The sequence below is a fragment of the Nelumbo lutea genome, chromosome 4 (assembly GCF_056320005.1).
Source record: "Nelumbo lutea isolate HS-2025 chromosome 4, American lotus-T2T, whole genome shotgun sequence".
Taxonomy (NCBI): domain Eukaryota; kingdom Viridiplantae; phylum Streptophyta; class Magnoliopsida; order Proteales; family Nelumbonaceae; genus Nelumbo; species Nelumbo lutea.
In genome coordinates this window covers 89,512,653-89,648,103 of record NC_142687.1, presented here as the reverse complement: position 1 = coordinate 89,648,103, position 135,451 = coordinate 89,512,653, and the positions used below count along the sequence as shown (strand labels likewise).

The 135,451-nt window shown below is 39.0% G+C and overlaps 5 protein-coding genes, 1 non-coding gene and 1 pseudogene across 9 annotated transcripts; 1 reads left to right on the top strand and 6 right to left on the bottom strand.

Annotated features, from left to right (window-relative positions):
• Positions 1-18,000: 18,000 nt before the first annotated feature.
• Positions 18,001-24,763, bottom strand: LOC148861681 (Mitochondrial substrate carrier family protein). Its single transcript, XM_088982722.1, has 9 exons — positions 24,587-24,763; positions 24,099-24,215; positions 21,763-21,824; positions 21,437-21,673; positions 21,191-21,361; positions 20,958-21,007; positions 20,655-20,787; positions 19,254-19,291; positions 18,001-18,474 (listed from the first exon to the last, which is right to left on the bottom strand). The coding sequence occupies exons 1-9, from the start codon at positions 24,624-24,626 to the stop codon at positions 18,378-18,380; spliced, it is 945 nt and encodes a 314-aa protein (XP_088838848.1). The 5' UTR covers positions 24,627-24,763; the 3' UTR covers positions 18,001-18,377.
• A 4,070-nt stretch (positions 24,764-28,833) lies between these two features.
• On the bottom strand, positions 28,834-70,330 carry BON3 (Calcium-dependent phospholipid-binding Copine family protein). Of its 2 annotated transcripts, none has more exons than XM_088985752.1 (16): positions 69,138-70,330; positions 44,344-44,391; positions 43,440-43,588; positions 43,274-43,322; positions 40,250-40,306; positions 39,775-39,954; positions 39,530-39,664; positions 39,005-39,066; positions 38,791-38,890; positions 38,312-38,426; positions 38,124-38,200; positions 37,619-37,756; positions 31,441-31,605; positions 31,247-31,360; positions 30,961-31,057; positions 28,834-29,706 (listed from the first exon to the last, which is right to left on the bottom strand). In XM_088985752.1, the coding sequence occupies exons 1-16, from the start codon at positions 69,297-69,299 to the stop codon at positions 29,588-29,590; spliced, it is 1,767 nt and encodes a 588-aa protein (XP_088841878.1). In that variant the 5' UTR covers positions 69,300-70,330; the 3' UTR covers positions 28,834-29,587. The 2 variants fall into 2 exon arrangements, with proteins under 2 accessions (XP_088841878.1, XP_088841879.1); XM_088985753.1 differs by lacking the exon at positions 69,138-70,330 and adding an exon at positions 62,160-62,336.
• On the top strand, positions 46,540-57,424 carry LOC148861680 (uncharacterized; annotated as a pseudogene).
• Positions 70,331-93,098: 22,768 nt separating the features above from the next.
• Positions 93,099-97,704, bottom strand: LOC148861678 (uncharacterized). Its single transcript, XM_088985754.1, has 4 exons — positions 97,449-97,704; positions 94,574-95,183; positions 94,359-94,475; positions 93,099-94,239 (listed from the first exon to the last, which is right to left on the bottom strand). The coding sequence occupies exons 2-4, from the start codon at positions 95,144-95,146 to the stop codon at positions 93,460-93,462; spliced, it is 1,470 nt and encodes a 489-aa protein (XP_088841880.1). The 5' UTR covers positions 95,147-95,183; positions 97,449-97,704; the 3' UTR covers positions 93,099-93,459.
• A 3,362-nt stretch (positions 97,705-101,066) lies between these two features.
• Positions 101,067-125,984, bottom strand: LOC148861677 (Ribosomal L18p/L5e family protein). 3 transcript variants are annotated; one of them, XM_088983743.1, is made up of 5 exons: positions 125,707-125,940; positions 124,465-124,564; positions 118,932-119,066; positions 118,683-118,845; positions 101,067-101,549 (listed from the first exon to the last, which is right to left on the bottom strand). In XM_088983743.1, the coding sequence occupies exons 4-5, from the start codon at positions 118,791-118,793 to the stop codon at positions 101,097-101,099; spliced, it is 564 nt and encodes a 187-aa protein (XP_088839869.1). In that variant the 5' UTR covers positions 118,794-118,845; positions 118,932-119,066; positions 124,465-124,564; positions 125,707-125,940; the 3' UTR covers positions 101,067-101,096. The 3 variants fall into 3 exon arrangements, with proteins under 3 accessions (XP_088839869.1, XP_088839868.1, XP_088839867.1); XM_088983742.1 differs by lacking the exon at positions 124,465-124,564 and having other exon boundaries at positions 118,932-119,113; XM_088983741.1 differs by lacking the exons at positions 118,932-119,066; positions 124,465-124,564 and having other exon boundaries at positions 125,707-125,984.
• A 2,754-nt stretch (positions 125,985-128,738) lies between these two features.
• TRNAP-UGG (transfer RNA proline (anticodon UGG)) lies at positions 128,739-128,810 on the bottom strand. The gene has a single exon. It is a non-coding gene; the product is annotated as a tRNA-Pro (tRNA).
• Positions 128,811-129,867: 1,057 nt separating this feature from the next.
• On the bottom strand, positions 129,868-134,914 carry LOC148861675 (uncharacterized). Its single transcript, XM_088983740.1, has 2 exons — positions 134,717-134,914; positions 129,868-133,770 (listed from the first exon to the last, which is right to left on the bottom strand). The coding sequence occupies exon 2, from the start codon at positions 133,598-133,600 to the stop codon at positions 130,442-130,444; it is 3,159 nt and encodes a 1,052-aa protein (XP_088839866.1). The 5' UTR covers positions 133,601-133,770; positions 134,717-134,914; the 3' UTR covers positions 129,868-130,441.
• Between the last annotated feature and the right edge of the window lie 537 nt (positions 134,915-135,451).

The window sequence follows — 135,451 nt, the reverse complement described above, 5'->3', positions numbered from 1 at the left end:
ATCCAAGTCCAATCATCCAATCCAATGAGGAGCACCCCACATGAGGAAGTTGATTTTCTACTTCAGATTGGAATCTTCCTAATACTCAGAGTCAGGCCCCACTTGTATTAACACGTGGCATGATTATTTTATGTACAGGTATCGATAGCGCGTCACACCGTATTGTAGGACATGTATGGGTTTTTTAAGGTTCCCAATACGTTAAATACAAGGATTTAGGAATTAGGATTAGGATAAATCGCCATGTTCAACGGTTCAGAGCCTGAAAGCTGAAATAATTTCAATCCATTACCATCGCCCTTTTAAATTGCGCAATGGTTACTCCAAAGTCCAAACCGTGCTTAAGTATATAGCTGTAAATGCGTTGGATCTAGTTTCGGACAGGCTGTACCATTCCTAAATCGGTTCCACTCCATGGACCAACCCAAAACCATCCTATTGACAATCGGGTCTGACCTGATTAGACCTGAAATCCATAATTATCTATGATAATAAAACTATAATAATAATTTGAAAATTTAATTTTGCATAAGAATAAATTTATATTGATAAAAAAAGTGCTTTAACGAAAAATATCTCACGCATAGTCTATAAAACATACCTTTTAAACATAAAACATAACCAAAAAATCATAATAAAAGCAGAGCAGAGGCCTTTATATAGTTGATGATGATGGGCTTTTGGCGTGGATAGAGCTGATGGCACAACTTTATGTATATCGAACATTGATGGCACAAGGGCCGAATTAGAACTTTGCCCCCAATTGCTGCTGCCGGAGGAAGGACTCAGTGTTTTTGGTAATTGAGTGAGGGTCAGATCGGGCACATTCTAGTGGAGGGCACTCCAGCGCAGCGCTGTGCACGTTTGCCCCAATTCCCAAATTTAAGGATCCGTTTGGTTCATTTGGTTAACAATTGGAATTGGAATTAAAATAAATCTTGAGATCGGAATGCTCCATTTCCCTCACCTGTTTGGCCCAGATGGGAATTAAAATCCGAATCAGTTATGGATTCTCATTCTCCAGGGAAGGGGAGGGAATGGTCAATTTCTTCTGATTAGAGAGTGTCATTTCACCAGGAATATGAATGATATTCCGCTTCCAATCAAATAGTTTGGACCATTCCAGACCAAGGTTCAAAATATCGATATGTCGGTATGGATGTATTGAGCGAATCGATACTGTTTTTTTTTCTGAAATTGGTTCAGGGGGATCGGTTTAGGTCACCTCCACCCTCTGAACCAATCAGACCCCCAATACACCCACTATAGAGGCATATTGGAGGGGTCCCAGAACGATACGCATCGGCTTATATGAACCGATACGTATCGATACTTTGAACATTTTTCTAGACCCTATTCCCGTAAACCAAATAAACCCTAATATGAAGAATCTATCATACCCCTATTACTACCAAATGTTATCAATCGGTCGTTGATCCAGCCAGTGGGGTCAGTGTTCCGGTGACTCGGTCACAATCCTAGCTATAGTCAACCGTACAAAAAAAATTAAAAATGTTGATTCGGTCGACGACCCATCAACCTAGACAGAATTGTCGATCTATGTAGATCCATTCAACAGGTTACTGATAATTTTTGTATTACTTTTTTTTTTTATTTTAAGATGTTTCCATATCATGACATAATAGGTTGAGTCATTGACCCAGATGATTTAAATTTCAATCACCAACCTAATGGTCTATAGGAAAAAGTTGTCCAATCTCATTAACTGCGATTAGAGAGGCATTTGATAATTGCTGAATGGACACCAAAAGCGTAATGTAAAGAACCCAAACTTAAAAAATGGCTTGAATTAGGGGTGTCGTCAATATATCATTAAAATTTCCTTCAAGTTGTCAAGATTGTCATTTGGCAGTTGGCACCCCTCCAAATAGGAAGCGCAGGATCATACCTATAAAATTGTAAAAGTGTAAGTTAAAAGGTGGTGGTATAGGTAGTGTGCTGTTCCAACACCTTTCCAACATGATCACTGCACATTTCATGGCAGGTCCTACATTTTTTGTGGGTTCCAATGTATAGGAATGCATTTTGACATTTAGTACCTAAATTTTCATTCTACCTTGTACTTTCAAATTCCAACACTATGGCATTCCATCAGTTTTGAATTTTCATGAGACCACTTTGCCCTCTCGTTATTGCATATCCAAAACTCAAATTTTGAAATCTCTTTCTCCTTCTTCTTTTCATTTGTTTAAGACAAAATGAAAAAGAGTCGAAAGAAATAGCATATCCAGAATAAAATCGGAAACTTGGACTTTGAAGATAGAATAAAAGAGAGGGAAGAGGTTCAAAAAGTGATGGAATCCTAATGGTGGGAGAAGAGTGTTGGAATCTGAAAATACAGGTAGCTCTCTTTAGTAAATGATAATTCGAAGACCTAAACTTCACTACATCCAAATTACATGTAGCAACTTTTGTGGCCGCTCTTTCTCTCTAGCCAGGTTGATGCCACGAGTTACAGAAGAGCATGATTAAGAAGGAATGCCCTGCACAGACAAGGAAGTGGATTCCGCCGGGAAAAAGAAACCTCCCGAAGACTTCGGCGGACAACCTCATCTCAACAATCCTATAAGCCCTATCCACCTGGGACACGGGCAACCAACTATAAATAGGTATTCATCGCTCGAGGTAAGGGACTCTTGGAAGAACACTCTTTAAATATCTCTACATTATCTCTTCGGCTCAAACTAGCATTACTTCAACCTATTCAACCTGGCCACTTCTTTCTCTGCCCAACTAACTTAAGCGTCAGAGTACATACTTGGGGAATAACTACTCAGGTCTCTAACCTTTCTCCTGGTTGCAAACCTCAGTATGTGGCTTCGCCTTTCCACATCGGCCTCGTCTGATTGGCAGGATTATTTGATTGTGACCTCGGTTCGGAACACCTCGGATCGAATAGTATCATATTGGCATTGTCTATGGGAAGCGTACAAAAAGTCATTTCCCAAATACCTTTTTCACACACTTAAAGCAACTATGCCTAAAAACACATCCAACCACTCCAGAGCATGTTCCCCATCTCGGAGATCCCGCTCACTTGGCAGCTCTCCACCTCGATAATCCCAACATTAGATTGTGGTTGACCTCGCGCAATTCCAAGCCATGCAATAGAAATTTGACCACATCCTAACCATGATGGAGACGCTAGGGCAACCAGCTCACCCCTTCCCAAGCTACATGCCCTACCACGCAAGCACCTACTATAGTTGATCCTCACAACGAGGACCCCAAAAGGTGCCATGCAGACAAGTACAGGGCCTAGTTCAACCACGAACGACTGCAGCCATCCAAAAGACCTGACTCCCTAGCCCGGCCTCGTGCACATGATGCCCACAATAGATCCCTTCACTCCGCCCGGGTGCTAGTGAAAGAATGGCTCGGCCAATGTCTACAACCACCACAATCTCGATAGTCAAATCTAACTTGGTCTAAGATCGCCCTGCAATTCCAAAAGGTGAGAAGTCTGCGAACATGGCCCTAGTCAACAAAGACACTAAGATCAAAGAACTAAGAGAGTGGCTAGCCAAACTACAGCACAACCAAGTGGTATAGAAGCGCTTCCCTTCCGACGGCTCAACCCACAGAGTAGCACCACGGTCAACAGCCCGCCAAAGAGCTCGTCTTCATCCAAGAGATCATCGACGAGCTCCCTCTAGCTAGATGGTGACCTCCTTAGTTCAAGAAGTATGATTGAGGCTTGGACCCCAACAACCACATTGAGGGGTTCAATGCGATAATGATGTTGTAGGCTCCTCCGAAGGCCTCATATTCAAGGCCTTCGTCGCCACCCTCCATGGAGTCACTAGAACCTAGTACGCCTCCCTTCCTCCATGGTCCATATCCTCCTGGGAGCAGTTGGAGACATAGTTCCTGGTGCAGTTCACCACTAGCCAAAGGCATTGGAAGACATCAATCAGCCTCATGCAATTGCAGCAAAGGAAATGAGAGACCTTGAGGGAATACTTGGCGAGGTTCAATGCCAAGGTCCTCTTGGTCCGAGCTCTAAACCAGTCGGTAGCTATGAATGCCATCATGAGCGAACTGCGCTCCTTAGTGTTCAACTTCTCATTGCAAAAGAACCCTCCGCCCAACAAGCTAGCCTAACTCTAGGCTAGTCAACTCGAAGAAATTAAAGTTCTTTAATAGGATCGTAGAGCCCTTCCATGCCTAGTCACGACTAAGCACTACACTCCTTGACTTCAAAACTAGGAGAGTGGTGTTCAGGTGATAGTTGAGTTGGCTAAGGATGCCACATGGCAACCTCCACAGCCGTTCTCTCTCTCTCTAGCCACGTCGACGCCACCTGTAATGGAAGAGTGCGACTAAGAAAGAGTGTCCTACAAGGACAAGGAAGTGGACTCCATCGAGGAAGAAGAAACCTCCCAAAGACCTTGACGGACGACCTCATCCCGACAACCTGGGAAGCCCTTTCCATTTGGGATATGGACACCCAACTATAACTAGATATTCCCTGTTTGAGGTAAGGGACTCTTGGAATAACACTCTTCGAATGCTTATGCACTATATCTCTTCAACTCAAACCAGCATTACCTCAACCTGCTTGGCCCGACCATCTCTTTCTCTACCCAACTAACTTGAGCATTGGAGTACCTACCCGAGGAATAACTAATCGGTTCTTTGACCTTTTTCCTGATTGCAGATCTTAGTGCGTGACTTCATCCTTCCACCTTGGCCTCGTCCAGTTGGCAAGATTATTTGATTGTATTATCTATTCGAAACACCTTGGATCGGTCAACATAGTTTTCTGTATTTTAACCTGTTTATGTTGAACTCTTTTTAGCATTTTGATTTGTAGTTTCCACTCTTATTCCAGTAGTTATCACATGTTTTTTAGTCTATTCCACTTCTTGAGAGATGTTTTTTGAGAAAATAGTGCTACATTGGCATGCCATTTCTCAAACAATGTTTTTCTTTTTCTATTTGCTATCATTGATGTTGCTGCCACATAGACATTTTTTCAATGCCATGTTAGCATATTATTGTTAGCAACAACAAATAAACACTCATACCATACATTTCCCAATTTCTAAGGCGTAGTCTGAGCATTGCTGATGTGGCATGAAGAAATTGCACCGGTTAAAAACACCTACTATATGAACATTAGAATACAGGATTTATGGAGGTTAAAGAAATATTAATAACCATTCCAACCAGGTGCTGTAGGGATTTTGCTATAATGCCTGCTGCTTGGTGCTGCTAGTCAATGTAGACAGGGATAATATATAATATTGACTTTTTCCTTGTTAATTTATGGCTTTAACTTCCATCTCACAAAATTACATTCGGTGAGGATTTTTAAGAAGATTGTTCAATTATCAGGTGAAAATTAGGTACTGTAAAAATTGAAATTCATTAAGGTTATGTTTGTCTCTTAAATGGATACAAGATTTTTTTTAGTGAAACATCTTCACTTATTATTTATGACTTATTCACAGCAAAAAACATTGAACCTCACAATGCTTAGACTATATCCAACCTTTCCACATGTTACATGTGAAGAAACAGCAGCAACAACTTAAGGAATTCCAATATTTCAGCCAGCATAAAATATCTTCTCTCCATTTTTTCTTGAATCAAATGGAATTCTGAATAAAATTAAGCCATCTTATTTGATCTTGAGGCTCAATTTTGGAAGGAGTAACTGCAAATATGTAGAATGCAAAACTTTAAATTTTGTATGTATTTGCATTTGTACTCTTTCTAAATTAAGCCTCAAGATTATTTGATTTTATTCAGAATTACACTCGGGTAAAAGGGAAGAATTTAATTTTACTTGTAAAAAAAAGATTGGAAAAAATGGGCTTTAAGCACCATTCATCATTTCTTTTAGCCACGTGGAAAGATGATATGGTTGACTAACTATTCATGTCAATATGTAATGTGTGATTCTTTGGAGTTAGAATATTACTATCACCCATGTCACCACACATAATATGTATGGTTGGCCATAGAAATGGCAATCTTGACCCCAACCCATTTGACCCACCCAACCCACTCACCTTGGAATCCACCAGTACCCACTCAATCTATTGGTGGGTCATATATGGGTCGACTAACCCATTAGGGTCGGTGAAAACGGTGGGTTGGGTTGAGGGTACCCATTAGGATCAGGATGGGATGGGTTGCGTAGGTCAAGATGGATTGGGCCAAAGTCAGCTCTATCTATATTTGTCAAATCTCAAAAAATAAAAGTTACAAAGATTTGAACTCAAGCCCCCTAACGTGCTCATATCTCATTACACTTCCAACCCACCATGCCACATTTCATTTTGAGATTAAAAGTGAAGTAAAATAAATTTTATTAACTTTCATGTTAACATGCAAATTTACACAAAAACACTTTTACAAAAGCAATTTTATGAAAGACTTTTATGAAAACACTTTTACACGAAAGCACTTTTATAAAAGTACTTTTATGAAAATACTTTTACAAAAGCACTTTACAAATGTACTTTTACGAAAAAACTTTTATGAAAGCATAAAATAACTTTTATAAAAGTACTTTTACAAAAGCATTTTTACAGAAATACTTTCATAAAAGTACTTTTGTGAAAGCACTTTTATAAAATTTATGCATTGTTTTTGCATTTTCTGCAATTTTTTGTTATTTTCTGCATTTCCTGTAATTTTTGGTATTTTTTCATTTTCTAAATTTTTTGGTGTTTTTTTGCATAATTTGTGTTTTTCATGCATTTCCTATAATTTTCTGGTATTTTTACATATTTTCTGATTTTTTATGCAAAACTTCTGATTTTTTTTTATATTTTTTGTATTTTCGTAATTTTTTGGTATTTTACTATTTTCTGCATTTATCTACAATTTTTGCATTTTCGGGTATACGGGTTAACCTAACTTGTTTTTTGTCACATGCAATCTTTAGAGATATTATTATTTGAAAATTTATTATTTTGGATATGCAGACCATCCTGACCAACTTTTGTATTTATAAGTGAGAGTAGGTGGGTCAGTATGGGTGAGTGTAGTTAAGGGTCAATATGGATGAGTCAAGTGGGTCAATATGGGTGGGTCTGGGTGGGTTATGGTTAGGATTGATAATGGGTCATGGTGGGTTGGTGGGTCAATATGAGTGGATTTGTATTCAACCCTTACCCAACCCAACCCAATCCAATCCATCCATTTGCCACCCCTTTGGCCAAGTTCTTATAATGGGCCTCACACATGATATGCAGGTACATATCACATTGGAACGTGTTGGAAGGGACTTCCGTTGGCAGGAGATGGATTTGGACTCAAATTCTCTGCTTTGAGTTTCCCTGCCACAAAGAACTGTAGATTGATGCAAGTAAAGAGTGTGCTAACAGGCTGACAATAAGGCATCCAACCATTGACATCTTATGTGTTAGTTTCATTGTATATTGGAGTCCCATAACGCCCCACAACACATCCCAACTGTGTATTGGGAACATCTCCAGATGATATTCCCAATACATGGGGCGTTATAGGGCATTATGGGAATATCTCTCAATGATGTTCCCAATACACTGTTAGGATGTGCTGTGGGGTGTTATGGGGCACCCCCTTTTTGAGTGCTGATGTGAACTTTGTATATCAAGGTTTTTAAAATTGACCCAGAGAACGAACCGGTTAGGGGTCCGGTTATCGTGTCGAACAGTCTGTCCATTCTGACAAAAAAATTAAAAAATTTATAAAAAATAAAAAATGGTCAAAACCATTGAATGGTTCAAGCGATTCAACTGCCTGGGTCAACGGTTTACTGACCAAATCAACATTTTTTTTTGCAAACATCTGATTTTGAGGAAAAACGAAACCAATCACCTGCCCGATTCCCGATTTTCCGATTTGATCGTTCAGTCCAGTCCGATTTGAAAATCATGATGTATATTATCATTTATGGAAAATATTCTCAATCCAACTATCTTGTCAATGTATTAACACTTTAACAGGCTTTCCTTTTGTTGGTAGCAATAATTCAATCTCATTCACATCCTATCGCAATGGATAAATTAATTGTCCAGGAAACATCATTGGCTATCAATCATATCAAACAAAGAGCAACATAAACCATCATGTACTGTAGTTGATCCAATTCAGGACTGTTTTCCCTTTCAAGACATTCACTTATAACTAACATCTATCTATTAGTGTATAATGTCAGCGTTAGTCTTGACTCTACATCCGGGCCATAAAAGAATCAAAATATTTCAATATAGTATCATATAATATCAATGCTTGTTGTTTAAATATTGGATAAGGGGATAAAAACCTCCCCAGCATGGTTTTTAAAATTGACGTGGAGACTGAATCGGTCAGAGGTTCGTTACCGGATCGAATGGTCCGACCGTTTAATGATAAAAAATAAAAAAAATAATAAAAAATGGTTAAAACTGTTCAAACAGTTTGAATGACTAACCACCCAGTTCAGCCGTTTGTTGATCAAAATCAATGGCTTTTTAAGAAAATTCAGTTTTAGGGGGAAACAGAATCGGTCCCGATTTTTCCAGTCTGACCATCCGGTCCGATCCGTTTTTGAAAACAGAGCTCCCCAATATGCTGACATTAGCGGACAAAAACCTCCTCTTAACTTTCCATTCGTATCTGTTATACATGACAATGTGCAATTTAAGTTTTTTGAAAATCTCAAATTTGTCCTTGTAGGATAAAAAATACATTTGCATCCATCGTTGTTTTTCAAATTTTTTAGGAGGACAATATACTAACTGTAACACGAGCTCACTCATTGTTGTTCCTGATAGAGAATGGACCCAATTAATCCTCCATCGCTTATTGCATCCCACTTTACAAACCAATAAAGGTGATGCAAATGACTATCAAACTGGGTCGTTTCTAGCATTTTGGATCAACAATTTACCCATTGCAGCGTAATTCCATAACCATTCCATACTTGGTTGTTCAATAAAACCCATCTCAATGAGGGGGTTTTAGTCCAATTAGAAACCCCAATCGTGATCCAGATAGTCTCGTATGGTATTTGTGTTTTTTTTCTTTTTTTTTTTTATTTTGTGAGTACTATCTAATTTTAATTTTCATCTCACGAGTTAATAAATGCAAGTAATTTGCAAAACAAAAGAAAACAACCCCAAGGGGTGCCCATTCACTTCATAACTCAATGAGTTTTCCGTAAATAATTTGCAAAGACTAGCTTCTCTCTAGTTTTAAAAGTCGGATGGGCTTTCATTGAATGACTTGAGAACTTCCTCCACTAACCCAATGGGTAGGCATTGAAACCTAGAAATTGAAGAATCAAAAACTTTTGTGTTGTCTATAATTAAGCAGAACATACAACGTTATTTATTTTCAGGTGAAGGGAGAGGTTAGTAAGCCATCACATCCCATTTCTTCCCTGCCTTTAAAGCTTCAGTGGTTTTATTTGAAAATTTAAATAGTGATGAAGGGTAAAAATGTCTTTTGATGTATTTTGTCAAATATAACGACATGTTGTTCTAACGGGGAAGTCGGAAGTTTAAGTCCAAGATTAGAGGGGAGGTGTAAGTATTTATCACAAAATTCAGGGGAGGTTTAAGTCTTTTACCTTAAATATTTTAGTTATGGGGTTTCATGGGTAAGATAAGGTTTTAAAAACCAGACTGAACACAGAACCATTATGGGGACTGGTTTTTGAGTCAAACGGTTTGAATGAATGATTCATTCTGATTTAAAAAATAATTAAAATAAAAATGGCCAAAACTATTGTTTGGGTCAACGGTTCAATCACCCAGGTCAGTGGTTCACGGGACAAATCAATGATTTTTGGCCCAGGAGGGGTTTCTGGATGAAATGGAACTGGTTGCCTGACCGGTTCCCTGGTCAATTGGCCCAACTATCTAGTTCAATTTTCAAAAACCATGGGTGAGATGTTCTGAACCAATGCCAAGCAAAGCCAACATATTATAATTGCTAATAGGAGAAGTAAAAGTATTCACACACTTAATTACAATATATATATTTTTTTAATTCTGAAACCAAAGATTGCTGATTTTGAAACCATAAATTAATAATAAATAATGCAGCAAATACTATAGCCACAAAAATTGGCCGTGTGGTAAAGTTAGGGCCATATAAGCCAATCACTAGGTAAGCAACCTACATGATGGGATTCCTTGTAAGCAAAAACTCTACACACTCTCTAAGTGTGAGAACCCAATCACCTATAGGGGTGTCAATGGACCAGTTTTAAATTGGACCCTGTCCGAATCAAAATCAATTTGAATAGATTGAATGGACCAATATAACAAATTGAATTAGACCAGTCCAGACTTAATGGTCCAAAACATTTATTGGATTGGACTGGACCTGGTCCATCTATAATGGATTCCTATTGGATTGGGTTGGAATGAACCAATATCTAGTCCATTGATAAAAGATAAGAGCACAAGTGTCAATGGACTAGGTTTGGGTTGGAACAAGTCTAAATTAAAACCAAATTGAACAGATTGGACTGTCCAGACATTGAATTGGACTGATCCAAAATGGTTTAAAATATTCATCGGATTATATTGGACCTGGTCCATCTATAATGGACTCATATTGGCCAGATGGATTGGACCAAATTTGATCCAATTGACACTCCTACACACATGTATGGAAGATGTTTTCAATGAGTGATTGGATGATATGTAGGCAGAATTTTTGGTTTAAGAAGATTTGTATCCAATAAAAAATTATGGGAAAATTCCTAATTAGTACCCTACATTTTGGGCCTAGTGCGATTTTGGTCCCTAGACTTTAAAACACGATAGTTCAGTACCCAAACTTTCAAAATGTGCCAATCCAATAACTGCCGTTAAATGGAATATGAAAATACACAAATGCCTTTCGGGTGTCATTTAAGTTTCTTTACCAACCATTCAAATGCCCTTCTCAAAACTAAAACATTGTTCATCATCTTCTTCTTCAAGAAGATAAAATAGAGGTATAAGTTTTTGGTACAATTTTGCAAGGGAATGGTAATGGTCTGACTCCTACAAAAACCAAATGACTCCCCTTAAATCCCTAGTTAATGAATGTGGCAAGTGTTGAAACTCAGACGGGTTTGGGGTTGTTCACCATTGCTTCGGTTCAATATTAATTCCAAAGGAAGAAGATGATTTTAAAGGGTAATTTTGACATTTTCAAAAATTTTAAATTGCACATGTCATTACGTGATACACATAACTGACACCGGGTTAATGATTGGTACTGGATTGGTATATTTTGAAAGTTCGGGTACTGAATTATCGTATTTTAAAATTTTAAGACCAAAGTGGCACTAGACACAAAATACAAGGTACTAATTGGGAAATTTCCCAATTTTTTTATGCACTGTAGTAGGATCCGACCTAGCTCCACATAATAATGCAAGAGGTAAGTAATGATTTAATAAAAGGGCAAATTTCTTAAACTATCCTTATGGTTTAGCTAATTGACTAAGTATATCCCTCTTGTTTGACTATTGTCTAGTGCTACTCCTACTGTTTCCGAAAACTACCATTATCGTTAAAATATTAACAAAAGGGCTGATATGCTCATTTAGCCCTTAGGTCAAATTGAAAGTTCCTCTGGTTCTTCTTAATCTTCATTGATTTGTCTTCATTGCCCAGGTCCAGATCTGGGTTCCTTCATCTAAGATGGGGTGGGTAGGTATGGAGAAGCTTTGAATAGATGCACATTTGAGCGGAGAGCTTTGAACATATGCATAACAACCTCTCTATCTTGCCTTTGTTTCATCACCGTCATTGTTGCAAGTTGTAGTAGTGGCAGCGGACCCCTCCACATCTGACCTCTCTCTCCATCCCCTTTGTTCTCTCTCCCTCTTGCCCCTGTTTCGCTCTTTGAGATGATTTTGTGGGACAAGTCACCTAGAGGAGGAAGAAGTAGAAAACATCATTAAAATTGTAGATCTACGCTAGATCTAGACTGACTGTTAAATTAGTTAATGAGTTAGATCTAGTTGTTTTTTTGTTTTAATATTTGTCTCCTGTTATAGAATCTACAACTCAAACTATAAGAATGGATAAAAATCTGATTGTATTGCCATTGATTTGTGCAATTCTTTTGTTGAATCTGATTTGTGAAAATTTTATCCTATTTGATAGTTGGACTCGCACATCCATACTAGATGCTCGAAGAAATTGAAATCCCCTTTATCTTTTTGTGTTTTTATTATTAAAGTAAAGAAAAAGAAAGAATTAGCTTAGATCGTGGTCTCTGCCGCTGCCATCTTTGTGTGAGTTAAGTTAGCTAAGATACTAGGAAGACTTGTGGCCAATCAACCGATATAATAAAAGAGGTTATCACGTGACTAATTCTGCTTGATTAGCTGTAAGTTTTTGTGGTATTATAGTCGAACCCTAGTTAGGATTTAAAAACATTAGCAGGTGAACTATTATCTAGATGAAAAGTTTAATTGTTTTCCTTCTCACCCCTGTTTCATCATCGCCGACCCTTCCACATCCATGCTTGAACCCTACAGAGTAAAGGTGCCTTTGTCGGAGCCGTCTTTGGTGAGATTGAGGCTTGGAGAGAACCAACTAAAAGAGGGATAACTCTTTTTGCCATCAAGATGGATTTTTTCTTCACCACAAAGTGGTGCTTCTGGGTTTTCATTGGTAAATTGGCAGGAGGTGCCGGTGGCTCTCTTGAAGAAGACTGTGAAGGAGGAGGAGGAGGAGGGTGAGGGAGAGGGAGAGGGATGAAGGGTAAGATTGGGTTTAAAAAATTATATGGCACATGTGACGGAATATGAATGGATACTAATGATAAGAGTAGAACTAATCAATTGTCAGAAACAATAAGGATAGCATTAAGCAATAGTCAAACATAAGAGTTATACTTAGTCAATTAGCTAAACCATAAAGGTAGTTTAAGAAATTTATCCTTAAGGCTTCGTTTGTTTGCGATGCAATACCTCGGTTTGCGTTTACGAGTGTTTATTTGAAATGTAAAAAAATAATGATTATCAGAGCAAAAATATATTTTCTGATACTTTTGCACTGTGAAAATAGAACATTACTTTACCTATTTTTTGGATACAATTTTGTGTTCTAGTGATAATTAACTTTTTGACCAAAGTTAGCATAAGATAATTAGAGCATTTATTGATGAGCTCACACTTTTACACCGATTTCAACCAAATATGATGAATGCAAAAACAATTTAAAATGTAAACCGTATTTACATTCATAAACCAAAAAATAGATAAATATGTAACATACGTATTTGAATTTACATTGCAAGCAAATAACAGCTTAATAATATATATATTATTGATATTTGACACAAAACACAAACTACCGGGCTAACATGCCAATCGAGCAACCACACAGTTGGCTTCTGAGCAAAATATGAGAAACGAAGATGAGAAGAAAGGGTAATTTGGGTAGTATCGCGTGTAGGTAGCGGTAGAAAGATAAGTGTGCCAGGCTGTCCCTTCAATACTCTTCTTGTTTTTTTATTTTAATTATTTTTATTTTATTTTCTTGGATAACGTAATGGTTGGATATTCGGAAATCGCAAAGACGCAACGAGGGGAAGGAAACAGCAGGTGAAACTGTGAAAGAAAGCGCGAGACCCAAGTCGTCGACAGTAACCTGCAGAATTTATATTGCCGGATGCGGCTTCTACACTATTTTTGTAAGTAGCAACAGAAGCTCGACTAATTAACGCAATGTTTTTAATTTAAAAACTGACCAGGAACAGTAACTGCTTTGACCAGTGACCACTGATTTTTGGGTTGGCGATTTAGTTATCTCGTTCGAATGGACTGTTTGTTAATTAAAAAAATAAAAAATAATTAAAACAAAAATGGTCAAAAGTTAAAACATTGTTGTTTAACTTGAATGAATCGATAGTTCGATTACCGTATCGAATTCGAATCGTATTAAGTAATATTTGAATTCAAATTCGATTAATTAATTATTTTAGATAATTAATAAATATATTATTAATATAAAGTATATAAATATATAAATTATTTATATAACTTAATTATTATACACATAAATTATATAAAATATTTTATATATTATATATAAAAATTAAATAATCGATCGAATTCAGATATTTATTGAACCGAATCAGGTTATATCTGAATTCAAATCCAATTAACTATTCGGTATGAATATGATATACGAATCCAACCAATTAGGTATTTAAATTATTTGAATTAAATTCAATTATATTGAATATCAAATTCAAAATCAACTTTTCGAATACCATTGATTAAACAAATCACCGATCAAATCAACTGTTTTTAGGAAAGAATCGATTCAAGGGTGAAACAGAACCAATTATCCATTTGGGTCAATAATGATTTGAAAATCATGATGACCAATGGCTCAACATTCAGGCCTATGATTCATGCAAAAATTTTCACCTCAATGGAGATTGGAGATAGAGACTGACGAAGAATTCGGGGATGGAAGCTTTGGCTCCATTTTATCAAAATCTTGTAACTAATGGAACGGTATCATAATAGTTGTAACTAATGGAACTGTACCATAATAGTACTAAACCAATCAGGTGGTATTTGTCAAAATTCATATAAAGTTACCTTGTCATGTCTTTGGCAGCACAGATCTCCCTTCAATTAATATTCTTTCAATATTAATTTAGAGGGTGAACCTTAAACTGTAATTTCGAATATGTTGGAAGTTGATTATGTCCCTCCTGGGAGAATTAGAACTGTTATTACTAGTTGCAAATTACTCATGGTGCAAATCCATCCCTCACTACTCAGTTAGATGGCACCTTGCCCCGAGTTGAAATCTTCTACCAATAAAGCATATTCCAACCCTCTACCAATTTAATCTAACACTGTAAATGCCATTATGACATTAGGACCCATTATGATAGTAGAACCTGCTATATATGAAATGTACGGTGTGAGATTATGTTCGTAGAGAGTTAGAACATGTTTTGTTGGCAGGTGATTTGGACTCCCTCATGTTATGATTTAAAAAAAATGATTCCAAAATGAAACAATTATAGCCACTAATTTCTGGGTTGACAGTTTGACCATTTGATTTGAATAAAATGGCCCGTTCTAATAATAAAAATAAAAAAATAAAAAAACGATAAAAAATAATTGAACAAATTGACAATTCAACCACCTGAGTCAACTGGTCATTGACCGATTCAACGATTTTTTGCAAAGAACCAAATTTATGATAAAATAGAATTGATTATCTCAGTGATTCTCGGGCCAAATAATCTGACCATCTAGATCAACGGCGGTTCAAAAACCATGCCTCACACCAATAATAAGGCAACCCACTTGTTGGCCTAGCGTGCTCTTAAATGAAGCTTTATTGGAATATTGGAAGATTGTAATTCAAAACAGGTTTGATAATGAATTGGTCTCCAGCTCTATGCTTGTAGGTCTTTTGCCTTCAAAAAAATAATATTCTTATACAAAAAGGGAGAAGGGAAAACCCGACGTATAACGGCCTGTGGGTTCGGTATTTGGAACCGCACAGTAACTCGGTTAGGTATTGGGTGCTGAAGGTGGTGCAAATTGCGTTTACTGCCATTGGGTGCGCTGATGCCTCGTCTTTTGAAAGGTGGTTACCTGAACTTTGCTATATATGTTGGATATTGAGGAATGAGCTTCTTTTAATGATTTTCTGATATTATCCGACCAATCCATTTTAAACCCACATTGTACCTGTTTTCCCCACATTGCCCGGTGGGGGTGGGGATAAAGCTTTTCAGAAAAAGCTTTTAATTAAAAATTTTGAGGATTTGAGTCCCAAATGGGGATTCCATCTATCTTTTACCCCTGATGAGGATGGGATTGAGGATAGGGATTTGTTTCAAAATTGAAATTGGGAATGAGGAGTATGGCTTGAACTTAACCCACTGCCCTTTCTACATCAAGGAAATTGAAAATAAAAATTATATGAATTTGAAATTAAAAGTGCTTAAGTGGTTTCAGAATATGGAAATGGCCAAGGTTTTTAAAATCGAATCGGATAACAAATCGTTCAGGGGTCTAGTTCCCGGTCAAATGGTCCGACTATTAGAACCGAATGGATGATCCGTTCTGACAAAAGAAATAAAAAAAATTAAAAACATCCAAAAATTGTTGGACGATTTGAACGGTTCGACTGCCCAGGTCAACATTTTGCTGACCAAATCAACAATTTTTGGCCAAAATGACAATCTAAGGTAAAACAGAATCAAGCAGGTGATTGGTTTCTAGTTTTTTGGTCCGGTTTTGAAAACCTTGGAAATGGCAACTTTCATAAGGAGCCTAAGGTGGCGTTTGATAATACTTTTCAGACCTCTGAATTTGAAAATGTTGCTTTGTAGATACCACCTTTGTTTGGTGTTGCATTTGAAATATGATCTGAACAGTTTTTTCAGATTTGAAATTTTAAGACTCAGGCCCGTCACTTAACATGCTCAAACGAGTTTTTGATGTAGCCTAAAGTAAAAAAATACCCCTACCCCATTCGACTTCTCTCTCTCTCATTGTCTTCCCGCCACTACCACTGCAACTTGTGTTATTATTATTATTAACTATAAATTATTTTTACTAATTATTAATTATTTTAATTTTTTATTAAATTTACTTGTATTATTTATTATTTATTAATTATTTTTATTAATTAGTAATTTTTAATTATTTCATTAATGTTTAAAATTTATTTTAATTTTTATTTGTGTAAATTATTAAATTATTAATTATTTTTTAATTTTAATAATTTCATTTATTAATTTTTTTATTTTTTATTTATATTGTTTCAAAATCATTTTGAAGTTGAAAATTATTTTTTATGAAATAATACAATTGAACTCAACATTTTCAAATAATATGTTATAAATGATTGATCTAACATAATAAATACCTTTTTAACATTTCAGATCTAAAATTTAAATTTATCAAAAGCCACCTAAAATCTCCTCCAAACAAAATTCTTCCCGCATAACGTGTAGTTAATACATTATGTTAAATTATTAGGCGGGATTCCCATGCATTCACAGTGTGTAAGAGATTTTGTTTGCAGCCCCTTGCCCATTGCCATTCCTATTCACAAGCCGTTGGATTTAAGTCTTGTTGCACTTGCACGTCTCCACACAGTCGGTTCCCAACAGGCAACGGGTCAGATTCCAATTAGCGGTTTTTCAATTTTGCCTCACTTTGCATGCAGCATCCTTGCTGTAACTAGATCTAGATGTATCATTTTATTGAATCTCATCTTGATTAATATATTATAGATAGAAAAGAATATAAAAAAGGTTAAGAGTCAATCCACAATCAAGATTCCAGTTCCAGGAGAAATGGTCAAAAGCCCTAGGGTCTGAATTTGGGCCTTTCGAGCATGTTGTTCACTTCTGATTTCCTTGCATCTCGTTACTCGGCTCTTCTTCAGCCTTGGTTTGAGAAGACCGAGGAAGATTATCTTCTCCAAATCCTTTGTTTCTGGAAAAAAAAATTTCTTTTCTTCCTTCCACGAAACAGTTTTTTTAACCTTCAAAACTTTTAACAACTTGACCATTATAGCCTTCTGGGGAGAGAAAATTCACTCCTTGAGCTTCTAATTGAAGTATTCAAAAGATGAATAAACAAATGAAATCAACTTCAAAAGCGGTTTCTGATCCCAACAGCTCAGATGGTGGAGAGAGGATGAAGGTGGGTGGATTTGTAGTTTTGTACCTAAACCTAACCAAAGTCGTCATTTCAAGTTGTTTACCCAAAGGGTTTCCAATCAATCCCAGGTTAGGGCACGCAAGTTGAACAGACAGGAAAATTGTTTATAACCAAAAACCAGCTGTAGAAAACATTGAACAGCTCAGTATGAACATGAACGAGCAAACCCCACCTGAATAAGCATTTACTGAAAATGCAACCCCACCTGGACAAGCATTTAGTGATGAAAATGCACATTCCCCTTGTTTGAATTCTGCTACTTATGCTTGTACTGTTGTAGTGTTGTAGACCTCATGGTTTGGTTCCTTTAATACAATGGTTTCATGTTTTACCAAAAAAACACAAATTTATTAAGTTCTTGACTACAATCTTCGTCATCACGTATAAGAATGACGACATTATCAGTAACAATAACAATAACCAAAATTACCCTCATACAACAAAGCAGATTAATACACCAAAATTAAATTAAATGAATCACCCCTCTCCTTGACTCCTCTAAACAATATGAGAAAATGTGTCCAACCTATATCCAATTCCCTAAAATGGGACTTCCTTCAAGTTTACCCAAGCAAATCATATAAAATAACTACCCAATTTCATCCTCGAGTCTTGATGTGAATGGTAATGGGTGGCCATACTGAAGAAATGCACAGTATGATCCATATGGTGTGGGAAGTGCTAATAGATGGAAAACTGTGAATCAAATAGCCTTCAATCCAGCAAGTTCCCGCAGCTTCTCGCAGATAATAAAAGTTATGGTGGTTTGAGGACCTAATCTTGCAAAGATTGCAAAGCCCCTACCAAATTTCAAAATGTTAAACATTGCAGATCTTATTACGGAATAAAAAACATAAATTTCAAATCAAGCTGATGCACTATCCATAAAAAAAAAAAAGAAAACAAATCAAGGTGGTGTGCCAATTTACTTTTTCTTTTATCATTTTTCCTATAATCAGAAGGGCTTACCATAGGTTTTCAAAAGCTTAAGTTTTATAATAACACACAAAAATGAAAGTTTCTATTTAATTTTTAAGAGACATGGTATTTAGTGGATATCATACAGCTAGTATGGATGTCCATTTTGGACACGACTGTTTTATGGGTTCTCCTAAATTGATGAATGCTCTTTTTGGACTTGCATGTAATATTTTATCAGATTCTGACACCCCATAGATTCTTGGCTCTTGAGGTAGACTTGCATGTAATATTTTGTTCTTTCTCTTTGCTTATTTGACATAAATAGACAATTAATTTTTACGATGAATGCAATGTTTCCAATAGAATGTTAATAGCTAGTAAATAATTCAAAATATATGGTGCTTTATTAGTATATGCTGTAATTTAGGCATGTCTCCAAACTCATTTTTTGTCTTGTTGAGTCAAACTCCTTGACATGCATCAGATTCTGATATTCTGATTCACATGTCAGTGACTCATTGTCCATGCAACACTGCTCTGCACATCTCATTAAACAATACAAATATGGGTACTTCATGGATATGAATGTATGTGAGTGTAGATAGATACATGCATGAATGAATAAGCGTGTAAATTGATGTCATGTCTACAATCTTACCCTTTGTAGAGTGCCCGAGGGCCTTCTGTGAGCATGACCTGAAACCACAAGTTATAAAGTATTAGACAGGTTGGGAAGCGGAATGCAAAAAATCAAGTAATGGAAGTCCATCTTTTAATTCTATCCTGCAATGCTAAAATTTGAACCAGCAGACTCTATGATGGTCAAAGTTCCTGATAGTTACATGTCTAGAACTGAAGAAGGGATAATTTCATTTAAGCTGAAATCCAAAAAATAATATGAAACAGAACAATTTTAGATGAGCTCTCTTTTCTGTGAAATTCTATTTACATGATTAGTTGAGAAGCCAGCAGGAACTCTTTCAATATAAAACACATTGGAAAGAGAACTTCAGAAGCCAGGAGAAAGCAGAAGCCATACCTAACAAATAATATCCTATGCAGAATGCATGAAAAAAAATGAACAAAACTTTACCACCTTAAATGGCATGAAGACTAGTCTGAGGAAATCCTAATCAATAGCTTGTGACTGGAAATATGGTTCCCCAGTCAAGATTTGAAATCTTAAGGACAACAATCACATCAAAGAGAAACCATAATATGCACCTCTATACATCTCCCTATAAAGCCCTTAGTGCGCAGAATCATGGAGTGGATTAGGAGCATGGATTGGGACTGATCTGTCAGAGCATTACATTTTAATAGCTCCAAAGCTGTTGACTGTTAATATCTATCAAAAAAGTTGACTGTTGAAAAACTCTGTAAAATACGCATGTGTTTATATTTATACAATTAACTTCAAATAATTTAAAATAGATTAGTATTTTTCAGCAATTACTTTTATTTCATAAGTCACTATGACAATTAATGGGTAATAACCTCAAGCAGTTGCAACTCTAAAGTGGGTTTAGGTAATTCAGAGCAACAAGAGGAGGATAGGGGAAGGGGGTGATGTGAGAGAGGGTAGTAAGTGGGACTGATGCATAGGAAGTGGTTCTTAGGCACTTCTCTAATGGACCTGCTCCCAAAGAACTCTAAACATTGCATGAACCACTTTTAATATTCCAGGCACCTATAAGTCCTAATGGCTATAGTGCCCTCTTTTCAGAAATGCTTCAACTCTCTTAAAGTAGTTAAAAGTCCTAAACCCCATTACTGCATACCACAAAAAAGTCCTAATTCCAAGTCCCAACCAATGCAAATGGCAAGAAAACCAGTCTTATTGTTATCCATAAACCAATGAGAGTTACTGGTGATGAAGATTGGCTCTATGCAAATAAAAGCAGCAAGTGGAAGGAATAAGACCAATTCAATAAAAGGAAATTGTGAAAACATACAGTTAATATGAAGATATATTGACATGCCATTCATTAATTATAATGGTTTCCCTTTCTCAAAGCACAGACTTTGTCAAAGTAAATATGATGTGGAACTTCTATACCTGGTATGCACAATGAAATCCATTTTTATAGCCTCCAACTCTTTTAGATTCTCTTTGCAGCATCAAACGAGTTTTAATCATGTCAATGGGTGCAGTTACAAGGGTGCTAATCGTCCCTGCTATGCTACTTGAGCTTCATTAAGCATAGAATGTAATTAGTCCCATTTGAAGGGAAAACCAATGGAAGCATTTGATATACTCATTAATTCTAAAATAAATACAAAACTGTAAGCTATTTCCTAGTTCAATTCCATAAGAAGGAAACATATGAAGGGAAAGAGGATGCAAGTAGCTAGAGTATACATGAGATGCAGATGAAATCCCTCTTCCAGAGGTGTCCATCTAATCAAAGCCTACATCAGAGAAAAGTAGATAGGATCAAGATAAAAAAAAAACATACAAAAAAGAAAGCAAAAAAGACCCTACTAAACCATAATCTTGATGCCTATAAATGTAATACAACTCCAACAATTCAGAAATGGCAGAAATTACTTCTTTGATATTCAAAGCGAAAAATAGCATGCTTAGAACTTGACCCGCTTTGATTCATCATATGATGCCAACTGTGATGCAGTCAGCATGGCAGCTCTGCCCATAGCAGGGCCAACCCCCTTCCAGAAAGCTCGTATTCCCTCTTCTGAAGCAATCCTCCTTATTTCACTTATTGCCCCTCCTTTCCCCATGTTTGAGTTCATTTGCAACCGCACCTAGTAAAACAAAAGAACTGTTAAAAAGTTCAAATAGAGCACTTCTGGATGAGATGTTATGGAAGCATTTCCAACCTTCAGAACTTCTGTTGGATTAGTTATTGCAGTAGCAACAGCACCAGAAAATCCTCCAGACGCAATTTTCACCAACATATTTGTGGTTCCAAATGCCCAGTCACAGATATGCTTTGCTGGTTCATACAAGCCTAAACGGAGACCTCCATAAAGAACTGATCTTGCCAATGCAGGTGTAAGTCCTAAATACAGAGCTCTAGGCCCTTCCGTTTTCAACATTTTAGTAAAAACTTTTCCCTGTAAATACCAAATTTTATAAGATTTACTGCACTCATCGGATAATCCTTATATCCTGCAATGTGATAGCTGAAATCTCAACGGCATACCATTCCAGTTAAGGGACCTCTCTGACCAGCAAGCTGCATTTGCAGCCTAACTTTAATAACATCTGCATACCCAGTTCAAACGACAAAAAACATTTAGGGGATGCTCTCACCTATAGGTTAGAGGAAAATAAACACAGCCACAGAAATTTGATACAGACTGGGAGTGAAACACATTCTAGATAGCATTTGTAGTTCCCAGAGAAGATAACATTACACCTGACACCACCATGATACCTATCATCTTTTTTTATTAGTTAATGATATCCATTACGTAGCTGAGTCTAAAGACTAACATCTCTATTGAAAATAATCGATGTTTAACTCCTCTTTTTTATTTTTGCTATTAATGGTTTTCCATGCCTTAATTTTCCATCTCCGTTGAAAATTTGAATGAGCTCAGCCCAAGAACCCCAGTCCAATGCAGTGTAAATTCTTCAAGCACCCGCGGGGGGGTGGGGGGTTACAAACACCAAAGAATTTGGTGCATTAGTTAAGTATACAGATGCTTCAAATAACAATTAACACATATGACTGTGGCATCAAGGAAAAAACTAATGGTCTATCTGGATACAATGGAGAATGCAGTTCACTATTTATTCAAATGCATCTAGATTACAAGTAGTAGAACCCACAGAAAAGACCTCAAAATGTTGGTAGCAGCTTTGCAAAAGACCAATTTCTTTTTCACAAACAAAATCAGCCTTAAGGGATAAAAGACTTGGTATGATAGGAAAAGAAGGTCATACCTAATGTTGGTCCAGCCATCTGGGGTCTTGGGAGGGGTGGACTGGATCAGAAAATTTTAACTGAATGTAGAGAACATTGATGTGGGCCCCACAGCTGTGGTCCCACTCTGTCTGTAGGGTAGAATGTATCTAGTCACAGCTGTGGTTATTTTGCTATTCTGTTATTTCTAGTTTCAGTTCTATATTGTTTGTTATTTGTTAGCAGTTATGATGTAAACACCAAGGGCAGATATGTCCTTTCATGTAACTAGCATAACCTATATATATTAACTTAAAGTGGCGGCGGCAGATTATTGACATTCTGTTCTTCTCCTCAAAAACTGTGTTCTATTGCTCTTTCACCACTCATTCTTCTACATCTTCACTTTCTCTTCTCATCGAACCTGAAATCTCTTAGTGGTCAAGACTGAATAGCAGTCTTGAAAACCTACAGGCTGTAGTGGTTTGGAGGATATAAGATGTTCTAATCCAGTGGCAGAACCAATATGCACCAATACTTAAAGTGAGATATTAGCGGGCATGCCAATAAGGACTAAACACATCAAAAACCTCAAAACTGTCCATGGACCAACAAGCATATAAGTTACTGCACTTTACCAAACTCATTGGATCATAACTTAGGCTGTGTTTGGTTGCAATGCAAATAAATTTTCACTGATGCAAAACCATGCCAATGCAAATGCATTTGAGTGTAAATTCTGACCTATTTTTTGTTTTAAATTTTAGCTTATTTTGTTTGATTGCAGTACAAATGAAGCAAATTAAGACATGAAGCAGAATAAAGTAAAATCCAAAATAAAATTAAACAAGAATTTGTATTTTTTACATTTGCACTCCCATATATTTGTACGAGTGCAAATAAATTTGCATTGCAACCAAACACAGCCTTAGGTTCAGTTTGGAAGGAATACAAATACAAATACGTAGAGTGCAAAACCTTGAATTTTTTATTATTTTGTATGTATTTGTACTGTACATATTTGGATTTTTACTTTTTCCAAACTGAACCTTAGGCTGTGTTTGGTTGCAATGCAAATAAGTTTGCACTGATGCAAAACTATGGCAGCGCAAATAATTTGAGTGTAAATTCTGACCTATTTTCGTTTCAAATGTTAGCTTATTTTGCTTGATTGCAAAACAAAAGAAGTAAATTAAGACATGAAACAGAATCAAGTAAAACACAGAACAAAATTAAACAAGAATTTGCATTTTCTTTCATTTGCACTTCCATGCTTTTCTATTAGTGCAAATAAAATTGAACTGCAACCAAACACAGCCTTAAGGAAAAGTCATCTAATTTTCTTTTACGCATCTTCCTCTAATGGAAAATTATCAAGTTCAAGAAACTACTAACACATAGATACTTAATTTGGATTTAAGAGATCCATATGTGAAGGCCAACATATATAACAATCTATATTACTCAAATACGAAAAGGACAAGGCTAGATATAATGTTGGATATGGAATTTATACTAGAGACTGATGTATCCAACACAATGTTACCAAAAAACGAGGGAAAGTTTCTTGTTTGCTCTTTTCAGCAATCTCTTTAAAAATTAAGTAAAAATGAAAAGGAAGATGACAAAACCTAAAGGATGAGTTATGCCAGTCGCAGTGGCAACAGCAATTCCACTGGTACCGAAGTGATAGACAATATGAGAGACCGAAGCTGCAGATTTCTTCTCCTCTTCGACCTTTAAAGACCCTGAACACCTCTCGGTCAAATGAAAAATAAATTCCAGTTAACAAACCACAATTCAGATCATAAATGAATATGCCAAGCGTTAGAATTCAAAAAGAGATAAAAAAATGAGCTTGATTAGTTGATATGAAACAAAGAAGATACGGATAAATCTAAATCACCTACGGAATCAACATTTTATAAATGCTGAAGCAGGTAAATTAAATGGCTAGATCAAATAATCACATGCCAAACCAAAAAAAAAAGAGAAGAGAAAAAATACCGAAGAACCAAACGACCATGAAAAGATAAAAACGCAAAAAAAAAAAAAAAAAAGTCAAAAGAAAAACCCTAGATTCTTGAGAGTTCGATTGAAGTAAAACAAGCGAGAGGACCTGAAGATAGGGCTTCATCTGAAGCGGATGAACCACTCATGTTTGCCTTCTCTCTGTGCGCAACTTTCACATCAGTCGCTCCCGTGGAATCCCCTGAAATTGCAAAACGAAGATTCAGGCACGCTAAATTGCGCCTTAGACCGTTGGGCGTCTGATAGCTTACGTTGCGCAACAGGTCAATTTACCTATTTTTCTGGTTCGCGCCACAATCCGGTCGTTCAGTTAACTACCAGCGTCCGATCCGTTTACCAAGGGCCGTCCGATTGTCGCGTTAAGTGGTCATGTCGGAAAGTTATAAGGCGGGGTGCTTACGTATCACGTATGTACGATCCTGGCCCTATAATCTTAAATCAAATTTTAATGGTTTTTAAGTTTTCAAAATGCGTGACAAAGACTCAGTTGGAAAGGAGTACATATTTACATTATAAGGCGGAGTTCAAAATCTTATATTTTGATTATATTTGTACTGTACATATTTACATTTGTACTCCTTCTAAATTTAATCTAAATAGAAATATGCAGAGTGAAAAATCTTATATTTTGTATTATTTTATATGCATTTGCATTTTATATATTTATATTTGTATTTTTTTTTAAATTGAGCAAGAAATGTTATTAAAAACCTTTAGGTCGGGTTGTATTGATATCAAGTTCAACCTCATATGCGTGGGGGGATTTGGAAACTACATATTACTAAGTTGGGTTGGATTATGGTGGAGGCAAATCCATACTAAACCCTAAATGTAGTCTTGTTAAGGCTCAGTTTGGAAAGAGTAGTCAAATGAAGGGTGATTCACTAGTATGTTAATTGGTTTGCACCAGCATTGATATGGAATCGATTCTTGTAATTACCAATTTGGAGAAAGGGGTTATCAATGGTGTGTGGCGCCAAAATGCGAAAAAGCAAAAAGTTTGGAAATGGTACAAATATAAATATGTAGTGTAAAATCTTGTTTTTTTGTATTATCTTTTATGTATTTGCATTGTACATATTTGTATTTGTATTTTTTCAAAATTGAGCTTAAGGTCGTATTTGGTTGAAATGCAAATAAATTTGCACTAATGCAAAACTATGGCAATGCAAATGATTTTGATAGTGCACAATCTGGATGCTCTTAGTTAGAGGGCAGCTTGGACGTCGGTCTGCTTTGTTGGCCAGTCGAATTGCAAGAAAGTAACACTTAGAGAACCTAGGGTGGCTTACCTGGTGTGGGTGCTCCGGTGCTTAAGTTAGTACTTTAGTATGCGAGTTGAAAGCTTGAATGCTAGTAAGTTAGTGAGCAAATAATCACATGTACCTTGTGATGTTTGGGGTTAGAGCCCTTATATAGGTGAGTTGCTGTGGGTCTTACGAAACACTTATGAGATCCTCGGCTCGCACTATTGGGAATCCGTTCCGCACCAAGAGGTGAACTTCGTGTTAGCCGATAAGGCTTATCGAGTCCATCTGATGCAAGCAGGATAAGGATAAGTCTTGTAGACGTGCAACATGATCTCAGAGAGGTCAAAGACAGCTGGTTAGCTTCTAGAAGTTGGCTACATGTCACCTCGGCAGGTCGAGCCATCATGAACTACTCGGACCTCGGTCTTGGCTGAGGTACCCGAGCTGACCTGACTCATTGAGGTGGCAGGGAATGCCGAGTCATCACCTAGTTAGTAGGTCACTTCCACATGTCCGGGTGTTGATAGGTCGGGCCAAACTATCCCTCATCATATTTGAATGTAAATTCCGACCTATTTTTGCTCCAAATTTTAGTTTTTTTTGTTTGATTGCAGTACAAATGAAGTAAATTAAGACATGAAACAGAATAAAGTAAACCCAACACAAAATTAAACAAGAATTTGCTTTTGTCTTTCATTTGCACTCCCATGCATTTGTACTAGTGCAAAAAAAAATTGCATTGCAACCAAACACAACCTAAGGCTCAATTTGGAAGGAGTATAAATACAAATTTATAGAGTACAAAACCTTGAATTTTATATTATTTTGCATGTATTTGCACTGTACATATTTATATTTGTACTCTTTCCAAACTGAGACTAAGTGAATAAGGCACTCATAATTTAACAAGATATATGATGCTCAATAGAATGGAATGATGAAACATGGTTCATAATAAAGGCTCATGGTTGATGATATAATCATAATCACTTTTGAACTAGCTTTGGGAACTCTAGATATACCGCCCACAAACTGTTCCCACATCCCTACGCTCTACCTATACAATACCACCACTCTCTATTGGACACATCTCCCTATGAATGACAAGATAGATATTCCCAATGTGCAGCTATAATGTCTTTTGGGTAGTAGTGTGGGAACATCTTGTGGGTAGCAGATCCAAATCCAACTTTGGGCTCTAGTAGGGGTGTAAATGGATTGGATCATGATCCAATCTGAACTTGAATCCTATCCTATTTTGTTGGATTCAGATATCTCCTTGCCATATTTTCAGATCAGATTGAATTGCATTTGGATCACCCCCATATTTATAGTTCTTTATTTATTTATAAATATGTTTATATTGCATTTTTATAATTTTTATATTATTTGTTTTTTATATTTTCTGTTTTTATTTATATAAATTGTTATGATTTTTTCTTTTAATAATTTGTTAAATTTACAGGAATTAAATCAGATTGGATTAGATTCAGATATCTAGCATCCTTAACAGACTTGAATTCGAATAGACCTTTATAAGATCTGATCGGAACAGATCTTATATTTAGTCTTGGATCAGATTCAGATATACCCGATTTGAATATGATCCGATCCATTTACATTCCTAGGCTCTACTTGCTTTAACATAAGAAAAGGAAACTAAGACAAACAGCTTATCTGCTTCAATAATGGAATAATGGTGGGTTACCCTTCCATATTCCAGGTTGAGTTACTATAAGCCTCTAATGACGGTCGAGTATTAAACCACTTGGTTTTCTTGGTTTGATTTGTTGTGAACATTTTAAATTTGCACCGGTGCAAATGTATCAAAATGCAGATGAACTAACTGCATATTTTATTTTACTTCTATTCCAAGTTTCAGCTTATTTTGTTTGTTTGAAAGGGAATAGAATTGGAAGTAAATGGTGTGTCTTCTACTATATATGAGAGATAAGTAACTGGAGGATTGTTTATTCATTTATTTTGAAAGTCACGAAGGGTTGCTTATTTGAGAGGAATAAAATGTTGTGATCCCACTTTATAGATTCTAGGAGAGAAAATTTAAGGAAAATGATGCAAGATTTTCAACTTTCGTTCTTGCAAATTTTGCAACTGAACGAGAAGAATCTTATTAGGAAAGCAGATCAATGACCCGACTACCCAGCTACTGAGCAAAAGATCTTGAATTTGATGCTTGAGTTAATCTGCAACGTTCAATATGGCCCACCACCTTGGTTGAACATTGAATGATTCATAAGGTTATTGCATGAAAATGAAAGATGCACTTTTCATGAGTGCAGAATTCACATTTGCACCCCACAGCGTATCCCAATGGTGTATTGGGAACATCTCCTATTGACAACTTCAAAACATGTTTCCAATGCACGCTGAGATGTGCATACAAGGCTTTTGTGGGGCGCAGATGTAATCTCAACTGTGCAACAAAGGAACTAAAAACGGGCTCCACACTAATATTTCAACTACCTCAAAATTTCAACAAAGAAATTCGGATTAGCTGAATGCTTTAGCTGTTCAGCAGGCTGTGGAAACGAGGTTCCACTGCCCGCTGAACAGCTAAGGCGTTCAGTTAAACCTTGCTCCCAACAAAGAGAGGGAGATTGTGATGTGCAGTCTGATCCGGCTAATCGGCTACGTATCTCCCCCAGTTGACTGAAAAAACTGGCGTCCGGAATTCATCCAGATAAGAGTCACGGACCAACAATCCAGATCAAAAGGTTTTCCAGGTTTCCGGCCAACCAGAAGCCAATTCATAAGTTGAGCGGTTCTGGATTTTGATCATTTCCAAATTCCAACCCAGAACAAAATCTTGATTCTTGAGTGGGCTTAAAAAAAATGAACAGATATTCTAGCAGACATAAACAGTAGGGGGCAATGCGATTCAAACCCATACGGAGTCTAAAAACGAAAAAGTTGCTTCAAAAGTTCATGGACCACACCATGAATGTAGCGTGTTGAAACTTGAAAAGGGTGATTCACCTTTTTTTCCCAATGCTTGACCTCTAAGTGAGATTGAGAACATAATCTTTTACACGTTGTTTCTTAATAACGTCAAGATCAAGTAAAATGGAGAAAAAGGAAAAGAGACGATCACTATTTCCATTCCATTGATAGCATTGCAACCATCAGTTTAAGCCATACAGCGACCTTCCTGTGTTATCACTCTCAAGTTTATACTTCATACAATTCTTAAATCTTCTTTATTGGACAGCTCCACTTGAGTTTCAGCTGTACAAAGAATGCTGTCACTACAACGTTCAGCAATAAGAACAGAATATCTAGTTATTTACACAGTTTTGGCCTTTGGTGACCTCCATAACACAAAAGTAAGCTTCAATGAATGGTTCAAAATAAAGAACATTTAGATAATACAAATTGCACATTACAGGGGGATTAAGGGGTGGAAACAGAGCAGGGAGCATGTGAGATCCACAGACCTTACCATGGAAAGCCTGCAGTTGCGTGGTTTGATCCCATGCCTCCATATTCAGAGGGACGCCAACTGACCATTCAACCACTCGGCCATCAACCAAAATAAAGAACTTAAAACATTATAAACTTAAGAAAAGAGATACATCCAGGTCTACAAGAATTATAGGCCAGCCTGTGATGAAATTGAATTTGGTCCTCACAAGACCGTCTCACACTGTTCGCACAGTCCCTTGCAGCTTTGAATTAGGATTATCTCCCCTATCTCCCCATGAAAAGAAGCATACAAGTACAGAAATATTCCCAATGCACGGTTGTAAAAGGCTGTGCGAATGGCATGAGCACTGAAGCCGATCTCGCCTCATCGCCTGTGACCACCAAACATAGCCTTCTCATGCAGCAGTTGGGCCTTCATTAACAAAGCATGGTTTGATATCCCTGCTCCGCATGTACATCAGAAACTGACTAGGCAATTCTTCCAAGAGAGCTTGAACAACAGATAGCTGTCCACCTGTTCATAAGAGGAAGATCCCAATTGTAGAGTAACCAGAAAATAATAGCTAACAACAAAGAGGACCTCAGATTGTTTATGGGAAAGAAAATCCTATTTCACTTGCCAACCAATTTATCACAAAAAATACCAATTAAAAGCACATGAACTAAGCAAAATAGAAGGGAGTGAGAAAGAAAAATAACAGAAGAATGCTTCCAAGAGGGAAAAAAAATAGAAATGCAAATTTCTATTTGCTAGCTAGCAGACAGCTCACATAGAAAAATAACAAAAGGGTTGGAGTGATATATAGGCAAAGTCTATCAGCATCAATGACTCAAATTTCTTATCTGGAGCCAAATCAGCAATAACATTGTATCTAGAAAGCTATGGAAATTCAACACCATCATCAAATTGATGATTGATCTTGATCTTCAACCATGAACCACTTAGCAAATATCCCTATATCTTATTACTCGAGGATCTTAATCATCAATTTTCAATTACTGGAACAATAGAAAAGCAAAGAATTATTGATGACCTATGTATAAAATAATCCCCATTTATTGCCAACTATAACAATCCAGACAAGACAGGTAAATTTCTATACTAAATCAATCCCTTAGATGGGAACCAATGATTCAGATGGGGACCATCAACAAATCCACCATGGTTATACCAGATTGGTTTAATATCAAGAAAGTATATTGGCAATTCTTTTTCTACAAGGTGGATGACTATTTTGATATTACTACATTACAAAAATTGTCAGGTCTCTAACTGATATTGACTCATGTGAACAAATTACTAATAAACAATTAAAAATATTACAATCAAGATACACACAATATGCAAAAATAATGTATCATGCGTTTCAAACAGTGGATATTCCCTTTTTTTATTATTTTTTCTAGTTTGATATTTACATATAGGCTTGTTAAGACGAATAACTGTTAATATCCCCCAAATCTCAGTATTTCACATTTCGGTGACCTTCGATACTGATATTGTACACACAATACCATGCAATACATATTGACAATTTGAACCTTGATTACAATTAGTCATCTCAAAGAAATCCTATTATCTAAATAAACAAATGTTATGCATCCCAAAAAAAAGGCTATATGGCTCAAAATTGACAAAAAAAATCAATAAATGGGTACTTGCAGACATGGGACCACAAATATCAAAGTCACAATTGCTTGTTTGTTGTCAACAATATAACATCTTCCATGATGTTAATGCAGCAAAGTGAAGTTGTACAGGACTCACCATGCACCTCACGCATTGGAACAAACTGCACAATGTCACGTGTGGCAATGCGACCTGTTGAACTCTCTAAACGTTGCTCATTGTCGGCATCGAGGATCTGTCAAAACATCAAAATTTAATTATTCATTCTTTGTGTCCCCTCTCCCATTGTACGTCCATAACCCATTGATTCTAATTAATAAATCCCTAGATGGATTGATCACATGATTTTCTGTGGAAGGGATTGATTAATGCAATGCTTCAAAACCAGATATTATTTTGAGCTGAAGATTCAACTAGTCAGTACCTCCATTTCTTTAAAATCTGCATTTCCCACTCCAACTATAAGTATCGACAATGGTAAATCAGATGCCCTAACCAAAGCATCTTTAGTTTCTTGGATATCCGTCAGTACTCCATCCTAGAAGAGAATTATTTTAGTACCCAAGCTACCAACAAAGAGAAGGGAGAAGAAAAACACATTTTTCTTTCGTCACTTACTGTAATGATGAGTAAAACAAAGTATTTGTTCTGGTTAGCCGAAAGGGATTGGCTAGCTATTTGTGCAGCCTTATTGATAACTCGGCCAAATAAAGTGGGTCCTGCAAGAGCAAAATTATGTATAGCACTTGCATAGGCAGCAAGGATGCCATCTATCCCTTTAACCTGTTAAGAGAAGAAAACATGGTGCTCATCAAAACTTTGTCCAGATTCAAACAAACTGATATCATCAAAAAGGGAAGAAATATTTGTAGGCCCTTTTCTTATTGTAAATAGAAAATTCACTAATAAATAACAGAATATACAAGACATATATGGACTTTGCAGCCCAATGCAAGAAAGGAAGAAAAGGAAGAAACTCAAAGAGATACACACCAAAAGAGCAAAAGGCAGCAAAAGCCTCAACTAGTTACAACCCAAGACTACATCAAAAAGTCTCAACTCAATGTCACAATGGTCTCCCACAATCAAAAGAAACGATGAACCAGCCCAAGGAAAAAAAAAAAAAAACAGCACCGCCAGCAAACAACTAAGAAGCTATAGCTTGGAGCCCCAAGACCGAGACTGGTAAAAAAACCAATCACATATCACCAGCAATGTGTAGGTGACACATTCATGTCCCTACCTTCTACAAGTCCTTTTTTACATTCCCCAGCCTCCTTCACACCATAAAAAATCCCGTGCTTCATTGGATATGATTCCAGGATGCTTCATAGAACCAATATTTGGCAACAGTTGTGATTTTTTGTCTTTCTCTTCCAGTCATTTGCAAACAGATTGAGAGAACTCATGTCCACCCAAGGAGAACAGTACCAACAACTTGTCCACCTTTACTTTCTATCCACCGTTCTGTACTTGAGAATCTAGCTAAAAGGGTTCATCAACATCTTCTTACTTTGAACTACTACCAGCCTACCCTCATTCCCAATGCTCCCTTGCATCCTCTACTGAGACATCAGAGATGGGTGTCCTTGTACACTCTTCTCAGCAACAAGCCCCCAGCTGAGATTACATTATTCTCACCTTCTTCCTCAAATGCCCATCCCTGTATATCAAACCAACACTTGAGCTAGTCTTCATAGATTGCCTGAGCCAATCCAGCACCTGATCCTGTTTCCATGTAAATCTCCCCTCAAATTCCTGCCGCTCTCCTCTCTTCTCAGTATACCACCAAAGAGATCCCCCAAAAAGGGCTACAAGCCTCAGCCAAGAACCAACATATAGCCCCTGCACTCTGCCTATATCATCAGCATCCCAGGTGACAAACCTGGAGGTGTGACTAGGGGCTCCAAGCTCCAATCCTGATGGTTAAAGGTCAAATCTCTGAAGAGAATCAACAGATCTCTTGTATTTGGATGACTGACATTTCCACTAACATCAACAATTTAAACCTTGATTGAAGCATCCGACATGATACGACACCCTTGTACAGGTATCCAGGTTCATAGGACAGGAGAAACACACAACTGCGGACATCAATGGGAGAGGTGAAGCTGTAAACCAGCAGCGACTGGAAAACAACTAGGGACATCAGTGGGACAGGTGAAGTGGTACATCAGCAGTGACCGGACCCTATAGATTTGGGGTCAGGTCAGCCTTAAATCGGGTTTGGGTTGAGGTATGACCGTGCTAAACCTGACCCATTGATATTGCAGTGTTGAAATATTTGTATATATAGGGTTGGTAGAATATATAGGTGTGCTATATATGGGACAGGTCATGTTGGGTTCAGTGCTCCCTCTTCATTTAGTCAGGTTCCTGTTCAGGTTGAACTTGTTCGTTGAAATCTCTACACGCAACCATGATTAGAGCAAACCTATCTGCATATAACAAGACTCTGCATATATATATTTGGATTGTCAAATTGAAGGTAAGTTTAAGCCCCAGGGAAGATTTGTATTCACCCAGGGGGTAGGTGACACTATAACTCTTCACAGGCATTTGTTTGTTGGGGTTAGCTGGTCTTTCCCAGCCTAGCGATTATTGCTGCTATACTCTTATCTAATCCTTTATCAATAATGTTTTTCTTTCATTGGATACTGATCAAAAAGTGAGTGTAGTGACAAGATAACCTTACCACCATATAATGTATTTCTTTTACAACATCAGTTAAAATGCATAATGATCCACAGAAATATTAAAGTGTCTGATTTTTTGGATAGCCAATTACAAATAAACTCTAGGAATTTTTAAGGGGAATAAACAAGGATCCATTCCCTAATGGAGCATACAAAGCTAAAATTGTTCATTGGGTGCTTGATTTTAAAGACAGGATTGAGTGAGAAGCCAGTTAGGTATTTGGAATTTTTTGGTGAGCTGAGGTATCATTTCCCTTGTCCAATCATTTTTTTTTTGACAGGTAATGTTAATTGAATTAAAATAAAGTTTATAGAGAATGAAAAAGATATCAGAAGAGCTCCAACCTACTTATGGATCTTTCTCTACTATATATTTATATAACATCAAGATAGAATATAATCCCTCCAACTTTCTTTATACTACAAAAAGAAAACAAAAGTCCATACGTATGCGTCTAATGCCCCAGTATATGTATATCAGTTAACTTCAAGAATTTCAGGATGCATATGGTCAATCTATTTTTTGTCTTACAGTTTATTGCAGTTTGCCTCCTTTTTGGTGAAATTTTTGCTTGACATGATCTTGCATCACTGGGTAGGCCTGATCACTCTACATCTTTCTTCTCATTTTCTTAATTAAAGTTCCTTTTCATATTAATCCAAAAGAGAGAGTTTTAGGATCCAAACTGATATTCAATCTCTAATTGGAAGGTCAACAGTCACAAGCCTTTATAGTGCAGAATTGGACTGAAATCGCCTTCTAAGCTAGTTGAGTCTTGTTTATCAGGTATCCTTTCATATGCCTGGCTGCTAATATAGGGCCTCTAGGGTAAATTCTAAGCTAGCTGAGTTCTTGTCCAAGCATCCCTAGGCATAACTTGGACACATCCATATAACCCATTCTTTAGAAAAGGCAGTGCAGTATTTGTATATGTTAGCTTTCCAAAAAATCACAAGTAATGGCTCCTGTACAATGAGCAGCTATACAATAAGAGCTCTGTGCTGATCTTTCTTATAATACATGATCCCAAAAAAATATCCATGTTCACTTCTTGTTGGCCAATGCATCAGCCAAACTGTTTAGATTTCCTGACACAATGGAATCTTTCCTCTACCTCCCATACTAAATGTCTGATTTCCCTTATGGTGTGCCTGAACTTCCATACTGCTTTGTTATTGTTTGCCAACCAGTCTATCACAACTTTGGAAACCCCTTCTGCTACTATTTGAAATTCAGAGGTCTGCCTATTCTAAAACTCAAACCTTGTAGGATAGCTAGAACTTCTGTCCATAAAGAATCTCCGACACACACCAGACCCAAATACATAGTGAAAATAGTGGTGTACACCTATAAAAACACCACCTATACTGATCTTTGTATTCTCCTCATATTCCTCTTTTTTAGGACAATATAGATTATCCAAACGAATGCCCTAAACACTCAATGAGCATATATTGCTTGCTTTCCCCTTAATAGGAGGGTGGAGACTGCACTGCCCAACTAGTAGCTGTATCTGGGCCTACATCCTTACCAGCCTAAACGTGTATTGGCTCTAGTCTTCCCAAGAACAACTCCTGAGACCTTAGCTAGCTGGCATATCAGTGGCCTCAACAGGAAAGAAAGATTCATTGGAAAATGATCCCTGTTGCTTTGTTGTGGACTGTTTGGACAGAAAGAAATAGTAGATTTTTTTTTTACAAAAATAATGCTTACAAGCTAATGAAATTCAAAGAAATATAGTTGCAAGGATCTAGTCCAGGGCCACTGCCTCATCTATAGATGAAATTTCTTTTCCAATTGTATTTAGTACACTTTTTGTAATCTTTTTTGTCATACACTCTGATCTGTACAGTCACTGTATTGGGGCCTCACTCTCTCTTTACCTCAGAAATACAAATTAATATGCTTCCCCCCTTCTCAAAATATAGGAGGGTGGAGACTGCAACTCCAATTATTCAACTTTTGTATAGGTTACAACTTACAAATGAATATGCTTGTGGGTGGAATAAATACAGCAACAGTATCGGCAAATGAAATCCATCTGTCTTAACATCTGTTAACAACTATTATTTCTCATTCCAAACAGTCTCACCAATGTATGTTTATCAGCTTGTGGTTGTCTGTTGGGCAAACTATCCATTGTCAACAACTGAGAAAGGAAGAATATTAATTTGGATTCTGTTGTAACTTGTAAGGATCGGACAGCTAAAATTGTTTCGTATTTACTTAGATCTTGTGGGTGCTACTGCAGCCTTTTTTATTTTCTCTCTCTCTCTCTCTCTCTCTCTCTCTTCTTCTTTTTCTTCTTCTTTTCTTCTCCCTAATCTTTATCCTTTGCTGCTGTTATTTCCATTACAGCAAGCTATTCTCAAATGTTTTCATACTTCCATTCTTATATACTTATTTCTAGTTGCTCTACTACTTTGTCTTTGTAAGTAGTATCCTGTGCTACTAACAATTGCCCAGGCATAGGCTGCACCCTCACCACTTCACTATGAGAGTTGATAGAATGAGGGAAATGGTATTGAGAGTTGATAGAATAATATTGAGAGTTGATAGAATGATATTCTCAAAGAACCATTCATCCTAAAAGCTTAAGTTGCTAAGTGAGGTCCTTGAATAGGTTTTATTCTCTAACATGCCCCCTCACACGAAAGCCCATTGGGCTTGAAGTGTGGACAGCTGAAACTTAATTAATTATAATGGGGTGATGAGAATCGAACACTAGACCACTTGGTCAAAATGGCTCTGATACCATCTCAAAGAACCATTCATCCTAAAAGCTTAAGCTGTTAAGTAAGGTCATTGAATAGGTTTTATTCTCTAACAGATATAAATAGTCGATCGCTATTTCTACTCATCATATGGATAAGAGAGAGAGGGGTAGAGGATGACATGAAGAGTATAATGATTGGGACTTGTGAGTAGCCCACAAGAAAAGGGAGTATTTAAGGTAAGAATAGATGTTTCCTCATATGAACCGTGGTTCATATTAACTGAATTGTGATTTAAAGTTTCTTTAATCGCGGATCAAAAGCAGTCCCAATCCAGACTTGCTTGAATTGCAATTTAGATGTGAATCAGAGTATTCAGAGGCCCATCTCATCAGTTCTGGGCACCAAGCGTAAATCATCTATTCTCTTCTAACCCTAAATAAAACCATCTTAAATCAGCTTGCAGCCTTCAATATAGCCTTTTCCCTCATCATCATGATTATCATCATCTAAGCCCTTTCCCTCTATTTCATGCTTTTATGGTTGGCATACCATCACAATATCAATTAATTCTCCATTTCCACCCCCCATTTACTCAAAAAGTATTATGTGTACTCTGTTTTAGCTCGTTTATTTTGAATCCTTCAGACCTAAATATCTAAAAGTTCTAACCCCAACATTCAAAACTATGTCCTTTGCATACAAGCCAAATCACACAAAGTACAAAGAATAAATGGAAGTTATAGAACATGTAGGCACATAGAAAATCAGGTTTGTTCACCATCTAATCGGACAAATCCAACTAAAAACTTCATGAGATGCTTAATGATGTTGTTAGTATTTATTTGTATTATTTGCTAAATGAACAATGTGTCAAACAATTATCCAAACTCTTTTCATAAACTGGTTACCAAACTGTACATCTACACTCATGGCCAACCACTTTAGTAAGGTCCCCTTTTGATGTACAAATTGGGCAGAGGTGAATAAGTAATACTGTAACAGCACAATCTCTTCATAAACTGAAGCTGTTTCAGCCACAGTCTCCATATAGAGAAATAATGCATCATTAGTATAAAAAGTTACAAACAAGCAGTACATGACTAGTTAATTTTCCTTCACCTTATGCCATAGTTTTTTTAAGCTGATATAGAGCTTAGTTAAATTGAGTTATACTGTATATTTTATGAGTTTCCTTTAATACTTTATTTGATCGACTAAACTCTCAATTGAGTCCACATGACCAATTATGAAATTACATATCAACATGCATATAGGTCACAAATAATTCACATTTAAAAATATTCAGCTGATAATATAGAACCCAATAATCAACAAATAACATGAGATAAAAAAAGGCACAAGAACAGCATTAGAAACCTCACCTCGCACTCTCTAACACTTCCATTCAAGTTGAAACAATGAGAGATTGTACCATCAATTGACCTTCCTCCAAAACCCCAAGCAGGAAATTGTTTATCAGAATCATAGACTTGAATGACCTCTCCAACCTCAAGTATAGCCTGCACAGGAGTTGACAGTTACGACATCTACCTGGACACAATATATTTGGACAGAAAAATGCATATTACTGTAAAACTTGTTACAAGCCCAAATCAACATTCGGAATCCTATAAGTACAAGAAATGGTCAATAAATAATTGAAATTTACATGTTGCTTGCATGTCAAGGTCCTGCAGAACAGAGAAAAGTAAATGTCCCCCACAAGATGAAAGTAACTGTACACCTATCCATGGAGTAAGGCCTACAGTCCTATCATGTGTAAAACTACTAATTCCACAGACAAACTATGATATTCAACACCAAGAAAACAATTTGCTTCATTTCCTGTGGAAAAGGAAAAAAAAGATAGAAAGTGTAATCTGTAACCTGCTGGTAAGCATTCAGTCTTCCTGATGGATCAATATAGTGCAAAGATTCCGGGAGTCGAGGATTTCCATTTGAAGCTGAAAAAGGAAAAAAAAAAAACTTTAAATCATCATCTGAACAGGTTCAATTGCAATGACAGCACCAAGACACCAACTAAAACATTACACCACCAACTGGAGGCAACATACCTGTGAAATCAACAGCAACCATAAAGTTAAGTTCAAATCCACTAGAGATGTAATCCAAAAAACTGTACAGCAATTTCTCACAAAACCCATCTACAAAAAGCTGACCCTTCAGAATCTGTAGAAAAAAGCAGTGAAGGCAAGGGTAGTTAAACATGGCAACATTCAAGATGCAGGGGGATGATGAACACAATGTCAAATTATTAGAGGCAAGATCCTTGTTTTTAAGTACTAACAACTATAGTTGATTCCCCAGCCAGAGAAGGGGTGGGTAGGGAGGAGTGAGCTATATATTAGGGTCCTTCTTGAAAGGCTTAGGCCAAAAGGTTGAATGTATTGGGATGATAAAATCACATTGGGAGTTTTTATTTTTACGGTATTTGCACACTTAAAATCATTGTGATTTTTACTGACCAACAAAATCAATCAAGATATAATAATATATAGCAAAATTGTTTTTCAATTCAAAACCAAACAACCACCTTCTCATGGCCTTGTCGACCAGAAGATGGTAAGTGAAAATTTGCTCCAATCTTTTCCTTGTGAAGTCTTTCCAGGTCTGCAACTGACTTCTGAAGCTTCCTGATGAGGGAGAAAACCAATGAGAAGTTAAACTATGTCAAATATAAAGAAGAATAATGAAGAAAATTACATAACAACACATGAGCCCAAAGAATTCATCAGTTACCCATTTACCCTATAATTTCATGTTTTCCACTGCTGTTGAAATCGAAACATTCTATAATTAGTGGGTTATCCTGCAAAACATTGGAAGATTGTTAAAAATGAGTAATAAAAACAGAGATCAGTTTCAACAGGCTCAAACATTGTAAATATTTTAGAACAGTAAAAAGAGGAAGTGAAGTGATATCAATTACGAATAGAAAATGTTAAAGATCAGATCGGGTCCAACAGCATGATATCCAGTCACATTATGCTCAAAAAATAAAACATAATTCTCTCATTTGTTAAAGTGAGAAACTAAAACAGAGATCAGATCTAACAGGCTCCAAAGGCAATGATAACTTCCATGCATATTCACATTATGCTCAAAAAACATAAGTCAGTCATTGGTTTATTACACCATGATAGAGAACCATGGTGTTGAAACCAAAGACCTATTAAGGTAGCCCATAAGTTGTTTGGCTTTCCCAGTATATGAAAATCACCAGCAACCACTGTATAGTTTATCTGATAGTCATAGAAATGTGAGAAGCTTGCCTTGCTTCCATATTGCTGCATAGTCAGGTGGATGGGCTTCCAAGTTGGATTCAAGTTGTTATTCACCACTTCTGTCTTGCAAATTGGAACAGAACCTCCACTTTCAATTACTCTAGATATTCTTAAGAAAGGATCCTGTATGGTAATATAAACATGGGAAAAAAGGAATAAGAACAACCAAACACATTTATATCCATGTAAATTATGCCCATTAATTTCAAATTAGCTATCTTAAGAATGCATACACTTTTAGAAAAGAGGTCCTTGTTTTCCAAGTGGGAACAACGCAGTATAATTTCTACAGCCTGCCTTGAAGCAACGGTTTCCTCTGCATGGACTGCAAGTGTCCCAAATTTTTTAATGCCTGCATGTCCGTTTTTGCTTTGAAGATTAAGTGTCAGACTCCTGGTACTTTTAGTCACTATCTGTCATTTAGACAAAGAAATGTACCATTATGAGTATGATAATTTCCAAATAATTCTCAAGAGAAAATATATGGAAAACTCAATACATATGCTCTGAATCTCAGAGTACAAGATATTTCTATCAATTTGAATTGCTATACCGTGGCCAACTAAGAGCAGACTATTTAGAAAATAGCTTCTATAGGATTTGACCAAATTATGTTATTAAGGTCTCCTTGAGCTAAATGTAATCACAAAAGAGAAATTCCAGAGATGAATTTTAAGCAGTACTATTATGGAATCTGTGGCAACTTACCTCTGATAGAACACAAGTAGCTTCTCCAAGGAATTCTTGCTCGTTTAACTTCAACATCTGCAAGCATACATTATGAACTTAAAAAATTGACAAGAAGCTTTATTAATTTGTTAGGAAGAATGAATTACAAGAAAATGTGCCAGGCATCCCATTTTTAATGCTGGGCTAGCACTGACTACCTAACCCCAAAAACCAACTATTGCTTACATTGTGACATTCAATCCTCTTGGGGGATAATCCCCCAAAACAGATTACTTCCGTTCACCCCCTGCCTAGCCAACTCATTAGCTAGGTTATTGACTGATGTTTGTCTCCATACTTGCTAGAATAGTTTAGTTTGTTTATTGTTATTGGCAGCAGGGTATAATTGTCCTGTTACCTTTTCTTTTGTCTATTTTTTTTAACTGTTATTTAAGTTGGGGTAGTTTAATCTGTGTACTCAGCATTATTATTATAATATAAGAGAGGCAGCAGTTAGATGAGGTTAATTCTCTTCTCTCTGCTACAGCCCTAGTTCTCTCCCAACTCTCTTCTTCTCTCTTCTCACGGTAACTTCCATTAAACTTTAAGGAAACTAGCACAACTGTCACCTTCATAAGCATCATTAAATAGATTACAAACACGCCTAGAATAGATTTTCCCTACTAACTCCTTGCTTTGCTAAGGTATCAGCCATTGCATTGGCTGACTTCCCAGTTCATTTAAAGTGTACTTCAAGCTCCTTTGTTAGGTGCATAACTTCCCTTACTGGTTGTCTAAGGGACCAGACGCCCAAACTGTTAGCTTGCATCCAGCCTACTACCAATTTCGAATCACCCTCCACTTCCAAATGCTGAAAACCCAGTTGTTTAGCCAATTTCAGTCCTTGTAGGAGTGCTAACATTTTTGTTCTAAGAGAGTCCCACAAACCTATCAGGCCAGGAAACAGGGTCAGGCCTCTTCCTTCCCCATCACTAAAACACCCCCAATTCCAGAGGGGCCTGGATTACCTACAGAGCTGCCGTCAAAATTCAGCTTAAGACCAACAGCTAAAGGAGGGGACCGTTCTTCTTGAATTGCTATAGAGGAGCAGGATGAACTCACTATTGTGCTCCAACATCTAACCAAAGCATCTACAGAGAAGTCCTTGAGCAGGTCCAACGATTTCAGCCAATGTATAGCCTTGATGGTAATCCCTTCTATGAGTTCATGTGCTGTTTTTTCTTGCCTTTGAAGATTCTGTCGTTTCTCTCTTCCCACACTGCCCAAATAACTGCTGCCCTCTTTGTTCTCCACATCACCCTTCCTCTTTTCTTTGGTTGACGGAAAAAGCTAGATTCAAAAATTTCCACCACGATTGGAGGAATTCACCTGCACCCAAAAAGAGAGGAGAACCAATCCCAAATAGAATCCACCACACTTCTTTTCCTTTTAATTTTTTAAGACTGTTTACAATACTAATGTTGTACTTAATTCCCTTGCCATCTTTATCTATGCATTTGTAGGTCCAAGATCCAGTAGTGCCATTATTGAGACACCCCACAATTACCTTTGAGCGGCCTTCCACCATTACATCTCTGTAGCTAAGAGATATAGACATTTTCAACCCATGCAATAAAGTAGTATTTTAACCCATGTAGAGTTTCCAAAACCTATAGGCCTACAGAAAATAGCTATAGCACTTACACAACTATTCTTGAAGGCATCATCAGTGACTGAAAGGCTCAGGTTACCCAAGTTACACCCATCAAAGTTAATTTAGGAGTTCGGCAAGAGTGACTAATGAATAATGATCCTATATAAGGGGGAACAAGCCACAACTTGGCATATACTAATTATGTCATCTAAAGAGAAAGGAACAAAATTTTTATTTTTTAAAATTTAGTATCTGCAAGATTTTTTATCTGTCTGTGAAGTGAGTATCATAAAAATCCTCTTTCAAATTGACAAAGAAAAGTGTATGATGCCAACATCAATGTAAGGCACTTTAACTGCAGAAAGTCTCCATATCCATAAATTTGCTCCACTGCCCCATGTCTGTTTGTCAGGAAAATTCAGGTTCCTTAATTGCTTGCAATAATTGAATATCCAGTCCCCTCCCAATGATCTAGATATATGCCAGGACCAAAATTGGATAATGGACTCTGGCATTTAACTATTCCAAATGCTGGTACAGTTAAAATAATGCCATAAATTCATCATCTGAAATCCCATACATAGAACTGCACAAGGAGATCCAATTGGGTATGACATGTTGATCCTTTTTTAGAAAAAAAAAAACATTTCAATTTTATTATGAATAAGCATAATCGCTACTTAGTATGAGCATACTAGATGGTTACACTAATCATCTTGCTGCAAGCCTGCAATACGAGGCCTAGAAATTCAATGTTAGTAATCGGGCTTGTCACTGAAACTTACTAATGTCATAGACTCATAGCCAAGTTGAAAACTGAAACTGATGTACCCTCTTAAGACCTCCAGCATAAAGCAAATTCAATAATTAACCGATAATTGAATATTATTGCTCTCACATGCCACTTCCAGGCAGTATTAGCTATTGCTGTTCTTTTTATCAAATAACAAAAAGTTTTATTAGCATAAATATGATATAGAATGGAGGATAAGGTAACCTCCAACTATGGTACAGAATAACAGACAGAATGTGTGTGTGTATAAACTGCTGACACTATGGCTCCACAAAATACAAAATTGACATATCATTTACCTTCAACTATGGCACGCGTTTTTTGTATTAATACAAGTAGCAACCAATTAACCTTTAGTACTATATTAAATAAAACCATTTTTCTCCTTTTTATTCCAAAAATAGAAACTTTAAAGACTTGTCCTTTCTCCTATTTATTTTTCTTTGAAAATGTTGACATCTAAGTCCAAAGTGGATAATTTGGTATTTCCACTGTTCACAATGTCAAACATTGCCACTTTGTAATTTGATAAGGACATAGAATAATCTAAGTCAAACGCATCTTACTGTGGTCTAAGATGACACAAGAAAACCAATCACAAAAAAATGTAACATACCTTCACAGGTATATTGTGATATTTGGTGTCAACATCAAAGACATGGAATCTGAAACACATGAAGCTCCATTTCAATCAGAAAATCTTACACTAATGGCTGGATAATGTAAACTCATATGAATGACTACAGAGAAACAAGTTAAATACAGGAATGAGAAAATCTTACACTAATGGTTGAATAATCTCAAACTGATAAGCAATAGGAATTTTTCCAATCCAAACAGGATCCAATGTGTTCAGTATTACTTCTGTGCGACCAAGTTCCTCAAGTGTTCCATCACTTTTCTTTGCAAACACCACAGCCATAGGGTCACTCTGCAATATAAAAGGTGTTCATAAAAGCAGCTAAATATGTCCATCTAGGTAGTGAAAAAGATTCACAAAGCAGATGCAGAATAGAATTAAAAAATAAAATAAAAGCTTTAATATCATCATAATATACTAACAAGAACAATGAACATAATTTATATATGGAAGTGTATGATTGTCATTATACTTACTGATATTCAAGGTAATTTAAGCAAGCAATTAAATTTGTAGAGATAATGGGCCGAATGGGCCTTAGTTTCTTTGTTTTTCTTTAAACTATGTTTATGACTTGTGTTAGTAGGTACTAGGTAGTGGGCCTTAGTTATGGGCCTGTTTTCTTGCTTTTAATTGTTGTCTTTTAGTGATGGATGCCCTACTAAGGGCACTCACGTAATTGTCTTCATTTTTTACAACAAAAGAATAAAAGAGATCATTGGGGGCTGAAGAGAGGTTTTAGAACAACTCTCTCTTCTTCTTCCTTTTCTTCCTCCATCACTTCTCTCTCTTCAATCTCCTTCTTTTCTCCTATTTCTTTTCTTTTAATTCAGATTATTGCAGGTGTGATTTACAACTAAATTGGACTGAACAATATATAGTGAAGAGATAGAAGGCATGATTTTTTTATCAGGAACAGATCATGAAGCTTTATTAACAAGAAAAAAGCAGGATGTTTTGACCACAATATAATAATAGTCGTAGATTCTCAATGCAATTGGAAATAATAATAATAACTCTATTGAAACTTGAGAGGAAAACTGTACCTTTGAAAAGATGTCAAGATCACGCAGTTTTGCAGCAGAGAGCGATAACTGCAGGCATGATTACAAGTAACTGCATTGTTATGCTTAACAAAGAGAATTGGATAGCTAAAACTAAATGCAGAAAAAATGGATCCAAGATGAAAGGAAAAGATGCATATAGAAAATTAAACCTCTGCCCAAATTCTATTATGCAAACAGAATCACAATTTGATATAAAAAATTTAAGATTCACAGAAAAGGATGCAAAAAAAGAAAGGCATACAAAAGTGATATACGATTAGGGTCAAGGCTTGCAAAAAAATCAGATTTAGTATCCCATAAATATGTTTACTTCAGCTTCTAGTTTTCGCAACCATCCTTCTTAGAGTTTAGCTCATCATAATTTTAATATAATCAGTCATATTTATAAAACATCTTACCAGGAGGCTTATTTTTTGCATATATTCAACTTGCAAATTTCATACTTTATAAGTTCCTTTCGTTTGTCTCTCCTACTTTATAAGTTCCATTTTCTCTATCTTTCATGCCTCAAATTTAACTACACTTTTTCTTTTAACTTTCTTTCTTGTGATTTTATATTTTTCAAAGTTTTCTGCATTTTTAGTATTTTGCCAATCTTTATAGTATGTTAATTTTATACTAATTATATTTTAAACCACTTCATTCCACCACCAAGGTCTTTTAGCATTTTGTCATTTCTATTTCCATTCTTCTAAAATGTCCTTTGCAACTTTCTTTACATAGTTAGCCATTTTAAGCCATGTATAATTAATCTTTCCATCTGAATTCCATCTTCTTTCTCTATCAATCTGCTAATTCTTGAAGACATCCCTAGTGCACACATCTAGTACCATTAATCTATGGTTTTTGGTTAATATTTCACCTTAAATAGCTTTGCAATCCTTACACATCAATTTCCATGATCTTTAAATGTTATTAAGGAAAAAAATTTTATGCTTCATCCACTTTTAAATGTTATTAAACATTCATGATTCTTTTCAAAATATGTTTTTATTACTCTCATGTCATGAACTATTGTAAATTCTAAAATTATATCTCATATTTCACTCTTCTTCTCAAACCAGAATCCTCCATGCACCATATCATATCTTGCACTTCTTTTTTCCCACATGCACATTTAGATCTCCTCCTATAAAATCTTCTATCATTTGGAATTGCTTAGATTAACCCCTCTGAGTTTTCCCAAAATTGTCTTTTAATTTTCTTTAATTTTTTTCTAAACCCATTTGAGATGTATAAGCACTAATTATGTTAATGATTTCCTTACCTAAAACAAGTCTAATTAAAATTATTCTATCTCCAATTCCTTTAGCATTTACAATTTCTTGTTTTGGATCCCTGTCTACTATTATTGTTACTCCATTTCTATTAATTACTTCTCTCGTGTACAGTGTACTGTATTGCACCAAGGATTAACATAAGAAATCTAGAGCCAGTTATAAAGCATGGATCTTGATCTTCAGCCTTGTTTGTTTCTACTATTTGTTTGTTTACGCTTACTTTATGAGTTTATAATTCTTCATCATCCAAGCCTCATCCCAACTATATGAGGTCAACCACATGAATCTTGTTTCACCAATTGCTCTATTTAATGCATATCATTGTTAAATTATTGGCACTTAATAATTTCTTACTACTTTTACCCATGTCCTTTTTGGTCTACTGGTACCCATTTCCCTTCTAGCCCCTTCAACTCGTAACAAATTACTTTTTCATATGAGTGTTGTTGGTAGTCTTCTATGAACATTACCAAACCATCTTAGTCTACTTTTTTTTAATTTATCACCAATTGGAGCCACTACCAAGTTCCTATGAATTACTTCATTTTTTATCATATCCTTTCTACTTTTACCATATATCAATCTCAACATATGCATTGCCACATTCAATTTCTAACATGTTGTTTCTTGACTGCCCAACAATCTATACATGCAACATAATTGGCCTTACAACTATTTTATAGAATTTTCCTTTTAATTGAAGTAGTATTTGCCTAACATATAAAACTCTAGATGCACCCTTACATTTTCCATCTTGCTCTAATTCAATATGCAACATCCTATTGAGTGACCTTGATTTGCACTCTTGGTCGTCAATCTCAAGCTTTTGTTGGGTAGCTGCCCAACTCAGATCCTCTTCGAGGGAGGATAACCTCTAGAATAGGGGAAAGTCAGAATGAAGAGAGAAAGAGATCAAATCTTCTTATTATTCCCTTATTATAAGTACACCTTTGTATTTATATTGAATCTTGCCTTTAATGTAACTGATTTACAACAGAATTATAACAGCTTGCCAACTTGTTTGATTGACATTATAAGATCCTGGACAGAAGTAGCACAATCTTCAAGAGTGAAAGAGAGAGTAAGGACGGAAAGTAAACCCCCAGATGGTAACAGAATTAAACTGAACATTGATGGAAGTTCATTTGGAAATCTGGGATTGTCAGGTATCGGGGGAGTAATCAGAAATTCTGAAGGGAGGATATTAGCATTATTCTCTGGACCTATTGGCATGGGCAACACTCTAGAAGTTGAGGTAATGGCTTTGCTACAAGGATTGAAGATAGCTAAGAAACTTGGAATGAGGCAAATTGAGGTTGAAGGGGATTCCAAGGTGATCATCTCTTGGGCTAATAACAATAGAACTACTCCACGGACCTTCAAACAAGTGATAAGGGAAGTGGAAAAGGTTGCAAGGGAGGTAGTGGCAGAATTCAAATGGGTTAGAAGGAGTGCAAATGGGCTAGCTGATCATCTTGCTAAACAAGGGGCTTTGAGGCAACAATTGTTTTGGGCTGCATTGTAAAAGGGACGGAAATATGTAATCGTATGGGACTTCTAGTTCCATACACAAAATTGTAAAAACCTCTTAAATCTAATTTCAAATAAAAGTTTCCTTTGATGATAAAAAAAAAAAAAAAAAAAAAAACTTTCCAACTTGCTTGATTCAATTAACTCCAACTGTCTTTGTACTAGCTTCCTTATGCTGGAGGTGGCCTTAACTAATTTACAACAAAATTATAACAACTTGCCAACTTGTTTGTGATAGGCCCCCAATTAACTTTACGTATGCCAAGAAGGGGAAAGGCTAGCTTTCGGCTAAGGGGGGAAATAATTGAACATGGGGGCAATTATAGTTGGAGGGAATAAGGAGAGTCTTGAGGCATTTATAGCTATGTCAGTTAGGAATAAGAAGAGTATGGGCATTTATAACTTGGCCAGCTGGGCATTTATTGAGGGAGTCAGTTATGCTGTGAGAAGAGTATAAGAAGGGGCTTTGGGGGATGGGGGAGATAGGCTTTTGTTGAGTGAAGAATACTGTGAGTGATTGGGAGAGCCGGCGGTCTCTCGAAGAACCGACCAACTGTTAATGTTCTTCTTTTCTTCTGAATGAATACCAGTTCCTTTGTTGATGTTCTAGTTGTGTGAATTCTGTTGTGAGTCTGAGAATTGTGTGTCAAGTTTCTGGGACCTATCAGTGGTATCAGAGCATGTCTTTCCTCGGCCATGGTGACAGCTAAGGAAGTGGCATCGCAGTTGGAGGGTTTCGAAGAACGCCTGTCTTCTCTGCATTCTGGATTTCGTTTGGAGATGGATAGCTTACGCGATGAGTTTCAGCAACTTGATCCAAATAAGGTAGCTGTTGGACTTTCGAAGATCTCGTCCCTAGAGAACTCGGTACAATCTCTGGAAGGAGGTGTTCAAGATTTGGTGAGACAATTTGATTTGTTGCTTCAGCAATAGGCCTATTCACCTCCTTTGTCTGCAACTGACATTGCTCCTCCTTTAGTCGCATCAAGTCGTGCGGCTGACAAAGGGAAAAGTGCAGCTTTCCTGACGTCTTCTTCAATGTCAGTGCTGAAACATACTTCTGATCCACTTCCTCGGAGGTTGGAGCTACCTATTTTTGATGGGGAAAATCCAGACGGCTGGCTTTTTCGTGCAGAGCGCTATTTGGAGATTAATGGATTGTTTCCGGCAAAGCGTCTGCGAGCTGCAGTTGTCTGTCTAGAGGGCGATGCATTGGCGTGGTATTACCGGGAAGTTGGTCAGCGACCTTTTCGTGGTTGGACAGAATTCAAAGAGCTTCTCCTTGAACGTTTTCGATCGACTCAAGAGGGTAATTTAAAGGAGCAGCTCTTCTCGTTACATCAGTCTTCTACTATTAAGGGATATCGTCGCCAATTCGAGGTGATCTTCGCTCCCTTACGTGACTTGTCGAAATCAGTCCTTGAAGCAGCATTTGTTAATGGGTTGCACGACCCTTTCTTGAACGGTGCCATGAAGCGGGGTGACTGGTATAGAACCAAAGACTTGGTACCTAAGGGCTCTGATTGGATTGTCAATGAAATGAAGAAATCTGGTCTTCGAGGCCGTGGTGGAGCTGGTTTTCCATCTGGCCTGAAGTGGTCTTTCATGCCAAAAGTATCCGATGGTCATCCTTCTTATCTTGTTGTCAATGTTGATGAGAGTGAGCTAGGAACATGTAAGGACAGAAAAATTATGCGCCATGACCCATGTTGAGTAGGAGAAGAAGAAAGGAAAGAACGAAGAAGAAGAAGGAAGAGGCTACTGAGTTAAGGCCTCAAAGAACTGCTTTAGTCGAGTGAAGCATTTGTATTTATACTATACTAGCCGTACAACACAAGAGGTCTACAAAATTACAAAAATACCCCTACGGGCACTAAACCTACGTACAATACATATAATACACCTGTCAACACTCCCCCTCAAGTGGGGGCATAGATATCAACCATGCCCAACTTGTCACAGAGACCTTGATGTCTGGAATGGTTTAGCCCTTTTGTAAAGATGTATGCTAGTTGGTCTTCAAAGCTGATGTATGGAGTGCATACTTCGCCTGTGATGATTTTCTCTCTAATAAAGTGCTTGTCAACCTCAATGTGCTTTGTTCTATCATGTAGTACCGGGTTGACAGCGATACTTATAGTTGCCTTGTTGTCACAAAGTAGAGTCATGGGTTTGTCAACTAGAAAGCCCAACTCTCCCAATAGATTCTTTATCCACATACCTTCGGCTACTCCGTGTGCCATTGCACGGTACTCAGCTTCAGCACTGGATCTAGCTACCACGGTTTGCTTCTTACTCCTCCAAGTAACAAGGTTCCCTCCTACAAAGGTGCAATAGCCACTAGTAGACCTTCTGTCACTTTGAGATCCAGCCCAATCCGCATCTGTGTAAATTTCAACTCTCAAATGTTCATGTTTCTAGAATAATAAGCCAGCACCCGGGAACTTCTTAAGATACCGCAGTATTCTCTCCGCTGCTTCAAGATGAGTGGACCTAGGTGCATGCATGAACTGGTTGAGGACACCAACAGCATATGCTATGTCTGGATGTGTCATAGAGAGGTACAACAATCTCCCTACAAGCCTCTGAAATTGCTTCACATCCTTAAGAGGTTCACCTTGGCTATCACTTAACTTATGGTTGGGGTCAATGGGAGAGTCAGCTGGTTTAACCCCAATCTTTTCAGTGTCCTTAAGCAAATCTAGGACATATTTCCTTTGAGAGATGAAGATACCCTTTTTTGATCGGGCAACCTCAATTCCAAGGAAGTATTTGGCGGGTCCTAGATCTTTCACTTCGAACTGAGTGGCAAGGAAGCCCTTCAAACTTTGAATTTCATCCTTCCAGTCACCAGTAACAATTATGTCATCCACATATACTATTAGGGCAGCCATTTTACCCTCTACTCTTTTTACAAACAGCATGTGATCTGACTGGCATTGCTTGTATCCCTTCTGCTGAACTGCAATATGAAATCTACTGAACCAAGCTCTTGGTGATTGCTTCAACCCGTATAAAGACTTCTTTAACTTGCACACTTTTGTTCACTTCCTTGAGCCAAAAAACCGAGAGGTTGAACCATATAAACTTCCTCTTCAAGGTCACCATTTAAGAAGGCATTCTTGATGTCGAGCTGATGTAGATCCCAATTCAGATTGGCAGCAAGAGAGAAAATGACTTTAATAGAGTTCATTTTGGCAACAGGGACAAAGGTTTCTGCATAATCAACTCCATATACTTGAGTAAAACCCTTTGCCACTAAACGAGCTTTATACCTCTTCACGGTTCCATCAGCCCCATGCTTAACAATGAACACCCATTTACATCCCACTAGATCCTTTCCCTTAAGGAGATCAACAAAGTTCCTACATGCATTCTTATGAAGGGCATCGATTTCTTCCTTCATGGCCTTTGTCCATTCTGGTACTGAGAGAGCTTCTGTCACATTCTTGGGAATAAGGATATTGTCAATGAATGTAAGAAAAGCACAAAATGAAGGTGAGATGTTCTCATAGGAAACAAAGTTTGAAATGGGGTGTTTAGTGGTGCACGACCTAACACCTTTCCTGTGGGCAATGGGAAGGTCAAGATCATTAGCAACAGGGAGGTTGGGAGTCAAGTTACCTGAGTGAATATGATCTTCCCCCAAGGAATTTGATGGCACTTGAGGTACGGCTTTTGGATTCTCCACAGCTCTTGAACCTGGTTGGCCTTTACAACGACGAGAAAAAATGCGGAAAGGTGGAGGATCAGAATGAGAAGGGGGAGAAGGAGAAGTAGTAGGAAGAGGAGGAAGTTGAACCAGCTTCTCCTCATGCCTACACTCATCTTCAAAGAAGGTAACATCCATGGAGACATAGAATTTCTGAGAAATAGGACCAAAGCAACGATACCCTTTCTGAGAGAATGAGTAGCCAAGAAATATGCATGAGATAGCACGAGAGTCCAATTTCCCCGGGTGGGAGATAGGTTTTGGACAAAGCACTGACAACCAAAAACACGAGGAATAGAAAGAAGAGGGGCCTTAGGAAAGAGAAGTTGATGTGGGGCTTTGTACTCAAACCAACGAGAGGACATTCGGTTAATGAGGTATGTAGAACAAAGGACGACCTCAAACCAAAATCGTTTGGGAACATTCATGTGGAGTAGTAAACCCCGTGCCACTTCAAGAAGGTGTCGGTTCTTCCGTTCAGCCACACTATTTTGTTGTGCCGTGCGGGCACAAGAGCTCCGGTGAAGTGAGACATGTGAAGCAAAGAACTCCGTGAGGTCACTATGAAAAAACTCTTTTGCATTGTCTGATTGAAATATTTGAATTTCGGTCTGAAATTGGGTGAAGACCATCCGCTAAAAATCTTGGATAATTTTTGGTACTTCCTCACGGGTTCGCATTGGATATACCCAAGTGTATCTGGAATAATCGTCAATGAATGTAATGAAGTACTTGTAGACACTCTCAGAAGGTAAAGTAACAGGGCCCCACACATCAGAATGCACAATGTGAAAAGGAAACTCAGATTTACTATTTCTTTGAGAGAATTGAGTTCTACAATGCTTGCTTAACTGACACGTTTGATAAGAAAAATTAGAAACAAACACTGACTTACACAGTTAAGGGAAAACAACTTTCAAGGACTCAAAAGACAAATGACCCAAACGACAATGCCACAAATACATTTTACTCTTTCTGAACTGACTCATAGACTCTGTAACATGAAGGCCAGTCGTATTCTCCAGCATATAGAGTCCATGAACCATACATCCCCTACCAATCGTCCTCCTCGAGGCCAGATCCTAAATCACACAATAGGAAGGGAAAAAAGTCGCAGAACAGTTTAAGGAATTTGTAACACTACTGATTGAAAACAAATTCATAGGGAATTTTGGAACATGAAGAACATTAGAAAGAGTAAGGCCGAGGGTAAGAGAGAGAGTTCCTTGACCAGCTATGGAAGTGTATGATCCATCATCTAGTCTCACTTTATCTCTTCCGGAAAGAGGGTGATAAGTTTGAAAGTAAGAGGACATACCAGTCATATGTTTTGACGATCCAGAATCAATGATCCATGGAGAGTCAAGGTCGTGAGAAGCAACATGGAAAGTTGTGGCAGGATTACCTGATGTGGATGCAAAAGAGGTGGTGGAAGGAGCATCCATCTGGCGAATAGCTCTACCATAAAGCTCTAAATGGTCACGAAAGGAGTTTACAATATCCTCCCTTGGGTCAGATCTAGAGTAGATATGTTGGCTATGTGGTGTTTGAGTCACCATAGAAGTGGAGGGCTGATTCTCCTGAGTAACCATGTTGGCCATGTGGTGTTTCTTGGTACCTTGTTGCCCGGGTCTTCTAATTACATCTGAGCCTTGCTTCTTAGGTAAATCCTGAGCCCACTTTGGTTTCCCATGGAGATCCCAATAAGTATCTTTGGTGTGTCTGGGCTTCTGACAATTAGTGCACCACAATTTTTCCTTACCCTCTGCTTTCTTCTGGAGATCCCCTCTCTTGGAAAAAGGTCCACCACTAGTAGAGGTACCCCCTTTGCCGCCAACACAATTGCATCCCCTCCGGTGTTGTTCATCAAGTTCCTCCTGCTCTCTTCAAATTGGACAAGAGCATAGACCTCCTGAATTGAAGGAAGATCCTTAGAACTTAGAATTTGTACCCGATGGATTCATAGATAGGATTGAGACCATGTAAAAAAGCAAACACTCTTTGCAGTGAGACAAGTTTCTTATACAATTTTGCATCCTCATCACACTTCCAATCAATATTCTGGTAATGCTCCAACTCCTTCCAAACAGTGGACAAATCAGAGTAATAAACTGATAAACTCCTCTCCCCCTGTTTACAAGTAGATGAAGTTGCTTGCAGTTGATAAATCTTGGCAGTGTCGAAATTCAGAATGTGGATTTTGCATGTTCCCATATCTCATTTGCAGTTTCAGCCCGCATGAAGTTCTTCCTTATTTGTGGTTGCATGGAGATCAAAAGCCATGACATAACCATACTGTTCTCCTGATCCCATCTATCATGTTCTGCATTTCCAGAAGGTGGTTCTTTGATTCTTCCATTTATGTAGCCTATTTTTCCCCTTGTAGTTATGTATAGTTTGATCCCCCTTGACCACTCTAGGTAGTTTAACCCATCAAGAGGAACCGCAGCCATAGGGAAGGATAGGTCACTACTCTCACTCATTCCATTCAGCATTGTAGAGATTCCGGATGTAGTTGAATCTTCACTATTCATACTTCTAGGTTCAGAACACTGGCTTACAGAGCTACTACAGTCCATAACTAGGCACTTGCTGATTTTCGGTTTCACAAAGAACCAAGCACAAACACTGCAGCTGCAGTACTAGATTGTATGACCTACACTGTGTAGGAGTCCACAGAACAATATACGAACTGCACTTGCAGTGTAACCAGGTCTGAATGACCTACAGTTTTACAACTTTAATGCAACTTCTCAGCTGAAAAAAACTCAGTAGGAACAACAATACGAGTGGTGGTTCACCACACCTAATTGGTTGATATCCACTTTCCAGGGCAGCTGAACAGTCACTTAGGGTTTAGGATTCATCAACAGTCCCTTAGAGAGTTGAATAGAGCAACACACAATCGGAGGAAGGGGAACAGTCCCTACTCAAATTTTGGGACATTAACAGTCCATCGAAGGAGGCAAGAATAGAACCACAAATAGAAAAAAATTCAGTTCAATACCTAGGTCACCCGAACTGTGAATAGGCAGTACAGTCATGGACTCAAACTTCTCTTCAGGTCAGAACCCTCCTTCGTACATTTGGGATGGTTTTCTACAGGCTTCTTAGTCGAGCAACTCCAGTTACCATCACCTTGGGCTGAAGGATGAAGGATGAAGAAGAAAAAACTTGTAGCAGAACCTTTTTCTGCGCTAGGAAGTTGAACAGTCAGCTTTCTTGTAGCAGAGCCCTACTCGGCAGTGGAGACTAATCGCAACACTAGAGAAAGCTTCCTTTTCCTTGTCTTCGAGCATCAGGACTATAGCTTCTACACAGCAACAGAGAGAGACCTCAACTGGTTGTTTTCCAGGCTTGGACGGTCCTGTTAGACAGTTTTTGTATACCCTTAGCTTCAATCAGAATGATGTACATTATGAGTTTATTGTAAATGAATAAAGTACATATTTGGTTCATGTTCCTTTGGTATGTTTCTGTGTAATACCCTTAAACTGGACACTTAATGAGACTCGTGTTAGTTTAGAATGTTCACAGCCAGTGGGTCGGTCTGAGGAGACCTATCCTGATAAGGCTAACACTGATGTGTCACTAAGTCGGTTGGGATGGCCTGTCTCAGCCGCCAGGGTGAGACCCAAGGCACATGCAGTGTATGATTAATTGAATCTTTGAACCGGACCAGATTTTCAGTATTGCCCTGGACCTTGGAGATTAATGGGCAAAACTGAAAAGTTACACCCGACCCCTAGACTCGATTATGATACTATACTAGGTGTCGGATTGGGCTGTCTTTGATGTACCAATCAGTGAGATCCTTAGCGGGGATCAAAACCTGGGTATGTTGGGACAGTCTGAGAATTCATCTGAGTGGGTGATCATAGTGACAGGATCAGCCCCTTCGTCGGACAAAGGTAATGATCGGGGATGCACTCTCACTAATGGAAACCAAGACTGTCGGCAGCCGATTTCGATCGTTGAGATTTGTTTTGCAAAATATATTTTATATGAGATATAAAAGTATATATATTATGGTTTCCAAAATGTTTGCAAGAAGGTTTTAATTCCCGGGATCCATATAAGTAGAGAGTGCAGCACTGTTCCTTGCAGCCGAGGGAGAGGTCCTCTCTTGTCGGGCAATGTTTGATCATTATGGGCTGAGAGGTTGAGTGTAAGACCATTGAGGATAATACCTGATGGGCTAATCTTACATTTTCCCACAGTCCCTGGGTGTTACAAGGTGGCTTGGCCCAGGGACCACTTAGGGTAAGTGTTGGGCCCATAAAGCCCATGTGATGGGTTTCAGGGGTGCACTGTCCATAACAGTGTATTCGGCCAGGCCTTGTAGCAAAGGCTGGGCTGAACCCATGTGGCTGATGTGTAGATCAATGCTTGGGTCTCACGCCATACAAGGAAGCCCAATTGGGCAGCAGTTAGGAAAGCTAAGTGAGCACTTGACCTTAGTGGGCCTAAAGCCCATTTCGAACTGGGTTGTTTTAATTAGTTAAATATGGGGTGAATTCTAGGATGGATTAGCAGATAGGATAGGGTCTTAACCCTATCTACTCAGAGAGTTTAGATCTGAATGTGATTCAGATCTGGAAACCTCCTAATGCGATTAGGAGAAGGCTGATCTAATATGCAGATAAGATAAGGGTTTATCCTTATCACCTAAATGGATGTTTGATCCAAATATGATTTGGATCAGCAACTCCTAATGGGATTACGAGCTGATCCTTTAAGGTTACAAAAGAAGGAAGGGGCGGCAACCTTTAGATATCACAAGATCATCAGATCACTGCAAGTCTTTAGAGCTGAAATCACAAAAGAGAGAATTCAGCATACCTGCGAAAATTCTCTCATGCCGCCTCCTTCCTGTCGCCGCCTCACCTGCCAGTTCGACCTCCTTTTCAGTGGGAGAAATCAAGATTCGATCTTGATATCAGTTCCTTGTGAAGGGACTGATAGAAAGTTGTGCTCACGTGCCATCCTGCTATTTCTTGCGAAGGACTTGGTTATTGGAGAAGAACACTGCTGATTCTGCATGCCATCTTCAGTGGGAGCAGTCTTTGGATATCCTTCCTTGGGCATGAGCACCTTCGTTGGGAGATATTATTTCTCCGTATCAGGTATAATCCTCTCCTACTACTTTTGTTCAGATCTGGTTCGGTTTATGATTCAAGATTGATCATTGAAAATATGATTTTCTAAATAGGGAATGCGATTCCCAGTTGAAGGGAGAGAATTTTTTTTTTAAATTCACCCACCTTATTCCGCAAGATTTGGGCGTCCACACGATGGATCTCTCATCCCTTCGGGTCCTGCTCTGATACCATGTTGAGCAGGAGAAGAAGAAAGGAAAGAAGGAAGAAGAAGAAGAAGAAGAAGAAGGAAGAAGAGGCTACTGAGTTAAGGCCTCAAAAGAACTGCTTCAGTCGAGTGAAGCATTTGTATTTATACTATACTAGCAGTACAACACAAGAGGTCTACAAAATTACAAAAATACCCCTACAGGCACTAAACCTGCGTACCGAACATATAATACACCTGTCAACAACCCACATAAACTACTAGAGGGTTGCCTGATTGCAGGGGTTGGTATGCAGGCCACTACTACTTATATCTACATAAGGGGAGAGTAGGTAAATGAGCGGAAAAACCTTGAGAAGGCAAGGAGGGAAGCTTATCAAGCTGGACTTTTGGGAAAAAATGCTTGTGGATCTGGATAAGATTTTGATGTTCATATCCACTATGGAGCTGATGCTTACATTTGTGGAGAAGAGATGGCGTTGTTGGAAAGCTTGAAGGAAAACAAGGAAAACCAAGGTTGAAGCCTCCTTTTCCAGCTAATACAGGGCTATATGGATGTCCAACAACTGTTACAAATGTTGAAACTGTGGTTGTTTCCCCCACAATTTTAAGGCGTGGTCCTGAATGGTTTGCTAGTTTTGACAGGAAGAACAATTCTGGGACAAAGCTATTCTGTGTCTCAGGCCACGTGAATAAGCCTTGTACAGTTGAAGGGGAGATGAGTATTCCATTGAAAGAGCTGATAGAGAGGCACTATGGAGGAGTTAGAGGTGGATGGGATAATTTGCTTACAGTGATACTAGGGGGTTCTTTTGTTCCACTGATTCCAAAGCACATATGTGATGATGTGTTGATGGATTATGATGCACTCAAGGCTGTCCAAACGGGTTTAGGGACAACTGATGTAATTGTGATGGACAAGTCAACTGATATTGTGGATGCAATTGCTAGGCTCTCTTACTTCTATAAGCATGAAAGTTGTGGGCAGTGTACACCATGCAAGGAGGGGATAGGATGGTTGTGGATGATCATGGAGAGTTGAAGGTTGGAAACGCGAAGCTGGAGGAAATAGACATGCTTCAAGAGGTGACAAAGCAGACACACCATCTGTGCATTGGGTGATGCTGCTGCTTGGCCTGTGCAGGGACATATCAGTGCGCGGTGCGCATCCATCCACTATGCCTGGAGTTACTGGTTTGGAAGTGCTTATTCATTGGCAGGGCCTACCTGATTTTGAAGATTCTTGGGAGCCTTTTGACTTGCTTCGAGACCAATTTCCTCATTTTAACCTTGAGGACAAGGTTAGACTTTGGGCGGCGGGTAACCTTGAGGACAAGGTTAGCCTTTTGACTTGCTTCGAGACCAATTTCCTCATTTTAACCTTGAGGACAAGGTTAGACTTATGGGCTTGGGAATAGGATCTCGTCACGGGTCGGTCCCCGGGGAAAAGCTCCTGTTTTCCCTTGTTCCTCCCCTTCCTAGCTGAACCTATCTTGGCGTCCTAGAGGGTGATTTGTCCAAGAGACCACCGAACTCTCCTTTTACTCTCTTTCTTGACTAGAAATTTGATATCTTTATTCAATAATTTCAGCTCCTTAAATAGGAGATTACAAGAGGTAAGAGTCCTCCTTGTAGGAAGACTCCTTGATAACTAAACTACTTACAGATAAGATAGATAAGACTCCTAGATAAGACTAACTAAACTGCTTACAGATAAGATAGATAAGACTCCTAGATAAGACTCCCTACTCAAGAAGGATAAAAACTCCCTAAGATAAATCAGACTCTATACTAATCCTTATTGGAACAGATAAGATAAGAGTAAAAAAGCAAATAAGATAAAGATAAGGTAAGATGAACTGTGGCTAGCTAGATAATCTGATGAGGGTGCCACGTTACTACTGCTGCCGGCGGCGGTACTTCTTCCCCACGAATGCGTCCATAACATTACTCCCCTCCTGGACTACGAGCTTGTCCTCAAGCTCAAAATCTGGATATGTGTCTTGGAGTTCAGTCAAGGGAATCCAAGATAGGTGGAATGATTTAGCCCTCCTGGATTGGGTTCAAATGAAGGGAGTTCATCCTCATCGTCCTCTTGTTCCACCAGGAGGTAGAAAAGTCTCTTGCACTTGTGCCCTGCTGAGTAGAGTTCATCACAATTAAAACACTGTCCCCTCACCCTGCGTTCCGCCATCTCAGCCTTGGACAAGTGCTTAATAGGGGGTGCAACAACGCTGCTCCCCTCACTGGATGCTGATCTGGAATTGTGGCTCGTCTGTGGTTTCCGTTCTTGGCTGGCTACTGAAGATGGAGCCATTCCGAGTGGTTCCAGGGATGCCCATGCGGTTGGAAGCCGCCCCATACTGAAGGTTCCGCGACTGAGCTGCATCTTTCGTTCGGGTGTTGCATCTCCACATCCACCCTCAAGGGTTCTACTAACCTTGCGTGAACATGTCTACCTGCTGGTCCGGTCGTACCGAAGCTGCTTTGGGGGGGTGTTGCATCTCCACATTCACCCTTAAGGGTTCTACTAACCCTACGTGAACATGTCTACCTGCTGGTCCGGTCGTACCGAAGCTGCTTTGGCAAGGAGGGTCTGGAAATGGCACTGGTATTCAACCACCATTCCCGCCTGTTTGAGGTTGATCAGTTCACTCAATGAGTTGCTCGTCAATGGGGGCCCAAACCTGAGGAGGCAATAGGATTTGAATTGGGTCCAACTAAGCCCGGGTTCCTCCTGCTCCAATTTATAAAACCAGAGTTGCGCCTCCTCTGTCACGTGGAATGCGGCCAAGCTTACCTTATCGTTGTCCCCTGTCCGTTGGTTGCGGAAGAACTGCTCGCATCTGTACAGCCATCCCAAAGGATCTCTGGCGCCGTTGTATGAAGGGAACTCCAGCCTGCTGTACTTGGGAACGACCGGGGCTACCGAGGGGACGACCTGCTGTTCATCGGACAACTCCATCAAGTCTGGTCGGCGGCTGTTTGTGGTTACAGCCCCTTCTGGATTCCTCTCCTTGTTAAAGAAATACGATTCCAGCAAGCATCGCAGCTCCCAGACATCGTCTTTGACCTCACGAACCTCCACGCTAGTTTCCACGAGCCTATGCTCCAGTTCGTGGACCTTGGATGATAGCTGCTCCAGATCTCCCATGACGATAAGCTCTGATAGCAAATTGTTATGGGCCCGGGAATAGGATCTCGTCACGGGTCGGTCCCCGGGGAAAAGCTCTTGTTTTCCCTTGTTCCTCCCCTTCCTAGCTGAACCTATCTTGGCGTCCTAGAGGGTGATTTGTCCAAGAGATCACTGAACTCTCCTTTTACTCTCTTTCTTGACTGGAAATTTGATATCTTTATTCAATAATTTCAGCTCCTTAAATAGGAGATTACAAGAGGTAAGAGTCCTCCTTGTAGGAAGACTCCTTGATAACTAAACTGCTTACAGATAAGATAGATAAGACTCCTAGATAAGACTAACTAAACTGCTTACAGATAAGATAGATAAGACTCCTAGATAAGACTCCCTACTCAAGAAGGATAAAAACTCCCTAAGATAAATCAGACTCTATACTAATCCTTATTGGAACAGATAAGATAAGAGTAAGAAAGCAGATAAGATAAAGATAAGGTAAAATGAACTGTGGCTAGCTAGATAATCTGATGAGGGTCCCACGTTACTGCTTCTGCCGGCGGCGGTACTTCTTCCCCACGAATGCGTCCATAACATAGTCCCTGCCCCCTTGTGCCTCTAACATCTCCCCCCTCCTCAAGCTAGCACTCGTCCTCGTGGCCATAGTGTGGAAAGTGTTGTATCAACTCAGTGCTGGGCTCCCATGTGGCTTCTTCATTTGGTAACCCTTCCTAGCAGACTAATGCCTCTTTAATAAAGGCTCAACCTTGTTTCATCCATTTGTGGATTGACAGCTTTCTTAAGGACGGAGACATGGAAAACCAGGTGTACTTTGGAGTCTACTGGAAGTTCCAACTTGTAGGCTAATGGTCCTATCCGTTGTAGAATTTTGAATGGTCCATAGAACATAGGGAAAAGCTTGTTGTAGGGGTGGGAGGCCACTGAGGCCTGTCTATATGGTTTGAGTTTTAGGTAGACAAACTCGCTTTCCTGGAACTCAACGGGCTTGTGTTTTGCATCATAATAGTGCTTCATCAGTTCTTGAGCATGTGTCAAGTGACCTTCAATTCACGAATGATTTCATCTCGGGATGAAAGACACTCATCAACCGCTACATTAGCTGAAGACCCCTTTTCATAGGGTAGAACTGATGGTGGGTCTTTGTCGCATAATGCTTTAAATGGTGTCATACCTGCTGAGACATAGAATGAGGAGTTGTACCAAAACTCTGCCCAAGCCAGCCATTGTATCCATTGCTTTGGTCTATCCCCCACAAAGCATCGTAAATATGTCTCGATGCATCTGTTGACAACTTCAGTCTGTCCATCCATCCGAGGATGATAGCTAGTAGAGGTGTTGTGTAAAGTGCCTTGTAACTTGAAATATTCTCTCCAAAAACTGCTGAGGAAGGTTGGGTCTCTGTTTGAGACGATTGCCTTCATTGTCCCATGTAATCTGGTGATTTCTCTAACAAATATGCTTCTGCTACTGTAGCGGTTGTGTAAGGGTGTGTTAGAGGTATAAGGTGGTTGTACTTTGATAGTTGGTCGACCACCACAAGCAGAACTGATTTGCCTTTTGAAACAGGTAGGCTCACAATAAAATCCATTGAGATTTCATCCCATACTTGATCCAGGATGCTCAAGGGCTGTAGGAGGCCGACTGGTTGTTGGGCTTCATACTTTTGTCTTTGGCAGACATCACAAGAGGTGACATAACTCCTTACAGTTTTCATCATGCCATTCCAATAATAATGTGCTGGCAGACGCTTGTAGGTTTTGAATATGCCTGAATGACCCCCTATAGCTGAATCATAAAAGAGTCGTAGTAATTCTGCTATGTGGGCTGACTTGGATGAGATAACCAATCGACCCTTGTAATAGAGTGTTGAGTCACGAACTGAATAACCTTAGGTCAAGGCTGGATTCTAGGCCCATTTGGCCCGTAATTGGGCAAATTTTGCATCTTGAAAGGCTTCAGCTTTGAGCTGCTCAAGTAATGGATAATTGGGCCTGAAGACAGTGAGATGTGCCAAGGTAGCCTGGATAGAGCATCAACTACTCGATTAGTTGTACCAGGTTTATATTCTATAATGTAGTCATAGACCATGAGTTTGTGGGCCCACTGCTGTTGTTTAGCTGTAGTCATAGATCAAGCAGGAATTTCAGACTCTTGTGGTCTATTTTGATGACGAATCAGCAGTCCAATAGGTAAGCCCACCACTTCTGGACTGCAAGTACAACGGCCATGAGCTCCTTCTCATATGTTGATTTAGCTTGATTTTGTGGTGAGAGTACTTTGCTGAAATAGGCCAATGGTTTCCCCTCTTGCATTAAAACAGCTCTTCCCAAAGTGTCACACTCAAGTATGAACTACTTTACGGAGTCAGATAATGACAGAATTGGTGGTGTGGAAATTGCTTGCTTTAGGTTAGTGAAGGCTTGTCGGGCTTGCTTACTCCATTGAAATGCGTTTTTCCTTAATAATTGGGTCAGTGGCGCTATCAGCCTTGCATAATGTGGTATAAAGTGTCTGTAGTAGCCTGTGAAGCCTAGAAAAGCCCACAAGACCTTGATTGATGTAGGTGTTGTCCATTGTTGAATGTAAGCAACTTTCTCTGGATCAGCATGACCTTCCCTTCTTTGACCACATGGCCTAAGTATTGGACTTGTTTTTGTCCAAAAACGCATTTAGAAGCCTTTGCATATAGTTAATGTTTTCTTAGAAGTTCCAACGTGATAAATAAATGTTGTAGATGAGAAGCCCAATCAACGCTATATACCAAGATATCATCAAAGAAGACTAGAATAAAGTGGTGCAAGTGGGGACGGAATACCTCATTCATGATGGCTTGAAAGGTTGTTGGTGCACTTGTCAATCCGAAAAGCATGACAAGAAACTCACAGTGACCATCATGTGTACGGAAAGTCGTTTTAGGTACATATGCTGGATGCATTCGAATTTTATGATAGTCAGCTCATAGATCAAGATTAGAGAATATGGTAGCAGCATGTAAATCATCCAATAGTTTATCAATGATTGGAATGGGGAACCGATCCTTTACTGTAATCTGATTTAGAGCCCAATAGTCTACACAAAACCTCTATGTTCATCTTTTTTCTTGACTAAAAAGACGGGTGCTGAATATGGGCTTGAACTGTGCTGTATGAATTTTCTCTACTAATTCTTGAACAATTTTCTCCATCTCTTCCCTCTAAAATCTGGGGTAGTGCTAAGGTCTAACATTTAATGGAGCTACCCCCAAGATTATCTCAATTCTATGGTCCATGGGTCTGGAAGGAGGTGGCTCATTGGGTTCTTGAAAGACATCTAAATAGGTGTTGAGTAATTGCTGGAGTGCTTGTTGGTTTTCCAGTGGCGTGGCTGCTTCCTCTGGACTTGTTAAAACCGGGCTGGTATTCAATTCCATATGCAATAGAAGGGGTTGCCCTTCACTACAATTAGTCTTGAGGATGGCTCTCAATCCTTCCTGTTGTGGCACACCCTTAGACACCCCGTTTAGATGATACTTTTGTCCATTAATGGAGAAATCCATTGTTAGTCTTGACTAATCACATACAACCGATCCCAACTGCTGTAGCCACTGTATGCCTAACATCACATCCACTCTGCTCATGTCCAATGGATGGAAGTTCACTAGAAATGAATGTTGTTGTAACTTTAGGTGGACCCCTCTGCATATGCTATCACTAGACCTGTTCATGGGTCGGGCCGGGCCGGGCTCGGGCCGGGCTTTCACTCTGTATTAACAGATTTTTCTAAGGCCCGAGCCCGATCCCAGCCCGACCATCGGGCCTACAACTTGGGCCTGACCTGGCCCTCATAAAAAGCCTGAAGCCCAGGCCTAGGCCCGAGCCCGAAATTTAGCCCATGTTGTTACTACTGCTGAAGTGGCTGAATAGAGAGAGAGAGAATGGAGGATAAATTATAAAGAAAAAAAATGTATATATTAAATTACAAATATATATATATATATATTTTAATAAATATTATATTATTTATATATTTTATATAATATATAAAATACATGTTATGTATTTTATAAAACATATAATGCTGAATCGGGCCGGGCTGGGCTCGGGTCGGGCTTTTTTGACAAATCCCGAGCCCGGCCCGTAACACAGTCGGGCTTACTGTGTTAGGCCTGAGGTCAGGCCCACGGGTCTAATTACATGACCAAGCCTGACCGGGGTGCGGGCCGGGCCATCGGGCTACCCCGCCCATGAACAGGTCTAGCTATCACAACTAATGTTGTTGCCATCCGCTACATGTACATTGAATGGTAACAACTGTTCTTGTGTTAGGCCTAATTGTTTGGCTACCATTTGGCTCACAAAGTTGAGAAATGACTTGCTGCCAATTAGAACTAAAATTGCCCGGCCCTTTACTAACCCAGCCATCTCATTGTCTGGGTGGAGGAAGTCCTATACTCCTATCAATGCATGAAAGGATATCTCGGGTGGGTCTAGCCCATCCTCAGATTCTAATTCAGTAGGTATCACAATGGGTGTGTAAGGGATTTCCTCCTAAAGTTCAGCTTTATCTGTCTATAGTAAGAATAGTTGGGGATTCTTACATTTATGGCTTGGACTGAACTTATCATCGCAGTTATAGCAAAAACTGCGATCTCTTCGGGCTTGTGTCTCGGCCCAAGATAATCTTCTTAATGGCACTAGGGCAGGTACAATGGTTTAGGCCTTAGGCTGAGGATTTTCAGCCTGCCCATGGGTCTGATTTCTTGTGACTGTTGGGCTGGACCCCAGGATAGAAGGATTACCTGGTTGGTTTAGTTGTCGGTTCCAAGACTATGGTCTAGAGTTGAATGTGTTCGGTCAACCAATGTTTTCAGTCGATTAAACCTTTCTTCTTGCATTCTTGCCAAACCCATTGCCACCAATAGGGAGGTGGGTTGGAGGGACTTCACTTCTATTCTTATTTCTTCCTTCAAGTCGCCAATAAAGCAGCCAGGCAATGCAGTTTCAGGCCACCCATGAACCCTTGTCGACAGTCTTTCAAACTCGACTTGGTAATCTCTCATAGATCCAATTTGTCTGAGTTTCGAGAGATTCTCATCATAGATCCAATTTGTCTGGGTGGAGGTAAGTCCTATCAATGCATGAAAGGATATCTCGGGTGGGTCTAGCCCAACCTCAGATTCTAATTCAGTAGGTATCACAATGGGTGTGTAAGGGATTTCCTCCCAAGGTTCAGCTTCATCTGCCTATAGTAAGAATAGTTGGGGATTCTTACATTTATGGCCTGGACCAAACTTATCAGTGCAGTTATAACAAAAACTGTGATCTCTTCAGGCTTGTGTCTTGGCCCAAGAGAATCTTCTTAATGGCACTAGGGCAGGTATAATGGTTTGGGCCTTAGGTTGAGGATTTTCAGCCTGCCCATGGGTCTGATTTCTTGTGACTGTTGGGCTGGATCCCAGGATAGAAGGATTACCTGGTTGGTTTAGTTGTCAGTTCCAAGACTATGGTCTAGAGTTGAATGTGTTCGGTCAACCAATGTTTTCAGTCGATTAAACCCTTCTTCTTGCATTCTTGCCAAACCCATTGCCACCAATAGGAAGGTGGGTTGGAGGGACTTCACTTCTTCTTGCATTCTTGCCAAACCCATTGCCACCAAACCCTTGTCGACAATCTTTCAAACTCGACTTGGTAATCTCTCATAGATCCAATTTGTCTGAGTTTCGAGAGATTCTCATCATAGCTTTCAAATCCAGTGAGTCCAAAACAGATGCACAGAGCTTCTATGAATTCAGACCAAGAAACTTGTGGATGGGTTCGCCAGAACCATTGGAACCACAACATTGCTTCTCTTTCAAGGTTGAATGAAGCGACAAGAACTCTTTGATGGCTAGGTGTATCATGGTATTCAAAATACCTTTTTGCCCTATAGATCCAAGGTATGGGATCCTCACCTGAATATTTTGGGAAATCCAGTTTTGCTGAACGAGTTGAGGCCCAACCACGCTGACCGCCTCCTTGATCTCTGTTGTTTCCTTCTTTGTAGCCATCATGGTTTTATTCCATTGAATTTTTCTCCATCTGCATCATCAACATGGCTAGTGTCTGCTTGATTTCTTGTAAGTCTCCTATGGTCTTGTGCAAATGGACTTCCATGCGATCCATCCAATCATCCAATGTTTCTGACCTTGTACTCAGCATGGTGTTGCTTGTTGCAAGCTCTAATACCAATTGTTGGATAGCAGCCCAACTCAATTCCTCTTCGAGGGAGGATAACCTCCAGAATAGGGGAAAGTGAGAATGAAAAGAGAAAGATTTCAAATCTTCTTATCATTCCCTTATTGTAAGTACACCTCTGTATTTATATTCAATCTTGCCTTCGGTGTAACTGATTTACAACAGAATTATAACTTGCCAACTTGTTTGGTTCAGTTAACTCCAGTTGTCTTTGTACTGGCTATGTTGAGGTGGCCTTAACTGATTTACAACAGAATTATAGCTTGCCAACTTGTTTGATTCAATTAACTCCAGCTGTCTTTGTACTGGCTTCCTTATGCTGAGGTGGCCTTCTTCTCCTTCTAGAATATACTTGTAGTTCCTGCCCCCCTTGTGCCTCTAACAGTGTACCCTGATCTGCACTCCCTTTGTTATTAAATTTACATGTCATATATTCTGTTTTAATTCAACTTACATTAAAACCTCTTATTTCTAAAGCATTTTTCATAAGTTTAACTTTGCATTTAATCCTTCATTAGTGTCATCAATTAAAACGATGTCATCAACAAATAACACGCACCATGGGACCTCCTCCTGAATATGTTTAGTCAATTCATCCATGATTAGTGGAAATAAATAAGGGCTAAGTGATGAACCTTGGCGAAGACCCATTGTAATTGTAAAATCTGATGTCTTTCCCACAGGAGTTCTAACATTGGTTATTGCACCATAATATATATCCTTAATTAGGTCTATATACCTATTTTGAAACCCTTTCTTTCCAAGACCCACCATATTATCTCTTTAGGAACTTTACCATATGATTTCTCTAGGAGATCTTTCTTTTTCTCTCTAAACTTTTTTATCAACCTTCTCAAAAGAAAGATAACTTCCATTGTTGATCTCCTTGGCATAAGCCCAAATTGATCAAACATACTCTATGATCAATTTTCTCTCCCAAAGTTTCATACTTTGGCTCAAGAGCTTAATCCCCCAATAGTCATTACAACTTTGTATATCACCTTAAAAAAACTTTGTATATCACCTTTATTTTTAAATTTAGGCATTGTACTACTATTTCTTCAATCATCAAACATCTTCTTTCCTTCATTAACTTGTTGAAAAGCATACTTACTCATAATAAGCCTACCTCTCTCATATCTTTTCATTGGGTCCTAACGTTTTTCCTTTCATCTTATTTAGCACCTCTTTAACTTTAGTAGTTCTTGTTTTACAAAAGTATATATTGTTTTTAACACAATTTGTATTACTAGTCTCTCCTCCATTAGCATCCTCTACGTGTTCATTTAATAATTTTTCAAAATAGTTTTCCCATTTTTGCTTGATTTTCCCATCTTTTACCAATACTCTTTGATGTTCCTCTTTAATGCACCTAAGATGATTTAAATCTGTCTTTCCTTTCTCTCAACTTTGCTAGTTTATATATTCCCTTTTCTCCCTCTTTAGTGCATATAGCACATTAGATGCCCTAAATGAAGTTGTCAATTCTTAAGATCACATACAACATTCTATTAATTTGATCCCATAGATAGGGCTGTAATCAGATTGGATACAGATTCAGAATTTCAGATCACCTCAATCCACATCTACATCTAATTATCAAACCTTACATCTGAATCCAACATGTCAAATTTCATATAGGATTTCGGATTTAATCTGCACCCATGCTATTGTGTTTAAAATGACAAAAAAGTTAGAGAAGTTTTAGAAATTAATAATTTTTAACTTATACATGCACAATATATGTATATAAATATAAAGTATTAAATTTATAAATGATAAACTTTATATAAATAATTATACTACGTACATATATAAAATAATAATGTTTTATTGGACTGAGGTTTTTTAATCAGATTGGATGGGATTAAATCCACATCCAATTCTATTATTAATCTGATGCAAGTTCTAACATCCAAATCTGGGACAATCGAATTCATAGTCAAACTATGTAACAAACTTTCAAAGTCGATTGAAAGTCCCACCCAAAGCATTCTATTGATCTTAACATCAACCATTATACACTATGGATCATAACTAACAGAGTAGAAGGTAAGACCATTCCCAGTAAAACTACAGTATATGCCAAGGCCATGGGAATAAGGGGAAGTAATGGGGAATAAAAACAAAGCTACATGTCCCATTTTGCCAATTCGAGTGTTATGATCACATCCACAGCCATCATTGCTGCCTCTGAGATTTGATATTCTCAATTTGGCAAAAGCCATATGCAACTCCAATAAATTGCAAGGGCTAAAGCTCATTTCTGGTGACAATATGGAGTACTGCTTCACACGACAAAGCCTCATCTCAAATTTGAACACATCAACTGCGATGGTACTACTTGATGTTCCCCAGCATTTAGTCCATGATCTAATAATGCCACATAAGTGGTGAACTAAATATTCCTTAGTTGAATCAAGTTGGCTCACAGGCATAAAAAATCAACATAATTTAGGCTATTGATCAAGGAAGCTTGTCATTTATGGTGGGCAAAAGAAGTTACCATTTACAAAGTAGGAATTAACTCGAAATAATTTAGGCTATTCAATTTTCTTATTTTTAAATCCATGGGTTCTTTTTGGTCATTTGTCTGAATTCTTTGAATGGTCATCAAAGATGTATCATGTCTAAAACCTTTTTTTTTTTTTTGTGGTTAACTTTAGCCTCATCATGGTACAAAACTCCCACTGCCATGCAGTACGGGGGCGGATTCAGTAGTCACAAAACTGTGCTCGCACCATTCTCACAACTCTTTTCAACCGTGCATTGGGAACAACTCCATACTTAGTATCTTTTTATTCATGGAGATGTTCCCAATACACAGCTGAAAAGGGTTGTTAGAACGGTCTGAGCACAACTGTGCTCACACCATCGTCCATTGATTAAGCCCCAAACTCTTCTACTGTTTTTTGAATGTGATCCCCCGATCAGAAAAATTCTCCAGTAGTTTTCAATTGTGCCCCCCTTTGATCAGCACACCATGACCTGCAAGAGGAATGCGGACCCACACTACATGGATGAGTGAATTACATCCTTAAACAGACCACGGTTTTATTTAGCTCGAAAGAACAAGCTTACTTTTCCTTCAGAAGTTAGTCTATTTCTCCCAACACCGTCTATCTATCTATCCATCTATCCCACACACACAAATACACGCATATACAAACAAAAAAAAGGACCACAAAAATCAATGTTACAGAAACACACACAGAAAGATCAACGAAGTCAACAGACACAAACATGGTTTCCTCTCTCTGAAACAGAGTAAAAAATGGAGGCTCAAAAGCACATATATCAACATAGACAGCCAAAAAAAAAACACCAAAACAGACTCTCGGCGCCACAAACAAACACATGAGCATACACTTATCAAAAAGGACCGAGAAGAAAATCGAAGGTAGAAAACCCACATGCGATGTACAAACGAACACAGGCACAGACAAACACACGCACATGTAAAAATGTCTAAATCAAAAATAATTTATGTATAGAGGTCATGGGGCGGAGAAACCGGGGAAGGAGCAGAGAAGTAACTTAAAATTAGGGTTTATGTAGGATCAATGGTGACTGTAATATACCTCGAGTTGCGTGAAAAGAGCGTACAAACCGCGAGAACGGTAGAAATAATCAACAGCATCATTGTGCTCATCCCCCTGATCGCTGTTCATGGCGCTAGGCCTAGGCTGGTTGCCTCCTACAGCTTGTTGTCCTCCCTTAATGTCCGAAAAGCATCCACCCATTTCTGTCTTGCACGTTTCTCACTTTCTTTGATGATGAAAACGAATAAACGATAAGTCGATAACTATTTTCCTCTCCCCCTCGATGTGTTCGCTAAGCCGTTAACGATGATAGTCGAGAAATGACCAAAATGGAGGAGAAAGGATTCCCGGGTTTAAAAAGCTCTACTTTCTGAGTTGAGTCTTTGATAGGAATATTTTATTAATCGGCAGGTGCAATAAATTGATTGATTCAATTCGTCGAACAGAGGCGGAAGTTCCTCCAGTTTCCTTAGCGGGAACGTTTAAAATTGAACTCTAGTATAATGGGAGACTTGGACAGATATGTAGAATAACAATTCAAATCAAATTACAATAACTTTATTCTAATAAACAAAGCTGACGCAAGCGCAGACTTCAAGTCATGGAAGCAGATGCTGATGAGTTTCATCTCTGAGATTGAGCAAACCAACTTCGAAAGAAATTTCGGTTGATTAGAGATGGTAGGTACACCTAGAATTCATTCTACACGTAAATACAGATCATGCTTCAAAGAAGGGGAACTCTGATATACAACTTCCAACATCCTTCCCAGTCGGGCCAGTCCCATCGTCCTCCACGGATTCTGTGAATCATTTTTGGCTCGAAACTCATTCAAACATCCTGGGAGCAAAGTTCTGTAACATTTGGTTCCTATCGTCAAGGCAGAAGCTCAACCACAAGCACCAAAGATCACCAATCCCCTCTTAAAAGAAGCATTTGATCAAACGTGACCATTGCAAATCACAGGCCCACTACTTCTCCCAACGCTCCCGACAAGGCGACAACTCAGCCGCCCCCGTGATCAGTGGCTCCGTCCTCTGGTTAGCGACGAAGGAGATGATATATATATATATGCCAGCGCCCAGCGGTGAGGGGTCTAGTTGGGTGACGTCTTTCCGACATCCACGTTCAAACAAGATAACGCCGTTGAGGATAAACAGCAAGATATTGGAGTCCGGATCTCCTGCCCACATAACATCGCACCTGTGGACAGAGCTCATCTGGGCAGAGGTAGTGTGTGATAGGTAAACGTGGGAAGAGTTATTGTGGGCAGAGGTAGTGTGACGCTGCAACTCACGCACTGGTAGGAATGGTAACGGGGCGGGTTTGGGACGGGGATTATATTTTCCGTTTCCGCTCCTGACTGATTCTGAAATTAACTCATCCCTGTTGGGATAAAATTTGTCTTCCATCCCCGATCCTTACATTCGGGAATCCTCAATTATTTTTAGATAATAGTATTTTTTTTAAAAATAAATTTACTTAAAATAAATAAAAATTTTAAATTATAAATAATGTTTTAGATATGTTTTGATATATATATATAATATAAATAATATATATTTAATATAAATAATATTTAAATATATATATAATCCCCATCCCCGACCCTGGCCCCGATTGAGGATTCCTATTAATCCCCATTCCCGTTCCTTTTCCACCAAAACAATCCCCATCCTCGACTCGATGGGGTCAGGGAAGTTGGGTCTCCGTTGAAAATGGAGAAAATTGTCATCCCTACACTTGATCCAAATTGATTCATTTATTTTTTAAATCCAACTGAATCTTATACTTCTACATTTTTAATAAAGGGTTCTACTATAATATGGGAAATATATGATATATATGAAAAATATCTTACCAATTAACTAGAATCATAAACTAAATAGCAAATAGGGTTGTTCGTAAGAAGGCCCAACCCGACCAACCCGGACCGACCCAACCCGAGTCGGTCGGGTTTTCATTAGCACTGGTTGGTTTCGGGTTGTACAAATTCATAAACCGATGGTTCGGGTCGGTATCGGTTTTCTTGTGTGAAAACCAAAACCGACCCAAACCAAACCGACTTAGTTCCTACTTAACTAAAAACTGAAATATCTGAAAATATATATTCCAATATCTATATCTAAAAAATATATATTATGAAATATGTCAGATATATATTTCCAAAAAATATATATTCCAATATATTTGTATGTATATTTTTGTTATATATATATATATATATATATATATATATATATGTATGTATATATATTTCTAAAATACATATTTCAATTTTAAATATATTTCCAAAAAACTAGGTGGCTGTGGGGGGCATGGATGAACTTTAAACCGAAACCGACCCAAACCGACCCAACACGATTCAAACTGATCAGGTCGGTTTTACTTAACACTGGGTTGGTTTCGATTTCCATCTTAGGTAACCCGACCAGATTGGGTCGATTGGAAAAACCTCAATAAACCGACCCAACTCGACCCGTAAACAACCCTAATAGCAAATTAAGTGTTATTTATCAAAATTAATGGGTGGATTTTAATTGGCGAAAACTCTTTGGATACCATATCTTTCACTTATCATAGATTTTCCCTTTTCAATAAATATAAATATATTAAAAATGACCTAGCAACTTGGGCGAGTCCAACCTCAGACCGGATTGATCAAGCTTGCAATTTTACATGCACTAGGCTGGGCTTTTTGGCCCCTGAGCCAAAACTTTGACTCTCTATTTTTCGGATTGGGCTTAGGACCGATTACATAGTATATAACAGGTTTGTGATCAAACTGAGGAGTCCCATTATGATAATTAAAAGTGATGTTGATTGTACAACCTTTACAGCTTTGCACTTTCATGTTTTATCATGGAGATAACAGCCTTTCACTATAAAGGGAGGTACTTTGGTATTTTTCATGATACATGTGTCCCATTTATCATAATTGGGTAGGGCGCAATTGTTAGACAGTTTTGTATGCCCTTAGCTTCAATCAGAATGAAAATGAATAAAAGTGCATATTTGATTCATGTTCCCTTGGTATGTTTCTGTGTAATACCCTTAAACCAGACACTTAATGAGACTCGAGTTAGTTTGGAATGTTCAAAGCCAGTGGGTCGGTCTGGGGAGGCCTATCCTGACAAGGCTGACACTGTGGTGCCACCAAGTCGGTTGGGGTGGGCTGTCTCAACTGCCAGGGTGAGACCCTAGGCACATACAGTGTAGGATTAATTGAATCTTTGAACTGGACCAGATTTCCAGTATTGCCCTAGACCTTGGAGATTGATGGGCAAAACTAAAAAGTTACACCCGACCCCTAGACTCAATTATGATACTGCACTAGGTGTCGAATTGGATTGTCTTTGATATACCAATCAGTGAGATCCTTAGCGGAGGTCAAAACCTGGGTATATTGGGACAGCCTGAGAATTCATCTGAGTGGGTGATCATAGTGACAGGATCAGCCCCTTTGTCAGACAAAGGTAATGATCGGGGATGCACTCTCTCTGATGGAAACCAAGAAGCCGGTAGCCGATTTTCAATTGTTGAGATTTTGTTTTGCAATATATATATATATATATATATATATATATATATATATATATATATATATATTTTATGCTATGGTTTCGAAATGATTTGCAAAAGGTTTTAATTCCCGGGATCCATGTAAACAGAGAGTGCAACACTGTTCATTGCAGCCGAGGGAGAGGTCATCTTTTGTCGGGCAGTGTATGATCATTATGGGCTGAGAGGTTAAGTGTAAGACAATTGAGGATAATACTTGATGGGCTAATCTTGCATCTACCCACAGTCCCTGGGTGTTACAAGGTGGCTTGGCCCAGGGACCACTTAGGGTAAGTATTGGGCCCATAGAGCCCATAAAATGGGTTTTATGGGGTGTACTGTCCATAACAGTGTATTTGGCCAGGCCTTGTAACAAAGGCTGGGCTGAACCCATGTGGTTGGTGTGTACATCAATGTTTGGGTCCCATGCCATACAAGGAAGCCCGACTAGACAGCAGTTTGGAAGACTAAGTGAGTACATTACCTTAATTGGGCCTTAAGCCCATTTCGAACTTGGTTGATTTGATCAGTCAATTAAAATGGGCGAATTCTGAGGTGGATCAGCTCATAGGATTGGGCCTAGACCTTATCCACTTAGAGAGTCCAAGATCTTAATAAGATTTAGATCTGGAAGCCTCCTAATTAGATTAGGAGATGGTTGATCTGATCTGTAGATAAGATAAGGGTTCTTCCTTATCACTTAAAGGGACTTCTAATCCAAATATAATTTGGATTAGCAACTCCTAATAGGATTAGTAGCTAATCCCTTTAAATCTATAAAAGGAGGAAGGGGCGGCAGCCTTTAGACAGGCAACCCCAAAAACTATTGTCCTCAAAGTTGAAATCACAAGAAGAGAGAAATTCTACACCCTATGAAATCTCTCTTGCCGCCTCCTTCCTGCCGCTGCCATTATCTCCAGCCATCCAGTTGATTCTTGCGAAGGGTCAAGTTCTTTTGAAGAACATTGTTGATTCTGCTCCATCCTGCACTGCACCATCTTCAGTGGGAGCAGTCTTTGAATCCTTCCTTAGGCGTGAACACCTCCATTGGGAGATATTATTTCTCCGTATCAGGTACATCCTCCCTCCTACTCCTTTTGGTTCAGATCTGGTTTGGTTAATGGTTCAAGATTGATCATTGAAAAATATGTTTTTCTAAAATAGGGAATTCGATTCCCTGCAAAGATGGGAGAAATTTTTGAAATTCGCCCAGCCCATTCCGCAAGATTTGGGCATCCATGTGATGAATATCCTATCCCTTCAGCAACTTAGGCGGGTTCTGATTGGGGTTTTGTCAAATTTTGAATAGGTCCAACCCCAAGTTGCATTCCTAGATTCCAAGTTGAATTGAGTGGTGAGTCAGCAATTAATTGGTATGTTAGCTGGTTTGGTTTAGCATAAACATGGATTCAATTATTGCAATTACTGTCTTTGGAAAATGAGTTATTAGTGGAATGTAGATTTGTTTATGGGTTGGGCTGGCTCGGGCCAGGCTTTTATTCTTTATAAACATGATTTTGTTAGGCCCAAGCCTGAGCCCGGCTCGACTGATGGGCCTACAACATGGGCTCGAACCCGAGCTTAAAGCCTAACCTAACAGAAGAAAGAACTCACCGCCGGTGACAGTGTTCGCTGGTGTTGAGTTTGCATCTGTGTGAGAGAGAGAGGATTCATCGCCGCCACTAATGCCTATGTTCGCTACCTCGTCGGTGCCTGAGTTCGTGTCTGAGATTCTGAGAGAGAAGAAGTAAGAGAGAGAGAGAGGACTCACCCCCGATCTGTTGGAATTAGCTGGTTGCGTCGGTGATAGTTTGCCGGTTCTGTCTACCTAAGAATGTGAGGTTGCGCCGGTGAGTGTTCCACTATTGAGATGAGAGGTTCAGCTAGAAAGAGAAGAATGAGAAGAGAGGAGTTAGGAACTTAGGATATTTAGGGTTTTTTATTTAACCTAAAAGTCAATCCGGGCTAGGCTTTTTTAACAAATCCCAAGCCCCGCCCATAAAATAGTTAGGCTCGAGCTTTTAGGCCCGAGGTTAAGCCTATGGGCTCAAATTTGTGTTCAAGGCCGTCCGAGGGCTGGGCCAAGCCAGCCCATTGGGCTACCCGGCCCATGAACAGTTAGTGGAATGTATCACCAAATACCCAAGTTGCAACTCTAGTCATCAAAATCAACATGTCCATGAAAAATCACACGCAAACAAACAAATTGTAAGAGAGGAGGGCAGGTCAATAGCCTTTGGTGCATTAAAATGCCAATATGCTAAATTTAATATTTAGACTTTGGCATACTAATCAACAACCAACCCAATGTGTTTCTTTGTCTCCTTATTTCTATAATACTAGTAGATGTTTATGTGCGTTGTACGTGGTAATTTAAAATACTATTATTGATAATAATAATAATAATGTTATTATTATTATTATTAATTTTTCTTGTTCTTTTTGCTTTCGTATTTTAGCCATTTTCATCATTAATAACCACAATTTTACTTTTCACACATATTTTTGTTAAATATGATGAATATAATGTTAAAGGCATGTTTATCTTCATTCCCTTTATTACTATTATTATTGATGGAGGATGATTTGACTCAACCTACTGAGATTATGACACATGGACCTGACTCAGCACGAGCAACAGCTCCGCAGCCTGCCTTGATCGCGACCAGGTAATAAGTCTATAGAACAACTCGCTACGTCATAGCTCTTTGTAGGGGGAGCTCGCTACAACGCGAACTCCAGATCCCCCGAGCTACTGAGAAGGGAATACTCCAAGATTATTTCAGCTCGCGAGCTAGGGAAACCAGCTCGCTCAGCACCTGTGCAGAAGAACTGCCCTAAAGACCAACCTTGATGAGGGTCACCTCGAAATAACCCTAAGGGTTTGCTATAAGGTAGTTCGCGGCAAGGATGGCCCGCTATGAAGTAACTTGCGACTGTGATGCGACACTCTCAGGAAGCTTCCATCTCACAAGACCGTACCCGTCAGACTGTGCCACGTCTCTCAATTGACGGCGCAGTCCTTGCCCGATTGACAGTCTGCCCCACGTCTCTCAATAGATGGTGGCGTGCCTGTCCCTTCGGAAGCGTGTCACTCAGCTGCGCAGGCAGTATGTTGTAACGATCAACTACGCAGCCCTGGCAGGTAACGGCTGCGGCAGAAGCCCAGTGGCGGTTACACTGGATTTGACAAGAACGCCCCTATAAAAGCCCTTAAATCGGAGAGACAGACTCTCTCTCTCTCTCGAATTGAGATATGAACTTGCACTCTTACTCGCTCACGAGCTAATTTTGAGGCAGTGATCTAGCGCGATCTACACTCTTAGCCTTTTATACTCTCTCTCTCTCCATCCTCCCCAGCGTTCTAACTTAAGCATCAGAGTATTCCCGCTGGGCAAATCCTTGGGAATCCTTCTTCTTCATCTTCTCACAGGTGCCGTTCGTTGCCAACAAGGAGCCAGTCAGCAGCAAGCTAGGAGTGCCTGGATCGTGCCGCATCATCTGACGTCGTCTATGGGAAACGCTTCTAAAAGCCTTCCTCCAAGCTTTTACAACACTTTCTTCCAAAAACTTAGCATTCTTCATGGCTTCTTCCAGCAATGCCAGACGTGGCAACAACCAGAATGCTTATGGGGAGCAGCCCCAGCTTCCTACTGCATGCATCAGACAGTTTACTATCCCCCTCACCATGGACGGAGTCCCTAGTTTGAATGTGCCTCTTACAATGGCACCCGCCATTGCCTCGCTCCCTTCTACAATAGAAGCAGCCTCTGTTGAGCCCTCGGTCGTGCCCCCAATGGCCAACCCAAACCAACTGGAGTACTTAGTGCAATGCATGTGGGCCATGCAGGCTCAGATGCAACAATTCCAATAGTTTCAACTCTACCAACAACAAGTGTTGCACCAGGTTTCCTAGTACCAGTACCAGCACCAGCAGTGGGCTATAGATAGGGCCCTTCGGTCCATAGTCATCACCAGCAGTCCGAGCCTATCGAGCTCGGCAACATCGAGGCGTTGAGCACCAATGCTGAACCAGCAAAGCAGTAGCGAAGACACCGATGAGCTCGCCAAACTGCTTCCAGAGCCTCTCCTGAGCTTAAAGGAAAGGAGGAGGTATGCTCAGCTGAAGTAAAAACTACCCCCCTCCTCTCAGTTTCTTCCCCGCTATCTCCAGAACTCCTGGTTGTCCCCATGCCAAAGGATTTCAAGCTCCCTCCTCTAGACAAGTATGATGGGTCTTTCGATCCAAATGACCATGTGGACGCCTTCCAGTCCCAAATGCACCTGACACAGGCCAGCGAGTCCTGCATTTGCGTGGCCTTTTCCACTACCTTCAAAGGAGTGGCCAGCACCTGGTACCAAAACCTCACACCCGACTCGGTAAGAAGTTGGGCATAGTTCGTGCAAGTTTTCACCTCCCACTTCGTCACCGGCAAGAGCTGTCTGTGAACTCAGGAAAGCCTCATCGGCATAGTGCAAAAGGAAGGGAATCCATCCGGAGCTACATCAAGTGGTTCAATGACGCTTGTTTGTAGATACCCGACCTGGATCCCGCAGTTCACCTCACAACAACCAAGCGAGGTATCACCCATAAGGAATTCAAGTGGCACGTAGTTGTCAACCAACCCAAGACCGTAACTGAGTTCCTTAAGCTCGTGGATCGGTTCATCAGGACTGAGGAAGAGATCAACCAGAAGGGTGAGCAGGCCCCAGAAGAAAGAAAGAGGGAGCCAGAACCCCCATCTCAGGGTGATCACAGGAAGAAGAAGGACATAGCTCGGGGGGCGAGGCCAGTTCAGCCCACCTGAGCCCCTGCAGCAGAAAGGGACTACACACCCCTCAACACAAAACGGGCTGAGATCCCCATGGCGATCAATGACGCTCCATATGTGAAGTGGCCACCTCGATTGAAGGCCGACCCTAGCACCCATAATAAAAATTTATATTGCAGTTTTCATAAAGATCACGGTCATAGTACCAAGAGTTGTAAAAACCTCCACGATGAGATAGAAGAGCTCATCCGTCACGGATATTTATGAAATTTTGTACAAAATAATAATAATAATAATAATAATAATAATAATAATAAAGCAGGTCGACAAGGGGAGCAAAGTAGAGACGCTCTCGAGTCCAGCAGGCAAGCAGAGCAACCGCAAAAGCAACCCCCTGAGGAGAGACTGGTCTGGGGGATCATCCATGTCATAGTCAGAGGCTCGATCGTGGCAGGCTGCACCTCAGCAGCAACTCGCGCATCAGCTCGCGAGACCGGTAGGGAAGGACATAACCCTCTAAAGCGACAAAGGACAAAAGACCCCATCTTCTTCACAGAGGATGATGCATGTGGGGTCCATTACCCCCATGACGACGCGCTCGTCATAAAAGTGAAGATCAATGACTTCGAAGTCAAGCAAGTCCTCGTCGATTCGGGCAGCTCTGCGGGCATCCTCTTCAAAATGGCTTTCGACAAACTTCAGCTTCGGGAGAGCGACTTAAAGCCCGCGGACACTCCCCTAGTGGGCTTCAGTGGAGAGGAAGTTCGGCCCCTAGGAAGGGTGACAGTACCCGTGGAAGTCAACACCTGGCCTAGCATTGTGAGGCTCAACCATGACTTCTTGGTGGTCGCAACCCCCTCCCGTACAACAACATAGTAGGTTGGCCGGTTACCCATGCTTTACGGGCTGTGGTGTCTACCTACTACTTGGCCATGAAGTTCCCCATGAACTTTGGCATCGGGGTAGCGCGAGGTGACCAGCTAGAGTCTCACAAATGCTATGTCGCTGCCCTCAAGGGAAAAGCCAAGGTGGCCGACAACCTCGAGTTGGAGCGACCTACGGAGCAGAGCGAGGAGCGAGCTGCGCCTACGGAGGAGACCGTCTCTATCCCAACTTTAGTAGAGGACCCTGCCCGAACACTTAAGATTGGTGCTTCCATCAAGGAGCCCCTACGATCCAAACTGGTACGCTTTTTAGTTAAGAATTTAGATGTTTTTGCTTGGCCCGTAGCAGAAATGCCCGGCATAGACCCCGGCATCATAACTCATAAGCTTAATACTGATTCTATAGTTAGGCCCATTAGATAGAAGAAATGCAACCTAGCCTCGGAGTGGTGGAGGGCAGTCGACGAGGAGGTCGAGAAGCTCCTTGTAGCCAATTTTACCAGGGAAGTCCATTACCCGAGCTGGGTGGCCAACCCCGTTCTGGTAAAAAAGGCTAACAGTAAATGGTGCATGTGCATCGACTACACCGACTTAAATTGAGCTTGCCCAAAGGACTGCTTCCCACTCCCCAGGATTGATCGCCTAGTGGACGCGACCTCGAGGCATGAGTTGTTGAGCTTTCCAGACACCTACTCAGGCTACAATCAGACCAGGATGGACCCAACCGATGAAGAGAAAATTGCCTTCATAACTGAGCTCGAATTGTACTGTTACAAGGTCATGCCCTTCGGTTTAAAAAATGTTGGGGTGACCTTCCAGAGACTTGTAAATAAATTATTTGAGCCATTGATTGGCCAAAAGGTGGAATGTTATGTAGACGACATGGTCGTCAAAACCCAGCTTTCTTGCAACTTAATACAAGACTTGGACTTAGTTTTTGAAATTCTGCATAAATTCAATATGAAGCTGAAGTCGAACAAGTGTGCCTTTGGAGTCACATCGGGTAAATTCCCGGGGTACATCGTGAATCGGTGCGGCATTGAGGCCAACCCAGACAAAATAAAGGCCATTCTAGACATGCAACCACCCCGAAAAATGAAGGAGGTTCAGAGGCTGAATGGCCGAATAGCCGCCCTGAGCTGCTTCATGTCCAAATCGGCAGATCGTTGCCTGCCTTTCTTTAAGGCAATTAAAAACAAAGGGTTCGAATGGACCCAAGACTGTCAGCTTGCATTCGACAAGCTCAAAAAACACCTCGCTAGTATATCGGTCTTATCTCGGCCCGAAGATGGCAATGTTTTAGAGTTGTACCTCTCAGTCAACAACGAAGTGGTCAGCTCGGTACTAATAAAAGAAGTAGATCAGGTCCGATGACCTATCTATTATGTTAGTAAAGTGCTACAGGGAGTAGAGATAAGATACCCGGAGATAGAAAAACTAGCCTACACATTGGTTATTGCAGCCCGAAAGCTCCGTCCGTACTTCCAAGCTCACACTGTTATCATCCTCACCGACAAACCTTTGAGGCAGGTTTTACTCAAGCCCGAGGTCTCTGGTCGATCGACGAAGTGGTCCATTGAGCTCAGCGAGTACGATCTCTAATATAAGCCGCAGACTTCTATTAAAGCCCAAGCCTTAGCAGATTTCATTGCTGAATGCACTTTTGGCTCTGAAGTCCCCAGGCCGGTTGAGCATGAGGCCCCCAGTTCGGGCGAGCCCGAAGCTCCTAGGCCGGTCGAGTCTGAGCACCATGAAGTTGCTACCAGTGCGGCATCTCTCCTAGTGAGGCCAAGCGTGAACTGGGATGAAGAGCCCTGGATCCTCCACGTAGATGGCTCCTCGAACCAGCAAAAGGCAGTGAAGCCAAAATAGTCGTGCACAGCCCAAGTGGCACAAAGTTGGAGTACGCACTGTGCTTCGAGTTTGCAGCATCCAACAATGAAGCGGAATACGAAGCGTTGATAGCTAGGCTAGCTCTAGCTAAAGAAATGAAAGCTAAGCACATCATCATCTGCAGCGACTCCCAGCTCGTGGTCAATCAGGTCAATCAGCTTGGGGGGCAGGGCCCTCGCCTAAAAAGCACTATGACAGGGATACTATTGGCCGACAATGAAAGCAGACGCCATTGAGCTCGTAAGAAAGTGTGAAAAATTCCAGAAGCACACCAACATCCACCATCAGCTCGTTGCCGACCTCAAATACCTCACCAGCCTGTGGCTTTTCGCACAATGGGGCATCGACATACTTGGGCCATTTCCACCAACGACATGCCAGAGGAGTTTCTTAGTGGTAGCAGTGGATTATTTCACCAAGTGGGTAGAATCCGAACCTCTCATAACAATCACAACCTGAAACATCCATAACTTCTTTTGGAAGAACATCGTATGCCGCTTTGGGTTACCTCGGGTGCTAATTTCTGACAACGGCAAGCAGTTCGAGGACATTAAATTCCATAACTGGTGCCAAGACATGGGGATCTGATAAAATATCACCTCGGTCGCACATTCTCAAGCAAACGGTCAAGCAGAGGTCACGAACAGAGCTATTCTTTGTGGACTCAAAGCACGCCTAGACCGAGCTAATGGACTGTGGGCAGACGAGCTACCCAGCGTCCTATGGGCTTACCGAACCACAGAGAAGACCTTCACAGGAGAAACTCCCTTCAACCTCACGTACGGCACCGAAGCAGTCATCCCAGCTGAGATTGAGGTTCCCTCACTACAACTAAAAGCGTACGATGACAAGGCAAACGAAGACAAGCTACATGCCAACCTCGACCTACTCGACAAAGTAAGGGACCTTGCATATATCTGGATGGCGGCTTATGAACAAAGAGTAGCTCGGTACTATAACGCCAGGGTCAAGAAGCGAAACCTCCGTATTGGCAACCTGGTCCTTCAAAAAATTATGGTACCTGAGCTCGACGTTGGTAAGTTCGAAACGAATTGGGAAAGACCTTACCGAGTAAAATGAGTTATCTAGGAAGGAATGTACGAGCTCGAAACCCTTGAAGGGAAACAAGTACCTTGGGCATGGAATATTGTCAACTTAAGGCAATATTACCTATAACTACTAAGTAAACCATGAGTCACTCCTGGAGCCTAAGGGCCAAAATGCCGAGCTAACACGACCTCGATGCAATAAGACCTAGTCGCCTCTATGGCATGGGCAAACTACTGAGTAGACCATGAGTCACTCCCGGAGCCCAAGGGCCAAAATGCCGAGCTAACACAACCTTGGCACAACAAGACCCAGTCGCCTCCATGGCATGGGCAGACTTCAATGGCAGACTATGTCACCCCCTCAGCCGAAGGGCTAAAACACCGAGCTAACAAAGACCTCGGCATCAGGAAAGACTTAGCCGCTTCAGTGGCGAAGGCAAAATATGGAATATTAGAGGCATAGGCAGCTCGGGTTCAAACCCCAAGAAGCACGATTCGTCTCGACACATTGGTTGAACTAAGGTATAAGCAACAAACGTATAGTTCGAGCATACATGGTAACCACTCCGCGGTATACTATAGGGATGCCTTAAACGTAACTGCCGAAAGGTCATATTTCGGGTGTGTAGCCCTAATAGCTCAAAGTGACGAGATCGCTTTAGCAAAAATAAAAGAGCACACCATACTTAGAAGAAGAAAAGAGATTTCATTACTATCTCAAAAAAAAAAAAACCCAAGCAAGACAGCTCGAGAAAGTTTAGTAGCAGGAAAAAAGGGCACAACCGCCCAACAATGATATTTTCAAGACCGGGTTTATGGCACCCGGGAGCCACCAGAAATCAGAAGCAGAAAACTAATGCCGCTAGCCTTAGGGGTCCACCTCGTCCTCGTCCTCCGGGGAGTCAGGCTCTTCCTCCTCCGCCCGGTTTGCCGTCTCGGGAAACAAACCCTTCATAGTGATGCTATCAAGGTTGAGCCCGGAAAATTTCTTTCGGACCAACCAGCGGCAGAGCTTGAATCTGGAGCGGTACGAGCTCGATCCATACTCCATCTGGAGGTCGTGATACTCCTGAGAGTCCTTGAAGTCCTAGACCACTCTCTCTCGCTCGGCCTCCACCATGTTGTCGAAGTTCCAAGTCCGGTTCAGAAGAGTGGACTCCAAGTCTCGAACCTGTTGGCGAAGGAGCTCCCTCTCTGCCGCTACCCTTGATGACTCCTCCCTGTAGCGCATGCTCTCTCCAGAAAGCCTGACAATCTGCGCCTCATGGTCTCAGATGAGCAGCTCCTGGGACTCGCTCCCCTTGCGAGTGTGAAGGAGCTCGCCCCGAGTCCGGTCGAGCTCGCCCTGGAGCTTCTGAATGTTGACCTTCTGGTTACGAGCATCACGGGAGTGGATGTGCGTCTGGAGGGCCATGGCGTGTATGGCGATGTTCACCTGCCAACAAGAGACTGGAGTCAAAGGATAGCAAAAGGAAGTGAAAGACGAAGGAGAAGAGAAGGACCACTTACCACCATGCAGTGAGAGGTCGCCCCCCACTTAGCGACCTCTTTGTTATAGATCGCTCTCTGGCTCCTCCAATGAGCCACGACGAAGTCATTCACGCCCTCCCAGTTCCCCACTAGGAACCGCGGGTAGGGAATCAGATGGGAAGGACCTGGAGGGACTACCCCTTGCTGCAGGAGCTCGCCCTCCTCGAGGCTGACCCCGCCAGCACCTTCTTCGGATGAAGGCGGTGGAACTTCAGGCGGCAGAGAGGTAAAGTCTGGCTCAACAGACCCAAACTCGGTACCCCTAGAGGGGGGAGTCTGGTTGGGGCGCGACCTCTTCACTTTGCACCTCTGGTTGCTCGAGAGGAGGTAGCACGAATCAACTCCAGACATGATGGCTACCAAAAAAGAAACCACAAGATATTAGTTTGGTAAAGAACAGAGCATGTATACATGCAATATTACTACAAGACACTACGCGACCTAAAAAAACAACCTACCCGGACTTAGGCCGGCTTGCACAAGCTTCTCCTCGGTCAAGTAGTCTGAACAAAGGAAGCCTATCAATGCCCAGGACAACATCGTTTTTTGAGTTTCGGGGTCCAGCTCAGCCCTGGGGTCCTGGATGGCGCCCCTCCAAGAAGTAGGGAAGGGCCACCCCTCGGGGTTATGGACCATGAAATAATCCCCCTTCCAGGCAGGAATCTTATTCGGTAGCTCATGCAAGAGCTTATAACCGCGGTGGGGAGAGAGGTAGTAAAAGCGCCTCTTCGATGGAACCCCAGGAGTGGCATTTTTTATACAAAGAATGGAGGCAAAGATGTCAAGGTTCAAAGGAAGATAGTACTCATAACACAAAGATATAGTCCCAACCATGTTCCGAATAGTGTTGGGATGGAGTTGATCGATGGTGACGTTAAAATGGTTTAGCACTTCCACTATTAAGGGGTGCAAAGGGAGACGTAGGCCAGCCTCGATATGTTCCTGGAAGATAACTATGTCATTAGGACCATGCTCCCAAGGGAAGTTTCCAGTGGGAGGCTGTAGACTAGGTCCCCAGGGAGGTGAAAATTGCGCATTAGAGACTTTAGCCTCACCGCCGTCATGGAGGAAGGGCCGAAAGTGTCAGGCTCCCTCCCTCGGGAAGTAGATGCTACATCACTGGAGGTCTCACGAGCCTCCGGAACCTGCTCCCAAGCTCCCCCCGAGCTCGAGGGAGCATCGTCGTTTTGGTTATCGTCCTGCTAGTAGGTGTGGTATGGGTACCCAGACTTGGTTGACAGTGATTGGGACTCACCGGAGAAGACGAAACGGAGTAAACTGAGAAACTAGGGTAAACTAGATGAATGTGCGACCTCAGAACCCGAAGGCAGCAAGATGGCATGAAAGAAAATGAGGCCCAAGGGGTCCTCCTATTTATAGCCACCATACCCTCGAATCAACGGCCCAGATCGAAGCAGATTTGACGGCTTGCAGTCAAATTAACCGCACGTCTTCTGAAACTGAAATGTGACTGGCTGCACGTATCCCATGATTGGGGTAGTGACGGTTGCACGACATCCGGAGTTAAGAGCCACTTCAACACGTTTTCGGTATTCAAAAAGTCATAAAATCCCCTGATTTCCGCGTAGGCATTTAATATGAGCAGTCAATCAAGTTTGAATTTCGGTCAAATCAATCCGTCACACTCCATGAACTCCTCGCGCTAAGGAAACACTCTTAGCTCGAAGAGTGGGGGGCAACTGATGGAAGATGATTTGACCCAACCTATTGAGATGATGACACATGGACCTAACTCAACATGAGCAACAACTCCGTAGCCTGGCTTGACCGCGACCAGGTAACAAGTTTGTAGAACAACTCGCTACATCATAGCTCTCTGTAGGGGGAGCTCGCTACAACGCAAGCTCTAGATCCCTCGAGCTACTGAGAAGGGAATACTCCAAGATTATTTTAGCTCACGAGCTAGGGAAACCAGCTCGCTCAGCACCTAGGCAGAAGAACTGCCCCAAAGACCAACCTTGATGAGGGTCACCTTGAAGTACCCCTAAGGGCTTGCTATAAGGTAGCTCGCGGCAAGGATGGCCCGCTACGAAGTAACTTGAGACTGTGATGCGACGCTCTCAGGAAGCTTCCATCTGACAAGACCATACCCGTCAGACTGTGCCACGTCTCTCAATTGACTGCGTAGTCCCTGCCCGATTGATAGTTTGCCCCACGTCTCTCAACAAATGGTGGCGTGCCTGTCCCTTCGGAGATGTGTCACTCGGTTGCGTAGGCAGTACGTTGTAACGATCACCTGCGCAGCCCTAGTAGATAACGGCTATGACAGGAGCCCAGTGGCGGTTACGCTGGATTTGATAAGAATGCCCCTATAAAAGCCCTTAAAGTGGAGAGACAGGCTCTCTCTCTCTCTCTCTCTCGGATTGAGATCTGAATTTGCACTTTTACTCGCTCACGAGCTAATCTTGAGACATAGTGATCTAGCGTGATCTGCACTCTTAGCCTTTTATACTCTCTCTCTCATTCCTCCCCAGCATTCTAACTTAAGATTCGGAGTATTCCTGCCGGGCAAATCCCCGGGAATCCTTCTTCTTCATCTTCTCAGGTGCCGTTCGTTGCCAATAAGGAGCCAGTCAGCAGCCAGCTAGGAGTGTCCGGATCGTGCCGCATCAATTATTATTATTATTATTATTATGATTATTATTATTATTATTATTATTATTATTATTATTATTATTATTATTATTATTATTATTATTATTATTATTATTATCAATGTTTTTTCCTTGCATTTCTATTATTTTGTTAGGTTGGGATTTGTTAAAATGATTGAATTAGTGACCTTTCTACATCTAGTTTATTTATTTATTTTTGGACTTTGATATTAAGTTTCAAGTTTTTTTATGCAAAAAATTCATATTGGCACAATTTCTAATGGAAACCATTTCAAACATAATTGTTAATGGTAAACACATCCAACATGTCTTTCCTTCACACAATTTTATAATTTGTAATTTTCTTTCAAAATTTTCAAACTAAAAATCATAAACTATCAAAAGAAAGAAAGGAAATTCAAGTGTGGACTTAAATGCATAGTGGAACTCTCTCATAGGTTTGAACCTACTTTCATCCCAAGAAGGATGTTAGTGGGTTGGGTGGTGAACCTGCATATACCCAAATCCACATCTGTAAAGCTAAGTAATGAAATGGGTCATTGTAATGTATGCTATATACAAAGAAAGTTGATCATGAAAACTATTAACTAAAAATGCTACAATCCTACAAGCATGTCATTTCCCAATTAATTTGGTATCACTGCTGTTTATTTTTTTTGCCCTTCTGGGAGGTGGAAGAACAATCAAACCGTAATTAAATTGTTATCGTTAGACATTAATATATGGATATTGATCAATACTTTAGCACTACCCATTTAATAAAAAAAATTATTAATTCAACACAAGGGCCAATTGAAACACATGGACCTGATAACAATTCAAGAGAATAATACATGAAATAGAAATACGCAATGGCCAAACGCAAAAGAGGAGTGAAGAATTAAATATACTTTAGTCTCAGTTTGGAAGGAATACAAATACAAATATGTATAGTGTAAATACACATAAAATAGTTCAAAATAAAAGGTTTTGCAGTGTACATATTTGTATTTGTATATTTGTACTTCTTCCAAACCGAGCCTTGGGAACTTTTGATTATCGTTAAATACGTGTTGGGCAATTACAATCATTAGTTTCAGTCTTTAAATAGATTTTATCAACATGTTGTGGAATACCTCTTTTATCCTTATTTAGACCACAGAAAATGTCAAATAGAAGAATAATTTTTGTCCAACCAAAATTTTAGAAATTCTATGAGAACATTTTATAGTAGTATGGATTGAATGTTGTTATGTGACCCCAAGGATAGAGAATCTATAATATTATAGAACATTTTTTTCATGGGGTGGAGGGGTGAGAAAAGATGGAAGCTTTTTTTCCTCCATAGGGTTACAAAATGGGAATAATCCAACCCCAATACCCATAACCCCCAAACCCGGATGTAGGCGGTAATCAATCCCAAACCCCGATGTACCCCAATACACATTGGCACCTTTTAAGATGGAGACATGATTAAAACATGTCAATGGTATATATTAAAAAAATAGATGGTATCAAGTGGGTTAGAATCATGCTTATCATTTAAATATGTACTGTTTTTAAATATATTAAATATATTAAAAAAATAGATGGTATCATGCTTATTTAAGAAAGAAAACATAATATAAGAGAATTACATCATTCATGAAACCTTCTTAGTTCTTACAATATTTTTTTGTGGTATCTAAAAGTAATCAGAGGTGTTAGACATTATCGATAAAGGTAATCTCATCGTCATACAAAGTTGATCGAGATATTTTTAATATTTCTTTAGGTAAATTGCTTAAACATCCCATTTTTTCATCTTTCTGTCTTATATGGGTTTGTCCTAACATTCTTAATTTTTTTTAGCAAAGTTTTATTATCAAGGCCGCAGTCTTTTACTTTCTCTTTTTTTTTTTTTTTCTTTTGCTATATATATATATATTCTTCGGCTGTCATTAATTGGAGGTTGGAAAGAAAAAAAAAATGTATGAGATGTTGCATGGGGATTATGAGTGTTAATGGTATTTGAAAATTCGACTTTGAATTCGAGATTTGATATAATCGAATCAAATTTAGATCATTTGAATATCATAATTGATCAAATTTGGAGATTTTATCCATGCTGTTTAAGTAATCAAATCGAATACGAATATGTAATTGAATTCAAATTCAAACATTGATTTTCAATATCCGTTGAATGTTGAATCAAATTTGGATATTGGATTTTCTGGCCAAATTTGAATTTGGATGTTGCCTTATTTGATTCGAATTTGATCCATTTACATCCCTAATGGGGATGGATGGAGTCTCCTAAATATGTTATGGGGCTTGATGGTTTTATTGAAGGATGTGAATGGAGTTTCCTTTTTCATTGCTTTGAATGAATACAAACCATGTTTTTCATAAGCTATTTGAGTTCAGCTCATGAAAAGCTCGAATTGACTCAATTTAAACTGAGTTTTGGGCTGAGCTTGAGCCCAAATGAAGCTCAACTCATGAAATTTGCAAGCCTAACCAAATTCATATTATATATAATATTTTAAATTTTTTTATGCATAATAAGTATCTTTTATTTTTTTATATGAAGCTTGGCTCATTGTCGAGTTCCAGCCAACTGAGCTCAAGCATCTAAGTTTTTTCAGTCATGCCAAATTTGAGCTCATATTTCTATTTCAAATCGAGTTCAAGCCTGAACTTGAACCTCGTGTTTATGTAAGGTTTTTTTTAATACTTTGGGTTTGGGGTGAGTAGGGGTGTCAATTAGACCAGTTTTGGTCCAATCTGATCCAATCCAATGTGAATCCATTACACATGGACCAGGTTCAATCCAATTAACAAATACTTTAGACCATTTAGGACAAGTCCAATTCAGTGTCTGGACTGTCCAATCTGTTCAAATTGGTTTTAATTTAGATTTGTTCTAACTCAAACCTAGTTTATGGACACTTATATTCTTATCTTCTATCAATGGATCAGATTTTGGTTCAATCTGACTCAATCCGATATAAATATATTACGGATAGATCAGGTCCAATCGAATCCAATAAATAATTTGGACTAGTCCAATTCAATATGTCTTATTGGTCCATCCAATCCATCCAATTTGATTTTGATTTGAACAGGGTCCAATCACCAGTCCATTGACGCCCTTAATTGAGACTGACCCACTTTATGATTGACTTTTGTTCCTTCAATTAGTGCTATTGAACCCTGTTATTTCTTTCTTGTGTTATAACTTAATTGAGAGTTTGGATTTAGTCCCAACAAGCCACTGAAGCCAAGTATAGGGAACATCTCCCTTGCCCTCCATGGCATGCACCCAATGTATGGCTGCAATGGCTTGTTGGGACATTGTTGGGATTGTGAGTTGGGACCAGATTTGGATTCCTGATCATTCTAGATCTTCTACCCACAAACTGTTTCCAATTTGTACCACAAAACACCAATGCCATGTGCAGCTGTAATGTCCCATGTGTAGGGATGTGGGAACAATTCGTGGATAGCCCCACCCTGATAACTAAGCAAAAGCAACGCAATCCTTCATGTGCAACTGTAATGTCCCATGTGTAGGGATGTGGGAACAACTAGTGGGTAGCCCATCCTGATAACTAAGCAAAAGCAACTATAGTAATCTTTCCCTAACGATACTTTTCCTTTGAAAATAGGTCATCCATTGTCGTAAGTGCTAATGAAATTTGGAGATATCACGAACTTCTATGCATATCCCGATGGATTGTTAGACATGGGTTGTGCTTGGTATAGCTTCCAATACTTGATTTGTTTTCAAAATTGAGAATTGGTATAGCTTCCAATACTTGATTTGTTTTCAAAATTGAGAAAAAGTGATTGATAAACGTTTTTTTGGGATTTCTTGACAATTAGACACCACTTAACCATATCAGCAGTAAATAAACACTTAACCATTGAAGGAAGCATTAAAATGAGGCTTCCCCTAACGGCATGGTTTTCAAAACGGACCGGATTGGAAAAACTAAGAACCGGTCAGGTAACCAGTTCTGTTTCCCCCCAAAACCAGATTTTCTCAAAAAAACGTTGATTTTGGTAAGCAAACCGCTGAACCGGGCAGTTAACCATTCGAACGGTTTTGGCCGTTTTTTTTATTTTTTTTGTCAGAATGGGCTGAACTCGGTAATCGGACCCCTGACCGGTCCGGTCTCCGGGTCGGTTTTAAAAACCATGCCCAATAGTTAATATGCACGTAAATCAAGACAACTTTATCAATAACTATATGTATGAATCAATATGATGAGACAAATGCTGATTTAGCGATGACATGACACCATTTATCAAATAAATGGAAGCCATGCCAAACACATAGTTGGTTTTGGATTCTGTACGTATAGGGGGCGAGTAGCCAACTAGCTTTCTTGAACCTTGAATTCTGTCTCAACTCTCGACTAAGCCAATGGAGTTTGCTGTGCAAGTCTGTAACACTATCCACTATCCAAACTCGAATTCTAATCTAACTAGCGGAAGGGGCCCTGCTTTGCAGGGGCTGGAATGGAACTGTTGAATCGGTCAATGATCCATTGATCCAAGTGTTAGACAGTTTTGTATGCCCTTAACTTCAATTAGTTTTAATGTACTTTTGACATTTAATGTAAATGAATAAAGTGCATGTTTGATTCATGTTGTGTGGTATGTTTCTGTGTAAGACCCTTAAACTGGACACTTAATGAGACTCGTGTTAGTTTAGAATGTTCATAGCTGTTGGATAAGTCTGGGGAGATTTATCCTACCAAGGTTGACATTGGTGTGCTGTCAAGTGTTGGGGTGGCCTGTCTCAGCTGTCAGGGTGAGACCCAAAGCACATGCAGTGTAGGATTACTTGAATCTTTGAACCGGACCAGATTTCCAGTATTGCCCTGGACCTTGGTGATTGATGGGCAAAACTGGAAAGTTACACCTGACCCCTAGACTCGATTATGATACTGCACTAGGTGTCGAATTGGGTTGTCTTTGATATGCCAATCGATGAGATCAAAGGCAAGGGTCAAAACCTGGGTATGTTGGGACAATCTAAGAATTCATTTGAGTGGGTGATCATAGTGACAGGATCAACCCATTTGTCGGACAAAGGTAATGATCGGGGATGCACTCTATGATGGAAACCAAACTGCGGGTAGTTGATTTCAATCGTTGGAATTTTGTTTTGCAAAATTTATATATAAGATATATAGATATATACGGTTTCAAAATGTTTGCAAATGGTTTTAATTCCCGGGATCCATATGAGCAGAGAATGCAATACTGTTCCTTGCAGCCGAGGGAGATGTCCTCTATTATCGGACAGTGTTTGATCATTATGGGCTGAGAGGTTAAGTGTAAGGCCATTTAGGGTTATACCTGATGGGCTAATCTTGCATCTGCCCACAGTCCCTAGGTGTTTATAAGATGGCTTGGCCGAAGGATCACTTAGTGAAAGTGTTGGGCGCATAGAGTCCATGTGATGTGCTCAAGGGGTTCACTGAGTTCTCTAGTGAATTCGGCTAGGCCTTGTAACAAAGGCTGGGCAGAACCCATGTGGCTATAGATCAATGCTTGGGTCCCACGTCATACAAATAAACCCAATTGGGCAGTAGTTTGAAAGCCTATTGAGCACTTAATACATATTAGGCCTAAAGCCCATTTAGAACTGGCTGATTTAATTATCCACTTAAAGGGGCGGATCTGAGATTCAAATAAAGATTTGAATCTGGTAACCTCCTAATAAAATCAAGAGTGGGCTAACCTAATCTGCAGATAGGATTAAGATAATTCCCTATCCAAATACAGATTTAGATTGGGATAACTCCTAATAGGATTAGGAGGTTTCTTAATCACTAAGAAAGAGGAAAAACCTTAATCTTGAATTACAAGAATTTGAACCAGGGGTTTAACAAATACATTCTCCTACAACTTGAGATAGGATCTTAGAAACCCTAGAGAGAAAAAAAGCAAATACGCCAACTTCAGCTCTAGAGTTCTCCTCCAGCCGTCGCCATTCACTACCTGGTTCGATCTCCCTGAGAGGGAAAGATCAAGAAGGTGTTCTTGATATCAGTCATTGCTGAAAGGCTGATTATGTACGGTGCTCTTCGCTTTCATCGAATTCTTGTGAAGAATTTGGTTCGTAGGACAAACGCTGCTGGTTTTGTTCCAGTATCACTGCGTCATCTTCAGTGGGAGCAGATCTTGGGAGTATTCTTTGGGTGTGAACACCGACGTTGGGAGATACCGACTCTCTGTATCAGGTACAACCCTTCCCTTTCTCTTTGGTTCAGATTTGGTTCGGTTTTGGTTCGATTAGATTTTTGAATATTGTATTCTAAAATCAGGGAATATGATTCCCAATTGGAAGGGAGGAGAGAAATTTTGAAATTCACCCACCCTATTCCACTGCTTTCTTGCCGTCCATACAATGAATCTCTCCCTCCCTTCACCAAGCGATCAAACCATTGACCCATTCACCCGTAAAATGGTTTTCGGTCATTTATTTATTTTTAATTGGGAACCATCCAGGCAGCTGGTTCCGTTTTATCCTAATTTCGATCCCTGGAAAAAAATCGTTGAATCGGTCAACGACCCATTGACCCGAACAGTCAAATCATTGACTCGTTCAATGGTTTTTTGTCATTTTTTTTATTTGTTAATTTTTGTTGTCAAAACGGGTCATCTGTTCGAACCGAACAATCGAACCGTCGACCCAAAAATTGGTGGCTAGAACGTTCCGTTTTTATGTCGTATGAGTCACATGCTTGAATGGCATAACACATATGATACTATTTAATGAACCTCACACTCAATTTTTTGCTTGTAATTTTTGTTGTCAAAACGAGTTGTTCTTTTTTTATTTTTTGAATTCAGAACCGTCTAAGCAACCAGTTCCGTTTTACCCCAATCCCAGTCCCTAGCCAAAAATCATTGAATTGGTCAATGACCCATTGACCCGAGTGGTCGAATCGTCAACCCGTTGACCCATTCAATGGTTTTTGGACTTTTTTTATTATTTTTGTTGTCATAACGGGCTGTTTGTTCAAACTAGACGATCAAACTGTCGACTCAAAAACCAATGGCCAAAATGGTTCCATTTTTGGGTCATATGAGTCACACGCTCGAATGACATAACATCATAGTTTTTAAAATTGACCTAAAGACCAAACCGGTCAGGAGTCCGGTTATTAGGTTGAACGGTCTAACTATTTGAATCGGATGGTTGAATCATTGACCTGAAAATCGATAGCTAGAACAATTCCATTTTCGGGTCATATGAGTCACACGCTTGAATAACATAACATCATGGCTTTTAAAACCGACCCGAAGACCAAACCGGTCAGGGGTCCAATTATCAGGTCAAATGGTCGATCATTCTGACATAACTGTTTGAAAGGTTCGATATAATAACTATTATATATTTATATAATTATATAATTATCTAACAATTAGGAAATGGGTTGCTCTCACGTGAGAATCTACAGGCACGAGTAGATTCCATTTCGTGCACGGAAAGAGCATCCCAATCCTTTTAATATATATATATATATATATATATATATATATATAAGATCTGGTCAAAACAATTCGAATTTGATCCATTTGTAAATGGATGAAATATGGATCCCCAATTCTGCAACATGCATTGCATTTGGCATCGGTGGGCAAAATGCTTTGTCAAAGGAACACAAGCGTTAAAACGAAAACGGAAAGTGTGTGTCAGTGAACCATATTTCCAAATAATTTTCCCTGAACCCAGACGAGGATTTCTAAAGAGGCGTCCAGAGCAAAGAGCTCCAGCCTCCATGGACTAAGGTAAGGTCTAAGGTACACTGTCAAATTCGGGCTAACGAAGCCCAAACATAAAATACCCCAATATGATCTCATTTACGATTCAATGAGAGAAAAAGAATGCCAACGTCCACATAAACATGTAATTCCACAACTGTAGAAACAGACCGCCTGCAAACGTGAACGTCCACATATTTGTAAGCAGCAGCCAGTGAGACCAAAGGGTTGATGTGGCGAATTCTTTTCCTTTTTATCCCCTTTTTTAAGGGCAGGGAATGAAACTCAGCTCAGCGGTAAGATGGTGGGCCAGCAAATGAGTACCGAGATGAGACTGATTGGGATGTAAGATCAGCTCTGCCACCCAAATGGTGTCTCTGGTTGTAATCCGATAGAACATTGGAAGCATACGTTGAATATGAACCTTCCACTTCATCAGGTCTTCTCCTTCCCAAGTAATCAGCGGTGCCTCTTTCTTGGTAATCAGAGTCAGTGCAATAACTCTCTCTCCTTGGGACCAAAGGATAATGCTCTGAAGAAGCTGTCTCTCTCCTTGGTAGGGGAGGATACACACTAGAGTGTACAGCACCATAAGGTCCATAACCAACAGGATAGCATGACTCCTTTGTGTGAGGGACTGAAGTACCAGTAGCAGGCAGTGTTGAAGTAGGTGGTTCTCGTGCAAGACCGTAGGTTCGATACTCTCTCTCACTTAGGAAGAGTGCATCACGACCTGTTTCTCCATCTAAAGGGGCAGGTTGCCCCATGCACTGCCCCCTTCCATAGTGTGCAGGAGCAGTAGGATAGGAAATATCAGGAGGATTTGAGGGGCGCCTGACAAGACCATAGAGCCGGTATTCCTTCTCACTCGGAAAAAGTGGATCAGATGGAGGCTCTCTTCTGCCCTCTTCATGATCAGATGGAAGCTCTCTTCTTCCCTGAAAATCCTCTGCATGTACGGTTGCCATTGGTGGCACCCATGGGAGGGTTGCTGACTGGGATGAAAGAAAAGATTGAGCATTTGATTGGATTTCTGGTGCAGGGCGGAACAGTTCCATGAGCTTCTTTACCTGAAAGAGGATATTGGTGGCACCAAAGTCTAAATTATGGGGAAAGAATAATCACTGAGCTCTTTGGAATTAAAAAAGGGTGATCAGTTGATAGCTGGGCAATCAGGTGTGTTTATTACTTTTTGGAATGAAAGCTCTGTCTTAAACTTGTTCTTTTCATTGTAGTTGTCCTGGATTGCCTTCTTAAAAACATTCTCTGGTAGTGGAATGCAATCCTTGTGAATCTTGAACCGCACCTGCAGGAAAGAGTCATAAAAAATGTACCCGATTATCAACTATATGTGCGGTAAAAGAAATGGCATCTCATGCACGAAGGAGATTGATGAAATAAAACCTGAATAGGGAATTCACCACCAAAAGCAGCTGGCTCAAGTTTTTTGCCACCAGCAGAAGCTGCCTTGTAGATTCCATACAGAAGCTTCAGATCAAAATCATAGAGGAAGAGTTTTAGACCTGGCTTGATTCCCATGACAAGCTCTTGCTTGCTTGCTGGGACACCCATGACCTGGTAGCGGAAACAATCTGGCTTGGTCTTTGCATTACACATGAAGATCAAGCCACCAAGTTCTTCCTTGTCCTTTTGGTCTCCATGGCTATTTTCACCACGTTTTTCATTGTTAACATTCCCCTCTTTCTTTCCTTCTTGTAAATGTGGCTTCTTTTCATCCTTCTGTGGCTTGGTGTTAACTTTCTCCTTGCTCTCCTGCATGTCTTTCTTCTTCATTTTCTCTTGATCCTGTGAAGTGCCCTTGGATTCTTTTATCTTTGCAGAGTTCTGGTTGGGAGGATTCTTCATGATTTTAGGTTTAGGCTTCAAAGTCTTTGAAGTTTCCTTTTCAGATGGCAATGATGTTGATGGGGCTTCAGCAACATGCTGGTTTTTCTTCTTTTTTTGCCCACGTGCCATGGTCTATCAGTGCCACCAATCTCCAAAACGAGTATAGCTATATGCAAGAAAAATGTAGTTTTGGTTAACCTCATTAGCTGTTATTTCAAGTTTCAGAAAAAAGATGAGAAACTAACAAGCATGTGACCAGCACAAAGAAATCTGGTATAAACAGGAAACTCACCAAAGAGAGAAATGAGAGTGAAAAGGGTCACAAATATAAATAGATTCCAACATACCCACTCATCTAGACAAAGATTTTTTTTGGTTCGATCCATATGGCAAACATTTGGCTACTCCAAGATATCATTATGAAATTTGTCAATAAAAGCCATCTATGATCATTTTCTTTTACCTTAGAAACAAAGTGATTGTTTTGTAACTTCCAACGAACCCAAGAAAGTGAACAACCCTATAGAACTCAAGAACTTCTCTATCCAAGCATGGCTTGGTATTCAAAAAGATCATAATAGACTTGCAACTGCCATCCAGAAGACTTTTCTATGTTTCAAAGGACATAGGTTTCTTTGTATCTTCTAAGATCATGTCAGCCTTCCAGGTTCTAGTCTCTTAGAATCTAGTGAATTCACTACCCCCAAAATTCATTACAATGTCAATAATCCCCATCTTGATGTTCTCCACAAATTGCAAACATGGTGGAATTCTTGTTTCTAAGATCTAAAACATGTGGAACAAATAAACTTTTCATTCCAACATATAGTAATAAAAAGAAATATGGTAAATTTTAGGGTTATAAGAATCCTAAAGAATTCTATTCTCAAGGAAGTCGTATCACAAAATAAAGCCCCAAAGCATGGTGTGGCTGTGATGTCATATGCCATACTGAGCATATCTGACACTGGCAATTCCATAGAGCAGAGTTCAACAGATGATGTCTAGAGATCATCTGCCAAATATTGTCAGTACAATACTCTTGGGGATGCAGTATGTATCTAGGATCCAGACCTGTGAAATGCTAAAATCATGAAACATGGATACACCTATGGGTAGGAGTGTCAACAGATGATGTCTAGAGATGTGTCATATGCCATACTGAGCATATCTGACCAGTATGGCATATGCCGTACTGGATATGACCTGATTCGTGATTCGACATAATCGAATCAAATTTAGATATGACCTAATTCGATTCGATAAATATCCAAATTTGGCTGATTATTTAATTCTTATATAATACATAAAATATTTAAACATTTTATATAATTTATATATTTATATACTTTATATAAATAAAATATTTATTTTATATATTTATTAATTACCTAAAATAATTAATCGGTCGAATTCTAATCAAATTTGAATTCGGATATTGCCTGATTCGATTCAAATTCAATCTGTTTACACTCCTACCTATGGGTACAAGTAGGTTGTATGCAGAATAATAAATAAATTGCTACAGGTTATATTTATCCATCTAGCTGCATTCCATAGTTATAGGATAGAGAATTTTCATCAATAAAAAATGCAATAACAAACTTGCGACATGACAATCAAGAATCCTAAGTTTTAGCATACTACACTTCTACAATAGATTAGGTCATCAGGCACTGCATTTCTTCAAGTTATGGCTTAAAATTGCAGTATTCTCATAACAGTATCAACTAATAATTTAATTATTTAAATTATAAAATCAAGGCAACAACAATGTTAACTGGACTTCTGAAGGTTTGCATTTCTGTTTTCTGAAATCACAATGGTCCAGGAAATACAAGATTTCATTTAACTTTGGGTTACTCTCAAATATTTCGCAATCACTTGCAAAAACTGCCTTCAGTTGTTTTCCCTTTTTATTTACATATATTATGAATGACTCGGACGAGTTTGTAATTAACAGCTCCATCATTCCAAGGAGGATGTAATCTGAACGTCTCCTAGAAAACTAAAAAACGGAACATCTAGACAAAGTCAAACAAATTGTATGCGTTACACAGTTATTATATTAGAACACACGAAGCAGAAATGGACAATAAGCCTTAAGCAATTAAACTCAACGAAATTCATGAACGGAAAATAGTTAAACACTTCCTCGAAAATCAATTATATTTATAGAATTCCAGTCTCCAAAAATCTCAACTAAACAACAATTTTCAAGCACACACACAGCAACCTATTATGGTACTAGCACCAGACCATCATTACTGTAATCGAATTTCGTTTCAATAAAGATCAAGCGAGGAAAGGTCATCAAATTCAAGAAATGAAACTTGGAAGACTCACTCTCTACGAAACCCTAACTTCAACTATAACTGTATAGCATACTAATTAGCTTTCTGTTTGGAAGAAAGAGAAGAAAAGAAGGTACCTCTCGAGAAGCTCAGATTTCGATCTCGAGATTTTGACTTAACAGCAGGGAACCAGTGATAAAGGTAATATTTGAAGAAACGAAGAAAAATGAAGGACGAGAGAAACAACGCGAGACCAGAAGACCCAAAACCAAGTCTAGCTCAGGTGTGGAAGTACAAAAACCCCAAAAACTCCCTTAGCACTCAACAGTTTTACAAACCCGACCCGGCCCCCAAATTGCAGTTATGTATCGCTTATGGAATTCTGTATTCAACGAACTCGATTTCAGTCGTCACAATACCGTCCTTAAACCATCTTCACAGCGAATATTTTCTCATGAATAAAAAATTGTGAGAATGACGGTTCAGCATAGGGTTAGAATTTATAGGCCCAGTGTCAGCTTGGAATTAATGCTAATTCATAGGGGGCCTTGATGCATAGAATGTAAGTTGTTGACATTTTGAATGTTTATAGTTCTGTAATGAAAATCAGAAATTTGTATTGAACCGGTTCAATAAAATAGAAAAATTTTCTATTAGTACCCTGTACTTTGGGCTTAGTATTACTTTGGTCCCTGAACTTTAAAATGCGATAATTTAATATCCAAGTTTTCAAAACATATCAATCCATTACCTATCATTAATTAGCTGTTAAGTGGCATTTGAGAAGCCCTTTAAGTGTCATCTAATTTTCTTTATCAAACATTCAAACTTCGATAAAAAATAAACAGTTCCAAATTCTTACCTCTTCTATTCAAAAAAGTTGGGGTCACCGAAATGCCCACTAAGGCATGACACCAACTTTCTTGAATAGAAGAGTTAAAGATTTGGGACTATTCATTTTTTATTAATGTTTGGATGGTTGATAAAGAAAATTATGTGACACTCGAAAGACATTTGTGTCTTTTCAAATGCCACTTGATAATTAATTAACAAATTAGTTAATGACAAGTATTGGATTGACACATTTTGAAAGTTTGGATACTGAATTTTTACGTTTTAAAGTTCAAAGACAAAGTGGCATTAGACCCAAAGTATAGGGTACTAATCGAGAATTTTCCCTAAAAACATACAAGTATGAAGATATTCCTAATACACGGTTGCATGTCTTTGTAAATATGGTGTGAATACGATCGTGTGAGGGCTGAAACCAATCTCAATTTCAACTTACATACTTCTGAATGACCCTTGTTTTTCTTAGCAATGAAATTAAAATTCCTTTACCCAAAAGAAAATATTCCACGTCAAAGAGTTCACAAGAGATTGGCATAGGGCTGTTAGTGGTCAGTTCTACTAACCGAACTGGTTATATTGGTTCTAATTTTGTGATTTGTCCCGATTAATAATTGGATTGGTGCTTTTTCTTGTTTGTTTCAAATCAATTAAGACCCAAAACCGATTATTTTGATAATAATATATAAAGATTTCCTAATTTTCATTATTTAGATAAATTTGATAAATAATATATAAGACAACTATGGTTAAAAACACTTGACTATTTTATTGTCAACTTTATTGTTATATTATCAAAAATTAAATCTTAAGTTGTTATTTACATAAACAATTATAAATATCAGTATAATCCAGTCGGACCCAATTATCTTGATTAATAAATGATTCAGGGCTGGTGCAGAGTATCCCAAACTAGACCCAACCCATTGACAGCCCTAGATGGGTAGATCCATATTAGGGTGGTTGACCTTGCCCAAATTTTACATGGGTCGCTCCTTTGGACCATAAGGTTAGCACATAGACATTAAGACTAGTGGCGATTGCCGCCCTAACATTAAACAAAGTATGTATTTAGTATAGCTTTTGTTTATTTGATTTGTCTTTAAAATCGAGAAAAATACTTGATAAATCATTTATTGATAATTAGGCACCACATCAACGGTTGAGTAAATAAATGCTCTATCATTGGGGATGCGTTAAAATGAAGTTTCCCCTAATGGTTGGTGCACACATAAATCAAAACCCGCTTTTGTAAAAACCAATGCATACAGATGAACATAATGAGAAAATTGTTGATGTGGTGATGACTTGGTGGCATTTTAATAAACACATATCACAAAACGTCCATGAAACAAGACACATGCAAAGTCTATATGAATCAAAAGTACAAAGAACGGACATGGAGATTGAAGAAAGAGTTTACTTGGCAATACTTTTTGGGGACTTCTAAATGAATTGGAGGCTGTGGAACCAACTATAATTTGATGTGTGTTAAATAGGTAAACAACTACTAAAACGGATCAGTCCATCAGTCAATTACAAAAATTTAGTAGTTCATAGAACAAATCGGGTTACATCATTAAAGCAATTCATTAAATATTTAAATTTAGGGAAAATTCATGAACTGTACCCTAAACCTTGGGGGTCGTGTCAAGTCAGTCCTTGAACTTCAAAACATGTCTATGCAGTACCCTAAACTTTCAAATTGTGTCTAATAGGTCCCTACCATTAGTTGAACGTTAGTCAATACCATCACGTGACATCAGGTGTGCATTAAATAATTTTAAAATGGCAAAAATTACCCTTTATGATTTTTTTTAACCATTTTACCCATTTCCTCTGAGTGCTATAAAGGATAATTTTACCATTTTGAATTTATTTAATGTGCACCTAATGTCATGTGGTGGTGTTGACTAACTGCCAAGTGTCAACTAAAGTAGGAACCTATTTGACACAATTTGAAAGTTTAGGATACTGCAAAGACGTGTTTTAATGTTTAGAGAGTGAGTTGACACAATCCCAATGTTTAATGTATACACAATCCCAATGTTTAATGTACTGTTTAAGAACTTTCCCTTAAATTTAAACCCATTGATGCTCCATTTTCTTTTTCCTTTTTCTTTCAACAAAGTTTTTGAACAGACATTCTATTCAGTTATTACTGATTGTTCCTCTTCTCGTACAGAGATCAGCATGTGTCCCTGGGAAATAAGGGGGTCAATGGACGGGTTAGATTGAAATGGACCTGGTCCATCTAAAATAGATTTATAGATTGAAATGGACCTGCTCCAATCCAAAGCCTCATTCGTTTCTCAGCACCTGGAAATGTGCTTACCTGGGCGAATTGCAGTGCTCATATTAGATCGTGTTTCTTTTCCACTTACTCGGGTAAAGACACAGCCACAGAGGCGGGATATTCTAACATTTTCCACGGGTGGATAAACAATTTACCCATCCCATGAGAGTATCGGTTACCCATGGAACCAATGCTCTCTGGAAAATGATCTTTGCGTGGGACCCATTATTCCGGTGCTTGAACGTGGAGAAATTAATCAATCACCCAATTGACCAACTTACCCCCACAAAATGTCAGTAAATAAGCGAGGCCTAAATTAAAATCTATTTGAACAGATAGGACGTTCCAGACATTGAATTGGACCAACTCAAAATGTTCAAAGTTTTTATTGGATTAGATTGGACCTGGTCCATCTGTAATAGACTAACATTGAATCTTATCGGATTGGACCAAATCCAGTCCAATTGACACCCCAACGAAGGAGATAATATATGATCTGAATTAAAAACACGAGCCAAATGCTAAGCAGCTAGTCCCCGGGAACTAAGGACCTAAGTGAAGTGCAGCATTCACAAAGATTAAGTTTTGTCTGTAGAAACAAAGCACAGAATTTCCGAAAGGCTTTTCCTTTAAAAAAAAATTAATCAAGATAAACTTTAATATCAATTCCATTATCTATGAGGGACTGAACTACTGCCCTGATCTTCCCTTCAAACTTGTCACGTTCTCTTGGAGTATATGTAGCGGTATAGACATCAGCTTCTCTTGCTCTCTCGGCTAATATCCTGCCAACGGCCAAACATGCAGGTATATCCGATCGAGACTTCAGCACAGCCTTGATGTCTTTCGAGTTGGTGCCAGCAACTGCCACCTGCTTACTAGTCACCCTATGAGTGAGTGAGGCTGAAACAAACCGCTTAGAGATGAAGACATCAAGTGTGAATGGTTCCATGAATGCTACAGTGCGTTGTTTGAATGATATGTGTTTATGTGGATTTTTGGATTTCTTCTCCTTCTGGTAAGTGTAAGGACGGCTGTTGTCATCATCAACAAAATCCTCCACTCCAAAGAAGCTTCTTGGTGATAAATGGACCTGTAAAGAACATAATAAATAAAAATTAGAAACTAACCATGCTGGTAATACAGCTGTGTTCTTCCCCCCCTTTTTCTTTTAATTGTTGGGGGGAGGAGGGCACCAACGGTTTTGGACCAGCAGTAAAAGTGAAAGAAATAGTTCAAGTTCTTTGCCATGTCACTTGGGGGATTAGCATTTGGCAGATGTTTTCGATCCAATCGAATTGAGAGTTTTTATGAGAACAAATAATCACTTAGATATTTTTCCCGGATCAAGTACAAAGAACCATGGGCAGAGGGAATTGCAAGGATATCTTCTAGATGACCAGCAATGGTTGCAGCTTAGTTGAGTATATTCCACTTACAAATCATGTCTTCCAGTTCTTCAAAATTTTGCAAGATATTGATCTCACTTTGGGCAATTGAAAATGAAAAAATAGGGAGAATAACAGTTCAGCCCAGGGTCAGAATTTTTAGGCCCAAATTACAGTTGGGGTGGGTACCAGCTCGGAATTGATGCCAATTCACGTGCGGGCATTGGTGTGTAGAGTGAGGGTTTTTGACATTTTGAATGTTTATAGCTCTGCAGTGGAAATCAGAAATCTGCATTGAGCCTGTCCATAATTCTCCGGAAAAAAAAAAAAAAAAAAAACATAATTTGGATTAAAATTTTTGGGCTCTCAATAGGGGGTGTTCGCTTTACTTTTAGGGTTGAATCCTAAGTATGAATCTATTTGGATGTAGATCCTAGGGAAGTAAAGACATCCCTCCCTTCAGTCCAAGAAGTTTATGCCTTAGTCCAATCAAAAGAGAGAAAGAAATGTGATGAATACTTGTACTTTTAAGGGGAAATCAATTGCTTTGGTAGCTAGGAGAGGTGCAAATACAAATGGTTGTAATTTTTTTAAGAATGATGATTCCTGGAAAATGATATAGGACAAAGTTAAACTTTGGTGCACTCACTGTCAATGGTCTAAGCACACTAGAGAGACCTGTTGGAATCTTCATGAAGGCCGAAGTGGGCTCAAGAGTTGAATTAAAATTTAGATTAGGGTAAGAAGCTAGTAGAACCAAAAGCAGTATAATTCAGCAAATATGTCCTCTCAGGAGAGTACTAGCCCCATTGCATCACAATTATGTCCAAGTTTGGATCCCAAGGAAGAAATCCTCAACTCTTTTCATGATCATTTGGAGTTGTATGGTAGGATACATCATTGATGGATTCTGTCCTTGGTTCCTCTACCTCCTTTGCATATACATCAGGTAATCTTACCATTGCTTTCCATGTATCATCTCATACTCCTGAATCTCCTTGGATTATTGACTCCAAGGCCTCAAATCACATGACTAGCAAGTCCAATTTATTTCACGCATATAATCTCCTCTCCAAAAGAGATAAAGTGAGACTGACTGATGGATCGTTTTCTACCATAGTTGGTCAATGAACCATCTCTCTCTTCCTTTTGGTTTTACCCTTTCCAATATACTGTATGTTCCTAAAATTGCCTATTAATTTAATTTCCATTAGTAGCATTACTCATTCCTTAAATTGTTCAGTAACCTTTTTCCCTTCTTTTTGTGTGTTATAGGATTTGACCTCCAAAGGACGATTAGTAGAGGTAGTATGATGGATGATCTTTGTGTTGGAGAATAAAGATGGCCTTACGGCTTCAAAGTCCGAGTTGTTCTAGTAAAAGGTAAGCATATTTATGGCACAACCATCTTGGTCATCTGTCTTTTGAGTCATTAAAAATTGTTTTTCCATAATTATTTAAGTCTTCGTCAATAAATGAGTTGCAATGTAAGACATGTTAATTGAGTAAACATCATAGAAGTTTTTTTCCTTGCAAAAATAAAATATATGATTTTCTTTTGCATATTGTCTACTTTTGATGTTTACGGCCCTATTATTTATTATATTGATCGATGAGACGATGACTACTAGAGATATACTTGGGTTTATCCAATGAAATCTAGAGATGAGGTGCTAAAGCTTGCAAAAGATTTTTAAAGCATGGTATTTACCCAATTTCATACTGAAATTCACATTTTCTATTCGGACAATGCACAAGAGTACTTTCACAATTATCTTAAGAGTTTTTTGTTTCATGTGAGTCTCTTCATCAACACAATGGCATTGTAGAAAGAAAATTTTGTCATCTTCTTGATGTTTCCCATGATTGTTGTTATATATGCATGTCCCAAAGATGGAAGCTGTTATCTTTATTGCATATATCATACATCGTATGCCACTTCGGTTGTTAGAGTAAAAGACCCCACATCAATTGTTATTCCCAAAGGCCCCTATGTTCTCTATTTCTATGTGTGTGTTTGGGTGTCGTTGCTTTGTTCATGACTTGTCTTCTACTCTTGTTAAACTTGACCCTCATGCTATTTATTGTGTCTTCTTGGATTGTCCTTATCAATAGGGCTATCGATGCTTTGATCATTTTTCTTGCAAGTGTTATGTCTCCATGGATATGTCATTTCTTGAGAGTAAGCCATTCTTTCATGTTTTCTCCTTAGGGGGAGAATAGGATTGAGGAGAAACATGTTTAGGTTTAGCTTCCTCCTCCATTTCATGTATTCCTTCACTACCACAAGGGCCATCAAAATTCAAATGTCATGGAACAACTTGAAGCTATGCTACTAATACTATACCAAACTCTCCAAAGGCAAATCCTCAACCAAGTATTCTCGTTCCTATTGATATGCCCGATCCCCTTGATATAGACAAGGTTTAAAGTATCAAAAACACAAAGTGTATCGAAAAGGCAATTTTGAGAAACGTATCAGGATATGCTTTGGGTACGCATAGATACGGATGAAAAACTAAGATATGCATGGATAGCTATGAAACTCAAATAAATCATAAAAAATATAGTAATAACAATAAAGTACAAGGTATATATGACAATAAATAAGTTATTTAAACATAAAACCTTACTTTAATGGTTCACATGAAGTATGAGAGATCAGGACATAATAGGTAACCATTGAAAAATGATGGAAAAACTAAAATATGTGCATATATACCTTGATTTTTAGAAGTCAAAATAATTTGCCTTAATATTTGTTAGTATATAAATTTTAATAATCGATTTTAGCCTTTATTAACAAACATCTAGGGGTGATCATCTCAGCTCGACCCAACTCAAAAATTCCACCCTTGGCCTATAACATTTTATATTATATAAATATATAATAAACCAAGAAAATTATATGCATATTATACATTATTTAAAATAACATAAAAGACAGGCGTGATTTGACCCATAATCAGCCCAATAAACACCCACTAAAAGGAAAAAGTTTATTTTTAAGGATGATTGATAAAAATGGATAACATTTGAACACCAAAATGGATTTGAGCGTAGTGGTAGACTCATGGGCAATGTAAACGTGTGGCCAAGGATTGAATCTTCTTATGGCCTACTTTAGCTTTAACACCTAGGATTATGGCATGCCAATTTCAATTTTCAAATTCAAACTTGTCTTAAAATTAAAGAGAGAGAACTTCAAGTAAGCAATTGGGATCCAAGGCAGCAATCATCCTCGGAGTCTCTTCCTTTCACAAAAGAACAAATAAAGCACTTATATAAAATGTTTCAATCCCAGTCGTTAAGAAACTCTAACCCATCCTGCTCTCTAGCCCAGTCAGGTAATTTTTTCACTGCAGCCATTGCTTGTACCAAATCTAATGGCTCCTGGATATTAGATTCCGGTGCCATTGATCATATGACCGGCACTTCACAATTCTTCTCTTCATATACACCCTGTGCATGGAATCAAAAGGTTAAAATTGTAGATGGATCATTTGCTACTGTTGCTGGAAAAGGAACTGTCTATTTCTCCTTCTCTAAATCTTAAAGATGTTCTGCATGTTCCTAACCTATCATACAATCTCTTATCTATTAGCAAACTAACCCTTGATCATAATTGTCAAGTTAACTTTTGGTCTTCTTGTTGTGAATTTTAGGATTTAACCTCAGGGAAGATGATTGGGGGTGCTAAACTGGATGGTGGTCTGTACCTCTCTAATAAAGGATCAACCTTTGGAAGGCAAGACCAACAGACTTGTTTCAGCTCTATCTCAGTTTCTAGTGACAGTGAAGTTTTGTTATGGCATTATCAGTTTGGACATCTTAGCTTTCAATATTTAAAGCATCTATTTCCCAAGTTATTCATGAATAAAAATCATTCGTGTTTTAAGTGTGAATCTTGTGAATTAGCAAAACATCATCGTGTTGTTTTTCCGTCCCAACCATATAAAAAATCAAAACCATTTACCATGATTCACAGTCTAGGGTCTCACTTGGGTTTTCCTTTTAAAAGAAAAATCAGATGTTGAAACGGTGTTTAGAACTTTCTATAACATGGTTCAAACACAATTTCAGACAGATTAAAATTTTTCGAAGTGATAATTGAAAAGAATTTTTTAACAATGTGTAGTGGAATTTTTTTGCTGAGAAAGGAATTGTACACCAAAGTTCATGTAATAATACACCTCAACAAAATGGGGGCGGCTGAAAAGAAAAACAAACATCTCCTTGAAGTTGCTAGAGCCCCAAGTTTTCAAACTAAGGTTCCTAAGTATCTTTGGGGAGAAGCCGTTTTAACAACCACTTATTTGATTAACAGACTGCCTACACGAATTTTGGATTTTAAAACACCCATACAAGTTTTCACTGACTGTTTTCCAAACTCAACTAGTGACGAACATTACCTTAAAAATTTATGGAAGTGTGGCCTTTGTTCATAACCATATGATCCTAAACGTTCAAAACTTGATCCAAAAGCACATAAATGTATTTTTGTAGGCTATCCCACTAATCAAAGAGGTTACAAATGCTTTGATCTAGTTTAGAAAATGATGTTTTTGAAAATGGATGTCACATTCTTTGAAGGAACCTCCTACTACAGACACTCCCATCTTCAGGGAAAGAGCAACACTAGTGAAGATGGTCTTTTAGCCGGTTCTGATTTAATGTTTGAATTTGTCCATAATGATGTTCCTTACAACCAGTCACCGAAAGAAAGTAAGGCAAAAAATACAAAATCAGTGAAAACAAATGAATTAAATATTGAAAATGAACAACCTTCGGTGATGCCATCTCAAAAGAAAGCTAAAACAACAGAGATGTGTGCGAAACAGTATAAAGGCCTTGTATATTCAAGGGAACATCTAGCATTGAAAAGGAGATGCACCATTCCACAACATCAACAAGAATCTGATCTGAGGGTGGATCATGAAATTCATGATAATTCTCCAAAAATACCTGAAAATATTCCTCCAGGTAATTCTAATTCTTCTAGTCAGCTTGATCTTCCCATTGCTCTTAGGAAAGGTGTTAGGTCTTGTACAAAACATCCTCTGTCAATTTTTGTATCTTACAAAAATATTTTACCTTCATATTGTGCATTTATTTCACAAGTGTCCAGTGTTTCCATTCCTAACAATATCCAGGAGGCTCTAAATGTTTCTGAGTGGAAAGAAGCTGTTTTTGAGGAGATGAGAGCTTTGGAAAAGAATGCTACTTAGGAGAAAGTGGATCCGTCAGATGGAAAAGACAGTTGTTGGTTGTAAATGTGTGTTCACTCTGAAGTACAACTTAGATGGATCCTTTGAGAGATATAAGGCTCGCCTAGTAGCTAAAGGCTTTACTTAGACGTATGAAGTGGACTACTCTGAGACCTTTTCTCCAGTGGCGAAACTAAATACAATTTGAGTACTCTTATCTGTTACAGTTAACCTTGACTGGCCACTGAATCAGCTGGATGTGAAGAATGCCTTTTTGAATGGAGACTTAGAAGAAGTATATATGGAGCCTCCACCTGGTTTCACTAAGTTTGGAACTAAGATATGCAAACTAAAAAAGTCTATATAGACCTAAACAGTCTCCCATAGCCTGGTTTGAAAGATTCACAAGGTTCGTTAAAAGTCAAGGACAATCTGATCATACTCTTTTCAGAAAAAGATCCACCGAAGACAAGGTATCGGTTCTGATTGTCTATGTTGATGACATAATCTTGACTGGAGATGATATTGAAGAGATGAGCAGACTAAAGCAGAGCTTTGCCAAGGAATTCGAGATTAAAGACTTAGGCCAGCTAAAGTACTTTCTTGGAATGGAAGTGGCTAGATCAAAGAAGGGCATTGTGGTTTCGCAACGAAAATATATTCTAGACCTCTTGAAAGAAACTGGAATGAGTGGATGGAAACCTTCAGACACTCCGATAGAAATTAAGGGTAAACTCAGAGAAACTAAAGATGGGGTTCCAATAGATGCAGGTAGATACCAAAGGCTGGTAAGAAGATTGATTTACTTGTCACATACACGTCCTGACATTGCCTTCGCTGTGAGCATGGTGAGTCAATTTATGCACTCCCCGTACGAAGAACATCTTGAAGTTGTGTATCAAATTCTTAAGTATCTAAAAGGCACACCAGGAAAAGGACTCTTCTTCAAGAAAAATGAGAAGAGAGGGGTTGAAGTGTATACAGATGCGGATTGGGCATGCTCAATCACTAATAGAAGGTCAACTTCGGGGTACTGCACATTTCTTTGGGGCAATTTAGTTACTTGGAGAAGCAAGACGCAAAGTGTAGTTGCTAGAAGCAGTGCTGAGGCTGAATTCAGATCAATGGCTCAAGGAGTGTGTGAGGTTCTTTGGCTAAAGAGGGTGCTAGCAGATCTTAAGAGACCAATGAGTTTTCCCATGAAACGGTATTGTGATAACAAGGTAGCTATCAGCATTGCTCATAGTCCGGTTCTACATGACAGGACTAAACATGTTGAGATTGACAGACACTTTATAAAGAAGAAACTTGAAGAAGGAATAATTTGCACTCCATTTGTACCAACCACTCAGCAAGTTGCAGATGTTTTGACTAAGGGTTTGTTGAGACAGCCATTTGAACTTCAAGTTAGCAAGTTGGGCATGATAGATATCTTTGCACCAACTTGAGGGGGAGTGTTGACAATATATGATTTGCGGCAAATTAAAAAAGATATGATTTGCTGCAAATTTAAAAATATTTGATTTGATTGATTACAGATTTGAATAAATTTAGGAAAGATTAGATTTGAATAAAACTAAGAAAGTCATATCCTAGGATTAAGGGAAAGATTTAATCAATCCCTAATTGAGAGATATTCTAGGAATAATTGAAAGAGATCCTAGGAGTTTGTCTCTCCTATCTTTTCTTATTTAAGTTGTATGCTCAACATGTTTTATCAACACCATTATCAATACAGAAGTATTTCTTTTCTCTTCCTCTTCATTTCTTCTTCTCTTCCTCTTTATTTTTCCACAATTATAAAAAAAAAAAAAAAAAAAAAAAAAAAAACAAAGAGCAAATAGTAAAACAGAGCTTCAGGGACTACCCCACACTAAGGCACCACCCCCAAATACAAATACACTAAAGACTCCACAAATCAACAGATTGGAGGAGCTGCATTGTGGACCAATGGGAGAACTCCTTAGATGCCCAAGACCATAATAGACAAATGGGGTAAATGGGAATATATATAATCTGGTCTATATGTAATTATAAATTGGAATAGGGTCAGGTGTCATTAGTCAGCTCATTGGGTCACTGCTTAGCAGCTGTATATATCCTCTTTAATTATTTTTCTTTTGTTCAGCAACACAGGAATTTTATTAAACCTTGAAGAGAAAGAGATTAAAACAAGAGGTTAGAACTGAAACCCTTTACAACAAGAAAATCCCATCACCCAGTTATAATTGAGCCCAATACAAATGGTGTCTATGTACTCCTTGCTTAGCTAGACCCAAGGTTCGAATTTTTGTCATGTATCAGCTGATACATATTGTATTAGTGGGTCACTGATACACAAAATTTAAAGAGTTTCGAGGTAAGACCTGTTTCAGGGGGTAACCAGGCCTTTAACCGACCCCCTGAACATATTTTAGGAAAAAATAAAACAGTGTTGATACAAAATCCAATACACCCAATTTGGTGTATCGGACTGTATCGATACTTTGAACCTTGGTTAGACCATTCACCAAACCATTAGAAGACCTTCTAATCCATAATGTATCAGTGGGTCACTGGTATGCAAAATTCAAAGAGTTTCAGGGTAAGACCTGTTTCAGGGGGTAACCAGGCCTTTAACCAACCCCCTGAACATATTTAGGAAATAAATAAAAATAAATAAAAGAGTGTTGATACAAAGTCCGATACACCCAATTTGGTGTATCGGACTGTATCGATACTTTGAACCTTGGCTAGACCATCCACCAAACCATTAGCAGACCTTCTAATCCATCTTGCTTGAATGTGCATCCGTCTTGACAGCATCTTGAACCACCTAAGTTCATTTCTAAATTAACATAACACCCCTTCTCCTTTTTTCACCCATCCAATGATTATCTTTGAATCCCCTTCCACAACATCACTCCTCCAATTCTGGAAGATCCCATTTTGCCGAAACTATTACCACCAAAATTGAGTTTTATCCACCCACTAGTCAGGGGAGACCACACCTAAAGATTTTTTTAGGTGTGTAGAGAAGATGAGAAGATCGGCTATGGCTTTCCCTTCCAAAGAAGTCTGGTGTAGACTGGTTCCCCCCAAGGTTATGGCTTTGTGTTGGGATATGCCAACAGAAGTACAATCTTTAACCCTTCTATGTCCTATTGGCACCAAAAAAGAGGAAGGAAAACATGGAGGTGTGCATAAGCAGCCTTGTTATGGACAGTTTGGGAAGAAAGGAATGCCAGGATCTTCCAGGAAAGACTGGTTCCCCCCAAGGTTATGGCTTTGTGTTGGGATATGCCAACAGAAGTACAATCTTTAACCCTTCTATGTCCTATTGGCACCAAAAAAGAGGAAGGAAAATATGGAGGTGTGCATAAGCAGCCTTGTTATGGACAGTTTGGGAAGAAAGGAATGCCAGGATCTTCCAGGAAAAGGGGAGAAGCAATCAGGCCTTGAAGGACTGCATTTTGTATAGGGCAATACATTGGTTAAAGAGACTGGATTTGTTTGATCATTTCTCCTTTACTGACTATTGGAGGGATTGGATAACAGTAGCAAGTTGTTCCTCCTCAAAGATAAGGTAATGACAAGCTGGGTCCCCCCTCCTCAAGGTTCTTTGAAGCTGAACTTTCGTGGAAGTAGCCAGGGCAACCCGGGTCCCTCTGGTTTGGGAGGTGTACTAAGGAATGAGATTGGAGAGGCTGTCTTACTATACTCTGGCCCTTTAGGTGTTGGTAACCTATTAGGGCAGAGCTGTTAGCTGCAATACAAGGAATAATTATTACAAAAGAAATGGGTGTGGAGCAGCTTCTGGTTGAAGGGGACTCTAAGACAAGTGGTGAACTGGTTAAATAATCCGGAGAATGTCACGTGGGACTACAAGAATGAGATAAAGAAATTCAAATGGCTGACAAAGGAATATGTCTGTAACAGTACATGGGTTGGGAGATCAGATAATGCTGCTGATGTCTTGGCAAAACAAGGGACAAACAGGGAAACATTGTTCTGGGCGCAACTGTACTTTGTGTCTTTTGTAACAGTCATTTTTTTATGTAGTTTTTGTGTTTTCTGTGTTTTCTGTATGGAGAGGCAGCACCTCACGCCCCTCTAAGGGGATTCTCATGTAACCAATCTTTGAATTAATGGAATATGACTCTTTACTTATCAAAAAAATATGCGAAGATCAGGTAATAAAGGCTTTGCCTGCAAATTGGATTTTGAAAAGGCCTATGATCTAATGGAGTGGAGATTCTTTTTAAAGGTGCTAAGAAAGTGTGAGTTTGGGGATAGATAGTGCAATTGGATTAATGGTTGCCTTCCCTCTAGTTAATGGAGTTGTCAATGATTTTTCCCAGCATGTAGGGGCCTAACACAAGGTTATCCATTGTCCCCTTTTTTATTTACACTGGTTGCAGATACTCTTAGTAGATTGTTATCAAAAGCAGACAAGTTTGGGTCAATAAGAGGATGGAGAATAGGTAGATATAGAAATACAGTAACACACCTTCAGTTTCCAGATGACATCATAATTTTTTGTGAAGGTTTTGACGTGATGAATGTGAGAAATCTGAAAAAAAAATCTAATAATTCTTTTTGAAAGTGCATCTAACTTGAAAATCAAATTTGAGAAAAGTTGTGTGGTGGGGTTAAACCTAACCGGGGAGGTGATGGAGTCTATAGTTGCTAGTTTAGATTGTACTTGTTTTGAATGACCTTTGACCTATCTATGACTTCCCCTAGGTGCTAACCCAAAGGAAAGTCAATTTTGGAACCTCGTGGTGGAAAATTTTGAAAAAAGATTAGCAACCTGGAAGTAATTCTAATAACTCTCTAGGGGGTAGAGCAACTTTAATCAGAGCAACCTACCAGTCTGTTTTTTGTCAGACTTTAGGATACCTAACAGGGAAGCAAAAATGATAGAAAAATTGATGAGGAATTTTTTGTGGGAGCTAGTGGAAGAGAAAAAGGACCATTTGATTAGGTGGGATGTGATGAGCCGAAGTAAGAAAGAAGGGGGTTAAGGATTAGGAAATGTAGTTAGCAAGAATGAAGCTCTACTAGGCAAATGGCTTTGGAGGTGACCTTTGGAAAGAGAGAGATTATGGCATGCGGTGGTGACTAATATCCATGCCTACTCTGAAACTAGTTAGGATGTTGGGGAATCTCAACGGGCCTTGCTCACAACACCTTGGAAGGCCAATTTTTGGCAGACTCCCTAAATTCCTCAGGTTTGTAAGGTATGATGTCTACTCTAAAAACTCTGTTCTTTTTTGAGAGGATGTTTGGGTGGGTAAACCCCTAAAAGACCGCTTTCCCTCTCTCTATTCTATTTCCCTCTTTAAAAAGAAGCCTATTTCAAGGTCCCCCCCCCCTCAAATCTCCCATTCACTTTAAATTGGGACTTTGGTTTTCATAGAGCTTTAAGAGACGGAGAATCAGCCTGTCTCTAAGCTTTTACTTCTTCTAGACTCTATGTGTGGATCCTCTTAAACCTAATAAAAGAATACAGTCTTTTACTCCGAATGGATCCTTCACTTGTGCCTCTTTTTTCAAGTCCCTTTGTTCTTCCTCAACTAGGGTGTTCCCTATCAAAGAGATTTGGTCAAGGTCTATACCTCCTAAAATTACCATCTTATACTCTGAAACTTATTATGGTAAGATCAATACTTTGGACAACCTACAAAAGAAGAGACCTTATTTGTGTTTATCTCCAAACTGGTGTATTTTGTGTAAAGAGTGAGGACAGTCAGCACTTGATGATATCTTGTGCCTTTGCTGCTAATATTTGGAATTGGATTTTCATGATGTTTGGGTGCAAGTGGAACTTTCCCTCTGAAGTAAATCTGGTTTTTGGTGTCGGAGTAGCTATCTTGTGGACCTTTTGGGAGGAGAGAATGCCAGAATTTTCAAAGAAAAGGAAAGAAGCCTAGCTGAAGTAAAGGAGTGCATATTGACAAGAACATTAATGGGTTGAAAACTTCAGACCTTTTTATGAATTATTCCTTTGACAATCTTCAAAAAAGTTGGGTAGAGGTGGCCTCCACAATCTCCAAAAAGAATAGATTAAAAGCTGAATGGAAAACTCCTCCAAAGGGAGTGGTAAAGCTGAATTTTGACAGGAGAAGTCAAGGAAATCCAGGGCTGAGATGCTGGCCTCCACAATCCAGCCCTTGGTGACTCTACAAGGCTGAGATGCTGGCTACAGTACAAGGAATACAGGCTGCAAACTAACTTGGAGTGGAGCACTTGATAGTTGAGTGGGACTCCAAGGTGGTACCCGTGGTAGTAGGTTGGTTGTCAGATTGGATACGATTTTCTGGGGTTACAGGGACCTTCTCAAGAAAATTAAGTGGCTGATACGAAACATGTTTGTAAGCTTCCAATGGATTAGCAGATCAGCAAATGCTATGGCTAACTCTTTGGCTTAAAGAAGGGGTTTCAAGGGGTGAATTGTTCTAGGCTACTTTATAAGTGTATTTCTGTTAAGAGTGTGATTATATCCTTTCCTAAGGGGAGGTAACATCCCATGCCTCTTTTTGTAGTGTGACTGTACACCTTTTCTCTTATTAATAAAATTACCACTCATTTATCAAAAAAATAGGAGTAAACAATTGACCCCCAATTTCTGAAGAAGTCTTCAAGTGAAAAATCTGAAAAACAGCTTCAAATTCTTCACCCAATGTGCTACTTTTGCTATAACAGTCTCAATAATTGCCTCCTTATTCCTTTCCTTAGCAGCTTAGCCTCAAAGATTCTCAAGTTCCTTTCCTCCCAAATTGTCCACACCACTACTGCCCTTGTACATTGCGGTGGCAATTGGGTGGGTTGGATTAGGTTTGGTTTGGGTTGAGCTTCAACCCAACCCATTAATGACCCAGTTAAATAAAATTAAATGGGTTGGTTTCAACCCAAATCCACCTTGACCCAATCCAACCCATAAATCTTGTAGCAACTTAGTTCATGAACTTAAAAGTAAAAACCAACTCCTTTTTAACGAATAAGTTGGTCATGGCTTGGTGGCAATTGTGGTTGTTGTTTACAAGTAGTGAAGGCTCAAATCACATTACATGCATATTATTTTTACAAGGGGAATAAAAAGCAATTAATCACTTGGAGCCATTTGACTATGTTCGGGTTTCAGTTTTGGCCGAACCACTTAGGTTTAAATCGATTAGACCAACTTGAACCATCTAACTGGATTCATCATTGGGCTAATCACATCACGAGTGGTCGAACCGTTTGGATTCAGAATGGTCCAAATCAAGTCGGGCATGGGTTCAGGACCAAATCGACCAACCCAAACCATATCAAGATGAACAGATCATGCCATCCAGACCCAAGTCGAGTTGGTCCAGACCAAACCGGCCCGAATTGGGATGAGTTCGGATGGACCAGCCTGGAGAGGGTTGTGTTGGGTCCAACCTATTTGAATTTGAGTTGGACTGGTCAGATCAAATCGTGCCAATTTGGGTCAGTTCGATCCAGATCAGGCGAGCATGGGTTCATATTTGGGACTGGGCCGCCTAGCCCAAACCAAATCAAGATGGGTCGATCACGCCATCCAGACTCAAATCAAGTTGGTCTGGCCCAAACCGTTCCAAATCAGGTCTGGTCGAATTGCCAAGAACGATCTGATCTAGAGTTGAATTTGGCCAACCCAAATTGGGTTGATCTAGATTGTTGGGTTGTTTGGGTTGATTCAGGTTGGGTACAATTGGGACATTCGTGCCAAAATAAAAGTGAACCAAATTAGGCCATTGAACGAATTGATTGGGCCATTTGATTGAAGTTGAATTTATGTCTATTTGGGTGAGTTGTGTTAACTCGAGCCAAAACTAATTTTAGTCAATAATTAGTAGAAAATTAATGCATTGATTGTACACTATTTCACTCAAATGAAGAAAATTAAGGAAAATGGCTAAAGAATTCATACCTGTATAATTAGTGATTAACCCAATGGATATCCACAACCCAACCTGACCCAACCCATTTAAATTGATCCAATGGGTGATCAACCCATTTCCAACCCGCTAAATAAATGGGTGCATTGGGTGGTTGCCACCCCTACTTGCACATTTCTACAAGATTCTACCTCTATCCCTCATAAATGAAGGGCTAAAGAGCCATTCCAAACTAACAGGAGGGATTCACCTACAATAAAAAAGGGAGCAAAACCATTCCCAAATAGAGCAAGCAAAGGGACAGGAGATTAAGAGGTGGTAAGCAGTCCCACCATTCAACTTACACAAAATGCACCAATTGGGAGACGAGCCAATTTGGTCTATTCTTTTGCAATAAATCACGTGTTGATGCACCCATTATAAGCTTCCCAACAAAAAGCACTTACTTTTAGGAGGAAAGGGACACTCCAAACTTCTTTCACAAGAAAGGAAGAGGAAGAGCAAGTCGCCACAAGGGAAAAAAAGAAGGATTTACAAGTAAATGACCCTAAAGGACTGAGAGACCACACCGAACTAACACCCACAAAAACATCAAACACTAAGCTATCCAAAATATTTAACAAGAAGGACACTAATGGAATGTTGCTGCGATGGGGAAGGGAAAATGGGAATATTCCCATAAGATTCTGGTTTTCCAACGTTTGTTCAAAGAGATGGGAAGGGAAATGTGGGGAATGCGGGTTCCCAAAATGGATGAAACAGGGTCGCAATGATTTGGTGTGACCCTGATGCAAAAGGAAACTTTTGAGAAAAAAGATCGGGCTCTTCCTCCTGCTCTCTTTCTAAACAACCCTTACCGCGAACCTGCATCAACAACGGCCTTCTCGTCAACGCCGTTATTGTTGATCTCCAGACAAGGTACGACCACAAACATGACCGCCAGCAATCAACGAGTATTTTTTATACTTTTTCGTAGCTGTCGAGCTCCTAATGTCAACGAGAAGAGATGGCTGCTCTCCAGCCAGAATCCATTCTTTTCAGCATGTAACCTTGATTTTTTCTACAGATCTACACTTCTATCTTGTAGATCTAACTTTTCTTTTTTTTGTGTGTGTGTTTTAACTCGTAGAGTCCAAATCTCCTTGCTCACTCGCACAAAGGTAAGATATCCTAACTATTTTCAGATCCAAAATGATGAACAACTGTTATAGATCTACAGTAATCTCTGTATTTTTATTGGTTTTGTGGTCATTTTTTTCAATATGGCGCTTTGGGTTGAGATGTCTACCGTTTTTGTGATTTTTGGGTTTGAGGTATGTATCGTTTTTGCTCACTCGTGCAAAGGTAACAGTGTTCGAACGGTCACTGATTTGTGTTCATTTTTTCCTTTTTTTTTTTTGAATAGTAGGGTGTATTCGACACTTTATTGGGATGAATACCATCATGTGATGGTGTGAACAATGTCAAGCAATTGAAAACATCACATTGCAAAACTGACCAATTTTCTCAGTATACAAACACAAGAAAATGGTTATTTAGCATATCATTTCTTGGGAAACAAACACAGGATGCAAACCTAAGAAAAAAATATTTTCTCTTCCCATCCCATCCTTTCTAGTCTCATCCTTTCTCGGCAACCAAACGTACCATAATGGTATTTCAAGCTCTCTAAAATTTCTCACTAGCCCCAAAATTCTATCCCAACCTAGAAGACGAAAGAGACCCAAAGAATTTAGCCACAGATTTTTCTTTAAGGCTTGAAAGAGCATACAAGGAAACACATCTTTCAAGGGGATCTCCCTGACCCACACATTTTCCCAGATCTAATCCAATTACCAGAAGCCAAATCATACTTAATATGCTCAAGAAATTGAGGTAGTATACCATGCACTACTTTCCATGGGGCAACTTAATGAGCTCTTTGCATAATACTAGCATCTCATCCATTCCTTGAAAGTCCACAAATACTTGAAACTACTTTGTGCCACAACCTTTCATTTTTCAAGGGGAAACACAACAACCACTTACCTAAAAGAGTGAGGTTTTTCTTACTTGTGTTTCCTAGACCCAGCCCGCCCTCTTCTTTTCTTTTGATCACCTTCTCCCATCTCAATTCTCACCAAACGATCCTTTTTTCCAATCTTTCGACTCCCAAAGAAAATCTCTCATCAATTTCTCTGCTTTCTTCATATCCTCTTTCATTTTAATTAATAAAGTTTCAAATTACCAATCCAAAAAATTAAGCCAAACTGTTATTACTAGCTAGTCAGCATAGAGAACTGCAACCTTAACTTTTTTTTGAAGATAAAAGATAAAATTCATTAAAAATAAAAAGCATTACAACCTAGCAGGTGATGAGGCATTACCTGCACTTCATAGGGTACCAAGAAGAAAAACAAAAGATCTGCTAGGGAGCAGAGATACAGAAATACATAAAAGTATCACAGATTACAAAGTTGGAAATCCAAAATATTTCCAAAATTATCCCCCAAATCCTCCCTAGAGATATTATTAAATTCTGGAGTTGCAAGAACCCAATCTGCTACCAAGTTGCTGACAGCTGCCACAATCTTGTCCAAATTCCAGTATTTTTCTTCGAAAATTCTTCTGTTTCTCTATCCAAATGTTCCAACAAATTGCAAACGGTAACAGCTCCAAATCATTTTTGCTTTTTTACTTCCTCTTAGTTTTGGCCATGAAGAGAAAATCCCTGCAACAGTTCCTGGCTGGAAGTTTGAGACTCCAAACAAAGAAGTAAATATCCTCCACAAGAACTCAGCAATTTTGCAAGAGGAAAAAAGACAACTGACTGATTCCTCCTGTTCTTTGCAGGGGATACACATATTAGCCAAGCCAAAGCCCCGGAATTTCAGATGGTCCACAGTCAGAATACCATCCATTGCAACCAGACAGGCAAACGCTTCAATCCTTGGGGCAACCGGGTTTCACCATACAGCAGCTACCTGATTTGAATCTGAAATATTTCTGATGAGAGCCATATAACAAGATTTAACAGTAAACCTCCCATTTGAGCATTCTTTCCACCAATAATTAATCCCTTGATCGATCTGAGATCTTTACTTTCTCTAACCTCTCCAAAAGGGAAATGCATTCCTCCAAATCTTTACTTTCTCTAATCTCCCATTTAACTTCCTATACATTTGTTAGTGATTAAGTACTTTGAAGAAATTCAACTTCACGCTCTAGTCTCCCAAGACTAAAACTGTCATTTTTCAAGTCTTCCTTAAATTCCAAGAGATTTATCTTCTCCATGTTGTTCATAGAAAGACACCAATACCAAGGTGTACTCACTTGTTTGTCCATGGTTCGAATGTTGTTAATAAATGGGTATGTGTTTGGACTTGTACTTGAGTATGAAAGAGCTTATGTAAATCTTGGCCTTAGGTTGAACCATGGACTGATGCAAATAAATATTTAATGAGTGGCTTGTTTAAAGGCTATTTTGTAAGTCCAAAATCAACCTTGCTAGGACTAAGGTGCTGATTTTCTACCACATTAGAAATATCTCAATTATAAATCCACCCCTTTTAGGGCGAAAAGTTTGTTATATGTCCCTTCCACATCAAAACAAATGCTTTCTACAGGGAAAATGCTGGAGAATTTTTACATGCTCTATATCTCCTATGAAATATAAATGTAGATAAAAGATTGTTCATCATTCTTAATTGCATGGCAACATCTGTTGCAAGGAGACTAATAATTCATGGCGCCAGACATAACGTACCTGGCCATTGTGGAATCCTCGCATCAAAGCATATATAAGTGGACTAAATTTCTTTCCGTCGGACAGAAAAGTCCCTTTAGTAGACACATTGCTGCAGACACACTTAAACATTTTCCCACTCTAACACCCAAAACGGTAAGGTTACGCCAGTGAAGTCCACTGCCTGCCAGCAGAAAATATGATAAAGTGAGTGATTGAAAACATTCAAGAGCCATAATGCACACACATAACCATAAGATAAAGAAGCACCTTTCAAATCGTTAGGAGCCACTCCCTCCCTCCCTCTCTCTTCTTAACTCTTGGAGATGTAACAATAAATGAATCCAAAGGGGCATCCTATGATAAGGAGGACTTCGCCAGAAATCCTCCAATCCGTCGGTCAACCTACCCAAAGGGCTGTCATGTCCTCCCTTCCAGATTAGAAATGTAATCTACAATTTTATTGCAGTTTAAGATGCAATTTAACCAACATACAGGGAGTTTTCTTCAAATCAGATGGAAACATCTTCTGGGCCTTTAACCACTGCACTAGGTATGCTGATTCTACAGGAGGCTGGGGACATGGGAGCTCATATTGCTAAACAGTCACATATATGATTCTTGTTATTGATGAAAATCCAGTCAATGCAATAGAATGAGTCCTAATGATGGGGAGCAGTCTATGGCAGTGGGTTGATCACCTAAATGAAATCAAGGAGATCATGACCGATACAAAAGCACATTTCAGATGGATTCCATGTGCAAGGATGTAATAGCAGATGATCTATCCAGATCAGGCTGTTTTTTTCGTTAAAGTTACAGATCTCAGATCTCTACCTTTTTTTTGATAGAACAGGAGATGCTAAACAAGATGGTGGGGGAGCATACCCCCAAGAAGCAAAGAAACAGATAAGATCTCTACCAAATTAGCCTTTGTAAAGGGAACACTGTCACTGACTGTCCTATTTCTGTATTCATGTAAATCTTCTTATGCACTCATGTTTTGCCATAGTTTCTATCCTACTGAACACACTAACCTTTTCCTCAAAAAGTTGAAAATATAAAATAAAATCTTGAAACCAAATTATTAATATTTCAGTTCCAGAACTCCTGAAGTTAGGAGACGCTGAAGTTGCCCCCTCTACCCCACTAAGCAACATATATTTTTAAGCTTAAAATATTGAACCAGTTTTATTAATATACTACTGGAAGGTAAAGACATTACAGAAACCCTCATTCAATGGAGGGCATGAACCATGATATCAGAACCCAGTCACATATAAACAGCAGCTTTCAATACAAGGCAGATTGAACAACAATGACTAGAAAATATCAATTGTGCCTTCACGGTCCAAATACTAGCATCTAAATGGAAAATCTATTGAACTTATTAATACAAAAGGAGATAAGATACTAAACTAATAGTATGAATTGCAACTAACAAACTCCTCTTACTTTATACTAACTACCAATTCATTTTGTGTAACAACTCCATAAATTAGGAGCAAAAGCAGTTTCTTGAATGCTATTATTTCCTCCAGTTTATTATTCAAATAAGATCATACTATGTTCTACTTCATCCCCATGTGGTTCAGCTAAAGATTCAGGAAAAGTCGAACCGAATATGCTTCATACAATGCAATGAACATCCATAGCTTCCATTGAAAGAACATCCCATACATCTTTGTAACTTAATCCCAGCTGCAACTGGATTTCTGAGAGAGCACACTGAGAAAAAGTTCATCTAGAGAACTTTCCATTTTTCAAGAGCCATAGGTTTTTCTTTAATTCTACTATATGCAACTATCTTCCAAGTCCCCAACTCACCAAATATGATCGTCAGTCATCACCACCCATAAGGCTTTTCTTTATACAAGTTCAATGACTTATGCTCATCTTAATGTTTTCGAAATTTGCAAATGCTAGAGTTCCAAATTCCACAGATCACATATCACTTAAACAAAGAATTTTTTTTGCAATAAGAGGGACATATTGCACACTCCTCCAGCATCAGATCAATAGAAAGCTTTCCCACATATCATGCACATAGGGGCACCTACATTTGCCAAGCCATTATCGATACCAGAAATGAGTGCACATTCATTCAACGGAAAACACAATCTCAAGCTACAGTGGCAAGCAACACTTAGCATTTAGTTGCCCCTACTTCCATTCCCACACTTGGAATGACCAGTTTGATGTTGATAGAAGTGCCCCCCTGGGAACCATGGTTAAGCAAATGCCAAGCAACCAGGCCCATTCTAAAGGCTAGGAAATGAGTCCTCGGAATTGGTAGGTGCCTTGGAAACATTTTCCAGTAAGCTACACAACATATTTATTGCCAATTTCCTATGCCATGATTTCTAGAGGTTGATTTGTCATAGTGCTGCACATCAATGGACTCCTGGTCCCTAATACTTGGCACCTGTGTCACATAGCAAGGTAACATTTCTACTACTTACTAGTCTATCATAATTATCTCTGGAAAGTGGGGTGTGCAATGGTAGGAATACTAAACAGATTCCAAGTGCTACCTGCATGCACTTGTGACATCTTTGCAATTTTTTGGCTGGACTTATTTTTTGTTTGAATATTAAACATGCAGTTGGGTTTGCTTAATATCAATATTAGAAAATTCCAACTCACATTTTGGTTTTTGGCGAATACGATTCATGTAGCCAACACCATAAAAATGGGTCAGGACAAAGCTTAGTTTCATAACACCCCTAGGCCTCCACGCATATTATAGTTTGCTTTCAATACTACAATGCTTCTGATTAGACATACCATCTCAAGAAAGACCACTATAATCATCTAGAAAAATAAGCACTATAAGAATGTACGACTTCCACCGACTCCAAGGAGAAACGAAAAAAAAAATTGTAACCATAAAAGGAGATAAACTCAACTAACCAACCTTTCTCTTTATGTTTTTGAACTGACTAAATGAGAAGAAATTCTCTTATTTCTAACTAGAAGTCAGAAATAATACTATATATGAAGGACTGAGAATCAAAAATGCCAACCTCATCTTTCCTTCTTCATGCAAAGAGATCAAGAGAGGTACATAAAAGACAATAGGGAAAGGTGGGATTTGTAGAAAAACTCACCGTCTGCAATCTTATGCCTCTGTAGATTATGCAAATGCAGGTGGCGCCATCATTGGAAAGGGGGAGGACGGGTTAGAGTTTGTGAAAGAAGCTTTTTGGGGTTTCAGGATATCACGAGAGAGGATACAAAAACAGAGACTGGTAGGAGGATCGTCTTGGTTCTGTGGCAAGGCCACAAGGGAATGAGAGGGAATCCAAAACAGAGAGGCTTGAAGGAAAGAGTCTTGGTTTTGTTGGCAAGACTGCAAAGGGAGTGGGATTTGCCAGTGGAGTTTGCTCTGCTACGACATAGGCCATGTTTAGTTCAACTCTTATTCTTGCTCATTCTTGCCTACAATAAAATTCTAGAACGGACAAGAACAGGTAGAAAATGACAGAATGAGAAACTATTGCTACGAATCAAATGCTTCTTTCTAAAAAAAATTAATCCTTTTTCTAGCAAGAATTTAAATAAATTTTGAACCTGTTCGTTTACAAGTTTCATTCTAATTCCTCATGAAACATGCAAGACCAACACCAACAAAACACAAATCAACCATGTGGACTCCACATAAATAACACAAAATATGAAATAGTGAAAAAAAAGGGCATGAAACCAAAAAAGCTTTTGCATTTGGTTGCATAGAAAAGATATAAAAGAGAATTTAAAGGAAACATTTATCACCTATTTACAACCTATTTAAAATTAACTAAAAGAAAATTATAAAAAACACAGAAGGGGAAAATTAGGGGTGCAACTTGGGTTGCCTGGTTTGGGCCTCGAGTTGCGTCCATTCAAATTTTAACAAAACCCCAACTCAAGACCACCCAAGTTGCAGCATTGCACTCCTAGGGAAAATTGAGTTAGATTGGACCCTAATACAATGTCTTGGTCAGAGAATTCTAATCTAACATAAGCAATCCTTTTCAAGACATCATAACCTAAATATATCTAAAACAATAAAAGGAAAACATAGGCTAAACCATACAATTCAAATCTACAAATGACCAATTCATTCTAAATTTCTGATCCAATTCTCAGCTTTGGTATTTATCTGCTTTAATTAATTTTGGAACTAAAGCAAAAATCATGGGCATCCTGTTCAATGTCTTATTGGACTGTCTAACCTGTTCAACCTGGACTGGATTGGACTGGTCCAATTCAATGTCTTATTGGACTGACTGTCCAACCTGTTCAACCTGGACTGGATTGGACTGCTCCAATTCAGTGTCTTATTGGACTGACTGTCCAACCTGTTCAACTTGGACTGGATTGGACTGGTCCAATTCAATGTCTTATTGGACCGACTGTCCAACCTGTTCAACTTGGACTGGATTGTACTGGTCCAATCCAGTGGTTTCTACTTTCTAAAACTACTTAAGTATACCTTATTTAAGCATTTATCCGTTAAGATTAATTGTTTTCAATTAAAGGACAAAAATGCCCTTAGTTGTTCATTAAATTTTCAAAACATGCACTTTAATTGTTATACCAGAAAAGAGTCTTGTATACCAGTACCAATTCTTGGGTTCAATTATGTTGCAGGATTAACACCAGGAGGATTCTGCCCAGCTGTGGATATAGTCAAGCTACTAGTAGCATTATTACGAGTAAGAACAGCATGTGACATGCACTATTCCTAACATTGAAAAGCTATTCCTAATGTTGAAAATCCAACCCAATAACCCTATACAGCCTAAGAATCAACCCGGATTCAACCTTGGTCTGAATTAACATAAAATGTATTTTAGAACCCAATAACCCCAAAACAAACTCCAAATCTCAGGCATTGAAGCCTTCTGTTCAACCTATTCAACCTGGACTGTATTGGACTTTATTCACCATTTTCTCATTTGAAGTTTTTTGTCTTTTGAACTCCTTCCATACATCTGAAGTTGTTAAATCTTCTTCAATAGGGTTCTGAGATTGTCTTTTTGATTTTGGTATTGGACCATCTTCTTCAATAGGGTTCTGAGATTCAATCTGAGTACCATCTGTGGTAGAAGGAGTGTCAATGGGATTGCTTGCATTATTTGCTGTTTGACTTGTCTCATTTGGAGATGAGTCATCAGCAATGTCAACCATGATTATAGGGGAAGGACCAGATACAGAATGAGAGGGTGAGGATCCTATTGAGGTTGAGGGAACATTTGCTGATGAAACATTGTGATCATGGATAGGTGATGATGGCATTTCTACACAACAAGATACCTTGTGATCTATGTTTTTTAAATTAATAAGTGAAACAGGTTTGGACTATGTTGTTTAATATTTAAGAAAGAGAGTGAAGGGTAAGAAAAGAAAAGAGTAGGGCAATTATGAACAACAAATAAATATATTAACAGATGTTCAGTAAACCAAAGATGGGTTCTAATGGAGTTGGAACCACTAGGTTTCTCTAGGAGTTGGCACCTTCTTAAGTATGGAGTCAACACCATAAAAATTAGTAGAGAAAACTCTTCTTTCATTCATTTATTCATTCTTTTTTTTAATTTATTCATTCATTAAAATATGTTTATATGGGGCTTATGTAGAGGATGCAAAATATTTTCTTTTGAGATTTACAATATATTTATTTTCCTACTCATATATTTTGTCAAACCAATTCACGAGGATCCTCCATTAGTAAAATATCATATACTTATAGAGTTATATTGCACTAAACCTATTCATTAACCTCTTGTATGAGTCTATGAAGTTCATTGGGTCTTACAAACTAGGAGAAGGACTGAACCGTGCATATAGTAGGCATGTTGAATGGCAGTACTTTTCTTAATACTAGGGTTAAAAATGAATATCTTCTGATTCAGTACCTGAGAGTCAAACCACGATCTTAGTCTTTAATAATAACTAACCAATAAACCACCAATCTAGAAAGAAAACCCAAATGTTAAAAAAAAATAATTGCACTTTTATGACCAAAATTAAAGAAAATATCAGTTTAGAAATCATGAAAGACCAAGAAGGAAGCCAGTTCTTTCTGTAGATATTCAGATTGGGAAGTGGCTTTAAATGGGTTTTGTATATAAAGCTTGATGATGTCAACGGCATTCAACTTTGCTACGTACCTCAGAAAAACATAAAAGGAAAATAGAAATTTCATAAATAATTCATCATAATACAATTATTTTCTTGTATTATAATGGCATATTCCAAGGAACAAAATAATAGTTTCATAAATGAAGTGCTTTTTTATCAGAAAAATGAATTAAATCAAATACTGCCAATCTGCCATTCAACTTTAAGTGTGGCTGGCGGACATGTGTTGTCATACTTTCTTAATACTTAGTGAAATTCTTTACTTTATCTCCAACAAAGGAAAAAAAAATAATAATAATAATGTAGCTCAAGTGTGTGGCTGATGGTGAAATGCTTTAGTAATTAGAAGAATGCATTTTGATAAGCTATTGCTTTAAGACAAAAATTATATTTTCTCTTCGTACTTCCAAAAGTATATAATGGTTCTGTTTGTAGGCATTCTTTGTCTATGCCTTTCATATGTCACTTATTACTTTTGAGCTTTGAAAACCCAAAAAATAGAAGTTCTAACAAGAGCATCAATTTTTAAAATCAATATTTGTATGTATTAGTAAACATGCTTTATGATTTCTTTTTGGCTTGCAGAAGAGCTAAACATATATGACACAAGATTTTGTTCGGGAAAAAAAAATGGAATAAACAAGTGTCGGCTGAATATACTTCCTGTTAATGAAAAAGAACGTTTGCTAATTCCTCTATTAATGAAAAGTATCGCTATAAAAAAATAAAATAAAATAAACAAGGATCGGCTGAATATACTTCCTCTGTGAACATTTGCTAATTCGAAATCTCAGAAAAAAAAAAGGAATTTCAACCCAAAATGGTCTTTCAAGTTTTTGTCCCAACTGTAAAAACTAATAAAACCCCGAACCCAGAACAGAATGAGAAGAAAACGATGAAGAAAAAGCAAACCTACATCTGTCCCTCTTCAACGATTTGAACAAGTTCTGTTCCTCGTCTTTGTCTCGCCTCCGACGTCTGTAGTGACCGACTGATTGTGAGTGTGCGAGTTCTTAGAACTCCTGTGACTGAGAGAGGCTGCGGCCTGCGAGTCTGAACTGCGAGAGTGAGAGGCTGAGAGCTCGAGAGGAGAGGACAGTGGAGACTGAAGTGAGGTATGTAAGGGTTTTTCATTTCTCTTGCAATTGGCACCGTGTATCAGGGACCATGAGTATAATATATTCTCAGCAACAAAATTTATTGAAAAGGTATTTATATAAAAAAAAAAATTCTTTACTAGTAACGTGTAATTTAGGATTTGGTCCCCGAATTTTAAAATGAAACAATTCGGTACCCGAACTTTTAAAACATGTATCTTAACTAATTGTTAAAAGTGTCATTTTTAAAAAGATACAAATTGTCTTTAAGTATCATTTAATTTTCTTTATCAACTATCTAAATATTGACAAAAATATTAATAGTATCAAATTTTTGTATCTTCTATTCAAGAAAGTTGGGATCACCAAATGCCCACTCAAACATGAACCCAGCTTTCTTAGATGGAAAAGGCAATGATTTGGGACTCAATTTTTTATCAATATTTAGATGATTGAAAAAGAAAATTAAATAACACTTAAAGAGCATTTGTGTTTTTTTCAAATGCCACTTAAGGATCGGTTAATAGCTAATTAACGGAAAATACTAGATTGTCACATTTTAAAAATTTGAGTACTAAATTGTCGCATTTTAAAATTCGGGGACCAAAGTGGCACTAGGCCCAAATATAAGCTTGAAAGCTCGTGAGCCTAACAAGCCGAATTTCAAAATGCTCAAGCTTGGCTCAATTATTAAACAAACATAACAAAAGTTCGAAATCGACTTGAAGCTCGATTTGAGCCGAGCTAGAGTGGCTTGTGAAAAACTTGACTTGTGTCCACCCCTAGATAGGACATTTGATCTAGTGGTATGATTCTCGCTTAGGGTGAGAGGTCTTGAGTTCAATTCTCAAAAATGCTCCTTTAGTTTCTAACTTTTATTTTTCAATTTTGCTTAAATTGTGTGAGCATGAGTGAATTGTATGAGTTTTTATTTATGAACTTATATAAAAAAGGAGTGACAAATTTCCTAAATTACCCTTATGATTTAATTATTTGACTAATTCTACCTTTATTGTTTACATATTGTCTTAACATACCTCTACATTTTTTGACAATTAGCATCTTTATTAAGTGCTAATAGAAAAAATAAAATATTGAATTTATTCTCCACTATTACTCAAATTTTCAAAATAAAACCCTGATGAAAAACTTTAACTTCAAATCTTTTTCCCCTTTCTTCTTTTAACTCAGTCTCTTTCACTCCCTCTTCTTTCTTCTTCCCATTCACCATCGCTGCAATCAACGGCCGAATGTTCCACCCATAGTCTAATTCCACATGCAGTCACGCGAATCGGAATCCAATTAAGTTGCGTGACTGCGTAATAACCAAGAAACAAAGTGCAAAATAAAAAGGAATGAAGTGGTAGGAACAAACCAGGCTGAGAGATGAATAACGACGACAGATGTGATGTTAGAGAGTGAATCTTCCAGGCTAGTTCCCGCTTTTTTGGCTGCCTAAGATGAAATTAACGATGTTGATTTCAGGGATTCTCAGTCCCTGTTTTAACAAAGGACTAGCAGAGGGCCCTGCTTCGCAGGGCTAGAATTGCAATATTGTTATTTGTTATATTAAAAAAATAATAGATTTTTAATAAGACACTTGTAATTATAAATACCCAAGTTTTAAAACTTATATAAAAACTTAAAATATTTAATCATGTGTTCGCTTTTTAAATACTGTTTCAACAAGCATCTCATATAAAAGAATTAATACGATCATATAATGATGGTTCTGAATTCTACTTTTTAATTGTCATTTATTTCACATCGAAAACTCCCAGTTGACCCAGACAGTAAGACCGTTCAGCCCAAGAACAGTCTAAGCAACTACTTAAGACCATTCTCTGCCCAGATTCATACCAGAGCATATACTCCCAATTGCTTTGTGGGCTCTGTCAAAATAAGCAAGTTATACAAGTAGGAGCCATCCTTACTTCCGGCTTCATTCCAACTATCGGATTCCTTGAGAAACATGGGTCCCTTCTAAGTTCAAATCAGCCCCCACAAGATTCAATCCCCCCCAAATATCCCACAACACGTTGCCGCCCTGTATTAGAAACATCTCCCAATGATGACATCATTAATTTTAGTATATCATCAGGAAATATTCTCAATAGATGATAGAAATGTATTGTGGGACTTTACGGGGGCTGATTTGATGCCCCTTCTCTTCAATGACATTCCAACTGGAACTACAAGGCTCCATCCATATCACAGACCCATCAATGAGAAACGTTGTCTAAAAAATTCTCAAACCCAACCCCGAACTTGCGGACTTCATTGAATTCGAATGAAATAGGAAGACATGGCAATTGGCAAGGGATCATATCATGACTAGATTATGGCCCAACACCAAATATGTTGATGTCATAGTGACTGGGACCATGTCTTGGTATATTCCTACCCTGGATTACTACAGCAATGGCATCCCCCTTGTGTGCACCATGTACACATCTTCAGAGTGCTACTTTGGCCTAAACCTCAATCCTCTCCCTAAACCAAGCAAAGTTTCCTACACCCTCATTCCAACAATAGCCTACTTTTTGAGTTCTTGCCAGTGCACAGAACAATGAAAGAGAAGGCAAGGGGTGAACCATCCTCTCTTATCAGCAAACCGTGTGGTTTTCGGTCTTGGTGCCCTGAATTTTCTGTTACAAAAAGATATTTTTAATGTAATGTCACATACGACAGTTGGAAGATTAATGATAAAGAAGATTTTAGACAATTGTAAAAGAGGTTTGCCCAAAAACCAACATGCATCATACAAAAAAGGAGTCAGCTAATTGTCATTCGTCAAGACTTCAGTTCAGTAATCAACATTTTTAGAAATCAGCAAAAAAAAACTTAAAAAGGGGCATTCCGAGAATCGAACTCGGGACCTCTCGCACCCAAAGCGAGAATCATACCACTAGACCAAATGCCCACTTGGTGTACGACTTTTACAGTATTTTGATATACGTTCCGGATGACATCCAGGCATCCAGCAATTATAGTTTAAGATTAATAAAGATACTAAGCTCTACACCCCCACCCCCCCCCCCCCCCCCCGACCGCACCACCCCTCCCCCCCCCCCAAAAAAAAAAAAAAAAAAATCAACAGGAATACTATGATTAATCCATCCTAAAAATTGAAGGGTTTCTATTTATTTTAGAGCTAATTTGTTATGTGCAGAGAGCGCATTTAGGGGTAACAGGCCTTATATGATCAAGTTTCGGACTGGCCAGTTGCAGGGCAATCTTGTATTTCCTTAGATTGAATGAATGTTCTGTAACTTCTGTTTTCTGTTGAGTTGAACAAAAAAAAAAAAAAAAAAAAGTGGTAAAAAAGTAAACCTTGAAATACAAGTGAATCAGAATTTGCATTATTCTGCTTTCTTTTGTTTATTTGCATTGCAAATGAGGTAAAGAACCTGAAGCAATGTAAAATAAAGCCTAAAACAAAAAATGAATCAGAATTTACACTCTTCTCATTTCCACTTCATACACGCATACTAATTCAAATAAATTTACACTGCAAATTGATAGTGTATGTCATAAGCAAGCCCATATCTGCTGGATCTACACGTATACTAAAAATGACTTAAAAATAACTTCTCTGAAATTTAACCCATGATAATGCCAAAAAAACCGACTCAAACATACAACATCCACCAACTTCACTAACAGATGCATATCAAGAGCGTAGCGGATCAGATCGTATTAAATTCAACTATAAATGGATCGATTTGGAGTACTTCAAACATATCAAATTCAAATTACCAACAGACAATTTCAAGAGATGAATTCCCCTGAGAAGTCACACAGTTCAAATGCCGATGGGAAAATTACCATATCTGGCACTGGGTATATTAGCATGGTGATACATGATTTCAAAAGTTTTCAATTGAAACGTACTACTAATAGAAACAAAGAGTAGCCAAGGGATGGGTGTTCAAATGCCGATGGGAAAATTACCATATCTGGCACTGGGTATATTAGCATGGTGATACATGATTTCAAAAGTTTTCAATTGAAACGTACTACTAATAGAAACAAAGAGTAGCCAAGGGATGGGTATATTACAGAAGATGCCAACTGAATAGAGCAAGTAGACCAAACATCGTTCATCCCAAACATCGTTAAAAGATTAATCCCATTGCTGATCAATTACATTACATAAGATGCCAAGCTGCATGGTTAGCCTGAAGGATCAAAACAGGAAAAGAAAAACAAATATCAAAAAGGAAAAAAGAGGCACAGTCTCTTCTTCCCCTTGAAACTCTAGACCAGAACTTGTTCCTGGCTGAGCCCGCCCATGCTTCTGAAGACAGCTCCGACTTGATATGCACGCCCCAAATGGAAACCTGCGGAGCTCCGGCATGCATTAATAAAGGAGCTGAGTTAACTTGGGTACATCAGTTATCATGTCCCAAATCCAAAAAATAGAAAATATTGTCATCGTTTAAAATGTTCTCCAAAAATCTTATGGGAACTCAGGGAACAGAGGCATTGCAGTAGTACAAATATCTGTGCTGGACGGCTGGATGCAGTCCAAAAACCCAATCTGAAGAAAAATTAAGAAGGCAAGGCTGCAGGGTCGAGTTCCCAACAGCCTCTTAATCTGCCTTCTCTCTCTGTTAGCTGGTAGGCTGGAATTTGATGAGAAAATCTTAGTAACTCGACCCGCGGAATCTCCATTGTTACAGCTGATGCTCCTTGTCTTTCAGCCCTGAAAACAGACTTGTAACCATCCACCTGTTCCAAGACAAGTACTTTCGTTGTCAAACCATTGTCCTCAAGGATTTCTACTATGTCATAGTTGCAATTAGGCAGATCAGAGCATGTCCATTCAGTATTCCAGTCCTTAAACAATGCCCAAACTTCACCTTTCCTTGGGTAGATGTCATATCCGTTCTTACCAGAGGTATCAACTCGCAACTGATGAGAAAAGGAACAGGTGTCATCATAAGCAGTAGATTTCCCATTTTGAACCTTAAAGGTACCACAGCAAATAGGCATCTCCTTGTCAAGCCACTGAATCATGTCTTTAGGTAGTGGGCAGGCGTCAAGCCATGTTATGTACACTTTAAAATCTGGGGGAGACTTGATTTTTCTTATTCGAGCATAGTACTTAGGCAAGCCATCCACATCGCTATATAATGCCCATACCTGACCGGGCTGGAACTTCTCATGGGATTTTTCAGCTTGGAAGTCACAAAATTCCGAATCTGAAATTTCAGAAGGTTCTACGGATGAAGTTGAAGAGGAACAAGGGTCTTCAGCAACATAATCAGAATTCTTGGCAATCTCTTCTTTGCTTGCACATTGACCTGCATTTGTTTGATTAGGTTTCTTACGGATGTCATTCAATCCACCTTGAGACCGATGGCTGCTAATTGAATTTTCTCTTTCTAGTGCAATATTCTTGTCCGGGTCTATACACTCCTCCCTCATGTCAGACCTATTTGTCATAGGCCTCGTGTTCTCTGGAGATATAGGACGTGAACCATTGGATTTCACGTCTGCATTTTCAATTTCTATTTTGGCATGTTCTGCACAAGCATACTCTTGCAGACCAATTGGCAGAGAAGCAGGATCAAGCTCAAATGACCCTTCTGGAACATCTTCCCTTTCCTTACCAGTCATTTTAAATGAAGGTACCATATGGGAAAACCTAAATAATTCATTGAGTGGTATTTGGAACGAATTAACACCTTCCTTTGTTGTACGTTGGAACAAGCATACAAACCCTTTCACCTTAGCAATAAATCCAACTGTAATACCAGTCTCCTTGTTATATTCTGACAGGACTTCAACAAATTCATACTCATATTCTCTATGATTATTTGGCTCAGATTTCCAATTGATATTCCAGTTTTTAAAAAGTGCCCAAGTTTCTCCCTTTTTAGGGTATATCTTGTAAGAACCTTTAATTCTACCTTTTTCCCAAGTAGCCAAATGAGAGAACATAAGCTTATCTTCGGTAAACTGACTTTTTCCTAGTTGGAACTTGCCACACGCAGCGGGCAAGTCCTCGTCTGTCCAATCAATCTCATCTTGGTCATCTGGATTAGGCTCTAGCCAAGTGATCCGTAGCTTAAATCCAGGTGAAACTACTTTCACAACCCGAGCATAGAACCTAGGCATGCCATCCAAATTATCATAGATAGCCCAGACTTGATCAACTGCAAAAAAATCCTCTTTTTTATGCTTGTCAAAGTCACTGAACTCTGGATCAGGGCAATTTAAGAATTCAGGCTCTGGATTGGTCTTATGGATTGTCTTTGATTCAAAATCATCATCAACTTTAGATGTTTCTCTGGTATCATGCACAGGTGATGCTTCTTTTCCATTTTCTTTGCACTCCTTGGCATTATCTTTTCCATTCGCTAAGTTTTCACGAAGAGGGGGCTCTTTTTTCTCAACCTCTTTAGGTTCACTGGCAAAACCAGCCTGCTTATTGGATTTAGATTCTTCATTGCTCTGCTCATTTGAAGTGCCCCTTGACCTTTTAGGAGGGGACACGAAGTCATCATCATCACTTGTATCTTCATTGTAAGCAACCTTATTCTTCTGTCTAGTAGACCTCCGTGGGTAATGGCCTTCAGTAGCTCCAGCATTCTGGGTGGCAGAAAGACCATTGTCTTCTATAACTTCAGTGTCAGTGCTGCTTTCAGTGTCACAACTTTCACTTGATTCCTCTTTGATCTGCCTTCCTCTTTTCCTGTTTCTGCTTCCTGAATCATCAGTCTTTTGTTCCGCAAACTCAGATCTTCTTCCCCCCTCATCCCCAACTCCCATATCTACATTTGCATCTCCCTTTAATGTAGTTTTAGACTTCTCCCCAACCTCAAAAATGCCTCTTGTCCTTGGAACCGTTTCTGATGTAGGGATGCCACTACCAGGATTTCCTTGAAATCCCATACTGGAAGGGGGACTCCAAGCAGTACTTTGTGGGCCTGTGTTTTGAGCACCCTGACCTAGCCCCACTTTCTGTTGGGGAAATACAGGGCGATAACAATTGCCTGTAGGAATACCTCGAGCTTCTAACTCGGATGCAACAAAGGGTTTTTTGCAACTTTGGCAACGCAGAGCCTTGTTCAAAATGTTTGTGTAATATTGATACTTTACACAACAAGATGGGCACATAGTCCAGAAAGTCTGCTGGCCATTGGAGAAGACTCGGTGGACCTGCTGCTGTTGGTACAGGGAGTTTGCGAACTGTGGGTGAGCACCATTCACCAAATTGCTCTGAGCCCCAGGTTGTTTCCAAACAGGAGTGTTTCTACTTTCCTGAGATTGGGGATGCTTTGGCACAACAACTGTTCTCATGGAGTTTCTACGCTTCATGTCATAGGCAGAACGTGTTGCCTGGTCCAAAAGTACTCTCTGGGCTTCCCCAATCAGCTTAAATGCAGCTTCTGCCCCAGAAAATTTGTTTTTATCAGGATGAAGTAGGAGTGCAAGCTTTCGGTATTGCTTTTTAATTGATGCATCATCAGCTGTTTGTTCAACTTGAAGGATAGCATACCAGTCCACCTCAGATCCAAATATCCTCTGCTCAGCAGAACAGTGTACTTCACACACTGTAAGCATCTGGGATATGTTCTCCAGATCTGGATAAAGTTGTTGGGCTCGGAGGGCAATTTTCCGAGCTCCCATGAAATCCTTGTTTTGCATCTTCTTCACTGCAATTTCCTTGGCTCTGATGGCCTCCTCTTTGTTGCAGTCCATGGTTTACAGAGGATATAGAAGTTGCCTGGCTATGCTTCCCTCATGACCTTTTCCACCTCTTTCTCAAATTGTTCAAATCATCATAGGAAGAGAGCAATACATGCTGTGTCTGGTCTCACAGCAAAACTATATCAAGATTGCCCTCCAAGTTAGACACACCTCTTTGGGACCTAACAAGGAGAAAGAAAAAGGGATTACCTCTGAATTTAAACAAGAATTTATTTAGCATTTCATCATCAATCATTTATATACTACTTCATCCCCATACAAAAGAGAGATGAATTCAACAAATGAAACAGTGTAATAGTGTATCCTAACACTCTACAGAAGTGCGAAAAAAGTACAAAAAGAAGTCTGGAACAATCCTTATATGAATAATGAAATAGACAGGACTTAAAACCGAGGATACCTAGAAAAAAAAAAAAAAGCTTCAGATTCCAAAATCTGACTCGAATAGTCATTTTGTTAATTCTCGGAATCATTAAAACAGAGGAAAACTTCAAGAGGAAACATTTTAAACGAAAGAAGAAAGAGAAAGAAAAAAGAACTGCCGCTTGAGCCCCATAGTGCGCGCATCACTCGAAATTCAAATTTCAATCGGAAGAGGGGAGGAGTGAAGAACAAACGACCAATTTTACATCCAAAGAGAACACCATGCTATCAACTGCATGTATGATTCAAACATCTCCGTATTGCAATAAAAGACCCCCGTCACGCTTAGTCAGGAAGACCATCTCAATCCAGGAACCAAAAACGAAGTACCCAAACCCTAATTTTACTAGAATAGCCCAAAATCCTATTCCCACCCTAGATTCCCAGTTGTCCAACAACTAAAAACAACAGCCTAACGGAATATGAAGAACCGCGCCAAACAAATCAACAAGGCTTTCATACAAAATCAACCCTAGAATGAGTCATAGCGAGAAACACACATAAATGCACAACCCATACAAAGAAATTTTCCACAAAAACCCATAACGATAATTCAAACAACAGAGAAAACCCTAGAACGAGAACAAATATGAAGGAAACCTAAGACACACAAAGACAGAAAGATTATTATCAGCAACGAACAAATAGACAGAAATGAAGAGCAGAGAAGAGAAGCAAGCTTACTACTGTCGTTCTGTTAAAGAAACGAAGCCGCGAAATGATTGACGAGATGCGAGAAAATTTTCAACGAGCTCGGGAGGCTGGGGAGGGAGCCCCAACGAGACAGGTCGCAGGGAAAGCACCCGCCCAGCGAGAGAACAAATGAAATTACAAGAAAGTAGAAGAAATACGAAGGTCCTCGATCTTCTCAGTAATTCCTAGCGGCCCCTACCCCTCTTTATAACTACAAACTCTTTTGCAATTATATTTAAAAATATTATAATTACTAATTTGTGCTCTGAAGTAGATCAATCAACGAAGCATGCAAAGTGTGTAGCCTGGCCGGAACGGGATCTGCTCCTCACACGTGTAGCGCCGGAACGGGATCTACTGTGTATTGAGAACATCTCCCGTGAAGAATAACTTGATACCGGATCTGTTACTCACATAGAGCGCCTTACACGCACATCCTACCGTATATTGAGAATATCTTTGCATATGAAGCGCCCAATTGTGTTGTGAGGAGGAGATCCTGTTCCGAATAAGTTATAAATACCGGAGATGTCCCCAATGTATGGTAGGATGTACGTGTGTGGTCGGTGTGAGGCGCCTTATATGAGGAGCAGATCCGGTCTCAGCTCGGCCCGGCCTCTTGGGTTGGGGAGAATTTTCATATATATAAAATTTCATATAGATTTTTTTTTATTTATTAGGGAAGGAATCCACTATGATGTATTTCAAATATTTGCTACACGTTGA

Coding starts and splice junctions, on each gene's coding strand:
- LOC148861681 (XM_088982722.1), bottom strand. CDS start 24,626: ATGAGTGGTTCATCCGCTTCAGATGAAGCCCTATCTTCAG. Junction 21,825..24,098: donor TGGCATAACTCATCCTTTAG/GTTTTGTCATCT, acceptor CTGGGTATGCAG/ATGTTATTAAAGTTAGGCTG. Junction 20,788..20,957: donor GGATTTCATCTGCATCTCAT/GTATACTCTAGC, acceptor TGCTTAATGAAG/CTCAAGTAGCATAGCAGGGA.
- LOC148861677 (XM_088983741.1), bottom strand. CDS start 118,793: ATGTTTAAGTGTGTCTGCAGCAATGTGTCTACTAAAGGGACTTTTCTG. Junction 101,550..118,682: donor GAGGATTCCACAATGGCCAG/GTACGTTATGTC, acceptor TGTTCTTTACAG/GTCCATTTATCACCAAGAAG.
- LOC148861675 (XM_088983740.1), bottom strand. CDS start 133,600: ATGGACTGCAACAAAGAGGAGGCCATCAGAGCCAAGGAAATTGCAGTG.
- BON3 (XM_088985752.1), bottom strand. CDS start 69,299: ATGGGTGGATGCTTTTCGGACATTAAGGGAGGACAACAAGCTGTAGGA. Junction 39,665..39,774: donor AGGACCTCTTTTCTAAAAGT/GTATGCATTCTT, acceptor ATTACCATACAG/GATCCTTTCTTAAGAATATC. Junction 31,361..31,440: donor TTGTTTTACTCATCATTACA/GTAAGTGACGAA, acceptor ATTCTCTTCTAG/GATGGAGTACTGACGGATAT.
- LOC148861678 (XM_088985754.1), bottom strand. CDS start 95,146: ATGGCACGTGGGCAAAAAAAGAAGAAAAACCAGCATGTTGCTGAAGCC. Junction 94,476..94,573: donor GTGGTGAATTCCCTATTCAG/GTTTTATTTCAT, acceptor TCTTTCCTGCAG/GTGCGGTTCAAGATTCACAA. Junction 94,240..94,358: donor CAGAGCTTTCATTCCAAAAA/GTAATAAACACA, acceptor ATCCTCTTTCAG/GTAAAGAAGCTCATGGAACT.